Raw genomic sequence first — 141,808 nt, forward strand, 5'->3', positions numbered from 1 at the left:
GATATTCTTAGTGTGTGAACCAGAGAAAGCAAAATGACACTGAATCACAGCGGACGAGCGAGCTGCGGATGAAACAGCAAGAGCAAAGATGCGGCTCGTGCAGGGTTTGATGTTTGTGTTGCTGCCTGAGAGGCATTGTTGTTCATCGGCTTCCACTGATTAGATGTGTCTCTCTGCAGGAACAGACTCTACCTCACCACAGTGTCTTTGACTGAGAACAGCAGCAGCAGCAGCAGGATGACTCTAGCAGGTAAACGACTTTTCTTTTTGCTTTTATCTCTCAGTCCTGTCTGCAGCTTTTCTTTATATCTTTTCCCTCTGAATGTTCCAGCTTACAGGGAGAAGATGCGAGACCTCCCCCTGGTGTCTCTCTTCTGCTCCTGCATCCTTCCCGAGCCCAGAGAGCCGGCGGCCGACAAGAATGAAGGTCAGTAGCACAAAGTCACCTTTGTCCCGCAAGACAGGAAGTAATGGTGTCCTGCTAAAAACAGTCAAAATGTCTGCAGTGAAAAAGGACTACAGATTCAGGCTCAACCTGTCTATGAGCTACAGCAGGAAAGACGATGCTGAGGCTGCTTTTAGTTGGTCATACCAGTAAATGAAACCAGAGAATGATATGAAATGTAAATAACACAAAATATTTACCCAAAAAGCTGCAGGCTGAACTTTTCGAGGCTGAGCTTTCTCTGAATGGAAACACGTTTATATTCAGTGTTGAATAAATCATCAAATTTTGCAATGTACAGTTTATCAACCAGCCCATTAATGAGTCATAAAAATCTGAATCTCATGCACTGGGAGCTCTGGTCAGAGCACCTGTGAAAACCAATTTTTTAAAAGTTGCAGAGCTCAATCGGTCCATGTTCGAGGAAGATGTACAAAACAGTAGTTTAGCGTAAATCCCAACAACGAAGTCAGCCAAATGAAACCATAAAACCACGGCTTCTTTTCATCTCACCGCCTCATCCTCTCTCTGCAACTGCAGGCGTGGTGGACTTGAACCTCTGCAACATCCGGGACATGGAGGTGATCGAACTGAGCAAGCGAGCGAGTGGCCAGGCCTTCGAGGTCATTCTGAAGCCACCCACCTTCGACGGCGCCCCCGAGCTCAGGGCCACGACACCGCCTCGCCAGAAACCATCGCTGGCGGAGATCCAGAAGAAACTGGATGCTGCTCAGGAAAGGAGGAAGGTGTGTATGTGTGTCAAAGTAGTAGGTGACCTAAAAGTGTTTAAGGTCATAAATTTGACGATTTATTTAAAAACATTTAAATATTTTTAATGTGTGTAACATTAATTTATTGATGTTTAACAGTTTTGCTCGTATTGCCTCTTGGACAAATTAAAATGTTGACCTGATTTGGTCTCACTGTGATAAACAAGTTAGTACAGTTCACGCTAAGGAGAACAAACATATATGAAATGCACAATTTATGGAAATTCTTCAAAGAGTTTAAGAGAAATGTCAATAAAAACAGAGATGTGAGGCTCATAGAGTCAGTAGTCAGACAGCTTCATCCTCAAGTCACCATGAATGTCTGTGCAGTTTTAAATTGCAGTCCATCCAGATGTTACTACAAAAATTAGGGGCCCTAAAATCGAACTCTGAGGAACGCCACAAGTTCTTTCCAATTGTTCTACGTGTCTGTTCAGACAAATGCATTTCAAGATTTTTGAGAACCCGGCATCAGTGTAAAGGGATGAAACTCAGTAACAATCTTCCCTCTGACTCGCTCTAGTGTCAGGAGGCGGAGCTGCTGAAGCACCTGGCCGAGAGGAGGGAGCACGAGCGGGAAGTCGCTCAGAAAGCTTTGGCCAAAGAGTGTCAGGAGCATCGCGCCACCGCCAACATGGAGCAGCGGCAGATGCACCTGAACGCCTCACAGGAGAGGCTCCACGAGGAGGTGAGGACCACGGTTTTACACTGCGAGATGTTACCTTCATTTACTGAAAATAAAATCGGAACTCTGGAAATAAATCACTAAAAGGAGCCTGTGTGGTTTCTGTTTGTGTCTTTCAGGACAAGCACAGCGTGGAGGTGAGCACGGCTGAAAAAAGAGCGAATCTGGGTAGAAACTGTGAGACAAAAGTTTTTATTTTAATCTCTGTTGCTTCTTCTGGGAGAAAAACCAACTACAGAAACACTATAGACTCAAATAACACAGTTTGCAGTAGCAAACATGCAGTCAAACCAAGGCTCCGTCCACACGTACACGGGTATTTTTGAAAACGGAGATTTTTCGTTTTAAAAAATAATCTCGTCCACACGTAAACGCAAAAATGAAGGAAAACACTGCTATGAACATGCCAAAGCAGCAGGTGGCGATATATTCCTACCCGTGTAGAAATGTTGGCCAATCAGAAGTCTAGAAGCCTCGTGGGAAAGAGTAAACAAAGCTGGGGCATAGAAGCAGAACCGAGTCGTATGTGTGGAGGGACAGTAACTGTGTATGTAAGCATTTAAACACTGCAGAGAGTAGAATTAACAGTAACAGTATTGTAGAAATTCATTTCACTGAAACAATAACGTGGCGCACACTGTGACGTCAAAAAAGGCGCACACCTTTGACGTTTTCTCCGTTTTTCTCGTCCACATGTAAACGCAAAAACTGAGTTTTCGAAAATCTCCACCCTGGCAGGCGTTTTTAAACATCTCAGTTTTCAGTGACCAAAAACGCCGTTTACGTGTGGACGAAAGGTGCAAACGCATAGAAAAATCTCAGTTTTCCAAAAATACCCGGGTACGTGTGGACGTAGCCCAAATCACTGACAGTTCACGTTTATAAGCTACCAAAACTGCAGCATGGTGATAAAAATTCTCGTAAAAGATGGAAAAACATGACCAAGATTGGTCTGAGTAAAAACTCTAACAAGGCAAAGGCGAAGTCAAAACATCAAAGTCAAGACTCAAAGATAGAAGTAAACAACTCGTCAAACTTGAGACTCGTCAAAACACCCGGCACTGTGATACAGACAGACGCAGTTCACGAGGAAGGAACGTTCTGTAACAAGGAGGAGTAACCTATTAGTTACTGAAATGAGTTAACAGGTAGAGGTTATTTAGTTAGAAATGTCAAAATTCTTCTAATAGCACAGGGTTGGGAAGGAGCTGGGTTTGGGATACTCAGAGAGAAACTGAGGCAACATGAATATCTGATGGTCATTGTTGGGATATTGTGGTTGAGGTGAAACCTTTCAAAACACAAGCGGTGGCCCTAAAACCATGAATTATTTTACAACAATAACTTTTTAAAGACTGAAACAATGATCTCTTAGCCTTATTTCTGATTGCAGTGGGTAACAGTGTGATGCTGTGATCCAATTTTAACATAACAGCCGCCTGAGTAAGAGAGACAAGCTTAAAGGAACTTTTGGGGGGTTCTGATAGCATAGAGTTAGCGATGAGTGGGTCCCTGTTATAGCAGTCCATTTAATAGCTACTATTGTAGAGTCTTTACCTGGCCTTGAGGCGACTGCTGTTGTGATTTGATGCTATAACAATAAAATTGAATAGAAATTGAATAGTTGTTGGATCTCTGAAGAACGCCAGAACAACTTTCAGACAGGTTTCTCATTGTGATTGTCAGAGCTGCCATTTTTGACCAACCACGGTGAGACTGTGACATTTTGTCTCTTAACATCCACCGGGTCACCGATCACTCGTTCAGCGTTTGATTTGGGTTCTGTTTGAGTCACGTGCTAAAAAGCAATGATGTAACCTTTCCAAAAAAGCCTTGTTCAGTTATTTTGGCATGAAAGGTTTTCAATGTGGCATTTCCAGACTGTTCTAAACACTGAATGAGTGTTTGGACAGTAACCAAAGTCAAAGCCTTAGATTCACATGTAACAGGTTACCTGGAGGATGTGAAGAGGAGAGAGCAAAACTAACAAAATAATTGCAATTTGCAGATATAAAGCAGTTTTACTTTTACTGGATCAAAAGGTTCTAGACCAGGGGTCTCGAACTCCAGGCCTCGAGGGCCGGTGTCCTGCAGGTTTTAGACATCACCCTGGGTCAACACACCTGAATCAAATGATTAGTTCGTTACCAGGCCTCTGGAGAACTTCGAGACATGTTGAGGAGGTCATTTAGCCATTTGAATCAGCTGTGTTAGATCAAGGACACATCTAAAACCTGCAGGACACCGGCCCTCGAGGCCTGGAGTTCGAGACCCCTGGTCTAGACCAAACCAGAAAAAGGTGCCAGAGGTACAGAAATGTGTTTAGTGAGAGCCTGTAGCTCATATCCCTGCAGGTTTTAAGCTTTTTAATATCTTCACCACCTCCTCTTTTAAATGTGAGTGTTTGTGGTAACAACAACCTCCTGTTCTCCGCTCCCAGGTGTCTTGATGGCCTGATCACAACACAAGCTGAACCTTATTTGGAAGCCATTTTGGAGGGCTGATGAGCTGATATTTGATGTGCCGGGATGCTGGTGCTACTCCGGCGCAGAGACTGACAGGAAGTAGCTCTGAAAAGAGTAAGAGAAGAAGACGATGAGGAGGGCAGAGGGCAAGACCGACTGCACAACAACTCCTCTGTACAACCAGGACTCTCTTTAACAAGACGAACTCTTTATAACGAGATGGACGCTGCAGATTCAGTCGTCATTAGATGGTTTGAAGGGGTTTTACTGTGCTTTGTTTCCATGCCAACGGTGCCAATGTGCTCGTGTGTGTGAATGTGTGGGCCTATCAACCTAACATCAACCAGATCCATCCCCTACGACTAAAAGGAAACCTTCCTCTCGGACTTTGAACGTTAAAATTAACCGAAATGAAGGATGCGTGGAATTACAGCTGATCTCAATCAAACAGCGCCATCTGCAGGATTGTTTAAATCATTGCATGTGGCTCTTTAGCGACATCTAGTGGCATCTGTAGGTATAAAATAAGCAGCAAGCAGATCCATTTTGACCTTTAGGATCAGAGTCAAGATCACTGAAAGTGAGTCCAAGACGAGTTAGTGTTTCTGAGGTCAATTTAAGACAAACATCAACAAAAATAGAGCTGAACTTAGTCGTAGAGGTGAGATTACCAACAATGAAATCACCGCTACACAGGAAGTCAAACCACACCCTAAAATCCCCAAACCAAAACAGCGCTGCCCTCCAGGGCAGCTCGTTTCACCCGCTCTTTTCCTACTTTTAAAGGCAGAAGTTCTAGGCGCTGTGCAGGGGTGGAGACATCACATCTTTGCTGTTTCACAGATGATGTGGTTTGGATCGCTCAGACTCGGTGTCTCTGGATATTTGTCATTAGTGAGGGAAGCGTGGCGCAGGAGAGATTGACTCCCAGGTTCTGTTGTGATGATGAGAGAGAGCTGAGCGTCGAGGCGAAGCCGTCAGTCAGTCTACGCTCCTGCACTCACCGATGGCCCCGAGCGGAGTGTGGTGACCGAAAGAGATGAGGGGGTGAGGACCTCAGAGTAGACTCACCCCAAAAAGAGTCAGTTGAGGTGGTTGAGCATCTGACCAGGATGCCTAATGGGCGTTTCCTAGATGACCTGTTTCCTCCTGGGCGTGTCCTACAGGGAGGAGACCGTCTGCGTGTTTGGAAACACCTCAGTGTCCCCCCAGAAGAGCCGGAGCTAGCCGGGAAGAGTGAGCGCAACCAAAAGATTAAGACAAATCCAACCGAAGTGCAGGTTTTTCTGTTTCAAACTCTGCCTTTAGGTTTGTTTCCCACCAGTTACGCATCTCTTTGTCTTTCCTGTGTGAAATGGACGCGACACAACGCTTCTGAGACATCGGTGGTGTTTGCTGCACCCTGCTGCATCGAATGAGTGACCGGACCGACGTGTGTACAGTGTTTACAGCTGCTTATCACTGCAACATCATTGTAAAGGATTATGATATGATGATGATAATGTACAGAAATCACATTATATTTTAAATTCAACAATAAAACAGTCACACTTTACTACTTGGTTCAGGTTTTTTATTGAGTCAGATTCTGGATTATAAATACATTAAGAGTCAATAAATATCTACTGAAGAGCACAAAATACTTAAATAAAACAAAATTAAATTACTTTAAACCATAAATAACAGAAAGAATATGAAATAAATCTCTGCTTTTAAATCTCAGCTACAGTGTGCGTTTGGTTGTGTAGTTTCTCCCATTTTCTATTTCTGGAGTAAATGTGAGCTGTTTAATATTAATAATAATAATAATATTCGCTGGAAATATACATAAAACAAAAAGATGGCAGGTTTAATGCTAAGCAGCATTTCACTAAGTCACTGAGATGAAACAGCAGACTGAAGTCAGTCTGTTGGTCATCAGCTCGTCATTCAATTAAATAAACGTACTCTGACAGATATAATTATTTAAATTAGATATTATCAGATTTTTGTCGGATTTTCGTATTTACATGCAGGTAACTCTGTATTTTACATGTATGGACCCCTAATTTAGTTTTCTCTCGACATTCCCGGTCTTCCGTACATGAGCCCGTTTTGCTGGTCCTCATTGCTGGATTCGGACCACAGGCTTGACACAGGTGCAGCCCACCGAGATGAGGCGGGACTCCAGGCGGTAGTGGTAGTCTGCCGACCCTTCTGGCCTGATGCGCCGCAGCAGCAGCACCTGGTGCATGATGGGTCTGGACTCCAGGTTCCGGTCTTCCTGGCCCTGTAAGTTCAGGCAGCCCTGCAGCAGGCAGTGAGCCTCCGACAGGAAGGGAGGGAACAGAGTGTCGTCGGTGGTGACGCTGAGGATGGAGAAAGCGAGGGGACAAAAGATGATTAAAAGAGCTCTGTAAGCCCCGTGATTAAAGGGCCATGCCACAGTTTGTCACTCACTTGTACGTCCATGGCGAGATGGAGGCGTTGTTCAGCAGCCTGGTGTGTCTGTGGGTTTCCAGAGTTTTGGCGTCCAGCTGCAGGGAGACTGTTTCAAGCGTTGCACCATGCTTGTGTGTCCTTCCTGTCTTCGGCATGGCCGCTGCCTCTGTGATCATCATCATCATCATTATTGCCACGACACAGGCGGCCTGAGGAAGAGAAGCCACAAAACGTTTATGGTCCCCATTTTCAGATAACGTCACTGTAAAAACTTTTTCTCAGTTTTCAACGAGATACTGCAAGATACAATTTCAAAATCCAGGGTTATCTTTAGATGACACTTTATATTGTAAGCCTGCAATATCAGCGATAAAACCAGAGTGACCGGAGACTGTGGTGAGGAAGAACGTCATTTTAGCAGGAAGAGGCATTTGGCAGCAATGGAGAATTATTTTTTTTCATAAAATCAACACGTTTGTAAAACTTGTTCTTATGATGACGTAACAGAGGACTTCCAGACAATGTTGTTTTTTAAGTGAATAAAATGTAAAATAAAAGAAGAATAAGGGACCAGTTGTTGTTTTTATGGCACCGTTGCATTACATGAGTGCCGAATGGAAGTTTCTTGTGTTAATTTATCAGTAACCCCCTGAGATTGTGAAAAATAATCATGACAAACCATTTCAACATTTGCAAGTTGTATAGCTACGTAATCATTTAATTTGGAGCTTCGATAAAGCTTTTAGTGGCGTCTCTAACAGCTAACACAGGCAAGCGTTTTCTTACCGTCACTTTGTTTGTCGCTGAAAACATGCTGCCGGGTTTCTCTGTTCGTTCTTCGGTCGGATGTTCTGGTTGTTTCGTTTTTGGGGTTTTTTCAGGTCGAGAAGATATTGGGTGTTTTTTTTTTTTAACCCTGGGGCTCTGCTGGAGGTTCAGGCTCTGCTGGAGGTTCAGGCTCTGCTGGAGGTTCACGCTCTGCTGGCTCTTGTCAGAAAGCGGAGGGTCAGGCTATGGTGTCGTCTTCCTTCTTGTTTCGTGGTGTTCTGTGTGACTGCAACTCGGAGCTGCTCAGATTTTTATGGTGAATGACACCTCCTCTCATGATGTCACCTTCTTTTCTCTCTCCCTCTTCTTTGATCTTCATCTCTAAACCACACAGAATACATGACGAGGCTTGAACGTCGACCCACTTTCGCGTTCGATCTCGAGGTTAAAGTTTTTTGGCACACAAAGAAAATTTGATGCAGATTTTTTTAGGTCAGCTCATCCTCTGGCGTCTCAGGTCTTCACCTTAGCACACGATATGATAATTCTTCATACAATTAAAGTGCATCTGTTTAAACGCTTCAAGACAGCTGAACTTTCGGTGCTCTGTGCTAAAGGCCTGAATCGCCCACACAGTTCTCTACGCCACAATTGTTTAATGTAGTAAATAATCCTTATTATTTACAGTGAAAGAGCCCAAAGCAACACGTGTTACTGTCTAAATACTGTACATGTACATTCAGTGGCATTATTCCTCCTGATATGTCGTCAGCATCTGATTCCTTCAGTAAATATTTTACATTTATCTCTAAACTGAGTTTCAGATCGTCCATCTGCAGTCGGCTTATCAGCCATCATCTGCGGTCGCCAGTCTTTACTATCAAAGAGCCCAGAAAGATCTTCATTTTGTGTTTTATATAATGTTGTAACAAGCAAAATCCAGCCCTTCAACAGTCCTTATCATGATTGTAGATGATGTTATCACACGTGACTCCTTTGAAGTGGCTTTTTTCGATTATTTGGTTCTTTACATTTGTATATTTGTTACAATACGGCGTCTGTGTTGTGTTTGTGACATCGTGGAGCTAAATTTACAGAGAATGTTCTTGTTTTCATTATCAACAAAGAAGCTCGGTTAACACTTTGCAGACCAGTCTGAGTCCTACTCGTGTTTATGCAAAGGAATCAAATTAAAATAATGAGTGAAAAGATCAAAGTCTCGAGCTGCAGCTTGAGGCTTCACAGCTGTCTGCTTTATACAGAAATACCAACTTGTTTTAGTTTTTGCTCTTCATTTTTGTTTCATTGTCAGTTTTAAAATTTCATGTTGTGTCAGAAATCTGAGTTCATAAAGAACCTGAAGATGATTCCTTTCTGTGTTCCTTGAGGCCCAACGTCAGGATCTGCAGATCTTCTAAGATGGTAGTTTCCTTCAAACTCCAAAGCTTGTTTCTGCCGCAGCACCCAGTGTGCTCTTCTGCTGCGTCAGCATTGACATGTCGTGCTTTCAGAGACCCTCCTATGCATATCTCAGTTTTAAGGAGTGATTATCAGAGTTGCTGTTGCCTTCCCTTTGGCTCAAAGCAGGGTGGCTATTCTCCTCCAGCATCAACAAGCATGTTCACTCAGAGAACTGCTGCTCGCTGGATATTTGCCCTTTTCTGGACTACTCTCTGCAAATTGTAGAGAAGCTTGTGCAGGAAAATTCCAGCAGTTTCTGAAATACTCAGATCATAAACAAAAGAGAAGTGGACGGAGAGCAGAACCCTGTGGAACACCACTTTTAATGTCTCGGAAGGATGATTTTTAAATATTAACAAAACCGAAACTTTGAAGGATTTCGTGTCAGTTTAGAAACTCAACATGTCTTTGTTTCTTTAAATCAAACGTATCAAATCAAGCGAGAAGAGGTTAATTGTTAAATCTGAGTGTTAATCCAGTCTGACACACTTTGTTGCATCACAGCCTCCATAATGTTCCAGTATGACTGATGCAACAGTCCAGTGTGACATCACCTCATCCTGAGACCCCGTGAATCGTCTTCCTGCCTCTCCTCCGCCGGAGTTTTGAGATGTGTGTTTTGTTGCGTTGTCAGAGCTGCAGCATCAGCCATGATTGCAGGATGCGAGCGCGCTTCAATCTCTGACCTGATTTGCAGTCGTGTTGTGACTCAGGCTGGTCTAAAGTGCAGCATCATCACTGTTTTCTTCTGTTTTCTTGCAGCCTACAGTATGTGACCTGGTTTGATTGAAAGCTTGATGTTTATCAGTAATTTTCTGCTTTCTGCATCACTTCACAGCCTCGGGATGCTCATTATCATCTTAACTTTGTTCTACATCTGTCAATGAAATGTTCACACGCCATTTAAGGTAAGAAAAGGGTCACCGCATTTGAAACTCGTATTTAAAAATCAACCGCACAACTCTTTCGTTTTTATTTTACCCACAAAATGTAATTACTGTAAAAGAACATGGCCGGAGTAAATAGAAATAACACAACATGAATAAAATTAAAAATGAAGCTATAAACTACATGCTACTACCATGCAACGCTATCTGGATTTAATATTATCTGTTTGCACCATTTAGACAGGCCTTATTCCTCTGGGGGAGGTGCTCTTTGTAACAATTACAGCTGATGCTGGGAAATCAGGAGCACACCATTATAAATATATAATGTACGTACATGCATCAATTTATCTGAAGGTGCATGTCTGTCATGCACTGCCTTTAAAAGTGCATGAAACAAACATTATGTGTTCAGGCTGATGTCTCACAGCAGCTGTTTCACCAGTATGAACATTATGTCTCGAAAGCTGTGTGGCAAATTTCATGAAAAAGATCTCAGCATAGATAGCGTAGCTTCCCTGCACGATGCAGACTAACGTTTGCGATCTGTCACTTTTGGATTTGGCCTGAATCAGAGAAACTTGTGCTCTGGCTTCATGTTTCAGCTGTTGCATGGATTCAAACTTATAACAGAAATAAACTCTCATGCTAATGAAGTGCACCGGCTTCTCTTCGCACTCATCAAAGGCGTAGGCGACTCAGCCTCCATCTGCTCTGAAATCGTCTGCCTTCAATATCAACTTTCCGTCACCAAACAACACGTAGGAGGCCAAAATTCATTAGGACCCTCAAGTGACGTCTGTGGGTCGGATTTAAATCACATTTAGATCGGATTTAAATCAGATTTAAATCTGATTTGTCGCGTCACATCTTTTCTGCCACTGCGGTGTCCGTGTCGAGTGCCTCGTATGGAAACGTGTGATAAAAAACAATTTGCACATCAATTAGCATCCGTCCCCTCTTTCTTTCAGCTTTTATGTGTATGCGTTGAGCAGCATAGTATAGCGCCCCACTATGTTGGAGCTGGTTTATGCTCATCACTACCATTGTTTTCCTTAAATGGAGTTCAGGTTTCAATGTGTTAGATTTCACAAAAACGTGTAAATATTTCCACATGCAACAATTTTTTTCTGTCTTCATGAACACAGAAGATATTCAACTGATTGAGCTGATCTGTGTGAGTAAGCCTAGAGGTTTCTTCCTGTTAAAAGTTCTTCATCCCCACCTTCACCAAGTGCTGCTAACAGTGTTGGGGAGTAACAGAATACATGTACCGCCGTTACGTATTTAAAATATAAAATATGAGTAACTGTATTCTGTTACAGTTACCGTTTATAAAGGGAGAATGGACCGCCATACCCGTGATGTGTCTGTGAGCGAGGGAGGGAGAGAAAGGAAAAGCACGAGCTGTCACGGAGCAGAAACGGGAGCTGGAAGCATGTAAATATAATAATAACCACTGCAGCCAAGAAGAGAGCCTGACGAGCCCAGCTGTAAGTAAGCTATTAAGACTCGACTGTACACCGTGTTCGTGTTTTCCTCTGAAACAATAAGTCCCGTTGGAGCAGCCTTTCAACGCCTCTCGCTAGCAAAGTTGACCCAGACAACAAAGCAAAGCTAGTTTTCAGCTACGAGCCCGACACGAACCCGACGTATTAGCCAGAGGTCCCTTTACTGCGGTTCGGAGCCGCGGACCTGTTTTATATACGCGAGGAATAGTTTTCTACACGAGATCGCTGCAAAAAGTGCAGCCTTACCTAATGTCCACCTACTGTTACTCATTCATATTAAGATTTAAACATCTAGTTGGTGTTGGTGTGGAGAGTAACCTTCAGTAAAACTAATAAATCACACAGCAGTAGTACATTCATGTAGTTGTAAAAAGCTTAATAATATATTAAGTAATCCAAAGTATTCAGAATACGTTACTCTCATTGAGTAATGTAATGGAATACGTTACAGAATACATTTTGTGGCATGTAATCTGTAATCTGTAGTGACTACAGATTACAGTGCAGTGGAAACACACTGGCTGCAATATGGGAACACTGGATTCTAAAATGTTTGATCTCATTGGGCTTCAGAACTCCTTGAATTTTAATCTCAAACAAGATTTTGGCTGTTCATGAATAAATGAGCGTGACTGAGTGATAGTGAAATGCTGCACCGATAGAACTCAAAGCAAAAAGCAAATCAGGTGCTCCCTCCATCAGCTGCATGCCTAATGAGCCAGCCCAGTTTATTGTGGTCTTGGTCAGTTTACTCAGTGTTTTTGAGTTTTTTACTCTTTCATGTTTCATGTATTGAAATATTCAGTATTTCTATTGTTTCGTGTATTTAGTCTGGGTCTTGGTCCTGAGTGGTTCTGGCATTTAATTCCTCTTTCAGTGTTGTGTTAAGTCTCCTGTATGAAGTTCATGCCTGTGAGTTTGTGTTCTTAATCATCTCGTGTCCTGCTTTGAAAGTTAGCGATCCTCATGTTTTGCTTTTAGCTTTGCTTTCGTTGTCGCATCTTCTGTGATTTAGTTCAGCTACGCCTTTTTCTCTCCAGCTGTCTCCACTTCCCCAAACTGCTTTCCTGTGCCTTCATTCAATTCATTTCAATCTACAGCTCGTGTCTCAGGGGGTTGGGAAGCGCATCTGTAACCTGAAGGTCGCCGGTTTGAACCCCGGGCTCTCTGTCTGTCCTGGTCTTTGTGTCCTTGGGCAAGACACTTCACCTACCGCCTACTAGTGATGGCCAGAGAGGCTGATGGTGCGATATGGCAGCCTGGCTTCTGTCAGCCTGCCCCAGGGCAGCTGTGGCTACAACTGTAGCTGCCTGCACCAGCGTGTGAATGTGAGAGTGAATGAATAGTGGCATTGTAAAGCGCTATATAAATCCAATCCATTATCATTACTTCAATTTTATTCATAACCAAAATCACAACAATAGTACAGAGAACCCCCAATAATTAGACAGCTCCCTACAAGCAAACACTTTGGCGACAGTGGGAAGGAAAAACTCCCTTTTGACAGGAAGAAACCTCCAGCAGCACCAGGCACCGGGAGGGGCGGGGCCATCTGCTGTGATAAGCTGGGGTGAGGGGAGGAAGACAGGACGAAGACCGCCTGTAGAAGAGAGCTATTAATAATAACTCATAATTAAATGCAGAGAGGTGTATAAACACAATATATAGTCGCTGCCTCCCCTCGTGCTTTGTCAGAGTGTCTGTTCACCTTGTTCCAGAGGTTTCCAGCCCAGGGTTCAGGTTCAGGTTTGTTTTCTGTTTCACCTTTTTGGATTTTTGTAACAGTCAATAAATGTCTCACTGCAAGTTCACCTCTGGCTTTGGTCCTCATGTCCACACGTACAACAAAGTGCTACACTAACAGACAAATATACAAAAAATGCGAATAATCCAGAGGAAGGTGAAGAGCTTCTCCCTCAGAGTGGACCATCCATCATCTAGAAATACTTTCAATTTAGGTCAACACATTTTAACCCCGAGAAAACAGAGAGGATCTCACACCTGTCAAGGATTCTGCTGTGAATTTTATTTACATCCACCTTTTTCTACATTACGTAGAAAAAGGTTACGTAACAGTTACGTAACAGGAGGAACTATGTAAAGGTCGAAGACGTGCAGTTTATGCATTTTAATTTACTTCAGCGTGATGGAGAGAATTCATGTGAACAATGAAGAGCAAATTTTATTTTGCTACAAAAATAAGTTCAGTAATCTCTATTATGATAGTAGAGAGAGGACAGGGAGGATTCACAGCCGGGCCTGAACAACATCCAGGTCAACTCAGTGAGAGCTCAGGTTATTAACCTGAGTTTGCCATGTATGCACTTTTTTTTGTTCAGATATTTCGTAAGCATAATACGGTGATATTTTGTTTCTTAGGCTGTTTCCACAAACTGTTTACCTCCCACTCTCACCAAAAGCAAGAAGAAATTAAAAATTGGGTCACAGTAATTCAGAAGTTTCAGCACAAAGAGATGAGGTAGGTGTTTGAGTTTTCGATGGACGTGATCCTCGCAGTGTGGCGTGTTTGACGAGCGAGCTGCTGCGTGTTGAGAGCTGTGCTGCTGCGGTGACTGGAAACAAAGTCAGAGTAGTGACGGGAGGGGGGGTTTCTGAGCTAACCAGAGCCTCTGCTGTGGTTTGGGGAACCACAGAGTTTGTGACATCTAGGAATATTTTATTCATTCAGAACTGCTTCTTAAGGTTCCCATTCATTCATGGCTCAGTCATTCCCTCTTTCCCTGCCTGGAAATTAAGCTTATGATCTCTACAGTCAAAGTGCAATGTGTCTTTATTTTTTGTCAAATTAGTCATTACATGTCTACTTAGGAAAATGAAGAAAGGTTAATTGTATTTGGGTAAGTGCAAGAACTGTGATTACAACCAAAAAACAAAGCACATGCCAAAACTTTAAACTGAATTTCCAAAAGTATATTTCTCTGTCTCTGTAATAATTCTGTTGACCTTTTACATAAAATAAAACTGATATAAAACATATTTGAGGAGCTAGAACTGATTTGATTAAGTTTGCCTCACAAAACACAGAAACTACCTGCCGGCTGAATTCAGTTTTACTGTATAAGTAAATTGTTTTAAGGTATTGCGTGTAAATGTGAAACTGTTCTTTATTATATTGCATACAGCAATATTACATAGTAAATTTTACTATTATGCGTTACATGCTATAAAAAGTGAAACAATAAGTTTAAACACAAAGCCCTGTTTCTATGACAACAACTTGTAAAAAGACCTAATTACCTAAAGAAGATGAAGCTGTTCAACTTCTTATTGGCTGAGCGTGGGTCAGACCGTCTCTATGCAGACAGCATCGGTTGTCAGATGGAGGCAGTGTCCAAATAACGTGGTACAGCTGGTCTGTGGCTGCTCCTCCATCAGCCAGCTGCAGAGAAGAGCAAAATTATAACATATGAAGATTTAAAAGAAAATCAAGTTGTAAAAACAATAAAAGTGTGATTTGCAGCCACCGTCTGTGATTTTCATGCTGCTTTTTAATCCTTGATGTTTCGTCACACTTCTCCCGTTCCTGGAAAACTCTGCTGTCGCTCCCTTTTCCGGCCCAGAACAGGCTGCTGGGTTTTTGGAGGAGTGCATGGTTGGTTCCATTTATGTTGGAAAGCTAGCTAACGAGATAGCTAAAGCTAGGCTTTAAGTTCTGTGTACGTGAGAGACACTACGAGGTCTGAAAATACCTCCCAGTTTTTCTGCGATGACGTTTACAAAGCTGAGCCTGTTTAATATTTGGATGAAAAAATAAACTTGTATGCAGATGATGCAGCACTTTTAAATGTTCCTGTGACCCCTCAGTTACTTCCAGTGACTACTTTGAGGAAAGAGAGGCCAGTTTATCTGCATTTATCCTTCAGTAGTTTACAACAGCTCACTGAGATTAAGAACAAGAAAAAAAATTTATCTGACGTCTCGATCACTGGTTTCGTTTTGCTGCTGCCTTAGATCTTAGTTCAAGCATAAAACTGCATGGATTCTGTTTTTTGATATAAAATGATTGTGTCTTAAGTCTAGTCTTTTTAAGTCTTTTTCAATCTGTACAGCTCTTGTGCCACATATTATAATAAATGACAATAGTAAAATGCAAGTTGTCTAAGGAGCTTGGGAAAAAAAGCGTCTGGACTTCTTTAAGTTGCAACTTAAAGAAGTCCAGACGCTTTTCTTTCCAAGCTCCTTAGACTGCGATGACCTGGATGACTGAGAACCTTCACAGACATAAAATGCAAGTTATAACATTTTTAATAGACACAAAACATTGTATGGCTGGTGTCTCTTTTCCTTGACAATGAGAGTTTCTAACGTTTTTACTGTTACATTGCTCCCTTCCACTGAGCCTTTACAGGATGAAGTAACTTTGTTACTTTGTTTCTGGCCGTGGAGGCCAATAACGGTTGGCTGTCCTCTCCTTTAGCGCCACCCTCAGGTCAGACATTTTTATCTCACTACAGACAACGCTACAGCTAAGGCATCACCTTGTCTCCATCGCATTTGCAGGTGTCGCTGGTGAGGCTGCACAGGTTACCTTGAAACTTGATCGACACACGGCTGTGTGAAAACTCCTGACAGCCCTGCCAGTAACCAGCAGTGGTTGAATACTTAGTGATTTATCAGATAAATCCTCGTTTTGTCGGGTTTCCTGTGTCAAACCAGGTCAAAGGAAATATGCTGACAGCTCTGATAGAAATTCTCTCAGCTCAAACCTCAGGGTAGACCACAATCAAAGCTACACCAAACAGCTCCGCTGTGATGTCACTGCAGGGGGTGGAGCCACGGCAGGAGCTTCTGTGAGAACCTAATATGGAAAAAGGAAACATACAATACTGAAACATGGGGGCTAACTGAACTATGAATGCATTCAAACCTGCAGCTCTTTCCATGCTAGACACAGATGAAATGCATTGTTCTGATTGGCTGATTACACACATGCAGCTGTTTCTGTTTCTTACTGGTGGATTTTCTTTATTTGACACTTTAAGAATATGTCACTGGTTTCATTAGATTGGGATCCATGAATATGTAAGATTTCCCCTCATTTTTTTTTCTCTGTAATGGAAAATCTCTCTTTTTTTACCTTCACAGAGAAAGTGAAACATTACGTTAAAACTCTGTGTTCTACCTCCACCATACAACGTTTTGACATCTCCTATGAAATAGTAGACATGTCTATCTAATAGTCTCTAATTTGTTCATGTAAATGGAGAGTCCTCGTCATATTTTTATATTTATTTCCCCATACCTCTACACAATCAGTTAAATACAATACTGAGAATTATGATCTAGAACCTGTTTGATTTTGTTCATGATTGAGAGGTTAACTGAAGTGATAAGAGCTAGCTTTTGAACACTTGAGTTTGTACACAACTGGTTTAATTGTCACGTATTAGTCCTAATAATTTAGTCTCCTTTACTATTTTAGTTTGTTCATTTTCTACCTGTGTTTGTATCCCATCATTCACTTTATACTCACCAAATATCATTGCTTTTATTCCCAGAAAGAATATATTAGTACCATTTCAGCAAATAATATTAAATTTGATCATTTAGAAATCTTGAACATCTCATTAATATATGTTCACACCAAGGGCGTAGATTTGGTTGTGGCATTGATGGGGACGGATGATTCAACCATCGAACCCTGCCCCGTTTCTTATTTTTTCCTGTTTGTTTTTGCTTCTTGATAAAAAAGGAGAAATATACTTGCCTACATATGCTATTCTACATGCTTTTAAACCATTTAAAATTACAATTCATAGTTTTATATGTGAATTATATAATGTTAAATTACTATTAAACAAATGACTGACTAAGTATTTCAGGCTTTAGTTTACTTCAGCCATATTACATATCAATCAGGTATCATACAAAAGTAAAAATAGCTTCAAATACAGTCATGACAATAAAAGAATATGACTTTAAGGACTTAACAACATTACTTCAGTTACACCAACATCTCTGACACATTAGCACTAAGGAAACACTGAATGACCTGCTGGTTTTTGTCCATAAAACTACTCGTCTAAGATGACCACAAAGTAACAGATCTCTTAGCAACATTATGCAACATTTTAGGCACTGTTGCCCTGATCAAGTCAGTGAGCTGGGATGTTTTACTCTAAACATGAACTACTGTTACAGCAACAGACATGGACTATACGTCAGCTTGATAATCTGTTGTTAGAATTTATTTAATATTACTTTCTACACCAGGATCCTTTTCCACGCAGCTGACGCTGGTAACTGTGCAGGGGCGGATCTAGGAAAGTTTAGCCAGGGGGGCCGATAGGGCATGAACAGGGAAAAGGCGGCACAAAGACATACTTTTCTTTCTTGTTCTCATTTAAAATGTCTAGCTTTTAATAAATAATTATCTGAATCTTACAACCAAAGTTTTAATTTGATGTAAAATGTATAGAAGTCCATTACTGTATATAGTAACTGTTAAGTCTGATATACCCTAGTAAGCTATAGTACTTTTTCCTTTGGGAAGATACCATCTGTGCAGTCTGCAGTTCTGTAGAAGAAAGATGTTAAATCTATTTAATTATTCTTGAAAAATAATTGATTTCTGTGCATTTTTTTCACACTGCATCAAATTAAAGTTGATTACGTCGATTAAGCATCATGAGGTGGAGCGTGAGGGGTGGTTCCCTTTTTTTTTTTCACTGGGAGTTTTAGAGCCCTATTAGTTAGGTTGCTTAATATTTCTGCTAAGTACTCTTTAAAATACCAGAATAGGGAGGATGGAGCAGGTTTAAGTTTATTAGATTGATCAGTGTTGCTGAACTATGAAATATTTTGGGTGCAGTGTATTTTTACATACATGTATAACAGAATAGCGTTAGTGGGGTTTTTTTTTAACTTGAGTATGAACCTATACAAAAAGCAGCAAGATATTTAAAAAAAAACAGTTTTATTGATTAAAAAACACTATATCGGATTCATATCGGTATCTCACATTAAAAAAAGTGGTATCGTGCCATCTCTAATATATATGTATGTAAGTATATATACACATACACACACATATATACATATACACATACATATTCCATCACTGAAAAAAGGAAATTGGGTGGTTGTTACATTTACAAAAGCCTAGCTTGTTTGCAAAACATGTTTCTATGGTGAACGTAGTGAAATCATCTAAGGTCTGAATGAAATTCAACAGATTAATTTGTTCTTGTTGAGATGACATGAAACAATCCTGTCAGAGAGATTACTTGACTGGACTCACAAAGTTCATAAGATCACACAAGATTTCAAAGCACAGGAAATGCACGAGTCAGAAGAAGCATAAAAGCATACGCACACCACGTGTAGGCTGTTGCAATATATTGTGGTTTAACCTGTCAAGGACAAAAAAATGTAAAGAAAATTCTGCATCAAGCCTTGTAATCATAGCTTTCCTACTTTTGTGAGGTCTGTATCGACAGCTCAGTGGTGCATTGGTTAGCATTGTTACATCACAGCAAGAAGGTCGTTGGTTCAAGTCCGCAGTCTGGTTAGTTTGCAGTGGGTTCTCTCTGGTTTCCTCCCACAGTTTAAAGTGTTGCATTTATTAGGCCTAGGTTAACTGGTAATTATAAGTGAACATTATGTAATATGAAGACAACATGCAGTATTTAAGTGACCAAGTAGTACTGGGGTAAAAAGGTATTTAATCAATCTGGAGAAAATCATAATATTCAAAGAGCTCAACTTCATCTAAACATGTTTAATCACATTTTATCAACACAAAATTCACACGTTTATTGAATATGAATAAGTTGTGTTGATTTAACTCAGTTGTTTAAGTTGCTGCCAACGTGACTTAAACAACACTTTTTTCAGTATACCCAATTCTCCAAACTTCACAAACTGTTGTTCTTGATAAATGTATTTATTCACTTCCTTAAATGGACGACTGTAATTCATTATTATCAGGAAGTCCTAAAAACCCCTGAAAAGCCTTCAGCTAATCCAAAATGCTGCAGCAAGAGTCCTGACAGGGACTAGAAAGAGAGCAGATTTCTCCTGTTTTGGCTTCCTGTTAAATCCAGAATTCAAAATCCTGCTCCTCACATACAAGGTCTTAAATAATCAGGCCCCATCTTATCTTAATGACCTTGTAGTACCATATCACCCTATTAGAGCACTTCGCTCTCGCTCTGCAGGCCTACTTGTTGTTCCTAGAGTATTTAAAAGTAGAATGGGAGGCAGAGCCTTTGTACTGTAAAACTGTCTGTTTCGATAAAGCTTTTTCTTAGACGCCCTCTGGACCCAGTGGAGGTGGTGAGTGACAGGAGAACGGCGGCTAAGCTGTCATCCCTGTTGGACAACATCTCCCACCCCATGCAGCAGACTGTGACAGCACTGAGCAGCTCCTTCAGTGGGAGACTGCGGCACCCACGGTGTGGGACGGAGAGATTTCGCAGGTCTTTCCTCCCCACTGCTGTCAGACTCCATAATAAAGACTTTAACTGATCAAGCACACACATCCACACATGTGCAATAACACTAAGTGCAATAATCTTTTCTGGCATCGTTGTATTTTTACTCAGTTGTATATAGCATTCGTGTTCTATTTTTATCTTATTGTATATTTTTATTCTATTTTATTCTACTGTATATAGTATATTATTTTATTCTATTCTGTATAGCTGTGTACTGTATTTATTCTTATTGTATTCTAATTTTTGCGTCATAACTTTTGCACTGTCCACTTCCTGCTGTGACAAAACAAATTTCCCACGTGTGGGACTAATAAAGGTTATCTTATCTTATCTTATCTTATTAGTTATGTTGCAAAAGAGTGTTTCTTCTCCAGTCTTGTGTTCCCACTTCCCGCATTAGATTTGTGGAAGCGTGGATTTGGCACACTACTTTAAAGTGGGAGAAAAGCATTTCAACAAAAGCTCCTGTTTGACATACAGTTGTGGCAGATGTTACTTGGTTGAAGTTGGTTGAATTGGCAGCCTAAATGGCAGCACTGAGGATTAAAATACCACAGCATGATAATGATGTCATGGGCGCAAACCTCCCTCGTTGCTTTGATGCTGGTTGTAGAATGAGTTAGTGTCAGCAGGCGTCTGAGGTCAAAGTGACTTCTCATATTATTGCAAACAAATTTCAGAAAAATACCAGAATACCAAAAACATAATAGAGGCCCAAAGCATCACAGCTGCTGCAGACACAGTGCATATTACCTGCCAAGGATTCCCCTCTGATCTACGTGTTCCTCCCTCTGCTAGGTTACATTCACCCCCAATAGGGATAGACATGGACACCCCCATCCCCAAATTTTTATCTTTGAAACAGATCAAACTGTTTTCCATCTCTGAGCTCTTCTCTAATTGTTCTGTAATGTGCGCCCTCCTCTTGCCCTCTAACTAAGCAACTTAGGACTCAGCAGCTCACTCTGCACCTGGATACACCCTGGCGACAGTGAGAAGGAAAAACTCCCTTTTAACAGGAAGAAACCTCCAGCAGAACCAGGCTCAGGGAGGGGCGGGGCCATCTGCTGTGATTGGTTGGGGTGAGACAAGGAAGACAGGATAAAGACATGCTGTGGAAGAGAGACAGAGATTAATAACAGATATGATTTAATGCAGAGAGGTCTGTTAATACATAGTGAGTGAGAAAGGTGACTGGAAAGGAAAAACTCAGTGCATCATGGGAATCCCCGGCAGCCTACACCTATTGCAGCATAACTAAGGGAGGATCTAGGGTCACCTGGTCCAGCCCTAACTATATGCTTTAGCAAAAAGGAAAGTTTTATGCCTAATCTTAAAAGTAGCTAGGACAGCCAGTGATGTTTCTTCATTAGTGACAGTTTTCTTGCGTCCACATTTTGGCAAATCCAACACTGAACCAGTTTCACGAAACTTAGCAAGCAGTTTGCTAACTGTAGCATGGAGATGGGTGGTCTCGTAGGGTGTCTTGCATTGAAATCTGCTGCAATGACCCGGTTACTGCGTTCACCAGATATCAACACAATTTCGATCCGCTCCTCACGTGTTAACCTCTTCGACATGTCAATGGCTGTGAACAAATAGAAACTTGTAAATAACAACTTGTATCCAAGATGGCCGACTTCTAAATGGCCACCATGGTCACCACCCATCTTGAGGAGTTTGCCCCTCACATATACTAATGTGCCACAAACAGGACTTTAATATCACCAACCATTCACATGTTGTTACGGTGTATCCATATAAATGGCCCACCCTGTATATTTTATCCCTGCACAGTTGGTGTGGAGCACCCACAATTACGTCGTGCATGTACAAGAACAATAAAGCGCTATTCTACTCTGTTCTACTCTTCCTCTATTAGCTCCAAACATCAGTGCAGGTTTATGCTTTCTGTAGATCCACAAAGACACAGAGTGAAGCTCTTTCTGACCTTCTCTATACTCCACCAAACATGCAGACATCAGTAATAATAATATTCATACTCTAACAGTGGCGTATGGCACCACCCTGTTCAGGTGTAGAACAATAACACGTTTTGAAAGTGCACAAGAAACGAGAAAAAAGCAGGAAGAATGCAGTTTTTTTTAATATGATCCGTGTTTCCTGGTCGATCATTAGAGGAAGACGAGCACTTTGATCAGTCTTTACTAATCTGACCTCGTGCTACTGACGCACTGAGGCTCCACGACGTCTTCCGGGAATGGGGACAGTATTTTCAGTAGGCAGCAGTTTCATGTGCGTTGATCTCTATGGTTAGGTCAGCAGTGTTACTATGGAGATGAAACCACTTTCATAACAGAGAAACACGAAGTTAAACCTGAAGTTTCCTCCAGAAGCTGAAAGTCCTCAGGACTGCGGTACCCTTGTGGTTAACCTGTGTTACTGCAGCGTCTGCGGTTTCTGCTGATTTCTTCGATCTTCTCTCACCGTAGATTCACGTTGCTGTGTTTTTACCATAACAGATGCATTTGGTCACCAGAACAAGGAGAGGCATCACTGTTTGTTTGAGTCAATTTCAGACTAATGAATGACTCATTTAATTGTTGCGTGGGAGGTGCTACAGTCATTTAATCAAAGATTAATGGTCATGTAGGTGTGATTGTGGACGTCATACTGGTGCTGGTTTGTTTTATCTCTTCTGCAGAGCGTGCAGAGCATCTGTTTATTATCCTGTTTAAATATCAGGTGAACTGAAGTAGCAGCATGTCACTGAGAAACGCCGCCCGGCAGCTTTTCACTCATCGCAAAGCGATTTTATGGAAAATCTAACGATTATGACTTTGCTGCAGTTTTTCAGAGGGTTGAATTTGATGAGCTGGTCCTCCTTGGTGAAAACATGGTTCATGTGTTAAACATAAAACATCTGGCACAGCTGTGCCGGCCTGCACAGTCAATCATGATGAGAGTTTTTAAGAGGACCCAAATGCAGGACACCAGGACATGGAGTGAAATATATTATTGCTATTATGATTATGTTTATGATTGTTATTATCATTGTTGTTGTTGTTATTAATGAAAAACATAAAACCGACAAGTTTACAAAATAAGAAGAAAAAAAATGAAAACGACACACACAAAAAATTCCACTCGTACTGATCAGCAAATTTTCAGCAGATGAGTTTTTTTCTGCAGTAATTTAATAATTCAGGTTACACCACAAACATTTAGCCCAGATTCGCTAAGGAAGTCAGTCAGTACATCAGCCCCCTCGCCAATAACATCAAATCAAAAGACTTTGGTATCATTTTTGATCAGCACCTGAAACTCGCATCAAAGGTTACCCAGTCTTTTTCCCTTCATCCGAGAAATATTGAAAAAAATCAAACCTTTACTGTCAGTTAACCTCTTAAATTTTAGTCCAATCCTTGCCTCCCGTCACTGACTTCCAGTGAGATTAGAAGATTAGATTAGAATTCTGTTCTTAACATGTGAGGCTCTGCATGGACAGGCCCTGCTCACACTGCAGAGCTCCTAACCTTCTGTGATTTTGGAGGTTGTTACGTCCAAACTGTGGAACAGCCTTCCTCGGTCAATCAGGTAGGCTTTATTTGTTATTTGCTATTTGCTGAAAAAGTCATTTTTAGCCATAGTTTGAAACCATGCATGTGTGTGTGTGCGTGCGTGCGTGTAATGAATTATGTGTGTCTTTATTTGAACTGCGAAGTGCTTTTCAACTCTGTGTTTGGAAAAGTGCCATAAAAATAAGTTATTATTGGTTAATATTATCATTTTTGGTTTGGAGCTGTGGAAGGACAAAAGCTTCAAGCCTTTAAAGAACATCTGTCAACATCAGTACAGGTTAAATAATCATTGGGCCACTTTTAAATGCCAAGCTTTTAAATCAAATTAAAAACATGAAGGTGTGTATTTTTTATGAACATCAGGGTTTACAAAAGATATAAAATATTTTTTTTAAATCCTCCAATTTTAATCGTTAAGTTTTTCTCTTTATCTTGACCAATGTACAGAATTTTAATTAATTAATTATGAAGGACAAATGCACATTTCACAAATTGAAAAATGAAGTCTGGACATAATGTGTAGACTCTCAGCTTTCATATGAGCGTATCCACATTCAAATTGGATGAAGAGTTTAAGAGTTTCAGGTCGTTAACATGTGCCACACTCTTTCTATAGGGACCAAAAGTAATTGGACGATTAACTCAAAGGGTGTTTCATGGGCAATTCCTTTGTTATGTCATTATCAAAGGCCTGGAGTTGATTTGAGGTGTGGTTGCATCTGGGAGATTTTGTATGAACAGATGACATGTGGTCAGAGGAGCTCTCCATGCAGGTGAAACAAGCCAACCTGCAAAAACAGACAAAAACATCTGAGAAATGGCCACAATATTAGGAGTGGCAAAACCTACAGTTTGGTACATCCTGAGAAAGAAAGAAAGTACTGGTGACCTAAAAAGACCTGGATGACCACAGAAGACAACAGTGGTGGATGATCGCAGAATCATTTCCATGCTACAGAAGGCAGCTCATGACCCAAAGCACATCACATCATCTGTAAAACACGGCACAGGCAGTGTGATGGCTTGGGCGTGCAAAGCTGCCAGTGACACTGGGACACTAGTGTTTATGATATTGTGACACAGGACAGAATGAAGTCTGAGGTGTTCAGAGACAAACTGTCAAATACAGTCAAATTGGGCAGTTTCATAAAACTGATGAACAATGACGCAGAACATACAGCCAAAGCAACCCAGGAGTTTATTAAAGCAAAGAAGTTGAATATTCACAAATGGCCAAGTCAGTTACCTGATCTTGATCTGAACACGCATTTCACTTGTTGAAGACTGAGCTTCAGACAGAAAGGCCCACAAACAGACGGTTGCAGTAAAGGCCTGGCAGAGCGTTAAAAAGGAGGAAACCAGCATGTGGCGATGTCCACGAGTTTAAGACTTCAGGTTGTCATTACCAGCAAAGAGTTTGCAACCAAGTATTAGAAATGAACGTTTCATTTTCAGTTATTTAATTTGTCCAATTGCTTTTGGGCCCTGAAACGAAGTGATTTACTTTAGCTCCCTCACATTTTTTATTTCAACCCACCAAATTAAAGCTAAGAGTCTGCATTTCAGCTACATCTGAGTTGTTCCGCTGGGGTACTGTACAGAACCAAAATTAGAAAAAAGTCTCTGTCCAAATGCTTATGGACCTTACTGTATCTTATCTTATATACTGAAATAATCAGAGCCTTTTTTCCCACCGCGATGATTAAACACCCAACTTTAGCTTTACAGAATAAACAGATACGGTGATTATCAAAGAGGAAACAGATATTTAGATCAGATGTTTTGCTGATGTGCTGACAGTAAAAGATGCAGATAAAGACGAGATAAACTGGAATGATCCCACGCGGGGAGCTGAATTCTCATGGTAGATGATGGATCGAACAGATAAGAAACTACTAACGAAACAACATCGTAAAATTCAGGGTAGCGTGCACTTTGAAGACACTTTTGGGGGGATTTTATGCCTTTTATTTCAGAGGAAAGAGTCAGCAGGAGATAAAGAACAAAGGACTCCTGAATGACACCACAGGACTGCAGACCTCGACACAAAGCCAACCAAGTCTTCTACGTATCTGTAAAGCAAACCTTCTTCCAAACTTTCTTTGTCGGCCAACCTCTGGAAGCACGATGAGAAGCAGCGCGAATGTGGAAAAGCAGCTTCTGAACGACATTGCTTCTTATTTTTTATTACAAATCAGAAGTTCAGAAAGCACATCACAGCCTCGCACAAGTTTTATGTCCACGGACACAACTTTCCCAGTTTTCTAACCTTCCTGAACACCATTTGTCATCTCTCCGTTCTCACATGTGATGATTTCATTATTTAACAAGGACCAGAAACACTTCTGGAAGCTGGAGGGACCTTATCAAATAGAATAAACTTGGTTAGATTTAGGTTAGATAAATGTTGCAGATATGAAACCTGCTTCCTGTTGAGATACATCAGTTGCAAAAGCAGTGCATGAACACAATCAGATAATTTTTTTTGATCAATTTCGATCGATCAGGATAAAGATAAGTGTGCTGGAGCAGAGCGGCGTGTTGGTCAGGGTTGGAAGCTCTGAACCTTCTGCTTGCAGCTCTGCAGGTTTCACCTCGCGCTCTAAAGACATGCTCACTAACGATCGTAAACTGGCTGTAGGTGCGTCTGTCTCCAGGTGTTTGAGATCTTTTGCTCTCTGTCAGCTGGGAGAACTTTCCCCACCACCATGATCGTAGGTGAGGAAAATGGATGGAGCTGTTGTCCAAACAAATTACTTCAGGACGTCTCTGATCGCGAATGCTTCTTAAAATTGAACATATGTAGTTTCTGCTCAGGTAGACAGCATGGAGAACACCTACATTCTTAGCAGGAAGACCAGAGTTTGCTGTGCCTGAAGGAAATGACCAAATAAAGAAATCAGTGATGATGTCAGATCATCAGAGAGAAGCTGAGCGTACACTTATTAACACATTTAATGCAAACCGTGGACACTATATTACAGAAAATAAAAAAAGTAGAATCTGTTGTCATTAAAACAAATTCTGTTCTTTAAATTAATGCGACCAAACCTGCCACACTGAAAATAAAATTCAGCTTCTGCTGTTTTACACGTTTTTCCTGTTTTTCTGTCACAGATGTTATCAGTGCAGCAAACGTGTTCTTTTCATCTGACAGACCGCCTGTCAGGCTTTCATCGTGTGATTCAGATGGTCTGCAGAGATAACAGGAATCTCCCGTTTTGTTTCTTGAGCTGTTATCATCTCAGAGATCAGGCGTGATCACATCTGATCAGCATAAATTGTGCTGATCTGAGAGCAGTCGCACACAGACGCTGGACAGGACCAGAGCAACATCATGAAGCTGCTGAGGCACGGCGTCTACACTCTGCTGGTGAGCATCGGCTTTGTTCACTCTGATCATCTGTTTACTGCGACTGAAAGATGAAAAGCCAGATTATATTAGTCTGCTGGAAATTACATGCAAGAAATTACTCACGGCTGATAGTCGCAAAGGTTAGATTGGGGATGACTGGTGAGAAGTTCCAGCGCAAAGCAAATTTAGCAGTTTGACTGTGAAATTGATCAGACTGGAAGAACCAGCAGCGGCTGAAAGGTTTTACTGGGTTCATTTAATGGATGGACATGAAAAGTGTCGCAAACAGAAACTAGTTCCAAGCAGTCTTTTAGAGATGTCGTTAGCTGGCCTAGAAGAGTCAGGTGTGCAGCGCAGGTGTCAAGCTTTCCAGAACTGGACCCAGCGCGGGTCTTTAGGCAGGTGAGTAAATTTAAACTGGTCAGAAAACGCTTTTAATAAAGTAATGTTTTACTTCACGTTTCCAGATAATCTCCTGTACGGCTCACCGGGTTTATAATAATTATAATCTGTGTGGCTAACATAATATTTAATCAACTATAACAGTTTTTGGTATTTTTACCTAATAGTTACACAGTCATGACGCGTAATAGTTCATCCCGTCCTAAAACTCTCCGTGAAATCGTCCTCCTGCAGACACTCTGTGTTTATTTATATTTAAAACTGAGTTTTGTGTCGGCTGCTGCTGTTTAATGGACTATCATGTCTTTTTTTGTGCTTATCATGGTTCTTATTCGACCCTGTAGATTTGAAATTTAAACCCTGTTAAAACAGCGTTTAGAGTGATGAAGTTTGTCGTTGCTTAAATTGTCATCATCTCACTAAAAAGTATAATAAAATAACCTTTAAGGAACGGTTATAGACTCTCAGCAGCGCGCTCAGGTTAACAGATGCTGATGGAGGCTCGAAGCATGTCAGGTTTGGGATTTGATTTCCAGCTTTTTCTGAAGAGTCCACAGAATCTCCTTTAAAACAGTCCAACCCAGCATTTCCATCCAGCTTCAGGGTGACGCTCCTCTGGGCAACACCATGGATTAAATCCGGATAGACTTAATTAAAAAGAGCTTGTTTGTGTTGATAGTACATCTATAATTGTTGTTCTCACATTTTCACTCTGGATTTGAACTTTGTTCTCTGTGTGAGTCTATCGGTCTGTCTCATCACTGCCGAGCAGTTTTGGTCCACTCTCGGTAACAGCGTTGCTTCAGTTCATCGAGGTTTGCACCATTCGTTCATGCACAGCTCTCTGGACTCTGCACCACTGCAGCAGCTTGATTCTTTTCTTTTTCAGCCATGCATCTTCATGGAGCTCTTGGGTTTGAGCTCAGGGTGAATTTGCTGGTATGTCTGCTCCTGGGGAGATTGTGGCATTGAGTGTGTTAACATATACACCTGTATATAGAAGTGGTCCCTCGGGTCATTAATCGGTTAATGAAGGGCATTTGATTGGCTGATACTTACCCTCCGCTTCACGTGGAAGCAGTGAGAGAGGACTGTCTTTTTCACACGTATGGACTTTGAGGAATAAACGCTCTAACAGTCTTTAAAAGGCAGAGTTTAAAACTGTGAAACAAATAATTCTAGTTTTAGTATTTTAAGCTTCTAGTACAGACTAAAAACTTACTGAGAAACTTGCACAGATGAGCTTCACTAAGAGTTTCTAAGAGGTTCGTACTCTTCATACTAGATTAAAAGTTGAAACCACTGAACGATGAAAGCTCTGGAATACATATATGTATGCAGAAAAAATGTAAAAATGGTTGAAATAGTTGCATTTAGTAAAACCCAAGATTGTAACTTGTTGGTAATCTTGTATATTCAGGTATGTTGCAGTGCATTGTGGGTCGCTCACTCCGAGGTTGAAACTGAATCTGCAGCTGAATGTGACACCATGCTGACGTTCTCCTCTGAGATCACCAGCTTGACTGAAGGAAACGGGGACATCCACAGCAGATCTCTGTCTCCGTGGAACTGGACGTGAGTAAACTCATGAATGAATTTGTGAATAAATGACTGAATGAGTAAAAACAGAAGCAACTCTGATAAATGTCTAATTTCACTTGTTGCTGTGTTTGTTGACTCAGGCCAAACACGGACAGAAACCGAATCCCCAGGACGCTCTGGGAGGCCGAGTGCAGTACCAGCTTTTGTTCCAGTCCCATCCCAGGACAGAAGGACCAACACAACCTGAACTCAGTCCCCGTCTACCAGGACATTCTGGTCCTGACCTCACACAATGGCCGGCGCTGCTACAAAGCATCGTTCCGCTCTGTGGCGGTCGGCTGCACCTGTGTTCGAGCCGAGACCGATCAGAAGTGAAGCCCAGGAAACAGAAATGTTTCGAAATAAAAGGAGCTAAAAAATAAGTTAATTGAAACCTGGTCATTTCATTCTTGCTGTTGTATTTATTTAAAAACTGCACAGTGCGTGTTAACATCAGATGTGCCAGATTTGAATCAGCTCTTCATTTTTATCTATAATCTCTGTGCAGGTAACATAAAAAACACACAAACAAATAAAAACTACGTGGAGTAAAAAATGATGACAAGTCTGGTTTGCTTGAGATCAGCTTTCATTGTATGTGCAGCGTCGATCTGAGAAGTGCCAAAATAGTTACTCCCCTTTACTGACCTCACATTTTACTCACATTTGGTTCGCCTATCAGGCCCCTCGCTGTCTACTCTAGCAGCAGCTCTAACACCAATCCCCCTAATAAATCAACTGAAAGTATTGGGGAAAGTCTATATAAAACTTTATACATAAAACTGCCATGTTTTTTAAATGATCGAAGCTTAAGAGATTGCCTTTATCGATTTTTTAACCGGAAATGGCCTTATGTGCTTGGATTTGTGTAAATTAAATTTTAAATTGTTGTTGAAATTTTCAGTCATACTGTTACACCCGAGCCCAAAGTGAGTCAAAGTTAACTGAACTTGTTTACAGCGTCATTAGTTGTTTCATAAACATCACACTGTAACGTCGGGTTGTGTTTAGTGGTTGAGAGGAAGGGGCAAAACACTTAGCAGGATAGTCGAAAGAATACACACTCACGCTGGCTTTGGGAATTCCACAGCATGTTCTTTAATACACGTTCCCTTCGTCAACCATATAAGCCCGGTTGAACGGCTGCAGCTTAACAAACAGAGTAGTGGCGCATACGGATGACAACATTAACCCTCGACTTGGGTTGTCTTAAAGAGACACCACACCATTGTGACTGTTACAACACGGATGATCTGATATCGTCGTGTTGGTGTTGTTCCCAGATCATCATGAAAATGTTGTTCCAGGTTCAACATTGCATGTGACCAATCACATTGTTGTGACGTTATTCTTTTGCGCGCCAAGCCATACGTGCATTTATGAAATTCCAATGTTGCAAGGACAATATCAGTTCTGCTTACCGTTTATTAAAGGGTTAGGGTTAGGGTTGGGGTTAGGGTCAGGGTCCGTTGATCGGCGGACAGAGGCGGTTTCTCGCAGCTTAAGTACAGTTTTTTGTTTTACGGCGTTTTTTTCCCGAAGTCGCAAAAGTATGACGTCACAACATTCTGATTGGTCACTTGCAATGTTGATCCTGGAACAACATTTAGTATGATGATCTGGGAACAACACCAACACGACGATATCAGATCGTGCGTTACAACACACTGTTCAATAATTAGTCAAATTAATGATTTTGAAGTCACTCTTGAACCTGAGTCAGTGCCTCTGTAAGACATAAGAATGTGTGATTTTGAGCGTGTCATTGTGTGAAGACTACTGCATCATCTGCGTACATTGGAATATTAATATTTAGATACATGTTAATATGAAGTGCAAAGAAAAGTAGTCCGAGCAAAGAGCCTTGTGGAATCCCTGCAGAGTGAATATATGCACATTGCGTTCTCTGTGATAGAGAAATCCACAGAACAGCTTCAGTTCAGATAAAACTCGGTGTTTGATTGTGTGAAATGCTGTTTTCAAGTCTGGGTTTGGATGATTACTCATTTTTGTTCAAGCACAAAATAACATTTTAATGTATTTTGTACAGTGAAAGACATGACTTCATTTGACAGTAACATTACAGGAACAGTCTTGATCTCTGAATGATGGCGTGTGAATATAACCAAACAAATCAAACACAAAACAAATTAAACATGTAGTTGTGGACTTGCAGTTCTCTCACCATCCACCAGTGGGCGTAGCAGAACTGCTTTTCTCCTCTTTTTAAAACATAATTCTTCTACAAAGCTTGTTACCTTTTACAGTTTTGTTTTGGCCAACATTCTTAAATATTTTATCATCTTACATTTTTATTATTTTAGAAGAGAATAAAATAGAATAGAATAGTTTTCATTTAGAATTTGGAAATATACCGGTAACTAAAATAACAAGAGAAAAACAAAACTTGAAGTTTACAGTTTTGCTTTGCTTTGTCTCTTTATTTTTTTTTTGTTGAATTAGTCTCCAAATTTACCATCATGTGCACTGGACGAATTAGAAAAGTTCCTAATCTTTCCTTTTATTAATCTGACGTATTTAGAGATTTAGAGAATAAATGTGACGTTACTGTGTAGAGGATTTGGTGGTGTATTGGCATGCACGCTGCAGCGAAGTGTGCATTACTGCTGAGTCTCATGATGTCTGAAATCCTCTGCAGAGAAAAACTTGTTCAGACTGAAATCAGCTCTAATTAGCTGAAAACAAGAACACATTGTGGAGTGTGTGTGTGTGTGTGTGTGTGTGTGTGTGTGTGTGTGTGTGTGTGTGTGTGTGTGATTTGAACACTGACAGCAGGCCCAAAGACCCGAACAGAAAACAATAGAGGTGAGTAGAAAATAAGTTGTGGAGCGTAGCAGCGAGCAGCTCACATCCAGGAGACGCTCAGGTAGGTTTGATTTCCTTCTTGTCCTTCAGATTCTGTGACCTCTGACCTTTGTACAGAGATGATTGAAGCTTAAGTGTTTCCAAAGAAAAAAGGCATTTGAAGCATCTTTAAGCCAAAGTTTGTTGAAGCTGAACAAGCTCCAATCAAAGCTGTTGGACTGCTTTTAACTCAATCTATTTGCCACCTATCTGTACATTTATTTCCCTCTCATGCACAGCGGGGTAAAATAAGTACTGAATACCAATACCTATACCAGTTCTCAAAGTAAATACATTTTTAAGCTGCTATTGATGTGAAACAATGCAGTACACAGATGCAAAGAATTCAAACTTTCTAATGGTGTATTAATTAGAAAAACATAGGGAAAAAGTATTGAACACGTTTACTGAAATGTATTTAATACTTCGTGCAAAAGCCTGTATTGGTGATGACAGCTTCAAAACAACTCCTGCACAGAGAAACTAGTCTCACGCATTGCTCAGGTGTGATTTTGGTCCATTGTTCCACACAAACAGTCTTCAAATCCTGAAGGTTCTGTCGACCCCGTTATGAACTTTAGATCTCTCCATAGGTTTTCATTTGGATTCAGGTCAGCTGATTGGCTGGTTCATTCTAACAGGTTTATTTTCTTTCTCTGAAAGCAGCTGAGAGAATCCTTGGCTGTGGGATCATCGTCCTGCTGAAACGTCCACCCTCGTTTCATCTTCATCATCCTGGCAGATGGCAGCAGATTTTTATCCTGAATGTCTCTGTACATCTTTCCATTCATCCTTCCTTCATTTATATGAAGTACCGTATTTACTGCACTATAAGGCGCACTTAAAATCCTTCAATTTTCTCAAAAATCAACAGTGCACCTTATAATCCGGTGCACCTTATGTATGAACTGGTTGTGCTTATTGACCTCAAACTGATTTTATGTGCTACACGACGCTCAAAAATCTGTCAAAAAATGATTTAGTGCGACTTTGGTAAGCTACGAAGCTGCTAAGCTTGATGGATTGTTGGAGCATTACGGTACTGTAGTCAGGAGCCTCGCGGAGTAATCGGGGTCCAAAACTCCGTCCACTTCAGGTACCAAAGTCAAACGAACACTGAGAGTTAAAAACGGTCTAAATTCTTTCTTCTTTAATAAAATGATCAGTGTTGCTGCTTTACCAGGTGTAACAATTAAGTTTAACATCCAGGCATCCATAAAAACAGGATTTATTAAATGTAACGGAGTTAGTTAGGAGTTAGCAGGAAGTTAGCTCGCTAGCTTCCACCTAAACTTGATATAGCATGTTCTGACTGAGAGATTTCTGAAACAATTCAAACGTACAGCTCTGCTATCACTTCCAACATAAATGAAAACAGAAAACTAAACAGCAGTGATGTTTGTAGGGTTACTGAAGTTGGGCTAGCTGGTATATAATGATGTGCTACGTGATTGCTAGCGACACAGCTATGTTAGCATAACATAAACGCAGTGAAGCTGGAGGATGAACGCAAATTTTTTTCCACCTGATAAAAATTAACGTGAGGGTTCCCGATGGTTAGGGACAAATGCCAAACTTCAGTCAGGAGAACAACTGAGATAATCCATCCACAATACGAGGTTAGTCATTAATATACTGCAACAACATGGGAATAGAGCAGCTGTGAGAGAATTCAACATTAATGAATCAATGTTACGGAAGTGGAGGAAGCAAGAAGAATGAGTTGAGTAAAGTTTGACTTAGTTTTGTTTGGATTAATGTGCTTTGTGCTCCAAAAAATATATTATGCTGAAAAACAGCCCTGCGCCACAATGTTTCCACTTCCAGACTTGACTGTTGGTGTTTTTGGGGTGATATGCTGTGCTTATTGTTCTCCAAACATGGTGTTTTGATGTATTTTGGCATCCAAAGAGTTCCATTTCGGTCTCAGCTAATCAGACTATATTCTCCCTCTGTTTCACAGGCTTGTCTAAATGTTGTTCAGCAACCCTTAAACGCTCTTCAACACGCTTTTTCTTTAGCAATGGACTCTTGCATGGTGAACGTCCATACAGGCCATGGTAGTTAAGTGCATAACTTGTTTTCTTTGAAACAACTGAACTTGTTGATTCCAGGTCTTTCTGTAGCTCTCCACAAGTGCCAAGTATCCAATGCCATCAGTATGTTTTACAAAAATACGGTTGTGAAAGTGTTGAGAGAGCTCACTGGTTTTATCCATCACGAGATGTTTACTTGTGTGACACCTAGGTGATGAGACACCATTTTTATAGGCCATCAGTTGGGACTGAACCAGCTGATATTAATTTGCAGTAATTACTGATTTTCTGAAGCTGATGCCATTTCCATGCCTTTTTGAACCTCCTTTTCTTCATGTGTTCAATACTTTTTCCCTGGGCGATCGTGGCTCAAGAGTTGGGAGTTCGCCTTGTAATCGGAAGGTTGCCGGTTCGAGCCCTGGCTTGGACAGTCTTGGTCTTTGTGTCCTTGGGCACTTCACCCGTTGCCTACTGGTGGCGCCAGTGTCCGGCAGCCTTGCCTCTGTCAGTGCGCCCCAGGGCGGCTGTGGCTACAATGTAGCTGCCATCACCAATGGGTGGACGACTGGATATGTAAAGCGCTTTGGGGTCCTTAGGGACTAGTAAAGCGCTTTACAAATACAGGCCATTTTGCATTATTACACATAAATTAGTTTATGGACATCTGTGGTTTGATTTATTTGTATGTGTGCATTGGATGGGTTGTTACCTACAGCTGGTGTGAATTTCATGTTAACATCACCTTTAGAAATGTATTTATTTAGAAAATTAGAGTTTTAAAATAAATTACTTCAGAGCATTTTACTGGTATATTCATGGTAGAAATTTGTTTGATAAAGTACAAATATTTGACATTTTAATAACAAATATCTCTGCTGAATTACAGTCATTTCCCAGCATTAAACTTTTATTTTACATTTTATAATCTGGAATTCCCAACAGATAAAAGCATAACAAGGTTATAAGCTTTACAGCTAATACTCTCAGCTTTTTGGCTTCCAAATAAATTTATAATTTAATTTACTGAAGTGTGATTTTCATTTTGTAGGGGTAATCAAATCAAACAGAACAGAATCTTCTTATCATTTCCTCCTCATCCAGCTGGGTCATCTCCCATCATGCCTCAGGTGTCGTTTGCCCATCCCTCGCTCTGTCTTAACTTCCTCCCTCTACTGCACCGCCTCCTCCCATCCAACCCCCCTACCGTCCGAGACGTGGATGTTCCCCCTCTGTTTCGGGAGCGCTTCATCCTGACGGGGTACCGTCCCACGGGCATGTCGTGGCGGTGTTACGCCCTCAGCCTGTTCCAGATCCACAATGAGACGCTGAATGTGTGGAGCCACCTGCTGGCTGCCGCCTTCGTGGTGCTCAGGTTCATGGTGTTCGCCATCATGCGAGGAGGGGTAGGATATTTACAGATGCTCTGATCTTCTGCTGCATGATGACATTCTGTTTGACTTCCTGTTGTCTGACCTTTGACCTATTAAGGGAATCCTGGGTTTCCGACTGCAGGGTCCTGAAGGTGAAGGTTTTTCTGTGGATGCCTCCTCTCTACCTCTGGTCCTCTATGTTCTTTCTGCAGTCACATACCTCAGCTGCAGGTGAGTGATTCATTCTTTAGTCACCAACGATAACAAAGTCTTCCTATATATTTGATTTGGGAATGATGTTTGAAGTTTAATGTAAACATTTTAAATATTGCAGCTTTAACTAACATCGTGTTACCTCCTGCAGTGCTGCCGCTCACCTGCTGCAGTCCCACTCAGAGCAGGCGCATTACTCACTATTCTTCCTGGACTATGTGGGCGTGGCCGTCTATCAGTATGGCTGCGCTCTGGCTCTCTGCCTGTACAGCTCCAACACTGCCTGGAGACAAAGCATGCTGGGACAGGTTTGTTTACAGATATTGAACTATGGTAATATTTGATGGCTGATTGTTGGACGTCTGCAATGTTGGTTGATTTTTTGGACGGCCTGGTAGTTTTCTGGTAAGGTAGTGGAAATTTAGTCTTGACTGACTGACTGGATGGAGGCAGGAGGTTGGACAGTTGGATGTTACATATTGGATAGTCTGACAGTGTTATGTTTGGGTATTTTCACTGAATGATAGATGGCTGGATTCTGTGATGGTTGGGTGGTTGCGTGAGTGTCTGCTGTTTTGATGTGTTTCTCCATGCTGGCTCTGGTTCTCCAGTACCTTCCCATGAGGGCAGAGGCTCATTTCCACATGCATCATCCAGCAGTGATCCATCAGTGGCAATCAGCAGGCTGGCATTTAAGACCAGCTCACCCTTTGTCTCATTGCCAGTCCGTCAGCTACGGCTGTAACTTGGCTCTTCCATCTCTTGTTATTTGCCTCGTTGAATTCTAACTGCTGTTTCCTTGTGTGTCCAGTTTGTTTTTGCCGTTCCTGGAACTAAACTCCGCTGCAGCTTTCTTTACTTGTCACTTTCTTCAACCGTTAACAAGACAATTGGAAGATTTTTGCACAACTTTCGGAGCCAACTGGAAACTTTCATAGACTGAATATACTTATAACTCACTTCTCTCTTCTGCTATAGGTCTCTTGCCTTTTGAAGCCTCTCTAGGGTACCAACCCCCTCTTTTTCTACAGATGGAGCCTGATCTTGCGGTGCCCTCAGTTTGCTCCAGTCCACTGTGCCCGTCTGCTAGTAACTGCTAGTCTATTGTCCCTTGAGTCTGCTTTCATGTCCACTTCCACATATCAGCCTTTCACCCCCTGACAGTTAGATGACTGTATTGTATATGGATAGTTGGATGGTTTGATAGTATAACCATTGGATGTTTGGATACTGTGATTGTTGGACAGTTGGATTGTTGTATTTTGGATAGATGGATTGTAGGACAGTGTAATACCTTAATGGTCTGAAAGCTGGATGTTTGGATATTGATATGGTTGTATTTTTGGGGAGCAGGCTGACTGGCTAGTTGGATACATGGACTGCAAGATGGTGTGATGGTCAAACAGTTAGACGAGTTGATACTAGGTAGTTGGATGTTGAATACTGGTATGTTTGTATGGTTGGAGAACTTGATGGTTGGATAGTTGGGTAGTTAGAATTTTAATAGTGTGAAAGTTGCACAGTTTAGTGATTCGATGTTGGATGACTGGATGGTTGGATAGTTTAATAAATGGAGTCCTGGACGGTTTAATGGTTGGGAATTTGGTTCATTTGATTGTTGGATGTTGCATTATTGAATCACTGGATATTGTTATGGCTGTATATCCAGTGATGCAACTGGATATACCTCCCAACTGGAGCTAGGAGGTTGAATAGTTTGACTCATGGACTGTTAAATAGTGTGATGAGTGGACAGTTTAGTGACTGGGTGTTGGATGACTGGATGGTTTGTAAATGATATTGGTAAACAATTTGATAATTGGATATTGGATTGTTGGACGGGTATAGCTGTATGGTTGGAGATCTGGGTGGTTGGACAGTTTAATGATTGGATGTTGGACAGCTGAATACTGTGACTGTTGGATATTGGAAAGTGGGGTGATTAGATGACTGAATAGTGTGAATGTTGGACTGATGAACCCAGTGCAGGCTGGACAGGTTTGTTCATGGATGGACAATTTGGATGTTTTGTAGTTGGCTTATTTAATGGTTTGATGATTACTTTGTGGACAGTTGGATTTCTTATTGCAATGATGCCTGGATGTTCAGATGGAAGGGAAAACATGGTTAGAAAGGTTTGTGTTTGAGTCTTCCGTCCCATCGGTATGTTCAGATGTCCTGATCAGGTTTTTGGATTTCAGGTCTTCCTCCCAGCAGCTGCCCTCCTTGCGTGGCTCTCGTGCACCGCCTGCTGCTATGCAAAACTTCGTTTCCGCCGTCCATACCCCCTTCACAGGAAGCTCTGCCAGCTGATCCCAATGGGTGTGGCCTACCTAGTGGACATCAGCCCTGTTGCCCACCGTCTTGCCACCCACAGCTGGACAGGCAGCCCTGCACTACCATTGCACTTCTTGCAGGTAGTTCCTTTTACTTATTTCTTTAGTCATGGATTTATTAGACCTAACAGTTATATTTATTACTAGTTAGTAATTTTGGGTAAAAATATTGCACAAATTGTTCTTATTTGTATATTTTTGTGCTACTGTCAAAAAGCTTTCTGTCATTTTTCCACCAGGTGGTGCTGTTTATGCTGTCCGCCTTCTTCTTCTCTTGCCCCGTTCCTGAGCGCTTCTACCCCGGCCACTTTGACATCGTCGGCCACGGACACCAGCTCTTCCACATCTTGCTGTCACTCTGCACACTGGCCCAGCAGGAAGCGCTGTTCCACGACTTCCTATGGCGGCGGCCGGCGATGGTCAGAGAGTTTGGAGAGGAGCGCCTCCTGCTGGCTTGCGCCTCCTTTCCCTGCCTGACGTTGTGTTGCGCCTTGACAGCCCTCGCCATGAGGAGGCAGGCTCAGGCACAGCTGATGAAAGAGCAACGATAGAAGAGGAAAAAGTTTGTGTACAGGAAGTCTCTTCTTCTTCTGAGGGACTGACTCTGCAGTGGAAGCATTTCTTTACTTTTGTTGGTTTGGGTTGTTTGTTAGCATCAGATGATAGTGATGCAGACCATCATATTCCTACACCGAACTTCTGGTTCTTCTGGTTTCTCTTTTTTACATTTTACTAAACAACGACTAAAATCAAGTGACCATTTAACATTATGGGACCAGTTTTTAATTTCTGTTTGCATATTCAATAAAGTAATATTGTCTATAGTTTGTACGTTTATCTGTTAGCTGAACACTGTTGCCTCACTGAGCTCCAGGTTGGGGCCTTGATTGAAAATAAATCTAAAACCTGTATTTAATAAGATAAGATAACCTTTATTAGTCCCACACGTGGGAAATTTGTTTTGTTACAGCAGAAAGTAATAATAATAATGGATTGCATTTATGTAGCGCTTTTCGGGACCCCTCAAAGCGCTTTACAATTCCACTATTCATTCACTCTCACACACTAGTGGAAGCTATAGTTGTAGCCACAGCTGCCCTGGGGCAGACTGACAGAGGCGAGGCTGCCATATCGCGCCATCGGCCCCTCTGGCCATCACCAGTAGGCGGTAGGGAAGTGTGTTGCCCGAGGACACAACGACCGAGGCTGAGCCGGGGCTCGAACCGGCAACCTTCCGATTACAAGACGAACTCCCAAATCTTGAGCCACGATCGCCCTCCAAAGTGGACAGTGCAAAGTTATATAGCAAAAATTAGAAACACTGGAATAGAATAAGAATAAGATACTATATACAACAGATTAAAATAATAAGATAATAAAATACTAAGATAACCGTTGACTGTTCTTCCTTTAACAACAGTCTGTAAGCATTTGGGAACCAAGGGTTTACATTTCTGTAGTTTTGTTGTAGTTTTTGCCAAAGGATTCTCATTCTTGCTTGTTTTAGGACTTGAGCCACATGTTTTTAGTGGTTGATGGTCTGGAGAACTTTCAGTTTAGCAGGCAGATTTTTTTTTCCTGCATACCCGTGCAGTTTGTGTCGGCGTAAAGGACGGTGATAGGTTTGTAGCATAAACCTATTTGCTGGAACGTTAAGGACAATTTAATTACACAGCAAAGCAAGACACGAGTAGGCAAAGTTCTTTATGGTTCTCATGCACGGGAGAGAACTGGACAAACGCCGTTCCTTCGCTTGACCCCAGGTGCTCTCATCCGCTCCCCCGTAACACTGCTCTTTTATTGAGGTTACATGAATATACATAGGTTCATTAACATATGACGTCTACATACACACAAAGAGTACCTTACCTGTGCGTTGTGTAAGTGTGTGTGTGGTCAGAGTGTGACCCCATAAATGACTTCCCTAACCCTGCTGGTTTGGAAGTCCAACAGTTCGTCTAAACAAAAGGCACTTAGCCTAAAACAGATATAGACATGTTTATCCTTCCATAAAACAATAAGAGAAGGTACGACCTCTCCCATGCTCCCAGGATGTGGGTGTGAATGCCAGAACACTCTGGAATGCACACCAAGCCTTTGCAGACTATTAAGGATCACACATCCTATCACTACACAATCGATTATGCACCTCTAAGCATATATAGTTAAAAATTTCTAAGCATAAATGACAATAAACAATACAAATCTAACAGACGGTTTCTGTAGTACCTCTAAAATTTACAGCCTGTCGATTTGTATGAACAATCATTGAACAACCTACAACCAACTTGTAGGTTGGTTTTTAATATATCTGTTATTAAAAACCAACCTACCAACACCCCATATTTTACTAAAGCTGATTCTCCCTTTATCTATCAAAATGAAATTTTAGCTGACATTTTACAGTAACTACAGGGTTTCTATGGACTTTAACACCACAATGCACGTATGACAACATCCAGACAGGAAGCTGAATGCAGACTGCGATAGAGAAAAAATAATGTGAATTCACTTTATGTGTCCTTTAACAGCAAGGCTGCTGTTATCTGCCTCTCACAGTCCTCAAAGGGCCTCACTCTGCCAGTCAAGCAGAAAGTGTCAGTTGCACAGTTCGGGTGGAGCTGCTCTTGGTGCTCCAGTTTCAGTTTGATCTCGGCTTTATGGAGCTTATCAGTCGCAGCTGCCTGTGGTTAGAAAGACGCCATAAAATGTAAAACACACCCCCCGTTCAGCTATCAGGAGAGAATATCATTCTCGGTTTGAACACTAAAATTATGAAACAAAGCCACTTCTGAAAGCATTTGTGGCTGTATTGTTGACAGCACAGAGTAAATGTTCAACACAGTGATTATAACAGATGTGTGAGGAACCACATGGACAGGTGAGGAACATCCTGTTCACATACACTTGTACCGTAGAGCAGGTCAAAGTTCATCAGTAAATCAGCAGTGAAACAGCAAATACGCAGAGGGTGTTAAAAATAAAAAAGCAGAGATATGAAAACATTAAAGCAGAAAAAGAGGCAGCAAGTGAGCTGCTAGCCTGTAGCTCTGTGAAAATAGAGGTTTCAAACAGGTTGATTTGCTTTACAGCAAATCTTTAACAAGACAGTCTGTGATGCCACGTTCCAGTTTTAGTTACTCACAGTGATCTCTGATGGGTCTAAAATGTGTCAGAGCCTCATTATTAATGTGGACTAATGTTTTTGACATAAATCCCCATGACTGTCAGCACTCTGCCTAAAATTAATATACACACAGTAGGTTTAGTGCCCATTAAACTATGATCATGCTGAAGCCTCTGTTGGATATTAGAGGAACTGCAGTCTTTCTGCACATTTCTGAATAATTACCGATTTTTGTTAGCATTAATAATCACACATTTTTAGATTTAAGCAAAGACTGCAACATTTTGAATATGTGCACATGCAGTCTTTGTGCTTAGCTAAGCTAAGCAGGTCTCAGTTCCTGTGGGGGAATCCGGAGTCCTGTGCAGTGTTTGTGCAGTGTGTCTTTAAGCAGCTCTCACAGCAGAGTGTTTGTTCAGTCTGTCAATGAGTAAACGTGCAGCAGGAACAAACCCTCATAGCACCACTGAACCTGAACACACAGCTGTCTGCACACAGGTACGTCCACACTGCTTCTTAAACTTTAGCGCTCATACATTAAGAAAGTAAACTGAACTGTTGGAACACTCAGAGCTGCACTCGTACTCTGGAGCTGCCTGCAGTTATTCAACTGACATGAATGTAGATGAGAAAGTTGATGTGTTTTAATTCACAGACATACAGTCATAATGTCAGTTGTAAAGAAAATTAATGTGCAAACACTAATTATCCTAATATTAATGTGTCAAGAGATATCATAAAGTAACTATTTTACCAAGTTTCACATCTGAGGTTCTGTTATCTGTTACTTTTCTGAGCTGTCTTATGTGATAGCAGCAGCATCAGTGTGTTCTTGATTTTCACGTTTGACGTGAAAAATATTCTCATAGTAGCACTTTTAAGACCAGGAAACAGGTTAAAAGACAGACTGGCATCGTTTGGTATTCACACCAGAAAACCAGAGACAGATGATGAGGCAGCGGGCCCCCAGCTGCAGACCCCACCCTGTTCTATGAGTTACAGGCTGAAACAAAGGGCTGTAATTTGGGGTAATTTGAGGCCAACTGTTGTGACTTCATTGTCTTTTATCAATACAATGTTGCTGTTTTGCACTTTGTCAGAACTATTTAGGGTCTCTTTATGGACTCTTAATGTCTCTTTTACTTGTTTTACGCCTCTTCGTGGCTTTTTTTTCTTTTTTGACTTGTTTGGCATTTTTCTGGGACCTCACCGTGCTCGTGCATACAAAGATGGAGCGGGTGGAGCGACAGCACCACCTCCTCGTACAGAACAGAGGAGGCTTCGCTGGAAGGCAAAGGGGCTTGCAAATGTGCAGAAACTGTGGCCCGGCAGGATAAAGCAGCTTAAATTGCTCACCCATCAGGATGTGGACAAGGGTGTTGCCTGAGCCATCAGGTGATGTGGGCTGACCTTGAGATCAGGTGACCTGCTGGGACTGCGGCTCGCTTTTGTGGACGCTATAGGCTCGCTTTCTTTGCAAAAACAAAAAGAAAATAAACAGAAAGGCAGTCGTCTCCTTCATACGTGGAACTCCGTCTCCAAACAACTGAGAAAAGAGAAGAAATCTTAAAAAGAGCAGCCCCGCCCAAACCTTTCACCGCAGCTCTGATCATCATCGCACATGGTGATGATGTTTCCTGTTTTCATTCATTTATTCTAATCTCTTCATGGTTCGCCTGCTCTGTGGCCTTACTTCACTTTAAGTTCAGTCTCAAGTTCGATGGACTACGATGTGTCTGCGTATTTGAGTCGCAGCTCTGGAGACAGGCATTGGAGACAACAGGAAGTTCCCCCTGCGCAGAATAAAAAACAGCCCCAGCTGTTGAAACATTTAACTGATGTTTTGTCACTGCAACATTTAACAGAAGAGATGTGGCGGGATAATCAGTGAGGTGGATACGTGTTAGCTTGGCTGTTTGCGCCTCGTTTCCTTTATTACAGTGAAATAACTGCGCTAAATGCAGTTTTTTCTAATCTGAACATGGCGTTCTCGCACCGCGACCCACCTCCGGCATCTGCTTCACTGTTTGTGTAACAGGAGTTGGTCAGGATGATTCAATCGCCGCTGAGCTGAAAGAACGAGTACACACCCGACGACGGACCGGCCTTAAAGCACACACAGGGTCACGTTTGATCCACGAGTGTGTTGCTTTGTGCGTTCATGACTCAGGGCTTTAGCACACAATGATATCAGTAAATTTGAGCTCATATTTGCTCAGTTATGTTTGAAGAGCGCATTTAAAGCATTCCTTTGATATGAAAACAGATCAGGTGGAATTTATGTTTCAGAATAGGTCAGAATAAAGTTTCTGACCTTTGACCTCTGCTGATTGTTAGACCTGTTAATGATCAGAGAAACTGAGGATAATTTACATCTGATGCTAATTAAAGTTCTTTACAAAACACTAAAATGCAAAGTGAGTTTCTTGGAGGTCATAAAGTCTCCAGGTCGTCCTCACTCATCTGCGTTTTCTCTCCTCTCAGGGATCATGGCAACCGGACCAGACGCCATCGAGCTGTGGCTCCTGCCATCAGGAGTGGTTAGCTTCTTCATCCTCCTCCTCATCCTCTCCATCTTCCTCACGGGTCTCTGCAGCGACTGCGGCAGGTCAGCAGTCTTTCTACATCACAGAATGATGAAATGAATGAAAATGAAAAGTTTAACGTGATTATCAGAGTCAATCTTAAACAATCCAGTAACATCTGAAATGATCAGTGAATCATTAAAACCTGATCTGACGCTGTTGTTTGTTGTTTTTCAGACATTCGTTTGAGCTTCAGGATCTGGAGGTGAACAGAACCCCGTCAACGCTCATCAGCGTGGTAAGAGACGAGTTTAACGACCTAAAACCTCTGATGGGACGGGGCGTGGCTTAACTTGTAGTCTAAGGAGCTTGAGAAAGGAAAGCTTCTGGACTTCTTTAAGTTGCTTGAAGACGTTTCACATCTCATCCAAGAAGCTTCTTCAGTTCTAGGGTCAAATGGTGGAGAGTCCCAGGCTACGTCCACACTGGCCCGGATAGATTTGAAAACGGCGTTTTTGTCTGAAAACGCTCCGCGTCCACACTAGCGTTTTCAGTCATTTTCACAGAGTTGTGCGTCCACATTGAAACAGCCGAAAACACTTACGTTCTAGTCCTGTGCATGTGTGAAACGCAAGAAGATTCGACCTGCCTCATTTCTGTCTGCTGCTTATTTACTTTCCAGCTCTTTGAAACGTTGCGGCAAAATGTGGAGGAAAAGCAGCGAGTTTTTAAAATGGACTAACAATGAGGTGGAGTTGTTGCTGCGAGTAACACAAAAGTACAAAGTTGCAAAAGCGAGAGAGAATTACAGAATTTGAAGAAAAGCTCTCTGGAGGATGTGCAGACTGATATTAATCTTTAATAGGGCCGTCAAACAAAACAACTGCTGTGTAATGCCCTCCGCTATCTTAGTATAATTGGTCACATGACTGCATCATATGACTAACATGCGTCATCGTTTTAGAAAGTCTCTGTTTTCGCCGTCCACACTGCCACGCCCAAGCACCATTTTGAAATGTATGTGTTTTTGAGAGCATTTTGAAAACGCTGTATTTGCCGAAACAGAGAGAAAACGATGCATTTTTAAACTAATATGCATTAGTGTGGACGTAGCCCCAGATTTAAGCCCTGTGGGAGTGTCCACCCCAGGAGGGACAATGGACCCCCTAATGGTCCTCTACCTAATCACACGAGCCATTGTGAAACCTGGCCCCACCCTATCATGTGATTTCCTGAGGTCAGATGGCCCAGGATGTGAGTGGGCGTTAAGGCGTCTGGGAAGCATCTCAAAACTGGATTATAGATGGCAGAGAGTTGGTGTCGTAAGCCCCGCCCTCTTTTCAAAGATGGCCATTCACAGTGGACATAGATGCTTCTTTCACTCCTCTTTCAAACCATCTGTCCTCTCTGTCCAAAATGTGAACATTGGCATCCTCGAACGGTTGACCTTTGACCTTTGGATGCAGATGGACAGCCGAGTCTTGTCCCGTGGAGGTGGCTCTTCTAGGTAGGGGATCATTAGGGGGTCTTTTGTCCCTCTTGGGGGGGGACACTCCCACAGGGTTTAAATCTGGGACTCTCCAATATTTGACCTTAGAACTGAAGAAGCTTCTCGGATGAGAGGTGAAACGTCTTCAAGCAACTTAAAGAAGTCCAGACACTTTTCTTTGCAAGCTCCTTGGACTACGATGACCTGGATGACTGAGAACCTTCACAGACATAGTTAACCTGTCGTGTTGATTGACAGGTGAAGCTGGAGGAAGTGAGAGAAAACCCAACGATCAACGAGATCCAGAACGACGAGAAACGTGAGCAGACTTTTCAGCTATACTAAATGAAGTTTTAATGAAGTAGTTTCATCACATTTTCAGGTTCGTGCGACAGAGTTTACTTCAGTTTTATATAAGCAGCACCAAACTGCATGTGGAATGAAGTCAGGGTGGAGGAAGAGCTCACAACACCTCCAGAAAATAAAAGTCTTTGCAGAAAAATGTCTTTTACGCGTGAGTGCACAGAGGTAGACGAGTAATGGCCCTGAACCTGAAGATCAGAGGTGAAATGAATACCTCCTGTGCTGGAAACGATGACCACCAAGGAAAATAAGTCAGAATTTACTGCGCTAACAGCTACTGACCGTCAGCGAGAGCCGATTCATGTCAGTTAACAGTTAACCCTGTTAGGGACCCTCCCTGGAGGAGCCACCTGGGGGCGCCACAGACTGAGCAAGGTCCCACCAGGCAGACAGCAGACTTTAACTAAAGACATTTAAATTATACGATTCATGAGGTCAAATGAATGATGAGGCTGGGAAGACTGTTTTATAGTTTCAGAAAAAAAATATGAATGACTTCCTGTGTGCATTCCCACCTTTAACATAACTTTATTCTTCCAAAGGAAAAATAAAGAATCACAAAAAAGAAGCTTTCAACCTCGAGCTGAAGGATCTTTTAAATTTATTCTGCATTTAAAGGAGAGGCACGTTTCATCTGTAGTCTCATTTTTTGTGCGCAGAAGCAGGAAGGACGAGATGCTCCGTGATTATCAGCGGAGCTGATTTAACGTGAGGTCTGCAGAAATCATTTCATCAGTGTCCAAATGTAGGAGGAAACAGGAAGTATGACGTTGCACTGATCCCCTGGTGGCGTGGCAAATTTCAACGTGTCGCCATGAAGCACCAAGCTGCTGTAGATCAAATTGTCCAATCAGGGTTGAGCAGCAGCCAGCTGCAGACCCTAATTCGCTGGAGGTTTAATCCTGTTAAAAGGGAGTTTTTCCTTCCCACCGTCACCAAGTGCTTGCTTAAAGGGGCTCATCTGATAGTTGTAATATTGTTGGGTCTTTACATTACAATATAAAACACTTTGAGGCAAGTGTTGTTGGGGCTAAATAAATAACAGCGACTTGAATTTAATCAATGTGCTTTTTAAAAATAAATAAATAAAAAGATGATGTCCTCACCTCTCGCTGTCTCTCCGGCTCCCGATGTCCTGACTCTAAAGTCCCGACAGCTCCATCGTACCTGAAACTAAAGAATAAAACAGATGACATGAGTAAATATAAGTAAATAAGAAATATTCCACATGTGCACAAATGAGGCTCATTAACAGGTTCAGTAAGAATATTTAATGGAGTTTTCGTGTAGAACAAGATGCTTTTAGTTTGCTCTCATGCTCGATTTTCTGGCTTCAGGCTGAATCGCTTTCATGAACTCGTGATATTATTTTTTAATGAGAACACTTAAAAATTAAGAAACTCGGTGAAGAAACTCAGATTGCTGAATGTCCCATGATGCCTGTGTTTGTGTGTTCAGAGTCACGTCCTGAAGAGGAAGTCTCAGTGCAGTTCACTCCCTGGAGGAGCCACCTGGGGGCGCCACAGAGCCAAGGTTTTATTCTCTGAAGGGAGAGAACGAAGAAACCACAGAAACTACTTTTATTGATCATCGTGATCTGATCATTAGTTCCTAACTGTCGTCTGTCTGTTCACAGATCAAAACGCTGAGCACATCTACCACGCCATCGGAGGACACGGCACCAACCCGGACATATCATCACCAGCAATGCCGGCCAATCACAAGCCAGCCAGAGCACATGACGCCGCTCTGGAGGATTTTAGCAACTACGACGGGGATTCGGTTTATGCTCAAGTCAGCAAGAAGCTGAGCTCCAGTGCTTCACCTCCACCTGTCCATACACCTGCGGAGATACCGGTACAGGAGGAGGAGCCTTCACCTCCGCTGCCCGAGAGGACGGCAGAGATGGAGGGATGATGGATGAAGGACGAGAGACGGTGTGAAGAGACAGAGAACGAAGGACGCCAGGTCCTCCCGCACGCATCATTAACGCCAAAACCTGAAAACTACATCCGCCAATCAGAGTGCTGGAACCCTAACACTCATGACATCACAGCGTCAACATCTCAGCTTCAGCGTCTTGATGTGAGGTTGAATTTCTAATGAAAAGGAGACACGTGTCACACGTGGAGTGACATCAGCGACTCGCTGAATCTGAACACAAGTTCAGAGAAAAAAACACGGAGCACGATTCAGGAACAGCAAAGACGGAGGGAAGTTTCTCTTCCATGGAGGGAAAAATATTTTTCATCTTTATTGTGGTTCAGCAGAGTTTTCAAGCATTTTTATTTTTTCAGAATCAGAAATACTTTATTAATCCCGAAGGAAATGTCCTGATTTTTATGTCCCAATGAGCCTTAAAATTAAAGACAATTTAGATAACTGGCCAAAAAAGTGCCAGAGGCTGTTTCAGAGTAGATGCTAAGTGGCGAGAGTTGTTTCTAGAAGGACTTTGGGGCAGATTCCACTACAAATATATATTTATGTATTTAATTCAAATTCAAATTTTTATTTGTCACGTACACAGTCATACAATTTATAATATACAAACAGTGTGACGGCCTGCAAGAAAACTGCAAAGAAAGCAAAAACACGTCTACATGAAAGGAAAGATGATGAAGGACGGAAACCTTAAATAAAGTTATAGAAAACAATTTTTGAAAGTCTTATGAATGAATTGTTGTTGAGTTGTTTTCAAAGTAGATCCATAAGGTGAAACCTTTACCTACATTAAGGTAGCGCCATTACCATTTTGCCCTTTTTGAGACAGAATTGATCATTTCTATGATCGTGGGGCGATCGTGGCTCAAGAGTTGGGAGTTCGCCTTGTAATCGGAAGGTTGCCGGTTCGAGCCCCGGCTTGGACAGTCTCGGTCGTTGTGTCCTTGGGCAAGACACTTCACCCGTTGCCTACTGGTGGTGGTCAGAGGGCCTGGTGGCGCCAGTGTCATTACAAATGCCCCAACAGCACAAACATGGTCCAGAGGTCCAGTTTAGGGTCAGGTGAAGCCTGGCTAGCAGCTACGGCCACCTGTGTCACCATCCACCTATCAGTCAAAGAGGCCACGCCCCTAATAATGCAAACTAAGCATTAATAAACTTTAAACAGCTGTGATGAGGCAAACCTGTAATTTGTGGCTGTGGCCGTCCAAGTCCACTGACAGGAAGTGTTCTCAGAGAGAGCCCGTCCTCCTCCAACCAGGCCAAACCTTCATGGGGTCTTTGTTTGCGCCACCACTCCCACTGAGCAGCGTTTGAGTGATCTTGCTGGAGTGTAACAGCTCTCAATTGTCTCAGTGAGGGAATAAACTGCAGCATGGCGGTGGGTCACATGACTTGCTGTTTGAGACACAGGAAAGGAACCAGAGTAGATCAGTTTACACGTCACATTTTGCTGCTTCCGTTTATTAAATCTTCCCTCAAAGCCGACATGTTTATGTCGGATTTCACTGCCTCGTGTCCAACATCGTGACATCGGTGTGAAACACTGAAGCTGAGCTTCTCTCACCATGTGCTGTTTGTATATTCCTGTAATCAAACCGTGGCCCCATCCTCGTGGTGACAGGAGGTGATTTCTTCTGAGCTTTATCATCTGACTGTAAGTGAAGTTACAGCATTTAGAAAGTCACGCAGAGTCACAGTGAAACCAGGAGAGGATGCAGTGGCGTCCAAATCACAGCTGAGGCTTTGTTTGGACATGTTTTCGCTTCTGAGACGCTTCTGCTCTGTGATGACGATCTGTCCGGTCCTCGTAAAGACACAATCAGGTCTGAGACTTCACACAAACACAAAGCTTCTGTGGAAGAACAGGGAACTTTATCAGGAAGTTTTAAATGAAAGAGGAAGTGAGGACAGTTTTGTAAGGAGGGAGGGAATTTCTGAAGCTTTGGGACATTTTTGTAAGGTGGAGATGCCCTGCAGAGCTTTTGTAGGACTTGTCTGACAGAGTTGCACAGATGTCCCACAATTATCACAGATGACACATCACCCTCAGCTTAAGCTGACGACTCCATGGCAAAGCCTGTAGCTGTGTGATGTGAGACGGCTGCGCCTCAGTCAGGGACAGAACTTTAAAGGTTTGAGGTCCAGATCCAGGTTCAGGGATCTGTGAGAGTGCCGAATCAGTGACAGACAAACAGGGTAAACATGTGTGTGTGTGTGTGTGTGTGTGTGTGTGTGTGTGTGTGTGTGTGTGTGTGTGCGTCAGATCCTGTCATCGTGTGAGTCAGAGTTAATCAGAAGAGTTCAGCTGATGACTAAAAACAGTGAAACTATCAGCAGGCACGTTTACCACGTCCATCAGCTGCCAGTGGACGTATCCGTGGAAACGAGGAGTCTTCTTCACACACAGACGTTGGTATTGCAACCACAGAGGTGAAGAAAAGAAACGCACCTCCTGACTGACATCATGTTACGCACAGCAGTTATGAATGAGGTGATTTTGGGGTGGGGTTCGGCTATGACTATTTTCTGGAGAACAGAGTCCTGTTTTCTGTCTTCGCTGAGTTTAACATGTCACAGCGGCGGACACTGTTTACATCATACATGCTTCTCTTTGGTAAAATTATTAGCAAACACATTTTTTTTTCATTGCTATGGAGATAATAACCTGTCATATTCGACTATTTTTATAGCACCAACTCACCTCGAGGTGCTTTATATAAGAAGGTAAAGTTATTTAAATCACAAATACACGATATTGTGAGAAGTATTCACTCACCCATCCAAACCATTGAATTCGGGTGTTCCAGTCACTTCCACAGGTGTATAAAATCAAGCACCTCAGCATGCACACGGCTTCTACAAACCGTGACAGTTTGCCACCTGTGCAACAAGTCCAAATATTTCCTCACTACTAAACCTTTCACGTTCCGCTGTGAGTGGGATTATATCAAAGTGGAAGCGATTGGGAGTAACAATAACCCCGCCATGAAGTGCTAGGCCACGTAAAATCACGGTGTGGGGTCAGCGGATGCTGAGGAGCATAGTGCACAGAGGTCGCAGACTTTCTGCATCCAAACTTCACGTGGCCTTCAGATTAGCTCAAGAACAGCGCGTAGAGAACTTCATGGGATGGGTTTCCATGGCGACCAGCTACATCCAAGCCTTACATCACCAAGCACATTGTAAATGTGGGATGCAGTGGTGTAAACATGCCGCCACTGGACTCTAGCGCAGCGGAGATCTGTGACCAATCACACTTCTCCATCTGGTGGTGCACGTGTCTGAATCTGGCGGTTGCCAGGACAACGGTACTTGTCTATCCTCATTGTGCCGAGTGTTTTGGTGGAGTGGGGTTATGGGTTGTTTCTCAGGAGTTAGTTCCAGAGAAGGGAACTCCTAATTCAGAATTTATGGTCGAGCGGAGCGAGCGCCTCTGCTGTGGGCTCCACTCCTGCCCGTCGCCTGCAGGGAGCTCTGCTGTCAGATGGAGGCGGTGTACAAAGTATGTGCTGCAACCAGTCTGTGGGCCCCTCTTGCTCATGTTGTTGTTGGTCCGTAAGCCAGCTGCCAAGGAGAGTGAAGTTCTAACACACCGGGCATTAAAAATAATGAAAAGTGTCACTGCAGCCACTCTCTTTATTTTTTTATTTTGCAGTTTTTTCCCGCTTCTCCCTGCTGAACTCTGCTATCGCTCCCTGTTCTATTCCTGCCCACCTATCAACCAGCCAACATTCAGCAGTCACATACGTGGACCGCACGACAGCAAATGTCCCCCCCCTCGGTCCGACCTAGAAAACATTTATGGGATTAATACCCTGTTAATAATTCAGCATACCAAGACTGTTTCATGTTCCCAACTTTGTGGGAACAGTTTGGAGATGACCCCTTCCTGTTCCAACACAATTGCACACAAGGTAGGTTCAAAAAGACGTGAATGAGCCAGTTTGGTGTAGAACAGGGCTGCCCAATCCCAGTCCTCGAGAGCTACTATCTTGCAGCTTTTAGATGCATCCCTACTCTTCAGCATGCCATCGTGTTTGGCAAAGGCCTGATAACAAGCCATTCATTTGATTCGGGTGTGTGGGAACAAGGATGCATCTAAAAGCTGTAGGACGGTAGCTCTCGAGGACCGGGATTGGGCACCCCTGGTGTAGAAGAACTTGACCGGCCTGAACAGAGTCTTGACCTCAAACTGACAGAACACCTTTTCATCCCACCTTGGGATTAATTGGAGATTGTCAGGCCTTCTCGTCCAACATCAGTGTGACCTCCCAAATGTGCTCCTGTAAGAACGGTCAACGATTCCCATAAACGCTCCTAAACCCTGGGAAAGCCTTCCAGTTATAGCTGCAAAGGGTGGGCTGACATTAAATTATGGATATTAAACTATGGATTAATAGTGGGAGTTACAAGTTATTATACATCTGAATGCAGATGTCCAAAATGCTGGGCATCCTCTGCACACGGCCATAAACAATCAGAAGAGTCTGTTCAGTGACAGGTTGCTTCTCCCAAAGACAAGAACTAACAGACTTAAAAACTCCTTTGTCCCACACGCCATCAGACTGTTTAACTCCTCTCTGGAGGGGAGAGGGAGGGGAGACAGGAGGACAAAGGAGGGGGGAACAACTAAGCTGTAGTGCCTCTTCACCTCACTGTACAATACCTTGTGCAATACTTTTTGTAAATAGTCAACAGTGCAATAGACTCAATACTTGAAATGTGCAATTCACTTGTATTTTTATTTTTTATTCCTATTTATTCTATTTATCCCCTTCGTATATTTTATTTATATTGTCTCTGTATTTATATATGTGTGTGTGTGTGTGTGTGTGTGTGTGTGTGTGTGTGTGTGTGTGTGTGTGTGTGTGTGTGTGTGTGTGTATATATAACAATTCTGTAACTGTAACTTCGGTCGTTGCTGTGCTTTTTTTGGAAGTCGAATTTCCCAGAGGAACCCACCCGAGGGATTAATAAAGTTCTATCTTATCTTATCTCTTATCTTAAAAGCTTATTGCAATACAGTGAATGTTTTTAAACATAAAGGCTGGATGAACCTAATATTCTTCCTCTAAGTTCAGACAAACTGATGTTATTATATTTGACTTATAAACCTTAGAAACAGGATTTCTAATCACACTGACTCGGACAGCATTAAATAAACTCGGCCATTTTAACATCTTTCTATTCACATACAAAGCCTTGAATAACCATCGTATCATCGCAGCAGAGCACAATCTTTGCTCTCGCTCTCTCATAGTTTCAGTTTTCTTCTCCTCCCTCTTCACTTTCTCCAGTAGGGCTGAGAATCGTCACTGATTTCTAGAATCGATTCGATTCAGACTCACAAGGTCCCGAATCGAAATTTTGCCTCAGACAGTCAGAAATATTATAATTCAGATCATGCATCAGTACATTTCCATATTTTTATATCTATAAAAAGGAAGCTGACACTTGTGAGACTTTATCAAAGGTGTGAGCATCACAGTGAGGCTAGCTGCGGATAAAACACAGAAAAACATGAAGGTGATTTTCCTGGCCTGGATTTTATAAAAATATTCTGCAGTAGATCAAAAATGAAAGAAAACCATTAATCAACTTATGAACATTAGCTGATGCTGCTGACGTGAAGCAGAGCAAAGTTACAGACATTTGATTAGAGACACAGCGTTTCGCAATTTTGCATAATTTTAAAAAGTTTAAATTTGTTCAGTATTGAACGGCAGAAATGAGGCTTTCTTGTCAGAAGTAAGTAAAAGGAAACAAACAGCGGCCGACAGCCTGTAAACTACGGTAGACTTGTGCGTAACAAGCAAGCGAATAATGAAGAAAACAGATTTTTAGACGGGAAACTGTTGTTGAAGTACAGAGAGAGAGAGAGAGAGCTGTGCATGAAGTGTGATTTTATCCTGGTGGAAGCAAAACAGTAAAAGTCAGAGTGAATTCATGACGATGTTTATGTGAAGCGTAGTTTGGATCTTCTTTTGCTGCTGGTTCAGTCAATATTGTTTGGAGAGAGATCAAACCTGCAGCTTCAGAATCAGTGCAAAAAGGGCGTAAACACAAAGCTCGGACCCGCCGAAACATCAGAATCAGCGAGCTGTCGGCTTTCAGCCCCGACCGTGTCCGTGCCGTCGGGTGAGAAAGTCACATCTCACTGATCCTGATGCGTCGGCGGGTCCGAGCTTTGTGTTTACGTCTCTGTGCAGAATCCGTGTTCCTGCTCTCATTTACTGTTTCAGCTGTTTGGTGGTTGTTGAAATTTTGTGAGGTTTAACCTGAGATTCTGGCGTTTCAGGCAAAATAAATTTATATTAAAAAATCGATTCAGGATTTTAATGAATCGATATCACGTTATCCAAGCCAGAATCGATTTTAATCGATATATCGATAATCAAAACACAGCCCTATTCTCCAGCCTGTCACAGCAGATCGCTGCCCCTCCCTTCACATAGTTCTGTTGGGGGTTTCTTCCTGTTAAAAGGGAGTTCTTCCTTTCCGTCCACACGTTTAGAGTCTGAATGTCTAAAACTGATGAGAGAATCAGACTGAGAGTTATTCACCGAGTCATCTGACTGCTTCGGGTCTATCACGCCAGAGTGATGTCATCATCAGCTGATTAAACAACCCTGCATCCTGATGATGAATAGACCTTAAAAATAAGCTCTGCTATGCCCCAGGCATACACAGAAATGTGGCTCCTCAGGATAAAGAGGAGGCCACGTGTGCTGATAATGATGATGATAACTATTGGTTATAAATTTTTGAATATCGAGCAACGTTCAGGTTAATGCCTTTCAGATAAAAGAAAGCAGGGGAACGGGACTAACCCATGAACAGCTGAACTTTGTCAAATAAACAAACTAGTCTCAGGATGGAAAAAGTCTTTACCAGAATCACTCAGACACTTCCTGTTTATTTAATGATGACGAGGGAAGTATTTCAGTATTTCTGTTGCCTTGGCTGGACTGCATCTTCAGATCGCTCCGCGGCTGGTTTCAGGGCTGAATTTCTTCACCGATTTCCTTTCTGTCTTTTTTTTCTTACTTGTTGAATCACCCAACTTCCCCAAAGCTCCGGGTCATGGACTGCTGCCCTCACATCCTGCTGTGAGATTGCTTCACACAGTGCTGAATTCCTTCTTCCATTGCGAGAGTCTGAAATAGCAGAACAGACCCAAACCATGACGCTACCACCGCCATGCTTCACAACTATCAAATCTAGCTCACGGCGTCTGATCCAAAACGCTACGATGGCGACAGCCAAAATATCCTTTGACTCTGCACGACAGCATCTGTACATCGTTGATATACAGTCTATGCGTCACTGAGGATGAACTGGTCCAGTGTCAGACAAAGAAGGATTATTTTCAACTGTGAATCAGGCAAAGCTGCTCTGATAAAATCACTAGGTTTACAGTATACACCCAGGTGCTCTGCAGGGCTCCCCACACTTCCAGGCTTTAAACTACATGCCTCACTGGTGCATATTTATGTGTGTTTGCTTATTTTAGATATTTTCTACTCTGTTGTCCTCGATGAAGCCTCGAGCTGAAACGTGTTGGTCACGTAATGAAGTCTTTCATTACAAGCGTTGCTGTAGCTTTGGCCTCTTCAGGTTTTCTCCTCTTCTTCTACGAGCACTTTTGAAGGAGGCGAGGTTGAACGCTCAGCTCTGTGCCTCGCAGCCACAGTGAGCTTTGATAGGCCGCAGCGACACCTCCTCCTGCCCTGTCCGCCCTGAAAGCCAGCTCTTTGCAGCACGGGCGGATAAGCAGTGGAGAAAATGGATGCATGTTGCACTCCTGGTGTTTTCTGCGCAGGTCTGAAACTCGTAAGTAGATCTTAAACCGAGTAAAACTGAATTTCCTCCATTTGTAGCCATCTTATTTACTTGATCTGCTGAAGGTGAAGCACTTGCTTGTTTATTGGTTGGATGATAATGTCTCCTTATTACTGTCACGTAGTCATCGCACTGATGCTGAAGCAGCAGAAACAGATGTATTAATGTGATCCTTTTGAGGCCTTTATAGGTTGTTTTCAGTGTCTTAGTTCACTAAGTAGTTGTCTAAGTAATATATGTGCACCCAGAAACACGCCATAACTGGGCGTTGTGGAAACACACAGAGCTGCACTCCTCTCCTTTGCAGCGCAGCTCCATGCAGCACTGACACACAGTGATTAGATGATTCCCAGAGAAGCCGTCTCAGGACACGTGTGACAGACAGCTTTGAAACACGCCTGATCTTAAAAAGCAGGTGACACGGGTACGTTCATCAGATCGCCTCCCGCAGAAAGCCTGAAACGGCCTCAGAGTCTGAAAGCAGACACACACAGAGGAGTGAATCACGTCTGTGTGTGTGTGCTGACTCAGCAGGAGTAAGATTACAGAGAACGGTGTTTAAAAGCACCACAGAGAGTCTTTTGGCTTTACTATTCTTTATATTCTAGGATTTGCTGAATCTGATTTCTGTTTTCCTAAAACAAATAAAAATAAAAAAGAACAGCATTTCCATCTTAAAATGATAAAAACAAAGAGCAAAAATTCCAGAAATTCAGGGAATTATCAGTTTGATGCTGAAAATATCCTGATGTGGGCACCAGGACTTCATGTTTGGCCACCTCGCCTTCACTTCTCCTGCAAATCTGTCCATAAATTCCTGAGCAGCTGCTGAAAACTATCTGAAACAGTCACACGACGCTCTTCATAGAGCTGATAATAAATATCAGGAGGCCTTTAAACAGTTTTGAGTCAGACTGAGAAAATAATTCATTCCTGATTAAAATCTCTCCGCATCTTGTGTCCTGCTGATGTTTTTCTGGCTGTTATTTTTGCTGTGAACTGTCACACAGTGGGAGCTGCGAGCGCAGAGAAAGTGGGTCAAACTGTCGGCGTGACTCATTAACACGGAGCACAAAAAGAGGCGGAATGTTCCTTTAACGGCGGCTCTGCGGGGCCTGCACGTAGCTCACGCAAGCAGCGCAGCGTGTGTGTGTGTGCGTGTGTGTGTGTGCTACGTGCAGCTCTGTACCCCTGCACACACGCTCCGCCCACAGCCGTCTCTTTGTTATCTCTGCAGGATCACACCGCTGAAACTCCGCAGATGTTCCTGCGCAGTAATCGAGCCTTAGCGCGAAATGCGCAGGCGCAGCAGATGCGTACGCGGTGCTGGTGTGTGTGTCCTGCAGCTTTGCCACAGACGGTCGGTCCGCTCCTGCTCACAATAAACAACAGTCCTCGGTGGGGTGTGTGCCTGCGCTCCAGACCTCCGCCAATCAGAGCTCAGCTCCTCCCCCACGTGGTGAGCTTGTTTACTACGGGGCTCGAGCGGCACCGCGGGTGCTGATGGGAAAACCCGGCGCGGATCGGGGAGCACCAGAGTTCAGAGTTCATGTTTGTTAGTCTTCGATCCTCCGGACTGTGTCACATGACGTTCTATGACGTCATAAACTCAAGGAAAGCGGGTTTTGGAGGCTCGTGCTTCTCTGGTGTACGTGACTCTCACTGGGGATTGTTATCCTTCAGCAGGAACATAGCTGTGATTTCTTTCATCTCATCGATATCTCTAAAATTAGAATCCACCTGTCTGAGAGTGAAACACTCGTTCATGCATTTATTACTTCCAGGCTGGACGACTGTAATTCATTATTATCAGGATGTCCTAAAAACTCCCTGAAAAGCCTTCAGCTGATCCAAAATGCTGCAGCAAGAGTCCTGACAGGGACTAGAAAGACAGAGCAGATTTCTCCTGTTTTGTCTTCCTGTTAAATCCAGAATTCAAAATCCTGCTCCTCACATACAAGGTCTTAAACAATCAGGCCCCATCTTATCTTAATGACCTTGTAGTACCATATCACCCTATTAGAGCACTTCGCTCTCACTCTGCAGGCCTACTTGTTGTTCCTAGAGTATTTAAAAGTAGAATGGGAGGCAGAGCCTTCAGTTTTCAGGCCCCTCTTCTGTGGAACCAGCTTCCAGTTTGGATTCAGGAGACAGACACTATCTCTACTTTCAAGATTAGGCTTCAAACTTTCCTTTTTGCTAAAGCATATAGTTAGGGCTGGACCAGGTGACCCTGAATCCTCCCTTAGTCATGCTGCAATAGACATACACTGAGACCTCCTGTCTCCCCCCCTCCCTGATTCTGGCTCTGTTGGAGGTCTCTTCCTGTGCAAAGCGGGTTCTTCCTTCTCACTGTCACCGTGTGCTGCCCACAGCGGATTGTATGATTTGGGGGGTTTTCTGTAAAGCACCTTGTTGTTTCCTGACACAGTGAGAGCATAGAAAAATGTTCAGAAAGACCAAACAGTATCTGAACCTCTGTGTCTGTGATAATAACAGTGTGAGTGTATTAACTGTAAGAATTGTCAAACTGAAGATCAAATTTCAACTTTGAAGCCAAAGTTTGTCACCCAGCAGGACTCAGAGTACGTCTACCTCAGAGCCTCATCAACACTGAGCTTATTATTCCCTCTATTTAAAATCATCTTTATTTGGAGGAATGTGTCATCTCACGTCTGTTTCCCTTCATGCTTGTGCTTTCACTCTGGTATGTGTTTTGTCCTGAGGGGCCACTCTAGTCCAAACTGGTGATTCACCGTTTAGTGGCACAAAGAAAGAAAAAGAAATCCTCCGACATCTGCGAGTCACGACGGTAAAGTTTGTGACTGACTGCATAAAAAAACACAAATAACATAAAGGTGGAGGCAGCAGGTATTCTTCTCACCTCAAATTTAGGATGACGGATTCTTTATCCAAAAATCTCAGAAGATTCCCGTTACAGCAGCAAACACAAACATACAGCAGCTTCATAAATGATATGAGTAAAAAGCTCCGTCTGCGTTTCAGGTTCAAAGTTTGGCTCCACTTCTGAAAACAAATCTGAACTTTTTAAATAACCCTGTAAGCAAACTGAAGCGATCACATGACCGCGCTGACAATAGAAAACTGCGTTTCAATAACAGCAATGTCTGAGTTTATGTATTTCACTTTTACTTAACCAGGAGGAAAAAATGCTCTAGAGAGCAAAAACCTCTATTCCAGTCGCATCATCACAGCTGTGATCAGCAGACGTTTAGCCAAAAACAACAAAGAGCATATCAAGTCAGCTGCTTTGTCCTGACTAAATGCTGGCAGGTCGTGTTTGAAGGCCAAGAAAAACCATGAACAGGATTCATCCAGCATGAGCTCCAGCAACAGACAGACCGAAGGAGAGAACTTCCTCCACCTTTTTACAGGATGTAGGTCAGTCAGTGAGAACAGAGCAAGAAAGGTCAAAGGTCGAGCCTGTGGAAGGACAGACAAGCCAAGATAATCTAAATCAGTAAGTTTGCCACATAACATGACACAAAAAAGCTCCATAAAAGTTACAAAATCAGAGTAGCATAGAATAAAATCCAGAAAATAACCCAGTAGAAGAGCTCTGCTCAGTAGAAACCACATAAAATAGAATAAAAAGATTTCGTGACCTCGAAGGTGAGAGTTTCTTTCCAGCTTCACAGAAAAACCGAACCTGAACCAAGTCCTGTCCACGGCCTCTCTAATTAAACTCACTGTGGAGGTGGTGGGTGGGGGCTCTGCGCTGACCCCTGTGTGACCCGCTCAGCTGCCCCTCTGTTATTTTGAGTCTTCACTTGTGGCTTTTACAGAAAGCAGGGTCAGGGTCCCCGGACCTGCAGGGGAAAATGTGCCGGTTTGAATATCAGCCCTGCCTCCACCCTGCCTGCACCACCTCCCTGTCAGCTGAAAGATGCTGAGTGATGCCCTCCTCCCCCCATCCGCCCCTCCTTCGGTTTGGGTGGAAAGTTCCTACAGCAGCGGCTTTGCCTGCGTGCAGCTCTGAGGGTTTCAGGAGCTCCCGTCCAGCCGGATCCAGTCCGGGTCTTGCAGGTCTCTTGTCCCGCACTGAAGGTGTTGAACTGCAGCCACACACACTCTCCCTCACACACACTCTGAGCTCTCATTGAACGGCAGCAGACACACACTCAGGAATCCTCCGAGTCTTGTTTTTGGTGCTTTTCTCAGTCTGCAGGTAGGTGACAGCTGCTCGCTTTAAAGCACTTTTACTGCTCTCAGAGTTTTACTGCTGAAGCATGCGCAGTGCGCGTGTGTTTTTATTTATTTATTTGTTTGTTTGTTTGTTGTGTGTAGACTGTGTGTAATGCTGTGAGGATGGGGCTGCTGGGAGTTACAGCGTCGGGCTGACTGCTTCTCTTTTTCTCACTTCTTCTGTTTGATAATCATTTTTTTAATGAAGGATTTTTTAGTTTTTTGTGAAAAGGTTCATATTTTTGTGTCCTCCTCCTCTGCGTCGTCCTTCCGATCAAACACAGCGTGAGGAGTTGGAGGAGCCTCACTTTGTGTTTCAGGAGTTAATGATCAGCTGCAGAGTTGCTATTTTCCTGTTCATGCGGGGCTCTTATTGTGGAGGGACGAAGGAATCCGATTGGTTATGTGTGCGTGGGTGTGTCGGTGTGTGCTCACTAACAGTCTGAAGTGCTTTATGTTGAAAAGCAAGGATCCTACAGGAGTGATTCCCAAAGTGGGCTCCGTGAGGCTGATTTTAGGAGTTGTTTGCACTTCCTGTTAATTCCATTTTACAGAAACTGGCTGCAGTTCAGCCAGAGGAGAAACAGAGCACGCTCTCACGGTAAAACTCGGTGAATATAGGCAGACAACTTCTAATATGATCAGTAACTCTATGGAGACGCAGGACAGAAATCGAAATACCACATTCATGAGTGGCGTGTTTCTGAGACCGATAAAAATTTACTGATTTAAACTAGAACTAGAAAAAATTGCATTTCCTGCGAAAATGCTGTGTGGATGCCTTAACGCGTAAGATGTCTGCTGAAAAAAGCTGAAAAAGTTAAAAAATTGCAAAACGTTGTATGGCAGTGAAGAAACTGAAAATTTTGCAGAAAACAGGTGAAGAAGCAGAAATTGTTTGCTGAAATGTGGTGGAAAAAAAATGTTGCCCTGAGCAGGATTTGAACCTGACCCTCCTGGTCTCAAGGCAGCCACTTGTCTCACTGAGCCAAACTCATTCTGACAAAGAACATGTGGAGAGACTGACAATTTTGCTGAAATGAGCAGAAGCTGCTGAGAATTGTGCTGATATGAGGTGAAAAGGCTGAAATTTTTGCAGAAAAGAGGTCAATCAGCAGAATTTCTGCTGAAAACAGGTGAAGAAGAAGAAAGTTGCGCTGAAAAGAGATGAATAACCAGAATTTCTGCTCAAGAGTTTTTTTTCTGAAAACAGCTGAGATTTGTGCTGATAAGAGGTGAAAAGGCTGAAAATTTTGCAGAAGAGGTGAATAAGCAGAATTTGGGCTGAAAAGAGTTTTTTTCTGAAAACAGCAGGAAAAACTGAAAATTCTGCTGAAAATGGGTGAAAAAGCTGAAATTTGTGTTGAAAAGAGTTTAAAAAGTTTTACTGTTAACTGAAAGAAATTTTGCCATAAGCGGGATTTGAACCCCGGCCTCCCAGTCTGAGAACGGATGCTCATCTCACTGAGCTAAAACACAGGTCAACCCGGCAAGGAAAATCAGTGAGGCCACTGATAATATGGCAGAAATGGGCAAAAAATATTGCAAAAAAAAAATTCAATATCTCAAAAAGTATAGAAGTTATGAGCACCAAAAGTCATAGCACGCATTAGCAGAAAGAGCAGAATTTTTTAAAGAAGAATAATTTGAGGGCATCCACACAATAAAATAGAATAGCCCTTTATTGTGATTGCACATGTAGATAACCTCCAGCTGGGTGTTAGTGACGCTCCTGACCTCTGCTGGAGACATTGTTTGGAAACAGCTGACGTCCTGTCCCAAGTCATTAAAGGTACTTCATGTGAAACAGCCATGCAGCCGAAACCACTTTCAAACCTTCTAAAGTCAGTGAAACGTGTGTTTGTGCTGCAGAGAGGTCGCCTGAAGCTAAAACACGGGCGGACTGCGCTCTCGTGTAATACCACTGTGAGCCACAAGGTGTGTAAGACAAGAACACGCCAACAATATTTAACCGCGTGTTAGCGCAATATGTGTGTGTGATTCGTATTTCCACCACGCTTGATCTCCGTGTTTGACCACTGCACTGAAACATTGTTGCAAAGAGCTGCAGCGTTCTGGGGAAAGTTTTCATTGGAGAGTTTTTACAAAAAGCGTCTTTAATACTATAATACTGTGTAGATGTGTGTGTGTGTGTGTTTGAACTTTAAGGGACACTCTGGTGCTTTGGTCACTGACATCACCAAATAGGACACCATTTAAAGAAGTCAGCATCAGAAAAGTGTGCAGGGAAGAGTTCAGGATTGCCTTAAACTCCAACATCTGAAAGCCTGAAGTGAAGCTAAAGTATGTGGACGCCACCCCTGACAGCGCTTCCCTGACTGCTCGCTCTGAATGACGGGAAATGGAGAAATTGTTTATGCTGCAGCTTGTAATGATCATCAGCCATGGCCTTCCAGCTTTCTACCAGCTGTTTTTCTCTGCTCATTCAAGATGACAATCACCCCCCACCTCCACCCCACCCCACCCGAGGAAAGAAATACACAGAGGAACATGTCCACATACTTTTGGTCACACATGTTAACAGATGTAAACTGATAAAAAGAGGCTGATGGACAGTTACACCCATTTGCTCTCTTCATGTTAATCCTCTACGCTGTTAGTGACAGTGATAGTGAGCTGGTAATGACACACACACACACACACACACACACACAGCCTGACTGTAAATGACTCTGCAGCCTGTGACTCACTCAGATTTTAATCCACAGCCAACGTTTTCCCAGCAGAACGATTCAGATCCTCCAGTAAACTAAAAAACAACAACGATAAAAGTACACAACGTGTTTGTGTACTCGGAGTGGATATCTGCAGACTCACAGTTAGATAGGTAGTCCACTGGTGCCCAACCTGTGGGATGGGCCTCTCAGAGGGTCAGCAGATAAATCTTAGCCGTGAGTTTGTGCACAGATGCAGTGTTTACACAAAGGCGGAGGTGTGGCGTTGGTCCTAATCCAACACGGCGTGGGCGGGGCATGCACGGTCCCTTCAGGTTTTCTTATCTGAATCATTAAACACCGTTTATAAATTTCTCCTCTGCTAATATCTGTGACCGAAGCAGACAGTGATGTCCTGCTGACGAGCTGCTGGTGGAGGTCCTGGTTCTGCAGCGGTTCCTCTCCTGGACAGAACCAGTACCTCCAGCCACAGCCCTGCAGGTGTTTTTCTTCCAGCCACATGGTGGTTTCCTTCACCTGCAGCTTCCTGGCTGTGCTTACAGAGACTCCTTTGTTTCTTGCAGACATGATACCAAAGGCTCGTCTGGGGAAGCGTTCTCCTCTTGGGGCACTTGTGACCTCTACCTGTCCGGGGGTCAACCTGGAGACTGGTGAGACTGTGGTGACGATGGTGGCAGCGGGACAGCAAGCGACAAGCAGAGCAGACGGCCATCTTGGATTAAAGGTGAGTGCTGGTCCTGGATGTTGAGCTGAGAAATAATGTGGGGAAAACGCAGCGTCTGTCCAAATTAAGAGTATTTCTGTTCGTGGAGGTTTGTGTTGACTGGCAGCTTTCTGAGCCAATCACAGTGAGCCGTGTCTGTCTGATCTCAGATGTATTTCCAGTGTGGAGGAGCAGGTGAATCTTCAGTCGACAGCTCGCCTTCATCCTGCAGCAGATCCGTGTCCTCCAGCATCGATGTCCCGAAAAGGTCAGACGCGTCCCGCCTCTGGTGTTTATTTATCGTTTACTCTGTGTTTACCTGTAAACGTGTTTAAACGCCGCTTCCTGTCGTCCTGCAGTCAGAGGAGTCCTCATGAGGTGGACATGAACGAGCTGATGGCAGCGATGGTTCTCAGCAGTTTGTCCTGCAGCCCGCTGCTGCACAGCCCCGCCCAGCCTGACCTCGCAGGTACACAACATCAAACAAACAAACAAGCAACACGTTTTTCCTCCACGAAGCGAGGCTGGAGGTGTTTCTCCCTCTGATGGTTTTTGTTGTTTTTGCTGTTTCAGCAGCTTCGATGGAATGTGGCGGCGGCGAGCTCTCCGACAGCGGCTACTGGAGCGTCGGCCACGCTCACCGAAGCCCGGCTCCTTCCCCGCCAATCAAAGAGTCCGATGCCAGCCCGGCCACGCCTCCTGATGAGGGTGTTGACATGGAGCTGGACCAGGTGCTGTTTGATGAGCCAGCACCACGGAAACGCAGGGTAAGTGGCGGTTTACAGCAGTCACGGAAAAACGATTTATTGATTGTCGAAGTGTCGAAGACCACGAAAGTTGCCGGTGGTGATGATGCGTTTCCTCCTGCAGAACTCGGTGAAGGTGGCGTACAGGTGTCTGTGGCCGAGCTGCGGTAAAGTGCTGACGTCTGTGGTGGGAATTAAACGCCATATCAGGACGACACACCTGTGGTAAGCCTCACCAGACGGCGGCTCCATTCTCTGGCGTTGCTCAGCCTCGGGACGAGCTAAATATGGAAGCTCGTTACTGCCAGAAACATTTGAAAACTTCAGATTTATATCTTTACATTTTTATATCAAGTCTGACCGCAGCTGCTCCCACACAGATATGCAATGTGTTCATATTTACATTTATTTTTTAAATCCTGAAATTTCAGCATTTTAATGAAATTTCTGACATCAATGGGCTTCCATATATTTTTAAAAACTGTATTTATATAAAATTGTTCTTCAGAAAGTTTTTCTGACAGTAAGGAAGGAATTTGTTTAATAATAACCTCTGACCTCTGACCTCTTACAGCCGTGGTGGCGAACATGAGCGCTGTTCCCGCAGTGAGGAGGATTTTTACTACACTGAGATCAACCAATGGGAGCATCCGCAGCAACGGTCTCCTCCCCATTCTGGACACAGCGGCTCCTCCCCCGCCTCACCGGCTTCCTCCCCGTCCTCGCCTTCCAGCCCACCAACACCGTCTCCACCGTCTCCCTCCTGTGCCGCCCTGAGTTGCTCCGCCCCCTCGTCTTCTGGCAGCTTCTGGCAGGTCCAATCAGAGCACTCCTACCAGGTGTGTTGATGTTTTTTCGGCTGTAAAATATTAATGATTACTTTTATTGTTATAGCTAACTCGTATTTTTTTGTTTTTAGGCTCCTCCTCCGAGTCAACACGTGGTGTCAGCGGCAGCAGCCACACCATCCTGCCGTTGGACAGCCCCGCCCACCACCTGCCACAAACAGGTAAATCTTCAGAGCAACTAAGATCTGTATTTATAGGAACCTGAGAGAACTCGTTATTAACGGGTCGCTCCCGCACATCTGGGATCTCCATGTTTGATTTGATGTGGTTTCCACGTTTTTACGCCATCACGGGTACATTTATCCGGGCTTATGATGCCGCGAGGAGCACGCTAACTTGCGATCAGGGATCTGAACCTTTGTTATCTGTGAAAACATAAACACAGAAGTATCTAAATAGTCTCTGCTGCGGGCTCAGCACGCCCACAGAGGATAAACAGCGGAGCTCAGCAGGCGTGGGTGCTGCCCGTCTGCAGGCTCAGCTGATATCGCCCCCAACACGACGCGGATACCTGGATGTAAAGTCAGAGCAGTTGTTGATAAGCTGAGTTAATAATAGAACTTTGGCTGTTTTTAATCACACGGCTCTGCAGTAGGTGTCTGTGTCGCTGTAGTTGAAGCAGGATGCAGCTGCTGCTGGGGGAGGTGTGAGCTTAAAGGTCGAAAAACAAAAAACAGTTCGATCAGAAAGTTTCCCCAAAATTCAGACTTCAGTTTTTTAATAATCAGGTTTTATTGTGAAGGTGTGCTGAGCTCACACTTTGTGTCCTCGAAGCTACCGAGGAGCAGCGTGGACAGTTAGACACTACAGCTGCGTCGAATGGGCTAAAAAAAACAGTATCCGGTTACCATGACGTCTGGCACGAGATGTATCCTTCAGTGAGACCCACAGTGTAATTGGTTGGGTCCACGATGAGACCAGCTCACCTGTCCCCCCCCCCCCCCAATTCAGAAAAAGGATCGTGAAGCAAACTTCTGTTTCATCCCTTTAATCCGACAGAATGAGTCAGACTCATCATTACTGCACCACAGAAGTTGTTGCTTCCCTGCTGGAGCGTTCGTAGGTATTTCAGGATCCATCAGAGAAAAAAGCTTCAATTAAAGCAGGAAAAGTTTGCTGCTGCTACCATGGCGGCACCCGGACACCGAACGTCTCTCAGTCTGAGGTGGAACCGACATAAAAACTAAAAGCGTCCCGCAGCAGGGTGTCAGAGGTGTAAGGTGAAATTTTGGCTCACTTGTGCTTTGGGCACAAAAACTCGGCGTGACAGAGCTCTAACGAAGCTGCTGCCCTCGGCCGGGTCTTTACGGCGGAAAGTCCACAATTAACCCAAAGTTATCCTTAAAGAAGAGTGAAGGTTGTGTCCTAACAGTGTGTGTGTGTGTGTGCACAGTGAGGCTCTGTCTTCATTAAAAACAGACTTTTCTGTCCCCGATCTGCAGAGGAAGCAGCACGGAGGACTTTCCCTGAGAATTTTAGGTTCTATCCAAGTTTTTAAAGCTAATTACGGTGCATCCCCCCCACAGCCGGCACTCTGCCCTCACTTCTCCAATTCGGTGTTTTCTCGGTGAGTGTGCACAGCAGCCGATTGTTTGCTTCCTGCCACCGCAGCCTGTTCAAACTGGTTTCATTCTGGAGAAAGGAGGGTGCGTACTCCTCCCTCATGGTTTCATTCAGGCAGGAAAATCCCCTCACATCATTTGTGATTAATTCTCCATGAGCTGTGCACTGCAGAGCAGCGCTGCCACCTGCAGGCCGGCAGAGGACACTGCTCAGCGGTGACGGCTGTAAACAGCTGCTTCATGCACGACTGCACGACTGAAAACAGGCAGCTGGGCCTGAAAATAAAAACAAAACACCTCCTGACGACGAGCCAGACACACAATAACATGAACGTGTGGAGGCGTCTTGTCTTTTTCATCCTTCTGTGGCGATTTTATCTCATGTCTTCGATTCTTTGTCTCTGCTTTGGTCATTTTATGTTTGTTTTTTGAATTATCGTGCTTCTCTTTGACTTTCCAACGTGGAATATGAACACTTTAATCAAGGCTCCGTCCCCGAGAACGGGTCACGGCGCCCTGCTTCTGTTTTTTTTGTTCGTGCTTCAGAAAGCAACAGAGAAACAATGAAAAGCTCCAATCTGACCTCCTCTTCCTCTCTCTTCTTCAGAGTCTGTCATTCCGGGTGCGTTCGGTCAGTGTGGGAGAGCAGTGGCTGCAGCATCAGAGCGCCCCCTCCAGGTCAGTGCTTCTCTTTTGTTGAACAAAGACTGTATATATGAGATGGCTGTAGTCTATGAGATCCTCCCATTCAGCTGATCGCTGAGCTCAGTGCACACGTCCCTGATAACGAAGCCACGGGAGGAAAACTCGATGACACAGTGGCGTCTGATTGGCCAGCTGCTGTCCTATGTTGGCTCGAGCTTACAGCTTCCTTTCATGTGCGTGAAGCTTTAATCTTGAAGTCATTCGCTGACCCTTTTGTCTCCGTGTTTTTTCAGAAGGATTCGCGGCGAGGCCAAAAAGTGTCGTAAGGTTTACGGCATCGAGCACAGAGACCAGTGGTGCACAGCCTGCCGCTGGAAGAAAGCCTGCCAGCGCTTCCTCGACTGAGGCGATGGGAAGAGGCAGGAAGACTGGGAGGAAGAACAGAGGCTGGACTTTACTGGTGGATGTTTCTTTTAATGTTTTTACATCTGGAACCAGAAACGGTCCCAAACCTGTGCGATGAACATTTGGCAGCTCTGAAGCAGCTTTACACGTCCGCGTCACTTCCAGCTGAGCGCTCTGCGACTAAAGGAGCATTTCACGGTTTCTGCCGCTCACAGCAGCTGCTCTTATCTCTCTGTAAACACTTTGACTCTACTGATCTGAAGTAACTACACTCGGAGGTCAGTTTATTAGGAACACAGCAGCAAATCTGCCATCATAGAGGTTTCAACACGTCGGAGCTGCTTCACACGTATCCTGCTCAGCGATGTCGACCAAATAACAGAAACGGACGCCTGAAGTGAAGCAAAGGTTGAAGGTTACGTTTTTAATGAGTCAGATTTACAGACTGTCCAAGTCTGGTTTGGTGCTAAAAATCCAAATTTAAAAGAAAAGCAGCACACGTGAGATCCTGGAAGTCAGATTTTAGTTTGAAATCTCAAGCTCAGCGTCTCGCTGTGAGAGGGTGAAGAGAATATTTACAGGCAGTTTCTACAGTTTTTTCTTTTTAACAAAAATTTTAAGCAGAAAATTCAGTGCTGCTTCCATTTTTTTAAACTTGCTGCTCCTAATAAACTGGTGACAGAGTACGTAACATTTGCGTGCATATATACAAATAGAGCTATAATGAAAGAGTTCCTCTTGGAGCTAACACCTGGCACCTATTTTTTTGTTTCTTTTTGATATGTTGTATAAAGAGCAGAACTGACCGTCAGCAGCTTCTGATCGCTGAGACGTCGGCGAGTTTCTGAGAGGCTGAAAACACTTAAAATGAGACTTTTCTCGAGCAGGTTCTGCTGAAACGCGGCCGCTAACGTCCCGTTTCTCAACATCTCGTCTGGATTAAGTCTTTTTTTTTGTAATGTTTGGAAGCTGAAGCCATTTCCGTCTCTGTGCAGTATTGATCCGTTTACACAGAGTTATAATATCTATATTTTATATCTGCTCTTTTCTGAGATGTACATACAGATGATGTATTATGGGTCCAAATATGACGTCAATAATCAGTCTCACCGCAGCGAATACGAGACAAAGATGTGTTGATATTCTGCTTGTTTATGAAGCAAACGAGGAAGCTGAGGAGCGAAATCGTGTCGTTTTTACCGTGATTTCTTTTCTACATGATGTCAGTCCTGATGTTGTAGTAAATAAAGCAGAAAAAACTCTGGAAACGTCTTCGGTCCTTTTATAATCTGAACAAATCGCTGTTTAAGACTCATTTAATTTTGTGTTTCTCACAATCTTATTTTCACAGATCCGAAGCTTTTTATGAATCTCAGTTTTTGTCTCTTGGTTTAAGGTTTTTAAATTCTCGCAAATCTGAAATTTTTCTTGTAAATTTGAGCTTTTTCTCACAAATTTGAGGGGGGGGATTTGTTTTTCTTTTGAATTTAAAGCTCAGAATATCAACCCCCACCCCACCTCTTTTTTTAAAACCTTTGTCCGTCATGATACCTGATGGAACAGAAGAGCTCGAATGCTCAGAGGTTCTTTGTGTTTTAAATAAAGTTTTTATTCATGACTCAGTAATCACAACAAACTGAACAAAAACTTCCGTAAACAATAAAAAACAAAGCAAACTGCCGCACACACCCACACAGGTGACCGCTGTAATAAATTATATGTACAGTCCAGGTCCATCCGGGACTTTGTCCCACAGAGGAACTCCCAGAGAGCCGGCCGCCCAAATCTAAAGAGAAGAAAAGACGACATTAACGACGAATAACACCGGCACAGAAGAAGAAAATGTGAGAATCTGCTGGAGCAACTTTATGTTGACTGCATCTTTATGCTGTGGTATCAGCATCTACTTTCACAAATCAGATCTTAAAGCCTTTTTTACTTATTAAACAGCATATTTATCTGTGGATTTTATTGTGAAAGGTCAAGGTAGGAAGTAGCTGCACTTCTGCATGTGTGTAAATGAAGAGACAGCAAAGTGTTTTTGAACGTTAAAACACGCACGCTGAGATAAAGGATTATTCTGAACAATCATGCAAAGCTCCTCTCAGAGTCCAAGCATTAAAAAAAGGAATAAAGCTGAAGCACAAAAACACAGAACGTCTGCCGCAGAGCACGAGGAGCTCGTCCCTGCTGCTGCGTCGTGTCGGCAGAAAATGTTTTAATGAACAAAAACGATTTTGGTACAATTGATTTTTAAGAGCTGCACTCAAATAAAGTAAACAAGGAGGGCCGATTCTGATGGACATGCGCACGTGTGTGTGTGTGTGTTGTACTTGCCATTTATCAGTTTTGTTGTGGGTCGACTCGCTCTTTCCATCACAGGCGACAATCTTGACCTTGTCGACCTTCACGAGCTCGGTGACCTCTCTGAACTCAACGTCATTCAGAACGAACGTCCACACGTTGTCGCAGAACCTGTATGTGTTCAGAGATCCCTGAGAGGTGGAGACAGAGACAGAGGCGGGGTTGGATGATTTTTTTTTTAGGAGGCGGAGCTTGAGAAAATACAGATGGACTCACCCTGAAATTGACCCTGTTGCGGACTCGGTTGGCGAGCGCTGTGTTGATGGCTTTATCGAACTGGAGGAGGACCTGAAGAGCGAGCTGAGGAGTTATCTGCTGAGTCTGAACACACACACACACATTTATTAGTTTAAATTTAAGATTTTTAAATAATAAACAGCTCAAAGAAATGGTGGGAACACGCGATCATTGTAGTAAAACACAAAGTCAGGTGAACATTCGAAGAAGAAACCACTGAATCTATTTCACCTGCACAGGTGCAAATGAAATGAGATGAACTCGAGGGCAACAACAAGACAACACTCACAAACAGGAATGTTGTAACAGCTGATGGCACACGGAACAAAAACAGAGAATTACTTTTGTTTGTGTAGTTACTCTCCTAATTTTATACCCAGTTCCTAAAATTATAGCCCAGCAGACCGGTGGGTGTGCTGCCACCATCTGGTAGAACTCGGTACAACAGTGAAGTGCAGCCATTCAAACTTGTGTTGGCATCTTTGCCAACACGAATTGTTTTTGAACTAAAGTCTTAACGCTTTGTTAGTTCTAAAAGGTTTAAGACTTTTTTGAAACAAGACTTTACAGAAAAATCAGAAGCACAATTTACATTTTCAAGACAATTTTTTTCTGAAGTGATTTAAACAGATGTGCTGTACTCAGGTCATCTGCCACTTTGCACTAAAGTGGTTTGGTCTTTGAGCACACAGGACTTTCCTCTGCCTCTGGAGGGAGCACTGATTGGTCTACGTGTAGTTAAAGAGTCAGATGTTTCCTCGTATTTCTCACCACCTGAAGAACAAACTATACTCTCCCACAGTGCGGCACACCTGAGAGGGCGAGTGTCAGAGCATGATGTGAGGTTCAGACGTGAAAAAGAAGCGTCAACTCGTTTAATTAAAAGGCTTTCTCACCCTTGAACCAGGTAAACAGAACCTTCATCACTGTTACAGAACAGTAACTTGTACGTCTGTGAACTTTGACCTCCCCGCTTTTATTCATCCCCTACAGCTCACACCTGCAAAATTGTAACCCCTCTCTGGTAAAAACTTGATTTTTTTGCTTGTTTTCTGGAGTCTGAAACATGGTACAGCTAGCAGGCTACTGTTAGCTCATCCGGCTAACAGGCTAGCGGGGAGCTGAATGCCACCAACTGGCAGCACTGGCTCCGTGTCCGCGGGCAGTGTTACCTGTATAAGCTCGTCCAGACTCTCCTGCAGGCTGTTTCCCAGCGTCGTGTTCCTGTACAGCTGATACGCCATTATGGAAACTCCGAATGAGCGAAAACCAGCAGCGAACTATCCTCCAAACACAGGACGAGCAAACGGAGCTAACTGCTTCCCTCCACAACAACAGCCTGAAGGACCACAAGCTAAAAAGCTAACAACACACTTCCGCTAAGATTTTTCGAAATAATTGTCATTCTGACTACGTAAAATAATTTATGCTTTTAAAATATCAAGTTGTTAGTCGTTGACATTTTAATTTAATATTTTAAATTCATTTTATTAATTTAGTTCAAAAGGTATTTTGAATATGTCAACAAATTTACTTTTATTAGTTTATAATCAATAAAATATTTCCTTTATGATTTTGTTAAAAGTTATGTATATAATTTAAGTAATTTTTATTATTTGTTTAAATATTTTATTAAACATTTTCATCTATTTTTAATATTTTAAGAGATTGTGTTACTTTATTCGCCTTTTTAAAAAATAATTTCATGTTATTATGTTACAGTATTTTCAGGACTTCCGACGAGTGGATGTGATGATGTTGTGTTTTTGTCAATACTCATGTTTGCTCAGAAAGGATTTTTTATTTTGGAGTTTTATTTTGGAGGTGGCCTCTTCCTAGTGTGTATTGCTTACTTGATGCAGAAAAAGTCTGTCTTTTTCCTTCGAGTTTTCGTCCTTTTAAAAAATGATTTCATCCACGTTCGATTTCTACTTTGTTTGTACCAGTTTTATAGGGTTTCTAGTTATTTTTCAGTTTTTTGCTCGTCTTGTTTTTAAAGTGAAGCTGATGAGATATCACAGCTGTGATTGTAATAGGAAGCACTAGATGGCAGCAAAGCTTCAAACTGTAGAAACACTAACCTTCCTCTGCAGCTCCTTCATTTAGGACAGCGGTTCCCAAACTGTTTTTGCTAGGCCCCCCTTTGTTTTACAAGAAAAATGTTGTCCCCCACCCCCCGGGCGCGCGCGCACGCACGCACAAACACATCCTCCAACCACACGCGCCCATTTTTTGCTCCATTGCGGTTTATTTCACAGCTCAAACATTTAGTAAACAATTAAGCAAATACAAGTAATCTGCAATAAATCACAGGCAGTAATAAAATAAACTTCTAACTCTTTCACGCTGCGTCCGCACCTACACGGGTATTTGTGAACACGCAGCTGTTTCGTCCACGTAAACGGCGAATCACCGAAAACGGAGATTTTTTTAACTCCTTTTTGCATTTATGTGTGGACGAGGAATACAGAGTTCTTCATGCAACGTCAAAGGTATGCGCCTTTTTCACGTCACGCTGTGGCCACATTATTGTTTACATGAGATGAATGGCAGATGGAGACAAACTACTGTTAATCTGACTGTCTGCAGGTTTTACACGCAGTTACTGTCCCTCCATTTAGAAAGGCAGAGGCGTCACGCTGTGATTATTTTATGTGTAGTTGGTTTTTTCCTGTGTAATAATATTCAACATTGCATCAATACATTTTTCAAAAAAAATGCCTCTCTGTGCAAAATGGGTTTAAAAACATAAACAGCTGTGGGATCCTGTTTGTCCGTGATTTGAACCGGGGGGACAAATCATGTCAGGATCAGCCTGATGTTATTTGTATCCCGCTGTGACTTTACTGTATAAAGAGCAAACATCTCCAAAATGTTACAACAAGTGTTTGTGAACTAAAGATCAAGAATGTGGGATCCTGTTTGTCCGTGATTTGAACAACCCAGCGCTGCTCCTGATGCAGGGAAAACCAATCCTGCAGGGAGACCTACCTCTGTACCTGTGCAGGTGAAGCCAAAGGGAAGATTTGCTTCACCATATTTTCTAGTCTTTGGCTTAGAATGAAGTTGGTTTGGAAACGTATTCAGCGATGCTTCATCTCCTGCTTTGCGTTTGTGTGGGCGCCCCAAAGCGTTTTTTTTTTTTTTCCCCTTTTCACACCGCCCCCCTGCAATGGCTGTTTGCCCCCCCAGGGGGCGGGCCCCAGACTTTGGGAAGCTTTGATTTATGAGTTTCTCTGTTATGTTGCCCTGAGACACTGGCCCCACCCATCAATGCCAGTGGAGGTGCTGGAGCCTATTCCAGCTGCCACAGAGTGAGAGGCAGCGTGTATCCTGGACAGGTCACAGGTCTGCAGCCTCTTGGTGTCAAATTGCAACCAAAGTAAAAAACTTTGTGAAAAGTGTGGAAAAAGCAGTGTGGCTTACCCCATCACTGCCCCTCCTGCCTCCGAGAGAGGAGGCACACAGCACTGCTGCAGTGCATCATGGGACCAACACCAAAGAGTGTGTGATCTGGAGACAGTGCATCAAACTGTTCTGAAATAATTTCTCACAGATGCCTCAGCAGTGTCGAATTATGACCTTTATTTACTTTTGTTCCTTTCCAGCGACTGCAGAGGCGTCTCGTATCTCCTTTAGCTCGCTCTTCATGTGGTCCAATCACAGCTGAGGACACCAGTGTGAGCGACGCCCACATTTAACCTGCAGGTGGAGGCCATCGTCGGCCTCAGCTGCTGTCACAGAGGAGGTTATGATGGGATGTCATCACTGAACAGATCTGTTTGGCCAGCCGTTCTAGTGACCTCTGACCTTGCTGCAGGTAAATGATAAAAATGGCGTGTTAATCTGGAGCCGTCTGTCGCTGCTCCAGATGATAACACATCAGGTTTCACGTACCCCTCACTGAGCATGCCCAGTGACTCCCACCCAGAACAGCTGAATAGGCTGGTCTCAGAGAAGGTAACGACCAAGATAAACAAGTTAGAGGAAGTACCTGATGATGTCAGCACAGGTGAGAGCTGCAAACAGCCACTGATGTCCGAGTCTGAGCCATCCCTTACCTCGCACTTCAAACAAATATGTAGAACTGATTTTTGTCATCCGATTAATTAAATCATTAAAACGTCTCAGTGATGCTGAACAACTACTTCATGCTTTATTACTTCTGGACCACAGTAATACATCATCAGCCTGTTCACTCTATACATATACATATTTTAATAATGATCTCGTCTGTGTGTGTTTATTTTGTAATGTTTATATTTTTCTTTAGTTTTTATTTTAATACTTTTGTGGTTTATTTTTCAGTATTTTGACAAATTTTATTTGAATCGCAGATATGAATTTTTTAGTGTAATTTAGGTAGTATTGTAGGAACCTCTTAATATCATTTAGCATATTTTTGGTCTTATTGTAATTTTGCATTTTATTTATTTTTATTTATTTATTTATTTTGCATACTCCTCCCATACTGACTTCTCTTCACTGGCTTCCTGTTAAATCCACAATTAAAGTTCAAAATCTTTCTCCTCACATACAAAGTCCTGAATGATCAGCTTCCACGTTCTCCTAAAACACCTGAACTGAAGGCAGCAGGACTCCTTCCTGGTTCCTGAAGATGCTCCACCTCTCACTCAGGTGTTCAGTTTTAAAAAGACTCAGGTGTTTTCTCTTAGGTGTAAAACCTGGGACCGATTGGTGAATGTGAAACATCTTCACAAACCAAAATCCCTTCGTTGTTGGGATGTTCTCTGTGACGTCACAGTCGTCTTACACAGCACTCGTGTGAGCAGCAATAAAACTGAAGTCAGTCACAGGATAGGAGACTCTTCCACAGAGGAAACGAGTCTGATCGTAGTCACTGCTTTGTCTCAATTGTTTCCATTACAGCAATGATTCCCATTGGGTCCCCCTAGTGGGCCACAGAGGTACTGCAGGTTGAAATCCTGCACAAGTATGTACAGATCCATTTTCATATAAATAGGAGATGGTTAGTTTGATATATATTAGATATTGCTCATTACTCTTGTGTACCAGTGGCAGATGGGTCGCACACTGACTTTAACAGCAGTAGTAGTTATTTAAAGCCAACAGCCTGTTTGGTTTATGTTTAAAGGAAATCTCTTCCTGTTCTGTTTCAGTTAGGGTGAAGATTTCAGATGCGTGGACCCCTGTGGGATTTTCTGGTCTTTAAGTTGTCCACAGTGCTCTTGACTTTGGAAATCTGTTCTCTATATTTGCTCTATCGACTTTAGGACAACAGAGAACTGTAGCACTTTGTAAAACTCTAATCTGGTAGAAAAATACAATAACAATAATGTATGATAGAGTGTCTGTTTGTTCATTTAATCCTTTGAGCTCGTGTTGTGTGTTTGTCATAGTTTCTGTCTCCTCCGTGTTGTCGCCTTCACTGAAGCGAATCAGCCTTCGCTCTCTGTCTGACCACACATGCGTCACATGGACGGAGACTTGACAGATGGTTCAGGTGGAGATTTAACAGCTGATAGTTTAATTGTGGAGCATTTGCTGTGGGTGCGAGGAGGTTAAACAGCTGATTAATGCGAGGCTAACAGCGAGCGGCTCCTGCAGTGGCTCCTCCGTCTCTCGCCGCTGTGATAATGAGCTCATTCGATATGCAGATTCGATCCCCAGAGGCCTCGTACAATTAATTGTTCTCGTTGACTCGAGTAATTGTTTGTTTGCAGGTTTAATTTGGAGATTTAGAAAGCGTCACATGACGAGCGCGAGCCGAGCTTGATGTAATGAGCGGCAGCTGATCTGTGACGTCATGTTATGGCCCAAATGATGGCCAGCGCGGTTCAGTTACAGCCTCAGCTGAGCTTTGGATCACATGTGTCACAAAGCAGGGGTGTGTCTACAAGGGGGGCAGTGGTGGCACCAGCCAAGCCATCAGACTCGGGTACTGTTAATCTTACAAAGTAGCTGAGTACATTTACTCAAGTACTTCTCTTAGGTTTAATGTTCTTGTACTTCAAGTATTTCTATGCTGCGTTCTGCTTTTATATACACCAGGTAATGAGGGAGAGGAAACAGGTGGGGGCACAGCTGGAACTAATGACAGAAGAGGGGCTGCTGTGATTTGGCACTTGATGAGACAAGGGAAGCAGAAATGAGAGACCAGAGACCATCAAAATAAAACAGGAAATGACTAACAGATATGACTAAATCTCATATCCCGATATAAAACATCTATCGTCCGATAACGATATAAATCACAAAAATGTAACATTTTCTGTAAATTCTGTGAATCTCGGGCAGCTGAAGTGTTTCCAGCTGGGCGTCGTGTATCTGGAGTCGAGTGTTTTACCGATGCATGAAACTACACATTTTTAGACGTTTTCTTTGCGGCGTGCTGCAGGGAACAGCCTGTTCTAACGTTTGAGTCTAAGGTTTATTTTTTAGCACCTGACGCCTCTTTTTTGCTTCTCATCGGTAAATAGTCTGCATACTATTTCACATGATTCAGTTTATTTTGAAAAGTCTCAACAGGATCTTGAGCTTTATTGTGAAAGGTTTATGTGGAAAATAAACAAGCAGACACGCGATGGTTTTACCATTGTTGTTGCTAACGACAACACATAAAAACAGGTGTTTGTCCGTCCATAGTGTGTGTGTGTGTGTGTGTGTGTGTGATCTGCTTTGCTAATAGTTTATTTGAAGGAAAGGCTGAATATCAGACATGGGAGAATCTGATGAATTGTAAATATGAAAATCATGAATACGTATATTTCTTCAGGAAAACAAAATAAACTACTGATAAAAAATATTTTCACTTGATATTTATTGTTAAAAGTTTAAAGAAATGTAACTAAATAATAAAATAAATAAAATGTGCTAAATCCACAAAAATAAACAGTAACAAATGATAATTATATTAATTGATGTTAAGTATATTAAAATGGATTTTAAAAAACTGCACTTTGTACTTGTTTTTGTTGCAAACTTCTGAAAGTACATTTACACTACAACACCATAACCTGAAAAGTAAATCCTGCCCAGAGACCGAGAGGTGCGCTGGCGGAGGCTCGACCCTCTGAGTGCGTCTTGTTCTCAGACCTGATTGGTCAGTAGGCGGTGATTTCATACCTGCCCTCTTATCTGGAAGATAACCCTGAACAGGAGGAAATACCACAGCATCTCCAGGCTCCACATGCTCAGTGTGAACCTGTGAAAAGGACAGGGCACCATGATTGGTCCTGCCAGATCAGGTGTTCTCAGGTGAATGCTAGTTAAGCTGCATGGCACTGGTCTGTGAGCACAGGTCCTATTAAAGGTCATCAAGCCCCAGTGCTACTCTCGTGAAGTCCCTGATAGCTCGATCAGACACATGCAGTGCTTCTCCTCTTCCTCCTCGCACAGATACCTGTCCTGCTAACAGCCCCTCTCCTGGTATCTCCTCCACACTGAGCCTGTGCTTGGAATCACAGCAACCTTACTGTGACGGCACATACAGATGTTTCATCCTGCATGAGCTGGACTACCTGTGACACAGTTACACACTGCCAGCTGCGAGGACACCAGCAAAAAGCAAAAGTAGAAGATCCATCAGGGCGATCGGAGTCGATGTCTCTCCGGTGCACCTGTGGTCACTTCAGTTTCCACTAAAGCAGGTGAAACGTTCTCAACGGAAGTGCATCCAAAACAACTCTGACTCCGAATTAAAAGAAAAAAACTTCTGAGTTTAAAATCAGATCATGAACACAGACAGTATCGATAGATTTTTAACAACTTTTCTAGAACAAAAATGTGTGGAGATCAAATAAAGATTTGCAGGTTAATAAGGATCCACATAAAGAGCTCTCACTTCAAAGGGAAGCTGGTTGTTGCTAAATCTGATTATGAATGTAATGTTCAGTATCCCAGGGCGTGTGTGTGTGTGTGTGTTAGTGGTCCAATATTTCCTCAGACAAAGGCAAACACTTTGTGGTCTGTGTCATTTTGGTGGCTTACTCCTTTAATCAGGCGGCGCTCTGATCTGGCAGAGCAAACATGGCTGCTCTAATTAACAGCATTAGTATTAATTAGCTCCCGGTAATCTGAAGTCAAACACACTGAACTGTGTCTGTGTTTGGTTTGTTCATGAGATTCATCCACACGCTGATTTCATTCACATAATATTTAATGACGAGTAAACGCCGCGATAGAGCGATTTACGTCAGGAAAATCAGAACAGACCACGAGCAGCGAACGCATCAGAAATTCTTCGACTCTTCCAGAGCAGCTTTGCATGATTCACAGTTCAAAATAAGCTTTCTTTATCTGACACTGGGTCACTCAGTTCATCTCTGTCTGAAACAAGCTGTTGTCTCTCGTGTCTTTAAGGTCATCCCCCCTTTAAAGCCTGATTGGCTGGTTTCCAGAAGCAGAAAACCAATCGACCAAACTGACCAATCAGCACGCGTTAACTGAAAATCAGCTTCACTTCCGACATGTTACTGATGTTTGACTGAACTAAAACAAAATGTGAAGACCTGACAATTTACCTCTTTGTGCAAAGTGAGGAAGTTTTTGTGCGTTCCTCACACGGACGGGGTCTCACGGGGTCTGAGGGTTCAAGGCTGGAGGTCTCCATCGGCGATGGTCCCCAGAGAGATGGTAATACAAGCACGTGTGTTTCCTGTGCCACAGCTGTCCCCAAAAAATTAATTACTGTGATCCAACTTTTTATAAAACGTGTCGCTTAATAAGAGCTGAGACATAATTAAATTTGCAGTCGAGTGACCTTGAGAGTTAAAACATAAAAACATGATGGATGGGTAGACCACACACACACACACACACACACACACACACACACACACACACACACACACACACACACACACACACAGAGAGAGAAAATATAGTATGAAATTATAAAAATGTCAAAATTAAAATATCTCCTTTATATTTATATTCTGACTGAGCGGCCCATGTAAAAACAGACACAGTGGAGAGGTCAAAGGTCACAGATGCTGAAAGTAAAATTTTGAAATTTTACTTCCTTCAAAAACCAAAAGAACAAATGTTACAGTTTAATAGGAGAGAAGCTTCCTGTTGAAGCATCAGAACTTGAATATGGTCATAAAATGACGATGAAGACTTTCAGTGAAATGCTGCTTCAGGTTGTTTTGGGACTTTTTTTTACCTTTTTAAAGGTTTCATCTTCACCTTTTTTTTGCTTTGCTCTGAGGTTTAAACCCATTTTCTAACTGGAATCGTGCGTTTTTCTTTGGAAAACAGTGCTTTCAGCATTCTGACATGATGAAATACCCTTTAACTATCCCTCAGTGTCTTCTTTGAGTTTGGTCGCCTAACAAACCGCAGCAAATTACATATTAACTTTCTTTTCCGCTGCTCTCTGGCTTTGTCTCATCGACTCGGCCGCTGTAAGTCATCTCTTCATACATGACGCGACCGACCTCCTCTCGGGGACTGTGTGAATGTAATCGGACCCATCGATCACAGTGAGACAGTGCGTTTGGAGTTAAATGGTCCTAAAGACTAATGACAGAGTGGGTCAAGTGTTCCTCCTAAAGTTGGATGAATTAATCTCCTCTGTCACTGCTCAGTCAGAGTTCAGCAGATAGAGCCATTATTCAGCTAAAATTCAATCACAGTTTTCCCGTGAAGTTCCCAGGCTGAGGGCAGCGACTTCTCCAGTTTAAACAGGAAATCCACACAGGAAGGAAGCTTAGATTTAAGGTTCACAGTCTGTTAGTTCAAATATTAACTGGTCTCTTCCTGTTAAAAGGGAATTCTTCCTCCACACCATCACCGAATGCTGTTCACAGCAATCTCTCTGTCTTCGAGACAGAAAGCAAAACAAATTGAACAACCAAACCGAAGCTGCTGCTTTTCCTTCTTCAGGTGACATGTTTCGTATCTCCTGAATACAGCTGCCTGCTACCTGCTCTACAGTTCTTGAACCTTTCTCTCCTGGTCTTACCTTCAACAGGTAACGTGCGGTCTACCTTCATGGCCCCGGGTCGTAGCATACAGTGCATATTGATGGATGATGATGCTCAGGGGTTTTTGAGGCCAGTGGCCAAGAGTATGAAGCTTTCTGGAGGTCAGTACATCTGTCAGGCGTGTCTGTCCGGTTCTTCAGTACTACGTCATTGGTTACTCGCTCTTTTCTCTACAGCAACAGATGGCAGCAAATGAGTTCTGCTGGTTCTTTGTGCACTGATTCAAAGGTTTCCTTTGCATAGGTCAGGAGTCCCCAACCCCCGGACTCCGGTCCAGAGCCGGAAACCATTTTCTCTTTCACTGTGTAGTTTGATATTTTATTCCTTCCAGCTGCTGTGGTTGACTTTTGAACAGGCGCGAGGGGGAGTTATGTGGGTCAGTAACTTTCTGGTCCACACTCCAAGCCAGCTAGTGGCGGTATTGCACCACCAACCACCATAAAAACAGCAAAGAAGAAGAAACTATGCGGGCCTTTCAACGGCTGTATCCCAATTCAGGGTCTGCAGCCTTAAAGGCCGCATTTTAAGGCCGATTACATCACAGCGACGCGACGAAGGCTGTCCCAATTCGAAGGCTGCTCGAAATGCGGCCCTCAAATGCGTCCTTCATTTCCCTGAATTTTAAGGATGTGGCGGTGTAGACTTCGTGGCCCAACATATCCCACAATTCATAGCGCGGCGGTGGGTGTGGATAATTTTGCTGCAGACGGCAGAAGCGGAGCGGCGAAGAGTAAACTGTGAAAAGTAAGGACTGAATATTATGTCACTTATTTATGTGCAAATGTTTAATAACGAAGAACATTAAACATTCCTGTTGGCCACATGTCGGCAAAGTCATGTGACATTAGTGACGTTTGTACTAACTTGGTTTTAAAGCCTTTACTTTAAAATATACGCCGTTCAATAGCTGAGCTTAATCTTACAGAGAATGATCAAAGCTCATGTAGAAACAAACAAATGAACACAAGATTTTCTCCTTCATTTCTGTCAAACACAGCTGTATGACACGTTTCCAGCTGTTAGTATCATGGTTGCTAGGCAACCTGGGCAGCGCGACGGACGCTAGACCGTCCCATTTCATAAGCCTCGCACTTCCGGCCTCAGCGGTCTTTGAGTACGCGGCCCTTGAGGACCGTTAAGGCTGCAGACCCTGAATTGGGATACAGCCAGCGTGGGTCGCTAAGTTACTAGCTTGGGACCTTTGCACTGGGAGGTCTGCACTTTGGACCACTGCAGCAGCTCCATTCTTGTTTTTCCAGCCATTCTTTTGGAGATTTGTTGCTGTTGTCCTGCTGAGGACCCAGTTTGGTCCAATTCAATTCAATTTTATTTATATAGCGCCAAATCACAACAAAAGTCACCTCAAGGCACTTTATATTGGACAGTAGATACAGAGAAAAACCCAACAATCATATGACCCCCTATGAGCAATATCTCACCCTGGGTCAACACACCTGAATCAAATGATTAGTTCATTACCAGGCTTCTGGAGAACTTCAAGACATGTTGAGGAGGTCATTTAGCCATTTAAATCACCTGTGTTGGACCAAGGACACATCTAAAACCTGCAGGACACCGGCCCTCGAGGCCTGGAGTTGGACACCTGTGCTGTAGAGTCTGAGTTTGAGCTGTTGGCTTTTTTGTTGTGTCTCAGCGTCTTCCAAAACACCGTCCAAAAACCAGGGGGTGGTTATGTCGCTTTAAAATCTAATATATGGTGATGCGCCTTGACAAGCTGTCAGAAGCTGGCCAATCTAAAGAGAGCGGACTTTTAGTGAGGAGGATATTAAAGCGATTAACGGCTTGTTTCAGATATAGCCAACCATTTTAGGGTAAATAGGGATTATTTTGAAGTGCGATTCATACAAAGCTACTCTAATGAAGTCTGAGATAAAAAGAGCTGTCTGTTAAAGAGCACAGAGATCCGTTTAAATCTGTGAGATGGTAACTCAAACCTTCTGCTCACATTCTTTAAATGTTTTTCTGACTACTCTAAGAATCGCTCTTCCTGTCAAACAGTTGGAGACGTCTGGTTTTAGCTCCGACCTGTATTCAAACGGCTCTCAGGTAAATATCATCGGCAGTCAGGTTGTGATGATGGCAGAGACGGCCGCCTCGGTCACGCCTGTCGCGTTGAACGAGTGCTTTCATTGAACTGCAGCAGACGTGTGATCAGCTGGAGACGATCTGTCTCTATGTGAGGTGAGGCTCATCGTTCAGCAGACTGAAGGAAAACCCCGAGAGGAGCAGCTCGGATCCAGGAGGACTCGGCTTCAGCAGAGGCAGGAGAAACGTCTGAGCAGTCTGAGAAACATCCCTGAAGACTGAAGCAATCAGCTTCAGTGAGATTAAAGTCTTTGTAAAGGAGTAAGACAAGAAAGGAGGTGGGTCCAGATATCAATAAATATATGTATGAAGAGATTTTAAAATTCACAAGTTTGGGGGTCCTGCGCAGTATTATTTTTTTACCATGAAGACTGACCCCTGCAGCTGCTCTGCAACATATTAAAAATCCAACAAAAACAGAAGCAGCACAACATCTTTTATAAAGTTTAGATGTTTCTTTTGGGTTTTCCTTGTCCAAGGTGTGCAGTAGGAAACGCACTTTCTCCACATCTTTGAAAGGTTTGTTCCTGCCAGGCTGCACTGAGGGCTCAGCTTAGCGCCGGGCAGTTCATTGAAAACAAACTGACGTAATCTTACCTGCGTCAGTTCATTTCTTTGTTACTGAGTTCTGTTAATACTTCCCCTTCATATCGTCCCTTCAAACAAAGAACAGTTTGTGTCACGTGACTTGTTCCCGTGCAGCCAGTAACATGCACGTTTCTGTTGTTTGGACACATCTTTGGATTTAGTAGCGACGACGTCAAACAAAAAGATAAAAACAGAAAACTAAGAAAGGTGGACCAGTCTGTTGCAACACAGTACAAAGCTGCTGAACTGTGAGGCCAAGCAGCTAAATATGGCATGTGCTGATTGTTAATGAAATCAAACTAATAATTTCACTGTGTCATACAATCATACAAACACAAACAGCTAATCTTAAATCATAACTGCCTCTGATTTGTTTCAGTTGAAGCTTTTTAGTTTTTCTGTCTTGTTATTTTGCTGAATTTCCCCCTGAATCTTTTTAAAGATTAGTTTCCCCATTACTATAAAAAAGAATATCCTGTGAAATTTTTCCTCATTTAGACAAACAGCTCGTTGAAATATGTTTTTATTTCAAACTCAAATGTATCACTTTATTGTCCTTTTTTAGCCAAAAACTGTGATGACGGCTGATAATGTGGCGATATTGTGCAAAGTCTAAGGCATGTCTTTAGCCACTGTTTCATTGCTGCAGACAACCCCACCTCCAAGAGGGTTAGAAAAGGTCAGAGGTCATCACTCACTGACGTGCAGTTAGGACACTTTCTGTCTGAGCTGCCATGTTTAACACTGCGAACTTAAAGATCAGCAGACCGATCAGGTTCCTCGAGTACATCAATCTGAAAAATCCACAGACATTGGCACAGATCCGTGTGTGCTGAGACATGTGTGCTGGTCTCACTGCTGATGTGGGGACAGAAGTGTGTTTAAACACTCTCATTGTGGGGACTGGACATAGGCATGCAGTCCTTTGAATAAATAGTCATTAAATTTTTCTTGGTGTAAGATTATTCTGCAGCAAGTGAGTGTGATGTCCTCTGAAGAGGTGGAAACATGACTCTGTGTGTGTGTGTGTGTGTGTGTGTGTGTGTGTGTGTGTGTGTGTGTGTGTGACAGATGGCGGGTTAATGAAGGCCTCGTGTGGCTGACATTTCAGTCGATACAGTATTGACGTCCCAGTTAAGCCGACAAACGAGCAGATTATTGTGTCGACTCCTGTTAGTGAACCGATCAATCAGCTCACTGTCTGTCCATTTATCAACACACACACACGCACGCACGCACGCACGCGCGCGCACGCACACACACACACACACACACACACACACACACACACACCTGACTGTCACCGTGTCTTGTTAGGCTGCTCTCATTACATCTGCTGCTATAACCTGTCATTAATGAGCTAAATACACAGCTGTATGCCTCTAGTGGTGTTCTGTGGAACTGCAAGAAAAACTGCTACAGGACTGAAAGGTGAAGCTGAAAGCTGCAGTTCCTGTGACGTCCAGCAGGGGGTTCCAGCAGCGAGTTAGTCCCCATAGACTCCCATGATAAAACTTTACAGCAGAAATAAACATGTTTACAGCCTGATACACAAACTGTGTTGGTCTATATGGATAATTTCCCCCTTTATGAAGACCGTATGGAAAGTTGGAGGGATGGTTAATGTCTTTGTAGGGGCGTGGCCTCTTTGATTAACAGGTGGATGGCGACACGGGTGGCTGCTGGGCTTCACCTCAGCCAACTGGAGTCCCTGAACTGGACCTCTGGACCACGTTTGATTGTTTAATGACATCATGTGACCAATAATATGGCTGCTGGGAGGTTACTGTCCTAACAGACCGTCCAGGACGACTGAGCTGCAGTTCTGGTGCAGGGTGAAATTCTGGGTATGTGATAAAGTTGGCCAATTAGGAGGAAGTACATATTACAAGGTATCTGCTTTTTAAATGAGGTAATTGGCTCCACAAAACCAACTAAATGGCGTGGCCAAAATCCCAATGTTCGAAATGTAAAGGCCGCTATGGTGTCATGTTTTTAATGTAATTTCATATTATTTAACATAGTAACATAATATATATCTTTAAAAGGCAAAGGGGAAACTGAATATACTCGAAGAAAAGTGTGTGTCGTCCTCTTCACATTAATGTTGACTTAAATCATGGTAACTCCTGCCAGAACGTGCCGAGGGCCAAATTCGTCTCCGGGGGCCAGAGGCAGCAGAGTAATGGAGGACTTCCTCCCTGGCTCTATTTAATAACCACCGCTGCTCCTGGGTCCCACGGTCCCTGAACACATCAGAGCCGTAATGTTGGCAGATCGTCTCCTAACAGGTCAGGACCATTTGGATGCTCCGACCCCCCCACACCTTGTTAAATCCCACTTTGTTTGCGTCCCTCGTCCTCTGACAGTTAAAGAAGTGACGGATGGCCATTATTATGGAAAGAAGGTTACTTTTATACACGGCTCGTGGTGCCGGATGAGGGGGGTGCCGCCGGCCGCTCCATCACTGTCAGGGAAACTAATGATAAGATATCATAAGACACAGGACGGCCATGTTAAGATGGAGTGGCCTCCCAGCGAGTTTTCATCAGCCGGCGTCTGTCTGAGCTCAGCATTCATCTTGATTCTGCATCCACTTGCACTTATTTTGCTTTACACCTGCAAAACTGCATCAAACACCCAGAGCTGCATGGATTTATAAACGGACAAATCTGCAAATGAATAATGATGATGAAAGCAGCTTTATTTCTGCACGATGCCACTGTTCTGTAAATGAGGAGTCTACTGCTGCCTGTTTGGGTATCAGGCGCTGACACGCTGACAGGAACAACAAATAAAGTTCAATCAAACAGTCTCAACACAGAATAAATACAAAGACAGCAAATAAATCTCACCAATTTTGGGTCAAAATAAACCATTAATTTGTTTTAATTATAGATAAATGGACTGAGCATCTGGCCACCACCCTGAGGACCCTCCTCCTGATATATATCCAACACACAGACATGTCTGCACACACTCTCCAGCTACTCCCAGAGTGACAGTGCAACACAAAGCACAAATGGTGGCCAATCTGCTTCAAAATAAAGGTTCCACCTTTTCAAAAATGTTGGCTCAAACTGAGTCTTTTACTTTGAAGGCAAACAGTCGTCATTTCTGTTTTTCTACGTTATTTTTCAGTTTTTGGGCGAGTGACAGCCAGAAACGTCCTAAAAGCGCTCACCGACGACTGGTGGAGTCGCAGCCGGAGGTTGTATCACGTCCAATATGGTGACAACTCTTGATCAATGTGAGAAACCTCTATTTGGGGCTTTGCGTTGTGCTCATTGTGGCTACTCGAGCTTTACAGCAAGTTAAAAAGACGACTGCCTTAATGAACTCGGCGCTCGGACCAGGAAGCAGGGTTGATATTTCATGACTTAATAAGCAGATAACTGAAGCTGAAAGGGCGCCATCCTTTGAACGTCCGCTCTTTGGAGCCAACAGAGAATCAGGAAACGAAATGAGCATCGAACAACCATCATTACACATATACAGCGTTAAAGCATTGCTAGAGCCCAAGGTTTAAAATAAGGTGATACACGCTAGACCAGGGGGTGGGCAACTCCAGGCCTCGAGGGCCGGTATCCTGCAGGTTGTAGTTGTGTCTTTGATCCAACAAAGCTGATTTAAATGGCTAAATTAGCTCCTCAACATGTCCTGAAGTTCTCCAGAGGCCTGGTAACGAACTAATCATGTGATTCAGGTGTGTTGACCCAGGGTGAGATCTAAAACCTGCAGGACACCAGCACTCGAGGCCTGGAGTTGCCCACCCCTGCGCTAGACTAATAAATTTCTTTATTCATTTTTAATTATAATAAATCCCAAAAGGTTGATTCTGTTCATCTAGACGTGACGTTTTCAGTAGGATCATGGAACTGACCTCCCAGCCCAGTGTTCCTTCAGTGGTGCTGGTTTCAGTCATTGTGCAAATGTCCTGTTTATAAGGTTGGAAACCTGCAGTCAGCTGAGACTGAAGACGTCACCTGGATGACGATGAAATGTTTCTCCCACTGAAAGCGTCCAGATGAACAGAATCAACTATTTGGGAAAAAACATGAAATCCACCAAAGTGTGGGACATGATTTAATGTTACAGACAGAAATCTCACATTTTTAAATATACTTTCACCTCACTACAGCATCAGCACAGAGAACCGCCGGATTTTTAGTGTTTTCAGACCCACAATGCATCCGACAACCATCGTCCTGCAGCTCCTGCGACACCAGAAGAAGAAGAAGACGAAGACGAGTGTAAGTTTTAATGAGTGGATCGTCTCGGACTCTCGCCTCTGATGGACGGATTAGAGGCTCAGATTGTTTTCCTGCTGCAGTTTCATTGAAGTTTCCTGTGAATTAATTGAAAGCGTGTGCTGCCTAAGCCCTGGAAAAACATGCAGTTTTCACCGGTCGGTTCCCAAATCTGCCCGTGATGTGTTTGAGGAGGATTTTTGATTTAATTTACCGCACACATCCAGGAGCGGGGCGGCGCTGTGCTGCTCTTAATTTACAACAAAATCACACACTAATCTTCTGATAATTAAATCTTTATTTATTAGACAGCTTTTGTTTAATCGCCAGCGAGGGGAGATGAAGTTCTGCAGCAAATATATGCACAGACAGGCAAAATAAAACCTCCGATCGCACCGCTGCGAACAAAGTGAACTGTTAACAGAAACTATACGAGGGGAGAGAATTCATTTTTATCATCGTCGTTGCTTACAAGACGATCGGGGACGTGAATGTACCGGGAGTATTTGAGCAACACATCTTCTTCCTTTGGGTTTAAGATTTGGGACTTTTAATGTGAAATAAAGTAAAAGGGACAAAATATGGGACAAAGGCAGAAAGACTAAAATCAGTTATCAGTCCCGCGCAGCTTTCTGCTCTGATTGAGATGGAGAGACGACCGTGCTGGCAAAAACAAAAATCGTTTTCTGGAGGTTTCCTAAATGCCTGGAACGTCAGTGGCCAGGTTATTCCTTAAAAACCCTACATAGGTTTGATCGACTTCACATCCTCGAAAGGGCAGAACAACAGAAAAGTGCTGTGGAGGCTTTGATGTAGTGTTTTGAATGTTGGTGTTGGGCCAAAGCAGAGGAGGAGCCAGACATTTGAAACACCCGGGGCTTAGCCCTAAAGGGTAGTATGCATGTGGGATTTTTTTTTTTTTTTGAGGGGGGGGGGGGGGGGTAGAAATGACTGAAAGATTAATAGGCTCTGTTTTGAGTTTTGTTCAAAAAAGAATGACTTCATATAGGGAAATATATATATCACACATGCAGGACACCTTAAACTAGTTTTTTAATTGAGCAGCAAGACAGAACGAAGTCGGGGCTGTATCAAGACACAGGGACTAAACCCCAATTCAACCAGACCCAGAACTGATCCGGAATTAAAACAGGACTACAACAGTTCAAAAGCAGGATTACTGAGGACTTAACCAAGACATAACCACAATCAGAACTAGATGACAGTAGCACTAAAAATCATCATAGACCTGCACTACACTTATTTATTTAATTCTACCAAAGTACACTATTTAGATTGAGAAAAGTTTATATAATTATTTAGCCTTGTTGTGCAAACAAGCCTGCAGAACTTAATAAATATAGAATTTGAAAAATAGCAAACCTAAAAAGAAACACTAGGTACGAGATACATGAGTACCTATGATACAGTGATACTTTTAGTAAGCAACCATTTGACTAACATGTGTGTCTCACCTGCTCTTGTTCATCTCTGTTCCTCTCTCCCTCTTTGTGCTGACAATCATCAAATATACAGTTGAAACCAGATATTTACAAACTCTTCAGATCAAAACACTTTTTTAATTGTAACATCAAATAAGACTAAATGTTTATTTTTTTAGATTGATAAATATAAAAACATATTTGTTAACTTTAAGAGTAAAGAGAGAAACTGTCTGTATTTCTTAATTTTAAATGGCACCAAATTGTATTCAAAATTGAGCCACACTTATGGAGCTCCACGATTCTTCTCCTGGTGTTTTGGTTGACATCTCTTGATGTTCCCATTTCAAAGAAACAGGCTCTGTGTTTTGCCTTATATGCATCCACAGGTGTGCCACCAGTTTACTCACATGGACTCTACTAACCAATCAGAAGCTTCTTCAGCTCAGAATGGAATCGTCTGCAGTTTTCTTATTAATTAACAATAAACTTAATGTACATGTACTCCTAAATTTGATGAAAGTGATAAAAATAGCTCTGTCTCTCTTTATTCTGAAATTTAACTAATTCAAAATATATTTCAATATTTATCTAAAACAAAAGTTTACTCTAAATTGATGTTGTACAGTAAAAATGTTTTATGTTTTCTCCCTAAAGTGTATGTAAATATCTGGTTACAAATGTGAATATCCTGCTGTGTACTGAAATCCCTCTTGTTTTGCATAGAAATATACTGAACAACATACAAAGCATAATATATAAAATAACATTTACCTGAGTTTTTTCTTTGAAAGAAGCCTCTAATGTCCATTCTTATGTTTCAGTACATAACTGAAACCGATTTAGTCGGGGAGGGTAAGAACTGAAAATATGAAATAAACACACGTAAGCTAAGACTCTAAAAAAAATAGCATTTGTTCGGCTTTTCATTTCGCCATTTGTTGATTCACTTGAAGAGCAAGTAACGTAATATTGGTCAAGTGATCAGTTTCATATCAATCTTTCGTGATGCACCGTCATATTTACATTATTTGTACGGTACGAATGATTTGCTTTGGTACCTGCTCAAACTTAAGCTCTCCTTAGTATGGCTGGCTCCGTCTCTCCAACAGCGCACTCACGGGCAGCAGCTCCCCCCGCCCCCTCGCTCAGTCGCTTAGTGCCTGAGCTCGGATCATACCAATATCAGGGGGGGATTCACGCACAGTCGTAAATTCCCACAGTGTGCACTATGTGCTTCGAATATTGTGTGTACTTTTTGTTTTATACAGTTGTCAGCCAGGCATCTAACTATGAAAAAATTACACTCCAAAATACCCCGGGCTTCTGACAAAACAACCCGGGCTTAAGCCCCGTAAGCCACCCCCACGCTCCGCCCCTGGGCCAAAGTTCTCCAGCTTTCTGAAGGTGTTTCAAAGTTTTTCTGATTTTTCACCCATTTTCAATCCAGTCCTGGTACCTGAACAATTTCACAGGAATGTTTTTGTCTGTTAATACCAGTCTATGGATTATTCAGGAAGAAAAAAAGCTCCTAATTCAAGAGATGAGACAACCTGGCAAATAACCCTTATTAAATTAAATCGGGCATAGCAGGTTGTCACGAAACGCTTAATTTGGTCTCTTGACTCGTGTGATTAGGTAGAGGATCAACAGGGGGTCCATGACCCTCTTGTGGGACACTCCCCTAGGACTTAAATCTGGGACTCTCCACCGTTTGACCTTAGAACTGAAGAAGCTTCTTGGATGAGAGGTGAAACATCTTCAAGCAACTTAACCCTTTAAGACCTACCATAGAACCAAGTCCGCCAGAGCTGATATCATATTTTTACATGCTGTGGAGCCATTTTTGGGAACATTTCAAGTTGCTATACATCAATACAACCATTATAGCCCAGATTTTAATAATATGTATTCATTAAGTGCATAGTAATTACATAAATTGCAAAAAAGTGCAATTCACTACAAAAAAATTTAAAATCGTTTTTGTTTTTTAACATATATTTCTAGTTAGAGAAATTTAAGAGGCTTATCCTCAAAACTGTAAATACAAAAAAGTTGCACAAAATAGTTTCCCACCACAGGAAATTTATTTTGAGTGTCTTCATAGTTTTATTTTTGAAATACACCAATTTTTATACACTGAAAGAAAAACGAAAATAAATATTATACTGCAAATTTGCAAAAAAGCAGCATCTGCATCAAAATAAACTATTTCCAGCAGTGCAATATGAGACCTAAGCATCCCAGAAACGACACAGAAAGTCATAAAGTCAAAGACAACTTTTAAAAACACCAGTATAGGCTCATGAGGCCCTGATGGTAAAAAACTAAATTTCCACGAAAATGACGTCACTTCCGGTTTCGGGCAGGTAATGGTGGACATGCGAAAGTTCGCTCTGACGTCTATTCCAATGTAGGAAGTGTTATGAACAGCTGATCGGATCGGCAAAGCGTGTTTCTGGAATATTGTGTTTTTGTTGCTGCAAGCGCTTTTTATGCAGTTTTTGCAAAGCTATATGTGGAAGGAAACCGTGACCGAGGAGAAGCTGATGGCATAAGATGTAAGTACAACTCCTCTGGTTTCATGTGCAAAAAAATTATTGCGCTAGCTTACGCGGTTGCAGTGCTACCGGGATTTAAAAATAGTTACGCAAAACAGAGCGTGCTGCTCCGATCGGTTTTAAAGGGTTAAAGAAGTCCAGACGCTTTTCTTTCCAAACTCCTTAGACTACCATGATCTGGATGACTGAGAACCTTCACAGACATCATTTGGTCCAGTTTCATTAGTTAAATAAAGAAGCTTTTATTCACTATGTTCACTGAAACCTCATCAGAAATAGTCTCAGTGGAAGGGCGGCTGTCAGGAAGCCATTCTTTAAGAAGGGAAACAGGAGAAAATGAAAATGATACAAGAAGATCAGAGGAGCAGATCTGATGGAGCGATGGATCCAGATCATGGTCAGTATGTACGAGGAGGTCCAACAGTGACAGTCTGCAGCCATCTGTGAGGCTCTGTCATGGTTTCAGCTGCACGTCAGCCAGTGGTGTTTATAATCTGTGTTAAAAATGATGAATTATGATTTCTCTAAAAAGAAGCCAGGCAGTATTTTTCCATCTATTAACTCATTGTGTGATAAATGCAAAGCAATGGAAAGAACCCTAGGCCACCTTTTCTGGTGCTGCCCTACACTCAGGAGTTTCTGGGAAGAGATATTTAATATATATAACCAGATTTATGACTTAAAATTAAAGTCAGATGGAACTTGGAACATCACTGGAACTTCGGTGTCCTCTTCAGAAAGCCTTAATGTTTGTCATGATTGAAGGTAAAACACTTATTCTTAGAGCCTGGAAAGCACCACCTCCTCCCTCGTTTAGGGTTTGGCTACGTGAGCTGATCGCATGTTTCTATATTGAAGAGGTTTGTCATCGTCTGGCTGGCACATTTGTCGAAATCTGGACCCTTTTCTCAATCACATTAACGGGGATTCAAGATCATCTTTAACCCATTTGACTGCGCTTTGTGTTTATGTGAAACCACACTTCTGTCACGATCCCGGGTCTCTGACCAGCGTTTTCAGTTTACGTTTTGAGTTCTTCAATTATCCCTTTAAATATGTTGAGTAACAGGATTATCATTTGGTTGTCTTAAGTTTAGTCTAGTTATGTTTCACTTCTGTGTTAGTCTGTCATGTTTCTTGTCTTCTTGTTCATGTTGTCAAGCTACTTGCTGTTTCCTGTTTTATTTTGAAAGTCTGTGTCTTATTTCAGTGCTTTGCTTGCTTTGTCTCGTGTCAGATTAGCCTCAGCCGTTTCCCCGTGTGTTTCCACTTCCCCTGATCACCTCATGTGTGTATTTAGTCTGTGTGTTTTCTTCATTCGTCGTCAGGTCGTCCGTTATTTCTCGCCATGTTTCATGTCCAGGTTTCTGTCAAGGCTCTTTTTATCAGCCTTATTAAACGGCTCGCCTTTGTTCATATCAAGTTTTGTTCCACCTTCTTTTGTGTCTGCATTTGGGTCTATTAACAATTCATACAGGCTGCTTCGGCACACTGTGACAACTTCTGCTGGACCCTGATTCCTTCCTGGACGTGTTCCGAACATCTATTGGACTCGGTGAACTCTCTGCTGCCCTGTCTAACTTTACACGGAAGATCATCTTCTTCGGACTCCAGCATTTGTCTCAAACTTTTAATTTGAACTGACTAACTTGGTTTTGTTGTTTTTTTGGTGGCACGGTGGTTAGCACTGTTGCTGCACAGCAAGAGTTCAATTCCACCATCAGGCTGGGTCTCTCTGTGTGGAGTTTGCATGTTCCCCTTGTTTGCGTGGGTTCCCTCCGGGGACTCCGGCTTTCTCCCACCATCCAAAGTCTTGCAGTTAGGTTCACTGATTAATCTAAACTGCCCATTGGTGTGAATGTGAGAGCGAATGGTCCCTGTGTGTTAGCCCTGCGACAAACTGGCGACCTGTCCAGGGTGTACCCCGCCTCTTGCCCATGACAGCCAGTGTTGGTCAAGTTACTTGAAAAAAGTAATCAGTAACTAATTACTGATTACTTCCCCCAAAAAGTAATCCCGTTACTTTACTGATTACTTATTTTCAAAAGTAATTAGTTACTTAGTTACTTTTTAAAAACACGATTTACACCCTGAAGAGGTGATAAAGCGATAGATCTTTCAGCCCAATTCTACTTTTTCTGCATAATCCATCATACAAAATGTAATCAAATGGAAAAGTCTCTTTTTAAAACTTGTTTTATTAGTTTTAATCTTTTAACTTTATGCATCTTTTTTTTTTTTTTTTTTTTTTTTTTCTTTATGCATCAAGCAAACATTTAATTATCTGCAACATTCTCTGACTGGAAGAAATTAGTTTAACATTTAAACCTATTTTCTGCACATTCCAGCTCATAAAATAAAATATTTTTTGTGTTTACACTCAGTCTTTCAAATAGATGCAAGTAAAACACAGCAGAAAATAAATAAAGTCAAAGACTCAGCGGTCCTGTTGCTCTATTTTCACCTGTAAAGCAGGAGTGGGGTAGGCGGAGGTTTACCCTGGTGCAGGTGTGCCGCGGTCAGTTGAACAGTCCGCGAGTTTCTCTGTGAGTTTCCCATTACGTCGTAGCTACTCGGTGCTTGTTTGGAAGTTTAGGGGTTTTTTCACTGTAAAAAGAAGTTTTCTTCCCACGCACAGCGGACACTAATGTTTTTGTCACTTTTTATGGAATCAAACTCAAAGTAAGGTCAGTACTTCCACGCTTTAAACGCTGCAAGCTCATACTCTCTCTGCACTCGATATGTGATCCACTGTTGATCTGCACACAGCTGTTGTTACGAACGGCGCACTCGCTTACGTCACTGTCATGAGACATTCTCGCAAAAAATCACGGTTTTAGTAACGCAGTAACGCAGCGTTCCTACGGGAAAGTAACAGTAATCTAATTACCATTTTTGCAATAGTAATCCCTTACTCGTTACTTGAAAAAAAAAATCAGATTACAGTAACGCGTTACTGCCCATCTCTGATGACAGCTGGGATAGGCTCCAGCACCCCCCCCCCGTGACCCAGAAAAGGAGAAGTGGAAGTGGATGGATGACCTGTGGGGGTTTTTTTCTTCTTTTTTTGCTGTTTTGTTTTCTCTTCTCTGTGCTTGGATGTTTTTGTTTTATAATTTTTTTTCCTTTGTCTGGAGTGATTTTAATGTAATTTTGAACTTGAAATCTTATAAATTAAAAAAAAAAGATGAATTATGAACCGAGAAAAGTTTGAGCCATTACGCAGTAACATCTGGAAACATCTGATTAACAGCAACTTCATTTTTCAGCATATAGTGATCCTAAAGTCACTGTGAGTGCAGTAAAAGCATGGCTGGATAGAAACATGCGCAATGAGCCACAGAGCTGTGGTTAGGCTAACAGTTCCCGTGCTTTGGGAAAGTCAAACGCTGTCATGGCAGGAAGAAGGCGGCAGACCAGGTTAATCGTTAATGTATTGATAGCTTGATATGACAGCTTTGCTGGCCCAGAGTGATTCTTCCACTTGTACCTATTTGGTGTGACGCCACCACGAGGCCACGGGCTGCAGCTACATCACGAGATTTTAAGCACGTTTGGAGCGTGTCATAAATGTCTTCCTCCCATTTCTTGTGTCTCTTTAGTTACAAAGTATTCACATATTTCTAATTCAAAGTTCCCGCAGATACGCTGAACTCATGTGTCTCTAAGTCGAGACGTTTCTGTGTGAATGACAGAAATGAAAGACCTGCAAAACAATAATAATAGCTTTTTCAAAAAAGGGTTTGTGTCTGTGTTTGTGCTGTGGACCGCTCCTCAGTAAAATGTTTCCTCCTCAGAGAGGCCGGGCTGAAGGCTTCTAAGCCTCACAGGTTAACGAGTGTTTCTGCTCCGTGCCGCCGCCGATCCTCAGTTCGCAGCTGAGCCACCTTTACATTTACCTCCACTGATCTCCAGAGCTTTTACTCTGAAAAACAGGCTGTGGGCTCTGTCAGATCGTATATCAACACGTGTCTTTCTCCCCGTGTTCTCGCCGCCTCCTCGGGCGCCATCAGGAGAAAACAGATTGGAGAATCAGTGGATTAAACCCACAGATCACCTGCAGGAAATCCCCGCCGCCCGCCGCTCTTTCAGAGCTTTACAGAGTTGTCTGAAAGAAAAATGAAATAACGGGCTTCTTTAAGGTCAAGATTTGCTGTGGCGGGCTCAGCTCAGGCGTAAACGCTCAGTAACACCGGCTCGGCTGATTGCTTTGCTCTCTAGACGATGTCAATTTTTGGCCGAGGAGCGCTCGGTATTAAGGTGGCGGCGCATCGAGGGCCCTTGTTGGCAGCAGGTGAGTCCTGAAGCTCCGCTCTATTATCGGCTGAGCCCAGAGGAATATCTCACAGAGTAATAGCACATTACATTCTTAATGCGTCTAAAACATGAGGCGCTCCTCACACAATCCCCCCGCCATCTCTGCACAACCTTTTTGTTTTTGTCCTGTTGTTGTTTTTGTCACTTTGCTCCGGTCTCCCAGCGGCGTTTTGGCTCGCGCTCGCTGGGCCGCAGAGCATCCATCAAACCGGAACTACGTGCCGAGGGAGCGTTGGCCAACAAGGAAGTCATTAGAGAGGATGAATCTGTTGTATTTACTCCTCTGTTATGCAATAATAAAGACAGAGTGCAGCGCAGGACAAAAGGAAATGATGGTCTTTACACAGCGCTGGTTGGAGCCGCTGTGAGGGGAGCAAACTGCGTCTCTAAGATCAGGAAGAGGCTCCGATGTAAATGCACCGCGCTGGACCCTCCAGCTTTACCAGCACCTGTCTGTACAAATGAGAGCGTTACCTAAAACCATTAGGACGTATGAGCAGCTTAATACGCCGGGCAAAGACTCACAAAATGCTGAAATACATTCACATCCATGATTGTTGTGAATGTGACGGATGGCTTTAAAATGAGCTTGAAAACAAGAAATTTTAACTTCCTGGTGTTCATCTGGTGCACAAACACATCAGTAAATGGTAAATGGCCTGTATTTGTATAGCGCTTTACGCACCAGTCATCCACACATTCACACACTGGTGATGGCAGCTACATTGTAGCCACACCCACCCTGGGGCGCAATGACAGAGGCGCCACCGGCCCTCTGACCACCACCAGTAGGCAACGGGTGAAGTGTCTTGCCCAAGGACACAACGACCGGGACTGTTCAAGCCGGGGCTCGAACCTTGGACACTTCATACGTTCTAAAAACACACGACTTGGTTAAGCTGAGGCAGGATTAAGCGCCTCTCGTTTGGGCCCATTTATCTGAACAATACTCGCTCCAAACACAAAATATACTTACGTACGCAGCCATCGAGAAAAGCAAGTGACAGACTGTCAGTAATCCACGAGAGTTTAATGACAGCGTTTAAAACTCAAGCTGTGCTCTCTGCTATTTAAGTTATGTTTTGAAAAAGCTCCAACCTGCTGATAGTCTTTTAGGAAGTCCAGGAAAGACGCGTAGCAGTGATCCCGTCGACTGGAGAATATCTACAGTTTAATTCCAGGATTAAAATGTCAGCTTTTGACCTCGTGACCTCTCGTGCAGAGATAAAAGATGTCACGTCCTCTTTTCCTTCGTCTCTCTGTATGTTTTGGGTTTGTTTTTTGGCCTCCTGTGATCTGCCAGTCATTAAAGCCTCTGGTTCGACCCAATTGTTGAGGAAACGGCCCGTTTTAAGCCTTTAGAGTCAACACAGACGCCTCCTCGGGGAGAAACGAGCGGCAGTTTAAGTGATTTCTCTCTGAGCGGCCCCATAAGTGCAGCAAATATCGCCTTTAAAGCCCGAGACCTGTAAAACATCTCACTCTGAGGTCTTTTTTTCTCTCTCTGACGCGTCTTTTTAGAAAGCTCAGCGATCACCGCCGCCGTCTGAGGAGATGAGCTAATTAAATTGGTACTTTTTACAAGTCTTACTCAATAAATCTGAATAAATTAACAAGGCATTACTAAGGCTGCTACATTAAATTTGCATAGTGCATTTAATGAATATGCAGCCGCGACTGGAAAGGTCTGCCACTGTGAACCCCGGCGAATTAGCATAACTACTTCCAGCATGTTTCTTAAATAATGCTCTCATTTGCACATCACTGAGTTGGCTAATTCTGGCTTCGGCGAGGGCGGCCCCGTAATTAAAGAATCTCACTTTAATTTTTAATGAAGTTTATGTTACATCAATCCTGACAGTAATGAGGGAGACATGGAAACAAAAAGGCTGCTAATAATTAAATTCACAAACCAGTTTGAGGGATAATAACTCCTGAGGAGGAATTACATGACTAATTATTAATTAAATATTCATAGTATCATGCAGCAGCAGCAGCAGCGGCGGCAGCTCCTTACCGCACGCCGCCGGAGCCCAGATGCCAAACGGCTTTTATCTGTGGAGGACCTGAGTGGATCATAACGGCGCTCCAGACTGCCATTAATTATAATGACCCTACAACAAAAACAGGCTGTAATTGGTGGGCGTCCGCCACGTCCACGGATCTGTCTGGGAGGCTTTCCCTCTGATTTGTGAAGCTGCAACTCGTCCCGGCGCCTGAATGGACTCAAATAGCTTTCATTCAGTTCACTGTTAGCACTACATTATTGTACTCATAAATATACTTTTTGAACGTCTTCAAATAAATTGATGCATTCTCATAAACTTATTAGATTAAAAATAGAGATGTTAGCCACCATGTTGCCCCGCCATCTCGAATGCAGTGGCAGAGACATACCTCGCCACGTGTGGCTGGAGACGGGTGAAACAGCAGCGCTCGCCGATAGAAAACTTAACGATATCTCCAACAAGTCGCCTGCTCTTCAAGTATCGATGTCCTCGGACAGACGTGAGCTTCACGGACTCGTCCACTCGCAGGTTTTACAGCCTCCTCCAGGGCAAGGCTGGACTGGGACAAAAAATCGGCCCGGGCATTTTGACTAGAGACCGGCCCACCAGGATAAAGATTGAAAATGTGACGTCATTCAAGGGTAAAACCGCAAAGGATTCTGGGAACTTGTGGCAAGCGGTACTAGCGCACGCAGGCTTTCAATTGAAATCAGTCACACAGCGATAAAAAGAAACACAAAAAATGGCAAGAAGCTGTTGTATTATTAACTGCAATAGCCGGTCGCATGACAGCCACGGGAAGCCGACGGGTAAAGAGATCGGTTTTTTTCGGATTACGTCGTTGAAGAGAAATTTTTCAAGCCATGTTTCCGAAGTAAGAGCCGACGGATGGTCTGGATATACCAAATATAACGTCCTAGAACACTCCAGCTCACATGTTAGTCTGCTCCAAGCATTCCCACAAAGGTCAGTTTGCTGTTGTAGTTAATGCGTCATTTTCATAACATAATTGGTGATATAGGTTACAAGCAAGTCTGGCGCTGAACAGAAATTGTCGCGCTATGCTCCTTTGTTTATTGTGCATAAATAGTGAATTGTCCTGACACAATATTGCGTTTCGCTTCTGTTATTATGGTACATTGACAAAAACATATACTTTTATTCACAGGATAAAACAGGTTTTTTTGTGTATCACCAATTGTCCAGTACGATTACAGCATACAATATTATTGTCACTGCTACATTTCTGTAATGCTACCAGAAATTATTTCTACTACTAATTAATTACCGTTGAGCTCAAAGGTTATATTAATAAACGGTTAACGAATGTGTATTTATGACGACGATTTGTGAGACTGGTAAACTTATCTTTGTTCGTACGATGGTCTTTCGTTCTACACGGTGCATTTCAAGGTCCTGCACCCATCCGTCAGTAAACTGTACCTGGGCTTGTTGCAGTGACCTGAAGTTACTAAACTTCATGAGTGTATGCACTCACTCCAAGAACTGTGTAATTATAAATATGAGCGTGGTGAAAGTTGGGCAGCACGCTGACGTCTTTTGTCCCTCTGTGTGCTCGTAAGGGTCTGACCCTTTCACTGCTTTGATTTTTTCCTCGTATCTTTTCTTTGTCTTTTCGTCGAGTCTGTCTTTGTACGGACCGGCATTGTTCTCCTTTTGTTTTGTACATTCCTTTTTTGTACGGCAAAGAAAAAGCAAGAATTTATTGGAACCGGAGAATGAACGTTTTGCGGTGCTGCAAACGCTTGCATTTGATGCGGTACTTGGATTGTTTTGCCACGAGTTCCCGGCATGCAATGCGCGAAAATCACGTGATTGCTAAACAAGGGGGAGGGTGCATCCAGCCTCCTCGGCTGTAATTGGTCCAGCCCAGAGTCGATCATGACCAATTGGCCAATCCAACACCTTTCATTATATATACCCTTCCTAAAAAAATAAAAAAATAAATAAAAAAATCCATCGGCCCATAGAAACAAAAAATCGCCAGCGGCCAGTCCAGCTATGCTCCAGGGTAAAGAGATGTGGACACCCGGCATGAGCAGCCGGACAAAAACCTTCATGGAAAATCACGAACACATTTTTGTTTTTTTAAGACGAAAAGAAAAAAGATGTGACAACTGTTACGTGACGTTTTCTAAATTTAACCTGAGATGATAAAATATGGAGATAAAGTCCGGCCAGTGTGGAACTCAGTCGTGACCTCTAAGTGCTTTCCTGATGAGCTCAGTTTGTTTTAATTCTGAAGTCCATTTAATAAATGTTGGTGATGCTGATGCTGCTTCCTCACAGGAAGCGATTCATCTCAAATCGCTCTGCAGTGACTGTTGGTCGCTAGCAGGTGTTCCAGGCTACAGTTGCCTAGGCAACTGGTAACCTGCGTTTTCATTGGTAGTTGAACCTCATAAACGAAGTCAAAAGCTGTGTCCCAAAATGTCGGCTGCATCCTCCGGAGGCCGCATTTGAAGGCCGATTACGTCACAGCCAGGCGACGAAGGCTGTCCCAATTCGTCGACTCCTTCAAATGCGTCCTTCATTTCCCGGAATTTGAAGGATGGGTTGGGTGTGTCCTTCGTGGCCCACCATATCCCAGAATTCATAGCACGGCCCAGCCTAATTTCAGCTGCCAACAATGGCAGCAGCTACTGAGTTTTAAAATTACTCTTATTAATCTTTCTGGGCCACAAAATAAACTTTTAACATATTTTCAGGCGAGAAAGTAGCTGTGTAAACATCAAATATCTGCTCGTTTATCAAGACATCACATATTTGCAAAAGTGTGCCAACGTTTTCAGAGACGTCTGTTACCCACCCACTCGATAGCAAGCCGGGGGGCTCAATGGTCACTCGAGCCGGCGAGAGCAGCGGACTCCCGGCTTCATCGTTTTCCGACCCCCGCTGTCTTTCGCTACTCAGGTTAAACATGATATATAAGTCTCTCAGATAACTTAAAAATTTAATTTTTTACCCTTTTTCTATGTTTTATTTGTTCCGGAGTAAATCGGTTTGGCTGAGATCAAAGTTATTAGATTAAATAAAACTTTATTAATCCATCGGTTGGGGTCCTCCGGGATTTTCACACAGCTGAATAAACGTCAAACAGAAAACTGATTAAACAGAAGTGTGAGATGGTCGAGAGTTTACTCCAGTGCCCTGTTATATTTTAGATAGCAAGGAGCAGACGGACGAGTTTATTAAACTCCACCGACACAGCGGTGACGCAAATCTGAAGGCTAGACCGTCCAATTTCACAGCCTCGCACTTCTGGCCTTCTCGGTCTTCGAAGGACCCGGCCCACGTAGACCACGAAGGCCGGGTCTTCCGAAGGACGCAGCCTACGTTTTGGGACACAGCTCAAGAAACAAAATTCAGGCAAAGAACTGTGAAGTTCATAAACAAGGGTGTGTATATATAATGGCTGATCAGACCACTATAACACAGCAGGGGTCACTAAACACAACACGATTGCAAGCCACAAAAACGATGCAGTACAATCCAGTTTGTTAATAAACTCAGCACCACAGAAGAAAATCAAAAACACTAAAGTCTGAATTCACATATTTAGTTAAATACAAATGCTTGTTTAACTGAAGAAAATACACATTCTCCCCCCTTCAGCAAGACGTGGTGGTGCCGTCCAATCAGCCCCTCTTCGTATTAAAGTGCTCTAAACCCCGGCCACCATCTTTTGTCTGGCAACTCCCAGGGATCACGGCAGGTAAGAAACAAAGAGCAGTCACAATCACAACCCACAAATAAGAAATGAACTGTTATAAAATCACAGGCAAACTAAATGTGCACGCTTGCAAATAGAACAAATGTATTTAACCAATCAATAAACTGCAAACTAAGGTGTGTCGTTGTGTTTAGATGAAGCAAAGACTAAAAATACATGAGAGTTACTGACTTTTAGAGTCAGTCAGTAACAGCTGGAGCTAGGAACTGAACCCACAGATACTCGTTTTCTTGTGGAGTCGCCCTCTGCTGGACATTACAGAGAGTGCAGGATTGAGTGCTCAGCACTGTTGGTTTTTGTCAGATGTTGAAGGGGCGTTAGCGTCTGGAAACAACCAGCAGACTTTAAACTGAGTGACGGTTCAAATGTAAATGTGTCGCTGTTGGCGGGACTGAGTCGTAAGCTCTTCGGTCTAATCAGAGCCGAGAGTTTCTGCCATGTTTAAAAGTTAATTTCAGAGGTAATGACTGCTGAGCTCCCGCTAATACGCCACCGCTCTGAAATCCAGCACGAGGAGGCCGAGCCCGTCTGTCCTCATTACAGGCAGCAGAAACATCCTCATCGCTCCTCTATTTAATTGAGCTGCAGAAATGCAGCATCAGGAGGACTTGGGGATAAATAGGAAGCGTTCCCATTGGTCCCACAGAGGAGCTATTGATGTTCCATAAATCCCAGTCAGGAGAAATTTAATTGAGTTATACCACACTGAATTACCTTGCATCTAAATGGCACCCAGATCCAAGCAAATGGAATAATTAGGCGCCGGACAAAATGTTAGGGAGCGCTATCCCGAGCGACGAGGCGGCTGCCGATATTCATGCATGTTAACGCGATCGGCTGCATTTATGAAGAAGCTAATCAGGTAACAGGGCCGAGCAGGGAGCACTTCACAAGCTCAGAGGAGGAAGACGCTGAAAATAACGATCCACACTAATCCTCCAGCTTCACAAATACCACGGCCACATTTAGACTTTTAATTTATGTCACGATGTCTGTGGAGATTTCACTTCGTCACATGATCTTCAGCAGATGGTGGAAACTTTTTAAATGTGTATGTTGGAGCATCGGGTGAGAGGACGCACTGAAGCTCCTTCCTGCCGCAGGAAGGAAAGTAAATTTCTTGTAGACCACTTCTGCGTTCAGACGCATATCACCTCTGCCCTCCAGTATATCTCATGATTTATCAGAAAGCATGAAATCATTTGTCTTTTCCCAAGTTCTGTTTATTAGTTTGCGTTTGCTAGCAGTGGCCTCACTAATCACAGATGTTCCCACCTGCAGTGATCAGGCTATAAGACTCCATCCTGGGAACCCGCCGTGCTTCCACGGAAGCAGGATGACCTCATAAACCAGCGCTGGATCGGAGGTGGGTTTCAGAGTGGCTTGCAGATGTGGGCGGGATAAAGCAACTTTAGTGGCCCCTGTTAAAGAGAATATCAGCTGATCTGGTGCGACTGTTGCAGAAACTGACCTCATGTTGCTCCTGAACATTTTTGTAGTTGTTTTTGGCCTTTTGTAGTTCTTTGCTCCTCGCCGGGTTTGTTCAACCCGGTGTGTTTATGGGTGATTTTGGCACCTTTCTGTGTATTTTCTCTGTGGGATGGTTGTTTTGTTGTTTTATCTGCTGTTTTTAATATAACTTTATTAAAATTTGATAAATCCACAATACAATGAAATCAATAATAGGGGAACACTCCCCGTCCTTCATACTCCACTTGAACCTGACCATTAAAGGAGTCAGGACTAGTTTGGCACTTCCGGGGTCCAAAACAGGAATACTGGGTGCACTTTGGAGGAGATTTGAGAAACAGAAACAAACGAGTCAAATTAGTGAACTTTAGCATTTATATATAGACTTAATAGGTTTCTACGTTAGTCAGCCGTGGCTCAATTTGCTGTCCACTCTGTGCTTTAAAAAAAATACTGCCGTGAAAGAAAAAGTTAGAAATGGCACAGAGACAATGCCTCTCCTCGCTAAAGCTCAGGTACACTTCAAGAACACTCAAACCAAACTTGATTTCCTCATTAACGGTGCTTCTCAGTATTAATCGGATGTTTCCCATCAGGGTAAAAAGGTCCAAACCAGCCGCTGCAGGAAGGAGCTGAAGATGAAACACGAGAATTTGATGATAATAAAAAGTCCAGGATAATGCCTCGAGATTGAAAGGAGCCTTCCTGGACGTCGTCTGCGACATCTCGCTGTGACGCGGCAGCATTTTGGCAGCCCGATGGAGTAATAATCTGTCAGTGTGGCTCTTAACGAGCGCTGACGCCTCATTCGCTGCTCTTCACACGCTAATCGCCTCACTAATTAGCAGCAGCTCTCCTGAAGGCCGCTGCTCGTTTACTAATCAGCCTCCAATCTGCTTAATCAGCGATTTAATTGAAGTGATCGCCTCCCACAGGCAAAGAACCACTCGAGCATGAGAGAGCTGGGAATCGAACCTGCAACCTCAGTCTTTAACCCAGGCTCAATGGCCTTTGACCTTCAGATTTTAACAGTTATATATATATATATATTTTTTTTTTTAATATTTTTGATCAGTCCTTTAATTTTCGCATTCTTTGTGGTGAGTTGACTGTCTGTAGTAATATTGGGATAGTGGAGTGTCTGTTTAGCCCCGCCCAAGCCGCTGTGTCCAAACACTATAATTGAGTGATTTACATTGTTTTGAATTGTGTCCTCCTCCTGATAAATCAGCAGCTCTAATGGAGGCCAGCAGCTCCGACTGGGGGTTGGAGGAAGGTGGGGGGACGGTGGGCGACGTGCTGGGCGGTAACAGCTATGACACGTTCGGTGGCACCCATTCATTCATTTCATAATAAGGGCCTGGCAAATCTGCGGCGGTGGGAGGGTCGTCATTAATCCGTCACAAATTGGTGCCTGGATGAGGAACATTTAGAGGAGAAACACGGGTTCAGGTTAATGAGTTTGTGTCAACGTGACAGAAGAACCACAAACAGATTTTTACTTTTTTCCTGTTTGTCGATAAAAGTCCGAAACAGAAATTTCCTCTGAGCTTCTGGGTTTTTGTTTCCCGACACCATTTGAAATATATGTTTGAAAAATAACAACAGTTGGGCAAAAAGAAGATGATTATTTGGAAAATGGGGGGTATTAGTTTGCAATGTGCGCACATTTATCGGACACCTGGAAAGAGCAGGACTGGTTTTAGAAGTATGGACGTGTATTTGCAGAAGTTTGGATGTTACCACAAAGATTCAAAGCTCTGTTTGTGACATCAGACGAGGGTTTGGGTCAGTTTAGGATCATATTCCAATTTTAGGGTTAATGTCCCAGGAATGCATTGTGTTAACGAAGGTCCTCACAAAGACAGCTGTGTGTGTGTGTGTGTGTGTGTGTGTGTGTGTGTGTGTGTGTGTGTGTGTGTGTGTGTGTGTGTGTGTGTGAGGTCGTGCTTATTTCCTGAGTGCAGCTGAAGTGTTGGTAGATGATGAGAAGCGTGCTCAAGTACCACCGCCACTGCTGCTCTGCATTTTGAATCCCCTCAAACACACACACACACACACACACACACGTATGTTTTTCTGCCTTTGTGGGAGCCTCAGTAACATAATGCATTCCTGGGACGCTAACCCTCAGCCTGAACCTGAACCTTAAAACCAGACCTTTGATGCTCTATCACAGAGTGAAGATCTCCTCGGGTTCTGCAAATGTCCCCGCAAAGTTTGAAACGTGAACGGGTCCCCACAAAGTCAGATAAATGACAACACACCCCCACATGTAAAAGTGATGGGGAATGTGTAGTCCCTCATTTTTAAGAGCCCCCACCCCCCATTAAAAAGAAATCACGGGAACACCCCTGGAGAGTACAGCATTATAGCTGAATAACATCAAACCTTTTCATACTGAAAACAATTTTACATGAACTGATTTGAAAGCAGATGTTAGAAGATTTGTTCTGATAAATGTTTGGTGGCATGCCGTCTTTGTTCAGAGCTGAGACAGAAAACCTCGAACATGTCAGGGAACATGTTGGGGAACATTTCAGTGGACCGTGGGGATGAAACCTGAACAGGGTTAGGTGTTCCTCCTCTTCCTCCTCTGCTGTCGGCTGCTTTGAGCTCTGCTTTAGTCAGTTAACAGAGCCGTTAATGAGAATCCTCCTGCTGCTAATTAACTGCAGCCGGCTGAATATTTATACCTGCTGATGATTGTTATCGTCATTGCAGGTGCTATTAATGTTTGCATCACAAACCTGTAAGTGATAATAATAATAATATTAGAGGTGGTGTTTAATTCAGTTCAACTTTATTTATCTCAGTCAGAGGTGAGACCAAAACAGCTTCAAAAGCTCCCGGCTGTACCTGCCAATAGTGATCAATACATTGATTCATTAATAGCATTAAAAGTGAAAAGGCTGTTCTTCCCTTTACTTGTAATTCTGATATTATTTGTCTGTTTTCAGTGTAAATATAATTAATAAAGCATATTACGTAACGAGGATTAATTATGATAATTGGGATTACAGCTTCAGCAGGTTAGGAGAACCTTTAAAATGTGTTTTTCATTTGCTCACATTAAATAATAATAATAAAAAAAATGTAAAAACCACTGCTGCAGAAAAAATATAAACTGGCTCATTCAATATAGTATGGATAATTTTTATAAGAATGAGTCGTATTTATTGCATTTGTATTCAATATTTATTATGTTGGATATTACTTTTAAGTGAACACTGATTTTTTTTTTTTACAAGAAAAAATTGTTTTGTCAAACATTTTAAACTAAATATACATTAAAACAGTTTTTATTTTATAAAAAAAAAAAAAACAGCGCTCAAAGAGTTTTCAATAAAACCTTAAGAGGAAGCAGTGACCTAATTTAACTAAAACTATCACACTGACCATAAAATCTGCAACTACGTGCTGAATATTATCAATAAGTCATAAATCACAGAACTTATTACATTCAGCACCAAAATAAAATCACATCATAAAAAACTGATTTTATCATTTAAATTCTTTTAATCAGTTTTTGAAAACTAAATTTATTTTATTTGTATTTAAGTCACCAGAAAAATTAAACTCACAGCCTAATGCAACATGAATGAATGAAATCATAAATGATGATACAAGAATTAAATGACACTGAAATGAATTTTCATCAATTTAAAAAATAAACAAAAAAACCTAAAATGAAAACACCTAAAATGCACTGAATAAATAAAATAAAATATAAATAAAAAACAGAGAATAACTAAAGTGATGAGCACCAACAATAAGAGTAACTGGAATAAATGATAACAGGAAACTGAAACTAGAAAATGAAATGACCAAAATCAAAAATATTAAACAGGAAACAAGTGGAAACAATAAAAAACACAATATAATTCTGTATGAAACCCTCTCATGTCACATTATCAGCTCACAGGTCAAAGGTCAGACGTGTGAAAGTAGCTGTTTGGTGTCACCCCCTCCCCCCCCCCCCCTCCTCTGGGACTGTTAAACCCCGGGGCTCCTCCAGTTTAATCCTCCTTCTGCTGCACTTTAACTGACACGATGAAACGATGAAGAACAAAAAGAAAACAATGGACATGAAAGCAGCCGTTACGTCAATAATTAATGACCAAAATATGAAGAAGAAAATCAGATTTAATGCTGCAGCTTTTTAGAGTGATCATTAGTTTTGTTTTGAAGAAACAACTTTAGTTTTTACTGATAACTGATCGTATTGTAAGATCATAAAATCAGTCAACAAATTAACTCATCATCAGATGATTCTTGCACAAAAATGACTTGAGAATATATCAAGTCTCAGAAATAAGTTCTGCAAATAAATACATTTGGTAAAACATTTTTCAGTGTTAATATAATAATAATAATAATATATGGCAATATATCTGCTAGACTATTTCCTTTATTTTAAAACTGACAAGTCTTTTTTCAGGATGATGAAATCATTCTGTCTCTTTAACGATCAATAAGATTTTTAATTGTAAATTACTAGATAAAATAAATGTATGTGCTACAAATATCAGATATTAAGATTATAATACGTTAATTAAATTGCATTATATTAGAGTTATACTGACAGATCAGTTCAGATGAAAAATGAAGCTTTGCTGAGTAAAATAAAAATGATTAAGAACTTTAAGGCGGAACCTTCAGATCCATCTGAGGAAAAAAGACTCAAAGCTTTACAGGCTCCTTAAAAATATCTGCCTATTATTTTAGAAAAAAAAGATAAATGTGGCATTTGGGCAAAAACGGGAGAAAAAAAGCAAAAAGGGTTAATCGTATGAAATTAATCGCAGAAATTATAAACTCATTGTTTAAAGTTCAGGGTTGTTGTTTCCACACAGAGCTGTGGATAATAATTATAACAATAATTTGTTTAAATTTCGTGGAAATTCCCTTTAATTCCGTAGTTCAAGGAAAGTGGAAAAACAGGAGCTTATTAAAGGAGTTTCTCTCCCACAGTGAGAGAAGTCTCGTCTTCATCAGCTCAGACTCTGTGAAAGATACCTGGATGTTTGGAGAGAAGCTTCGTAACGGTTCTGTGAACAGAGACAAACGACAAAAAGACAAATAAAACAAATTAAAGCGCTCACACAGCAGCTCTCAGCGGCTCTATTAGTCAATGCAAATTGGTGCGAGAGGCCACAAACAACCCCCCGACACACACACACACAGACACACACTGCGCGTAAAACGGTGCCAACACACCTCCGCTCAGCGCACACGTTCCCGACAGTCGTGCTCCTCTCTTTTGCTCTTTCTCCGCTGCAGCTTCAAATGAAAGACTCGTGTCGGTTCACCGTGTAAATGACAGCACGGTGTGCCCCCCGCTTCCCCCTACACCCCCGCCTCCCTCCTCCTCCTCTTGGCTGTGATCATGTGATGGCGCAGAAGTGGCCCATTAATGAAGCTCCTCACCGGGGGTCTTTTCTGCTCCTGTCACCGCGCACGGGACAGATCTGAGAGGGGCATGGAAGAGGCAGCAGCAGCCGCTTAGCGCAGCTCACCAGCGGGCAGCAGGAGGACGGACACCGCGCTGCACCTGCCACCCAAGCGGAGGAGAGGAGGAGCACCCACCGCTTCAACTTCTCCCAAAGTTTCGCTACCAGCTGTGCGTAAAAACTGGGAGCATGCGTCCAGGACAGCCGGCGGTTTCCGTCTCATGCGTAAAGGCGCAGTGAAGAGTTTGGAGAAAGTTTCCGAAAACAAAGCGAAGAGAGGCTCTTCTGACGGGATCCCGGTCCGGCTCGGCAGGACAAAATGCCGCGCCCCGGGAGGAACACGTACAGCGACCAGAAGCCTCCGTACTCGTACATCTCCCTGACGGCCATGGCCATCCAGAGCTGCCCGGAGAAGATGCTCCCACTCAGCGAGATTTACAAGTTCATCATGGACCGGTTCCCGTACTACCGGGAAAACACGCAGCGCTGGCAGAACTCGCTGCGCCACAACCTCTCTTTCAACGATTGCTTCATCAAGATCCCCCGTAGGCCGGACCAGCCCGGCAAGGGCAGCTTCTGGGCTCTGCACCCCAGCTGCGGTGACATGTTCGAGAACGGGAGCTTCCTGCGGCGCCGGAAACGCTTCAAGGTGGGCAGCATGCAGGCCGCGGACCCGCTGGCCGCCAGCAAGCCGCAGGATGCGGCGCACTACCTGCAGCAGCAGGCCAAGCTGCGGCTGAGCGCGCTGCACGCAGCCGCGCACCTCCCGCAGATGCCGGCCGGATACAACCTGAGCTCCGTCTCGCAGCCGTCCAGCTTCAAGCACCCGTTCGCCATCGAGAACATCATCGCCAGAGAGTACAAGATGCCCGGCGGACTGGCGGCCTTCTCCACCGCCGGGTACCCGCTGCACAACCAGCTGACCCCGGCCTGGCCGCACATGTACGGCTCCGGAATGATGGAGACTGCGGCCCCCATCTCCATGGCCGCCAGCGACTACTCGGCCTACGGCATGCCACTCAAGACCATCTGTCACGGCGGGCAGACGCTGCCCGCCATCCCGGTGCCGATCAAACCCTCCCCAGTCTCGGTACCCGGCCTGCCGGGGCTGCCCGCGCACATTCCGGCTTTCCTCGCGAACTCGCCCCAGTCTCTGAGCCCCACCTCCCCGCAGACAGCCACCGGCCAGAGCAGCCCGGGCGGCCCCGGAGAAGCGCTGCAGTCCGCGGTGGCGGTGCACTGACGGGGGCTGCTCCGCTTTTTCTATATTTAAAAAAAAAAAAAAAAAAAAAAAAAAACTTCCACCGCAGAGAGTTTAGGAAACCGCAGGCTGACCTCTGACCTCCACAGAATTAATCAAAATGATCGACTGGCTTTCTTTTCCACCGAGGTCAGAAACAAATTTGCTCCACATTCCTTCGCTTCACCGTGACTGAGTTTAACGGCTCGGTGGATCCCGCACAGACAAATTATCCGGATCTTTTGTGTTTGCAGCCTTTTCTTCTCGGACTCAAAGAAACCCTCAGATTAATGACTCCAGAAGATTTTTCTCCCTCTTGAGCCTCTCCGTTTCTTTTCTGCCCCCAAAACAAAAGTTAAACCTAAAAGGAGGTTAATTTGATCCCATTTGTAAAACTCAAGAGGAAAATCTGCCTAAAGAAGCCGGCAGGCGTGTGAACAACCAAATATGTCCCCGCTGTTTTTTCCTTTCTCAATCGAGTTTATTTTGTAATAATCGATATGAACAATCGCAGAGAAGATGAAACGTAAAAGCATATATTTATGTCACAGTCTAAAAACCCACCGGAGAGGTTTGAATGCAAGGATCTATGTCTCTGAAGCACTTTTTAAAGACCAACTTTAGATGTTTTTTATTGAGTAGCGAGGCCATGTTGGTTTGATTTAAAGGTTTGGTGTTACAATGAGCCGCTGTCTGTGTATTTGTACTGCTGCATGCTCCTCCGTCTGAAAAGCAGAGAATAATCCAGTGTTTGTATGTTTTTTTTAAATGATTATTTTCATTTGGGGGGCATTGAAAAGCATGAACATGACTAATGGGCTTTTTATTCCCTTCGCTGTGTCTGCTCATCCAGATCCATTAAAGAAACCTTCATGGGCAAAAATACAGGAAATAAAACCAGTCCGAGTGCATTTTTAACATTTTCAGCTTTCGTGGATTTGTGCAGTTATAATTCAGTCCTCTAAGTTTGTACATTTAACCTCTAACCTGCTGTTTTCTCCCTTTCTTAAAATCACAAAGTGACATTTTTTATTTGAGTGGGATATTTATTATATTTCAGCCCAATATCACAGCAGATTGTGAAATAGTCACAAAAAACAAATGAAAGTAGAAAAAGTTATGACTATTTCACAATCTTTGTTAAATCAAATTAAAATTAAATTAAGAATAATTTAGATTCGCACCTTTAATCTCAGTAAACGTGGCTCTTAAAGCTGACTTTCTTTTAACTGCAGAATTCTTTTTAAATTTATTTTTCTTGTAACCTGAAATGTGGTTTAATAAATCAGCTTTACCAGGTGTTACATAAACTCAGCAGTTTACCTGGTAACAGCTGTATTTTCTTTGAACTCCTCACTCTGTGAAATTTCACCTGTTCAGGTATTTTAACAGCCTGACACTACTTCTTGTTTCCCTTCTGTTATATATAAACCCAAGATCAAAGGTACCTTAAATTCAAACCGTTTTATCAAAGTGTAGGCCTCCTGTCGTGAAGTACGAGTACGTCTGTATTCCTGAGATTTGGAGCCGGAGGCCTCCGACAACAAACCAGTTTTAAAATGAGATTTTACGGTTTCTCTGTCTCGCCCGTTTTATTTTTAACATTTCTTTGTCACTTTCACAAAGCAGCAGCTGAGAAACTGAACTTCTGTCAGTGATTTATAGGTGATCATTTCAGTGCAGCCAAATATAAAATCAGAGTTCATTTTGGGAAGCTGAGATTCACATTTCAGGCTCAGTGTTATTAAATCAGGATTAAATGAACCCTCAGACTGTTTCTATTGGAACACATTAACGTGCTCAGATATTAAAACTGGACCAACGCACCGTCTCACACAGTTCATCAATGCTGCGCTGCATTTTAATGCTAAATCATTTATTTAATAAGACGGCAACATAAAAATACACACTGAACTAATGGGCGTGAATAATCTTAACACATTTTTAGTTTAGTATCATAAAAAAATCATTTGAAAAAATATTTAATGCACACTAAAAATTCTTTATTCTTTATAATTTGGTAAGTAAGAAAATAAAAATGAGTGAAGCTTTATTTTGCTTTGTCTTTTTTTATATACACAAAAAACATTTACAATAAATGTGAAATTATGTTTAACCTGTTCAGGTGGCAAATCTGTTGAGTGAGACAACAACATAAATATAAGTTTAAATAAAGGTTTGAATATTTTTCAGTCACCTGTGACTGCAGATTTGTTCTTGTCATAGTTCACTGATGTTCGTGCAGTGAGCTGATATCAGAATCAGGTTTTTGACTGAACGTAAAAAGTCCCGTTGAGCAGACCCGACATGTTTCATTTAATATTACGCTGTAAGAAAACGTCATCGATAAACTTTGACTCAGTTTTAACGTCTAAATGTGAAAACAAACAAAATGTGAAACAGAGAGTGAACACAGAACGAATTCAAAAATAATCCTTTCAGTTAATAACTAAGATTTTTTTTGTTAGACTACAAAACAAAGTCAGTTTCTTTGGTTTTGTTTTCTTTACATCAGATGAATTTCCACGTGTGTGACCGGATAAAAGATGCTGAGAAACAGGAAGTGGCGCGTCTTTGATTTATTGCATTAAAAAAATAAGATGGAAATGGAAAACCTCGTAAAAACATTCACAGTAAATCAACATAAATGTGACTCCTTTATACATCAACTCGGATATTAATAAAATATAAATGCAGCATGTACTGATGTCAGGAGAAAAATCTCTTCGTACCAAATTTATTTACTAAATATTTCACACTTGTGAGGATCCTCAACATGTCGTGACTGTAAATCAGAAGAAGACCGAGTCCCGCTTCACGTTAGTGCCGAGTCACATTAATATATTCTCAGGGTGTGAACCATCAGTGCAGCACGTTCACATGGAAACGCTCCACAAACATGCGTGTTACACACGAGTGTAAAACATGAACCATGGACGATGACTTCCCTTCAGATAACATTAACCTGGTATGTCGAGCGGCCGCGGCACTACAAACATTTCCATATCACATTTAGCAGGAGTTCAGTGCTCCAATCATGTGATCCATTATTTTCAGCTTTTGTAACTTTTATCTTGTTGTCATTACTGTGACACAACTGCAGCATTTAACCTTTTAATTAAGCGCCTTTAGCTTCTCATTATCCTTCACATTTACTTGGAACCTGAAGAAAAGGGGCAAATAAAGTTGGATACTTCAGCTTTCACGCATGTAGTCTGACAATGATAACACATTTGTACTGTTGGGGCATTTTCTTATGTAATTATCTGACCAATAATGCGGCTCCTGTGCGATTAACGGCGCTAACAGAGCGTCCAAGAGACCGTGAGCTGAACTTGGCACTTCCTCCTCTTGCTGAAGCGGCACCGAGATCCAGTTCAAGGCAAGATTTACCTTGAACTGTGATTTATGCAAAGCTGCTCTAGTAGAGACCAAAAGTAAAGTCTGCAGTGTCAGTTTTGTCTAGAAAAAGCGTAGATGTCACCATGACAACCAAGAACCCAGAGCTTAACAGGAAGTAGGAAGTGTTTTAACACAAACCAAGCCCTCTTCCTAAACCTGAACCGGATACTGAAACCATGTCACTTGAATAATGTAAACATAATCAAGTTTATTTGTGTTTATTTTAGTCGTCTATTAATTAAAAACGGTTCATAGCCCTGTTCATAGTTAAACTGCAAAAATTTCATGTTTGAGTCAAAACTATGATGATTCCCACAGCAGTTTGTGAAAAGTCACAGTCTACGTCAGAAACATCTTTATTGGATGCACAAGTTTGAATTTATATTTATGCCTTCCAAACCCGGTTTTGATGTGCGTGGGATCCAAGCGCAAGTTTCAACCATCTAGCTGTTTTTCTTTTGAGGTGAAGTTGAAGAGTTTGGATGTAGACCTCCTCCAACATTGTTCCATCCACTTTGTGCAGCATAGCGAAACTGCTGCCACCACCAGGCCTGACAGTTGGTACGGTGCTCCTACCTTTACTCTTCCAAACAAACCTCTCGTCATTGCAGCTCAATCTTTGTCTCGTCTGATCGTAGAACTTCGTGTGGGCAGCTGCAGGTGTCAGTCAAACTTGAAGGTGTTATTTTTGGAGCCAAAACCAAATTCTTCCCTGCACGTGTCCATGGTGATGTAGAGCTGGCTTCACTGTGGACAGTGATGCTGGTGTTGCAGCAGTTTACAGTTCATGGCAGAGCCTTGGTGGTTCCTCTGTTATTAACATCCTAACCACTGGGCGCTCATGAGGGTCCGTTTGGGTTTTCTTCCAGACTCTTGGCAAAGTGGTGACGCATTAAAATAACTTCTACTGAAGTATATCTGCAGCTGTTTAGCAACGACTCCACGAGACCTTCACATCTTGTGTAAATCTACAATCATCTTTCTTAGATGTTCATTGACTCCCAGGAGTTTCACATTGTTTTGAGTGTAAATTTTGTAGTAGATTAATGTGCAGACACTTATGGCTGCATTGATTCTGCAGTTAAAGTTTAAGGTGTAATTTATTGTTAAATCCTGGGAGTAGCTCAGCATAGATCCTGCAGGTGGTTTCTGTTTAATGGACTCTGTTCCTCTGAGCGCTGAGAGCCAGCAGCTCGTGTGAAGAGCTTTTCCTCCCCCCGCAGTGACCGAGCTCTGGTGTGTAAACACTGGCCGGTTTGTGCGGAGCAGTGAATTAGCAGCGGGCGGCGTCTGGGCGGCCGTAAGGGATTAGCCAGTTAACACTTTCCTGGTGCCAAACACAATTGTGCTCCGTCAATGCGTACGGGTCTTTGAGTGTGTTGCCAAGAGACGGCGACTGTTACCATAAAAATGTCAGTTTCTGAACACCCCTGCCACCACCACCTCCATCCTCCTGAGCTGTGTGACCACACACAAGTAAAACAAACCGACTTTAAAGGGAAAAACCTCCACAAACGTAAAAGACGAGGTTAAAATAATCACACGGGTACAGGAGGAGGAGGTGCTGGGAAAGATGGACCTCCAGGGGACAGAAGGAACAGAACAAACACGACTTATTACTCCACATTTATTGATTACTATTGATTCCACAGGGACTAAACTTTGAAATCAATAAAACTTTATTACACGCAGCAACAGAGCAGTCAACAATATCTAAAGTTTTTTTGGCATTTGAGTTGAATTGCAGGCGTTCATAGCAGGTTTGATTATTTGTGGCTTGTGTGCCATTCCTACATGGGAATTCAGCGAGTTTGTTTTCATGGTCAGACCCAACAGAGGCTGGAAGCTGAGTTACTGAGTAAGGATGAACATGTGAGCTGTTTTAAATCCTGCAGTTCCACGTTTAACCCTCGCAAACATTTTAATACGCAGCTGAGAAGCTTTTTAATGCCTCGACTTCAGTTTCAGTCGAGTGAAGCTGGGAAATATCAGGAACACGATTTAAGGCGAAGATCTGCTGGATGTCCAACATCAGCTGCTAAACTCGCTGCTCGCTGAAGTGCAATTAATCATGAGCCCCTCGCTGCTGTTCGTTAATTAGAGACTTCAGGAAGAGGTGTGACAGCGTTAATTAGCAAACTGTACAGACGATCTGTGGAGAAAGACTCAGAGAGAGAAGAAGAAGAAAAGAAGAAGAACGTGGCGATGATGATGATGACAGAGCGTGCCGTCTGCTGTCAGCCGAACAACACATGGCTTATTTACACTGACGAACTCGTCAGATGATGAAAGGCTGTGAAAGATTGTTGGTCCTGAAACACGACATGAAAACGCAGGACGGCAGAAAACACAACTCGCCGCTGCTTTCATCATCGAGTCATCTCCAGTTTGGCTGAACAAATATTTAAAGTCATGTAAGACGTGGTTCTGATTTATGTTAATAACAGAAATAACACAAAGTACCATCCAGCCAATAATCCTAAACACACAAATATGGTTTTTCCTACATTAGCCGTCGTGGCGCGTCCTTCTATGAGCCAATCTCAACAACTGGCAGCCATATTGAAACACCCCCAGACTGTTATTATGATGTTAGGTAAAATATGGTCAATTTTAATGGTCCCCAATAATAAAAACTGGATCAACAGAAAGCTCGCAGGTTTTTCAGGTCCCTTCCTTCAAATTGAGAAATTGAATTTTTCCCTCTTTAAGTTACTTGGTCATGTTTGCTGTTGCAGAATTTTTCCACAGAGGTTTTTTAATTAGACGGTCTCTGGTTTTATTTTCTTAACATTAGAAAATAGAAACAAATAAAAACATTAAGCTCTTTATAGCCAACCAACAGCAAGAGATTATCTAAATATTCATTCTACCTTTTCCACATGTAAGAAGGCAGCAAGAAATATTTGTCTTAAACTTCTGGTTCAATTACCCAGACGTGTAAAATTTGTCCAAATGTTTCATGTGTTAAAACATTTGTCGCATCTCTCTTGGTCTGTGAAGGCCTCAAAGTTTCAGATCCAACCCCACTTTTTATTTTTCAGCCTTGGAATTTGAAGCTTGGACTTTCTGATTCTGTCTCAGGGCTGAAACACTCGTATACGGTGTTTCAACAAAGCTCGGATGATGTTCTTAAGATGATTGTTGTTAAAACAAGAGAGCCATGAAATACCTAAAGATGTGATGTGCAGCTCATATTTGTGCAGTACCCTGAGCCTGCAGCTCAGACCCCCTCGTCTCCGTCCTGATGTGGAAACTGGTTTTCCTGTCAAAACTGCTCCAAACTCCTCCAGGGCCGACGTGGCCTTTTTCCCAGCTGCAGGAACGTTTAGCTCCTTTCAGCTAATGTTTCTACCCTCCCTATCATAATCTATGAGACCTCACGTATCTGCACATCTTTCCCCTTTAAGCGCTGGGCAGGTTTTTGGCACCTCGGCAGCTTTGAAGTGCGGCTCTGAGGTGTTAGTTTACGGGCTGAAGGTGGAGATAAGATTCCTGAATGGGTCGTAAATTAAACCCATCACTACAGAGGTTTAAAAAAGAGGCTGGAGGCAAAAACACACCGAGGTCATTAAACCTGAAAGTCTGTTATCAACTCGAACATTCTCCAAATACAAGAGAAGCTCTTCAACAGCCTGACCCGAAGCTTTACGTCTGTTTGAATAAAGTTTTTACTCATGACCTCCAGTGTGTGAGCTGTTCACATTTATTATCTTCATGTCATTTCATGTCCTGGGGCAGTGAGAACAGAAACTACAAAAAAACTTCATATAAAATAAAACGATGAGTCGTTTTTCAAGCAAAAGCTAAACTGACACTAATTAAAATGCAATTATCTGACAGATAATTCTGAAAACGATCTCCGTTATCTGCAGTCTGCTTATTTACAGAAGTCCAGTTTAGTTGAGTTAAATTTGAGGATTTCATCTGGGTGTTGCTCACTAGTCGCTGAATGAAGACACAGCTAGCCAACCATAGGTTACAGTGCATACAGCCGCAGCAGTTGTATAGACTGTATATAAAAGATGGACTTATCCACTGTGATGTCACACCAGGGTCTGTAAAGTCTCATTATGAAGCTGCGTGCATCGTGACACATCGGGTTTAATGTTTTCATTTTTGCCGTTTTGTTGGCTTGAAACTGGACGTGATGAGCGAGACTGAGCGATGCAGCTCACACGTTAGCTAACGAATGACGGATAATTTAATCTGTTAGCATGGCTGGGTTTATTGTTTTAACCCAAAATTGAACTTTAGTTTTAAACTTTGTGTTTTTTTCAGTGGGACTTGAAACTTATGAGAACAGCGATGAGCTCAGATCAGGCTACCAGCAGGCTCACTAACATTTACAGCCAAAGAAATCACAGTGAAATATTCACAATACACATTCAGTGATGAAATGTGCAGATTGTGTTTCTAAGATTAATAAAATCTTTTGTATAGTTCAGTTTTAGAATATTTAATTTGCCACAAATAAAGTGAAAAATGAAATGAATTAAAAATGAGTCTTGGTGATGAATTTTCTTGTTATCGGGAATTCTTTGAGCTACGATAATCATGCCGTAAAAATCTGATATCCCGGAATTAGTAAATATTTACATAATTAAGTTTAAAAATGTGACGCATGCCCTTTAAGAAAATAAGTAAAATAAGTAACAACGCACGAACAAAAGAAAGGAAAATAATTAAAATAAAATAAAAGACTGTTTGTAGGTTTGTTTTTTTAACTTTTGCAGTTTTTGTTATTTTAGAAGTTATTAAAAAATGAATTGTCATATTATTGAACTGGAAAGCTTTTATATTTTATAAAAAGCTGAAATTTTCACTAGTTTGATATCCTCTGTGTTAATGTTTTGCTTCATATTTTGGACTTTCCTGACATCACGCTTTCCTTACTTGAAGTTTACATGATCATAAGTTTCATATTTTTAGATTGTTTCTGTTATTCTTGTAGTAAATTGGGATCTGTCCTGGCGTTGGTGATCCTGGTTCAGGATCAGTTTGGGGTCTCAGAGTTCAGAAGTTCACTGACAGTTTATGGCTAAGTTGAAGCACCTGATGGCTGCAGGGGGCGACACCCCCGTCAGTGCCGTGCACAGGTGGGTTACGGGAGGGCGGAGCCGCCTGCCACAAACCATTTAGGGTGTAGAGAGGGGAGGCCAGGGGGAGGTTAGTTAGTGGGCGTGTGAAAAGAAAACGACACTAATTCATTGGTAATAAAAGCACCACCTCGCCACCTCCTCCCCTGTCTGTTCCCAGGCAACGCCATGCTCAGCAGCCCCCATCTTCATCCCCTCCATCCTCCTCCAACTTCTATGACTAATCGTAAGACATGTGGGGGAGGAACCCGCCGCTGTGCTTGCGACCAACACGGCTCATCAGCATCATCACAAACAAACAAGCAGCGAGAGCCGGACGCCGCACACAGGAAGTTGCGGGTTTCAGGCCTTAGCGTCGACAAATAGCAACTGACGGTAAAGGGAAGTCTGAAAACAAAGATCTCAGGGGGGCGGGAACCTGGATGACACATGTTTCTGATGTTGGTTTCAAATGTGGATCAGGTTTGTTTCCAAACCTTTCCAGCTCTGGTTTATAAACTTAATCGAGCAGTTTCCTTTAACCAAACCAAAGACTGACTGAAAAAGAACATCTAATGAGTCCCACCCAGTGTACTTCATGAGAACCAAATAAAGTCCATAAAAGCTTAGAATTAGCTTAACGATTTCAAATATACTTTTTTATTTATATGCTAAAGTCTTTTCTTGGCAAATGCATTTGCAGGAAAATTCACCAGGAGACAGAAAGCTTGTGTTGTGGATGGATTTACTCCATTTTTGGTGTCTTCACCAAGGACCTCAACTTTTATCAGGAACAATTTACCCTTCATCCTCCATCTTCCCTGTGCTAATGTGTTCTAATTAGCCTGACTGCAGCTATGAAGCTGCGTTGGTGTTTAGTTTTCTGCCTTTGTTTATTCCCAAAGTTACTCCAGAGCTAAATGTTTCATGTTGAAATTTTTATATTGAATAAATCCATCATCAGTGGATCATCTTTACATGGAAGGTAGCAGGTTGCCAACTTCTAACTCCCCTAAACCTCTTAAATCCTCTTTTTCATGGATGTTGGATTTTATTTTAACAGCTGGGCAAACAGCCACACCCATCACTTATTGGAGCTCAAGTTATTTTGGCTGTTTTTATAAAAAGTAAGCTCAGTGATGTCACTGCGATAAAGAACCGGAAAGTTTCATTTTCACTGCTACGATTCAATAAAAAGTAAATAACCTTAACATTTCAGTTTAAATATTAACTCTGGGTTTACGGCAGTTACTTTTTCAACCAGCTGCTTCGAAACCCTGAAAACACATTTTATTCTCAGTTAAACTGCTATGAATCTTTTAGGCTCATAATCTCGTTCTCGCCAGTTTTACCTAACTCTTAGCGAGGAGTGCCGGTGAAATATGAATAAAGGTAATTACTTGGAAGGTGTAAAGTAAATAAAACGTTACATCGTGCAAAAGAAAAAGCAACATAAATGCGTGAAGCAGGTCAGCGATGGCGCGCTGACCCGTCGGGATGGACTCGTTTCTCCCCGTCGCTGCATCATTTACACCGTCACTCAGGGGAAGCCGTCTTATTTGGGTCACACATGAAATCAAACAGCTTCACCTCTAGCTGAGACGGATGATTTATTCAGACGCTGGCAGCCGCTCAGCACGGCGGCAGATTGTGTTCTTGGTGATCTGCCTGAAGGCGCCAAAGGGAAGCCATCAGAGGACGCTCTGCAGAGACACGGAGGTTTGCCGCGCTCACAAACCGGGAGCTCGGAGAGCGCTCGCTCCTCTGACAGATTTCAGTTTGTTTCTTAAACAAAGCACGACGTGTAAAAGAGGCATATTCAGAGACCACGTCCAGTCTTCTCCTGGCTGCTGTCCCAGCTCGTTGTCCCGTCAGAGAATAAACTCACATCTGCAGGTGATGAAGACTCGAGTATATATTCAGCGTGGACCTAGAGCCTTACACATTATGAGAGATACACCACCCTCTTTGATTGTGAAGTCAGGGTCTGTGGGGCTTCTGCCACACTCCAATTGGAAGTCTGACTTCAAGGAAGTTCCAGTTCAAAATTCCAACTCAAAAAGTTGGAATTACCGATTTCCCAGAATGCAACATTAGGACCTAAAAGCTACTCGGTCAGTCTTCAGGCTCTAAAGACCAGGCTCGCTGGAGGAATCTTGAATTGACATGGATTTTATCTTTATGACCTGCCGTCCTGCACCTGCATCCTTTTTATCAGGCGGAGAGGACGAACCGAGGCCGCACACATTCACATGTACAAGATTAGGCCCAATTCAACCTCCTTTCTTCCTCCACAGCTTGAAAGACACGACGAGGGGAGGGACAGACGAGCCGAGAGGACTCCTCTGGTGTTTTTTTTTTATCTGCTGGAGGGTGAAAGGCAGAGGGGGGAGAGAAAAGAAAGAGGAGGCGAGGAGACAGAGCCCTTTGTGTTTCTCTCAAGTGCTAATTCACAACGGATTCCTCTTAATGCACTCGTGAGGCTCTGGTAATGGCCTGAGTTTGCATTCAAATGGTGTATTTGTAGCTTTATAATTAGTCTTTTTTAAAAATTGAAACGAGATCAGTTTAAACACTTCAGGAAGTCTAACTGGTGCAGGATGCTGTTGACATTGAAAAATCACTGCTGAATGACACTTTTTTTTTCACTTGATATTTGCTGTTGGCAGAAAAAGGAGCTCCAGCACTTTCACACTGTATAAAACCAGCAGGTTGACTTGTTTAGCTTAAAGTGTCATGGTTTGCTGCTTTTCTTCCTCTGGACCTCAGCAGCCCATAAAAACACATTTCCAAGTTTGTCGAGCTATTTTTAAAACTGAAGACCAGCTGAAGTTGCGAATTGACCAAAACAGGACAGTAAATGTATATTTGAGAGAAGCTCAGATTAATAACTACATATTACGTAGAAGCTGTTTTACCAAATGAGGATAGAACAGTTATGATATCCAAGGGTTTATTTTAATTTTGCAGAAACACTAAATATTCAGTGATGTTTAAGAAATACACAGTATTCATTAGGGCTGGGTATCGTCACTGATTTCTATATCGATTCAATTCCGATTCACAAGGTCCCGGATCGATTCGATCCACGATTCGATTTAATTCGATTCGATTCGATTTAAATCTGGGAAATTTTGACAGTCAGAAATATAATTCAAATCAGTACATTTACATATTTTTGTATCCATAAAAAGGAAGCTGACACACGCAAGACTTTATCACAGGTGTAAGCGTCACAGCAGATGCCTTTGTGTCAAAGTAGCTGAAGATAAAACACAGAAAAACATGTAGGTGGTTTTCCTGGCCTGGGATTTTATAAAAATATTCTGCAGTACATCAAAAACGAAAGAAAACCATTAATCAACATATGAACATTACCTCTGACGTTACAGCGGTTTTATTAGAGACACGGTTAAGCATTTTGCATTTTGAATAATTTTAAAAAGTTTAAATTTGTTCAGTATTGAACAGCAGAAATGAGGTTTTCTTTTCGGAAGAATGTAAAAGGGAAAAAACAGCAGCCAACAGCCTGTAAACAGCGGTAGACTTGTGTAACAAGCAAGCGAATAATGAAGAAAGGGAAACTGTTCTTGAAGTACAGAGAGAGAGAGAGAGAGAGCTGTGCATCGCGGTGGAAGCAAAACAGTAAAAGTCAGAGTGAATTCATGACGATGTTTATGTGAAGCGTTTGGAATCCAAACCGAACCAGCAGCAAAAGAAGATCCAAACTTTGGATCTTCTTTTGCTGCTGGTTCGGTCAATATTGTTTGGAGAGACATCAAACTAACAGCTTTAGAATCAGCGCATAAAGGGCGTGAACACAAAGCGCGGACCTGCCGACAGATCAGAATCAGCGAGCTGTCGGCTTTCAGCCCCGACTGTGAGAAAGACGACATCTAACTGATTCTGATCCGCGGGTCGCGCTGTGTGTTTAAGTCTATGTGCAGAATCCCTGTACCTGCTCTCATTTACTGTCTTAACTGTTTGGTGGTTCTTGAAATTTTGTGAGATGTCACCAGAGATTCTGGCATTTCGGGCAAAATAAATTTATATTAAAAATTCGATTCAGGATTTTAATGAATCGATTTTACGTTATCCAAGCCAGAATCGATTTTAATCGATGAATCGATTATAAAAACCCACTCCTAGTATTCATTATGTTCAGCTAGCATAAACAGATTTTCCTTGTCAACACGCGAGCGAGATGAAGATCCAACTAGATATTTTTTTGTAGTTCTTTATGTATTTAGTTAAAACATTCTGTATTTCCCACATATATACTTACTTCAGCGACGACCTTAGCCGTAGCTTAGTTCAAAATGTATAACTGATTTAATAATAAAAAGTCTGGGTAACTCAGATTTCATAAATAGAAATATGGGAGAAAAATACATTTTTAGAATAGAAATGTTAGCCCAGCTTAAGCATTAGTTAGCTTAACTATAGTTGGATTCATGTTAGCTAAAAGTTAGCGGCTAAAACTCTTAAGCAATTTAATAAATATAAGTTAACAGTTAACTTTAGAAGCAAAAACGGCTTATTTCATGTTTAAGCAATAATTTAATGGTTCAAATTGTCTAAAAGTTTTGTTAGCAGATAAGGCTAACGGTATATTTCAGTTTTTCTTGGTACTTTTTGGTTTAAGGTGATTTATATAGTTCAAATTCATTGAAAGTTGTGTTTTACACAAGCTCTGATATTTGTATATTTTGTACACTCTTATCGGTGATATTCCTAGAAGAACAGATATTTTAAAAAAATTATTTTCAGTCATTATTTTAAAAAAAAATTGAGGTAAAAACAAATTTTTGAGCCACGCATGAAGTTTTACAACATTTTCCCAGCATTATAAAGCGAGTCTGTCCTCTAAGTGTGTCAGTGAGTAAATATTAATTGTTGGAAAATTATCTCAATGGCCTCTTTGTCTGGAGCTAAGCTCTTTTTTCCTGTTCACTGTTAAAATCGGTAAAACTAACAGTCACTTCCAGCCGTATTTGCTCACAGCCATTCAGCCGCACACAAAGCGCAGTTCAATCACGTTCATCCACAAGTGGGACTCACGTTTTGTTTCGACAAAATAAACTACCGGAGCCGTCTTTTTCTTTCTTTCAGCCTCCTCGCAGCTTTTATTTCACGGCTGCCCCGAGTCTCAATGGGAATGTCAGCACTGAAGAATGCTTCGCCCTCCTCCTCCTCCCGCTCCGCTCGCCGGGATTCAGCCGCCGTCCAGCCGGCTGACAGCTTCCCCACCACATCACCTGGCGACTAAAGGGACCACACACACTCCTCGTCCTCTGTGCCCGGCTAATTCTTCTTCTTGGCTTTTCTGGAGGGCGAGACTGTTTTCAGCCACAGGTCTTTTCTCTCTGGCAGCTTTTCACCCTCGAGGACTTCCAAACAAATTTCAAGCATGAGTGTAAAAGCTGTCGAGTGTTATTGGACAAAAGAAATGTCCCCCCGTTTGTTCCAGGTCGAAACTTTACAGCACTCAGATCTGTGTTAGTCATTCAGCGTCCACAGCAGAGCAGTGACAAGTCATATTTTGCCAGGACCACACATGCAAGACTTTATTATCCCAGAGGGAAATTTCCTCTGGACGTACAGTAAACAAACGAAGCGTCCAATAAATTCATACTGAAATAAAAAAGAGACGATCAACGAGAGAAATCTTTAACCTAAACTACAGCGTCACAGTGTGATACATGCCAGCATATATACGAAAGAAACATGTCTCATGTCAGCATTTCTAAGTAATATATTTTAACAGTAGTACATGCAAATTCATGTTTTTTTGTTTTATTTTACTTATTTTTGTGGAGGTTCGGCTGGTTTAAATGCTTCTACAGTTAACTACAGCTATACTAGCTTTGAGGTTTGCTTCTTTAAATGCCTGATGGTAAATCAAAATAAAGTAATTTATAAGTGATTGAATAAGTTGAATGTAATTGATAACACATGCTATTAAGAAAGGATTCTACATGGTTTAAAACTGCCAAAATCAACCCTGTTAACAGAAAGGGAAGAAACAGTCGCTCTCAACGGCTTCCAAAATGATCTGCGTTGTGATGAAGAGACGTCAACTAAAGTCGAACTAGTGCTGATCTGTACTTCGGTGTATTATCAAATTGTACCACAAAGTGTTGCTGAGACTGACAGTAACCTTTATTAGATCGAGTTAGTCATGCATTCTTAATCACAGTGGGGAAAATAAATAATTAGATTGTGAATGTCCCAATATGCATTTGTGATGCTTTTGTTTTGAAGGAGTCGAGTGAGTTTGGACTGGAATAATTGTTTAGGTATAAAATAACTAATTGTTAGCCAATAAGCTTGCAGTTTCTCTCAGTCTGATTGTTCATTGATCGTATGAAAAGCTTTGCTGGCTACATGGCGTACATGTTCACTGTCACCAGGGGGCAGCGTCAGAAATACGTGCTACAATCAAACTGCTGTGTAAGGCGAGGTTTTCGACGGTGGATCAAAACAGAATTCGATCACTGCAGTGACTCGCCACATTGTTGTGTAGCTTAGCTCATGCTAAGTGCTAATCAAAGCCTGGTTAGCTTTAGCCTGGTAGGCGACATGTTACTGTTGCTGCTGTTAGGATAATCCGGTCATTCAGTCTGACGTCACTAGCCGTGTCTGGGCCTAAACTCCGCTGCAGGTCCATATATCAAACGATCACTATGGCATTACTGAGAGTTGAAAAACTGTCTAAAGTCTTTCATCTTTAATAAAATGATCAGCGTTCTGCTCTACCAGGTGTAACAATTGAGTTTAACATCCAGGCATCCATGAAAACGGAATTTATGACATTTAACGGAGTTAGAAGTTAGCAGGGAGTTAGCTCGCTAGCTTCTATCTAAATACAATATAGCATGTCCTGACTGCGGGGTTTTGGAAACAAATTAAAACGTACAGCTCTGCTATCACTTCCAACATAAATGAAGACAGAAAACTAAACAGCAGTGACGTTTGTAGGGTTACTGAAGTTGGGTTAGCTGGTATATAATGATGTGCTACGTGACCGCTAGCGACACAGCTATGTTAGCATAATATAAACAAGCTAACTTTTTTTCCACTCGATAAAAGTTAACGTGAGTGTTCTCGGTGGTCAGGAACAAATGTAATCGCATGGCAGGATGCTGTAAAAGGACCAAACTTCAGCCAGGAGAACAACTGAGATAATCCATCCACAATACGAGGTTAGTCATTCATATACTGCTGCATGGGCTGGGCTGTAGTTACATCCTAAGGTTTTAAAAACTGAGCTTAAATAAATGATTAGCGGTAATAAAAGCCGAGGGAGGTCAACAGGGATCACTGACTGTTTTAGGAGCTTTTTGAGATTAAATAGAAGAAAATACAAAACATTAAACATGTTAACAACACAAAAGCCATATTAAACGCAGACTACTTTAGGCCCGGAAGTAGGATTCGTCACGTCATCACTTAACGACCGGATTGTGTCACCAAAGTCACGCCCAGTCTGCTCCAGAAACCTAATTTGTTCTGCTCATGTGGAAAAAAAGGGCTATTTCCTGTTTCTTCCCATTAAAATAAGACTGTGTGACAGATTCTGGGGTTAGAGTAAAATATAATCCTTGATTGTGATAATTATGAAATGGCGCTATCACTATTCCTCCCATCAGGTAAACTCTTTGTACATAAACCGCATATATGATTTAAAAAAAAAAAAACATATTAGGAATGGCAACTTATTCCTAATTTATGTAATTAAAAAATAAAATGTAAATATTCTTTATACATATTTTATAATTTTCTCTGCTTAAATGAAAAGCACAACATCTCTCTTTATAAAATGAACTGCTGAACATCAGGCGCGCCGGTGTGTTTCCATGTTGTGACAATTAAACCCTCTAAACCACCACGTGGTCCGCCTTATTTTGAAGGGTCGGGAGGCACTGCACGCTTCCTATGTCAGACGCTGTGTGCTTTATGGCCGACAGTAAAACATTTTAGTGCCGCAGAAATTGGGCTGTTATTAAAATAGCGGGCTCGTATCTGTCACGGGGAGACGTACAGTTATCTTTTGGTGACGCCGAGACATATTTTATCATAATCTGCCGAGCGGGGCCTTGTACACATCATTGGCTTTTCCTGCTCGGTTAGATTGTGAAGGTCAGAGTTCCTGCAGCCTTTTATGGCTGTTTAACTTTTAAGAAGGATTGCGAGGCGGCGGCCGAGGCGATTTATCTTCACCTCCATCAGTCAGTCAGGGCGTCGTGTTTGGACTTTTACAAGATCTCTCTGTCAGTCCACGAAACGTCACTCAGATCAGGGGCTCCAGGTCAAATTTAGCAGATAAATAAAACACAATTTTCTCTTTGAATGGCTCTGAGTTTAACATGTACGATATACAACCATGTAAAAATGATCAGATTGTATAGAATAAGAAAAATAAGATTTTATTTTGAGAATTTAGTGGAAATTTTGGATCAAAATAAGACTTTTAGTGTTGCTGCCTCTACAAAACGTTACTTCAAAGCCAGGTTTAGTAACCAGGATGCACTGATTCATATTTAGGCATAAATGCAGTGTGGTTATTAGGATTAAGGGAAAAGTGCACCAATAGCCTGCACAGACATATCCAGATGTATTGGCGCCCTCGCTCTGTGACCTCAGTAAACACTTCCTGATGAGTTTATGGTCTCAGTCGCTGGTTTTAAGACTTGGCGAATAAAGCCAGTTTAATTTGTAGATTATCTTTCTCACATAGCTGAAAAAGCTCAGCTGGAGACTTCATGCAGACTTGGGAAAACTGGCGGATGAGACCTTGCTGTCTGTCCTTTTTTCAGACTATGGTAAGTTTCGATATTTTTCCTCCTTAACGCTCTTTTCTTTGGATGTCGTTTCTTTCCACTGGTCCTTCGTACGCTGACTGATGACAGATTAAAATTTGACTCGTCGGCACGTGAACACCTGCGACTTCTCGTCTGTGTTTGTCGTGGCGCTTTCATAACACACGATCAGTCAGAATGGTGACGTCTCTCTCGGCCACTGTATTCAGGATGGCGGCAGCATGGCGTCCTCCATAAGCCGGTGCCCGCTCCTATGTATTTCTAACAGCTTAATTCTAAGTTTAGGAGATTTGTTGGAAGATGTAATCACACACTAATCTGTGTATATTTTTAAAATAAGCTCTAAAGAGACAGACGGTTCCTTTAAAGTTTCATTTACAGTTTTGTCTTCTTACACAAAGTGTCTCTAAATCTGCAGCAGACTTTGTGGAGACCGACTGCATCAGGCTGAGTCCGACTGTGGGTTCAGGTTTAAAAAGCAGCTTTGCAATAACTGAGCTGATAAACTGACATCGCGCCGGCGCTCCTTCACATAATGGACTTCCTGAAGTGCCGGCCTCCCGTCAGGCGGTGAATGTTTGGCCGGTGGTTTCGGTCTCACGGGACTCGCCGTCACCAGCAGCGTCTTCTTTAAACTCTGAGCAGCCGTGTGGGATCGTCTCCGTTTCATTCGCTTCCCACCGCCGGTTCCCTCTTTGTGCTCATTAAATATTTAATGGGGAGGTTTAAGCGGTCGGCGGGATTAGCTTCAGTCTCCGGGGGAGTGGGCTGCATTGTTTCTCTCCACGGCTGCAGGTTTAGTCTGTTTACATCTCACAGTTTAGTCGTTTTGTTGACGCTGACGGTGAACAATAAGCCGAAAGAGTCTCAGTTTAAAGAGAGGATACAGTGTGAATGGTGATGGACATGCGGCGGGTGGTGTTTGGATGAGCGTGCCAATTAAAACCATTTAGGCGGAGCTCCGAGTTTCACAGTGATTCTCATACACAGCTTCAGCTCTGTGTCACATGTATGAGCTGCATCAGTCGCCAGCAGGACGCTGAGGTGGGTGAAGGTTACAGTGAAACTTCAGTTTGGTTGACCTCTCTCTCAAGCAGAGGTACCTGCAACGTGCAGGAGACGGAGTCTAAAGGGGGCCACGAGCGGACTAACGCTACAATATTGTAACTGTAGCTAAAAGACAGTATTAAAGTAAAGAAAGATCATCATCAGACGATGAAGTCGCCGTGTCCTCTGCGTTGGCAGTGCTCGTTGTTTACTTGTGTGGACTTGAACCCAGTTTAGCTGAGTGGCTCACATGTGAGCGGCAGTCCTGCTGTCTTTGTAGTGGCAGAGCTCTAAAAACTGACACCCCGGGGGCCTCGGGGGCCCGGGGACGTTGGTATTGGGGGACTGCGGGGCCACGCCTTTCAGCCACCATATGCTCCAGATACCAAGTCAAACACGGGACTCTTTTCTTGGCTCATTAAAATGTTCGACATTTGGCAGGAGACGGCTCCCTGTCTTCCTGACCTATTTTCACGTGCGGAGCTGTGAACGTTTCACGGGTTTAGTTTGAGAGACTGATGCTGTCAGATATTCCACCAGACTCTGAGATTCCTCATCCTCTGCTCTTCAGAGGCCTGCAGACTTCACGCTCCTTTACCGTCTGTTAGCAGCTTGATTATAATGTTGTCTCTCCGAAACAGGGCCACTAGTTCCACCCTTAGAGCTTGTTTACTTTTTAATTGTAAGCTGCGGTCTTTATTCTGGATTTTTTCTGCTTTTTTAAATTTTCTTGTCAAACCTGGTCAATTTTCAGTGTACATTCAGCTCCAGAAACTCAGTTTATCACTTTTTCTTATTCTTGGATCTGTATGATGTCACAGAGATGGCTAATATTGATTTTAAAAGGGGAGGAGCTAAAACAGCTTGTTTCAGACAGTTCAAACTGACCTCCAGGCTCAGTCTCAGATAAATAAGGATTACTCTGAACTGTTAATCATGCAAAGCTACTCTAGTAGAGTCCAACCATCAAACTACGAAGCTTAAAATGATCAGAAAATGTGCACTTGGACGTGAACTAAAGATGTGTGTCACATATTGTTCCTGCCTCAAAGTGCAAAATTAATCAGGAAAGATTTTCACTCCGACTGAAGGAAAACTAAGAAATTCACAAGAATCCAGCAGTCACAAAACAAACCAATCACAGAAGCACAAATGATGACAGAAACTTTGACACTTGAGTCACATGATCACTGCTTTAGTAAATTTTTATTCATTTAACTCTCGTCAGCAGGATTCATTAAGAATATGATGATATAATGAGCCAAACACAATGCGAGGCACTAACTCACATATATTATTTTTTTAAATAGTATTTTTCAGACATGTTTTTATGTTTATCTCTGTTACAGCTGCTTTATTGCTTTGATTGCTATTCAATAACTATGTTGGCCGTTTGCATTGGATCTTGGTTTGTTGTCTTAAATTGAATATTCTACCTTTCTTGTCTGTTGAAGCACTTTCCAAATTTGGCACCTTTATAAACAAAATCTTTTTATTGTGGGGACTTCTTGTCTTCCGTACGCGTGAGCATGCTCTAAACTGTTACACAACAAGAAGTTGCTCTAAATGCAGCCCAGAGTTTAAATGTGTGACCCTGAAGTAACGTACAGATGAATGGACGCTTTCTTTAAAATCAATAAAAACTAAAAGGTAAACAACAAACTAAAACAAACATGGCTGAATTAAAGTGAGCCGATCTGTCTGTGCGTGATGTTATTATTAATATTAATAATAACATCACCTCCTCCTCTTATTGTCCCAGAGGAGCAGCGTCTTCTTTTATTACCCTGCAGGGTCATTTACAACCTGTCCCGTCTATTCATTGGTTGAGGAGATAATCCCGTGATAAATCCTCGCCGTGCCCTTCACAGTTGTCATAGCAAGACCATAAACAGCATTTATAACAATCTGAGGAGGGAGGGCGGGGGGCTCTGCTTAGCATGCAGAACAGATTAAGATGGGACGGGGCTGCTTAGAGCCCCTCGCCATCCGTGACAGACAGACGGACTCATGGGAAATGTTCCATCGCCGGCCCGTTTATTCTCAGTGGGAAATGAGCTGCAGAGACGGCGCTCGCCCGGCGGAAACGCAACTTTCCTTAAAGTGGAAAAGAAAAGCAACAAAAGCAGTCAAAAATATTTTTCATTTCCTGCACTTGCAATTTTTCAGTTGGTTTATGTGTGCATGAAGCTTTAAGGAGTTTAAGACTTGGTAACAGTGTGAATGTGTGCACACGAGTGGACTCGAGGCGCTCAGTCTCAGTACGGTCTCAAAGACATTCATTCTATATTTTGTCCTATTTTTGTTACCAGTGAGTAACATTTGGGTGACGTATGTTAAATATGACAACAAATGCAACTGTATAACACAACATCTCTTAACATTACCAAGCAGTTTTTAATATGTGACTGTAACCAGTATTTTATAGCACTCAAAAAAGAGTGTTTAGCAGGTAAACCTTTGATGGCATCATCATCGTCTTCTGTCAGAATCTTTGGCTAACACTGGAATTGAGCACACAGCATGTTAGCAGTTCACACCGTACAGGAAACTGTTTGTTCAAGGCTATACTGTCCACGTCCCATCAGCGGTGTCCTTCAGGCATTACTGACGGGACCGCTGCTATTTATAAATTATCTTCTTCTTCTAGGAAATATCTTCATTTTTGTAAACGGTTCCAATTTATTTCTTCTGTTATATTTTATGCAGATGACACACAACTATATTTTCTACACACCCCAGACCTTCTCTTCCTGTCCGTTCCTCACCTCCTGCCTACAGGCAATCATTACTTGGCTCAACCTTAACGACAATAAAAGTCACGTTGTCCTCATTAGTTCAGAGGATCACCTACACAAAGTCTACTGACCACACACCTGCTCTCATCCAGCTTCACTGGCTCCCAGTTCTTCAGCGTATTAAATACAAGAATTTATTTCTCAAATCTGTCAGTGATTCTGCACAAACCAGTTTTTCCAGGACTGCCTCCTCCTCACACGCTCTCCGTGCTTTCTGCTCAGCTTCAGCTGTTCTCCGAACTTCTCACTTCAGGCCGAACACCGTGGACGCCCGAGCCTTCAGCTGTGCTGCACCTCATCTTTGGAGTTTATTACCACTACACCTTCGTCAGCTTGACTCTTTGTCACAGTCATATCAGCCATAAGCTTTATGTTTTACATTCTTATTATTCCTGGATTTTAAATGTCCCTAATGTTGTTCTTGTTGATTTGGGTTGTAAGGTGACCCTGAGTTGTTATTATTATTATTAGTGACCCTGACCCATACCAAGTAGTCTTTATGCCTGCCTAGTCAAATGCCACAAAAGTAGAAACTGTAGAAATAAGAGCAGTGTGATAGAAATCATGCTCAGGCTAAAATAACATAAGTGGGAATTTTTGTGTCCATAAACTCAAACCAACTAAAAAAAAGTCCTTTTATATAAAAACTGGTGTTGAGAAGTACAAATGAAAATGTCACAGTAGCTAAATATTTTCAGTATTTAAGGAACTGCTGTGATTGTGTGTTGTTGTTTATTTGTATATCTTTTAAAAATGATGCACAGCGTGCAGTAAATCATAAAAACGTGACATTTCTCAGGCAGGTTTTTTCATCAGATGTGCGATTGTGTAAAAATACTGATGCGTGCTGCGCGTTCCCGGAGCCTCGGAGTTGCTGCCAGATTAAACACGACATCAATAAACAGTTGTATTTACTGCTGTCTCAGCTCTGCGAGTCAAAACAAAAAGAGCCGTCAGTGCTCGCATCCTCCCCCTCCTCCTCCGGCTGCTGAACGTCACCATGTGACAGCGTTTAGCTGCTGGCGTCCGGGCTAAACACTGCCAGAGGACTCTTCCCAGGTACGCAATTAATCTTAATTAAAGCAGAGTGTGACAAAGGCATCCCACACAGGCCTTTGTTCTGCCTTCAGTCTGCATCAAAGCTGCAAATTAAAATATACATAGCTCTGAGATGGCGTGTCAAAGCTTTGTTAAAACAGAAAAGCACAAAATATGCAGAATAACAACAGTAATTAACTTTAATAGAATAAAACAATAAAAAATACATTTGAACTATTCAGTCTCGGGCGTAGATCCAAGCAAAAGTGCCTCGATAGCTCGCTATTGAATCAAATAAGTAAAACCGAAGCACTTTAATGTTGCGTCTCCTCCAAGGAAACACGTGAGATCTCGTGAAGTGCTGTCCTGTAGATCACCACGGACGCAAGTGCGAAGACACGGAAACATGTCCTGCATTTTACTTCTGGCATTTAGACCCAGAACTTTCTGGAAAGATTATTTATCTTGTTCTGACATGAGAAGAGCTCAGCATCTCCAGGAAGAACAAAACTAAAAGCTAAAACCACTACAGTATTAAATGCTCCATTACAAGAAAACGTTCAGAAAACGAGTGTTGCTCTTCATCTGCTGTTAAGCCAGTTGCTCAGCTGATGGCATCCACATGTCTTATCAGCATGTCTTTGTATTTTAATTTTCAATGTAAAAAGGAAACAGGAAGTCAGGCTGTCACATTTTTCACGTCTTTAAGTCTAATAGGTGGTGCGGCCCTGCAGACTCTCTGCTGACTGCTCTGTAAAGAAAACAAAGGACAAAAAAGCAATTAAGTCGGGCAGTAAAAGCCCAAGTACCATAACATGCTACATTAAATATCTATTGGGCTCCATAAATTAACACCAAGCAGCTTCTTAAGCACTTTGTCTCATTGAGGTTGTTTACCGGAGGAACAAACTTGGACTCTTTCCTGCAGATGAGCCTGAAATGTACGGAAGCCAAACAGTGCCAAAAATTGAGGTTACGCTGCAGGCATTATTATGACTACAATGACTGAATGATTTTAACAATCAGTCAGATATTATGTAATTGTAGAGAAAATGTTGTGACTAAAAGGATAAAAGAATGATGCTTTTATTTTAATCTTTAAAAAAAATAGACACCTCTATCTGCAGAAAGCTGCTTTAAGACGCAGCCTCGCTGAGTCCCATTCAACCAGCGTCAAAAGTGCAGACTTCAAACTATATGCAACATTTTAAATTACTAGGCAAAGTAAACCCACAGTTATGGTGAATGTTTACCTCGTGCTTTTTCCTGAATAATGTTGTCAGGAAGAAATGGTAAAAACTGGATTTTCCAGGGAAGTGCACAAATAAACCTGTCCCTATTCTATTGGTGGGAAACTGCACCACTTCAACCAATCAAAAAACTGTGTGACACGCAAGCTTTGGTTGCCGAGTAAGAGGGGTAAACTGTGCGAGTGACGGCGGTGAAAGCGAGAAAGCGATGTTGATGGTGAGTTTTTAGATTTGTGAGGTTTAGCGTGATGCGTGTATGCTTGCTTTGTTCTGCAGTTCTGTTTTGTTTGTTAAATCTATGCGACGACTACTGAATGTGGTGCAATCAGCGAAGCTCTTTTTCAGCTGGAATAAGCCAAACAGAGTCCGAGCCACGCAGTGACAACTTTAACCAGGAAGTTTTGTTATGGGAAAGAGGAAGAGGAGCCCCCGGCATGCACACAGAGAAAGGTTCAGCTCTGAGCCCAGGAAGGAGGAGGAGGAGGAGGATGGTGACACTGCAGGTTCCCCATCAGAGTCCAACAAGAACGTTTTCTGTTGTTTTTGACCAGTGACACAGTCACGACAATCTACAGCAACATGAAGAAAAACGCTGCAAAAAACTCAAGACTGGAGACAGAATCACACCTCATCTGTGCTCCGTCCACACAGAGTGATGACAGGAGACAGGTTCATCCACCTCTGTAATCCTGAGGAGGAAAAACCAGGTCATGACAACCCTTTAGGGTCAGGCCTCTCTATGATGACATCCTCAGTGCCTGCCGGGTATATTACAACCTGACGAGGGAGCTGGCAAAAACTGGCACGACACAGTGTATAAAAGACCCGCTGACTGCAGATAGAATTTTTTATATTAACTGAATCTAGAAGTGGTTCAGCATATGAGCCTTATTCAGCCACCCTGTCTGGGCCCTGGATAGCATGTTTACATGGACACTTTTTATACCAGTCCTGAACTCGTCCTAGACCCGACCAGCATCAAGTCTGGAGCATGTGGTACCTACATGGGGAGGGACGCCCCAGAGGGAGGGCAGATGTTCTCACCAAAACATGTGGATGAATATTTGTCAGGTGGTCAGCTTTGTGACAGGGACTGGTGATCCCTCCACCGTCACAGACACAGATGCTGGTCACCAATCAAATGTTGTGAATAAAATGATCTAAACAAAAGGTAACTGTAACTAAGTATTTTATTTATAGTATTTTTTTAACATTATGAACATTAAACTAATTTATAATAATTATAATACTTTAAGTGGCTGATTAATGAATGACAAAAAATTAAAAGATATTAATGAAACAAGAATATTTATAAGAAATCAACAATATTTACAGGAATATTTACAGGACTCTGCATAGTTATTTAAAGTGGCCAATGCAGGATTAACCCGAGTGAACCTTTCTTTAAACAGCAGGCCATAGAAAACGGTGCATACAAAATATTAACTCTATAATACTAATAATATTTCAGCAGACAAACAGTTGAACCAAGAACTTTTAAAAACAGATATTCTTTTTTTTTTTTTTTTTACTCGCCTGTTATCAGTAGTCGTGGTCTGGTGGCACCTCGTCCTCCAGGACAGAAAGTTGGTCCTTCCAGAGAGCACCACCGACTGCCTCCAAACCTGTCGCTCCTCCTCGTCACGTCCTCCTCAGGCTCATCCCGAGGAGGTGAGATGCAGATGCTGTTGACCCAAAATAGCTGAAATCAGATGTGACTTACAAAGGTGTGGTTTCCAAAGATAGCCAGGATCCTGGTCTTCATCGTTAGAGGTGTGCTCTGGAATGATGACTGTTTAAGTGCTGGGCTCCCACACCTTCTAATAGTCTCCTGTGGTACTAGAGTAATGTACTGACCCAGATCGGTCAACCTACCTGTCAGTAAAGCCACCCTGATGGTCACAAACCTGATGGAGGATGGGAACAGTTTCCTGTTTCTGTAGCACGGACTATAAGAACTGCTCAGAGGCTCAATGTGGATGCAACAGCTGTCGATTGCACTCTCGCCATCCTTGCAAATCCACAGGACACGAACTTCAGGTGCTCTGGGTTCTTTGGGAGGTGGATTACCTGGTGGCAAATGGCCACCAACTCCTCTGTGGGTTTATGGACGATGTAGCGGAACAAAGCATGCAAAACACTCTTGAGGCTGTGCTGTAGGATACTCTGTTAGCCAACCAGAAAAGAAAAACCACAGTCTCAATCATGGTGTCCCATCCATGTCTCTGATCCTGGTTCTAGGTTGAGCAGCAATGACAGCGGCTAACAGCTCACCCGAGGACCCCCGGGCCAGGGGTCCTCTTGGTAGCCTAGGTCCAGGACTGGGAAACTCAGGATAATCCTGCAGTTTTTTGTATAAAGATGTGACTTTGTTTATCTCAGCCTCAGATCCACACAGGCTCCAAAGGGGCACATTTACCTGTTCAGTTACAATCAAATATAAACAGGAAATGAATGTTAACACATTTGTCTTTCTAACTTCCTGTCCAGCCAAACACATTGTGACTGACAGCATCCGGCTAAGTGTGATAATCTGTGGAAGTTTGCGAACTTCTCGGGATAAATTGAAATGCTGTGGGTGTGGGATCGACCATTAAGCAGATTTGAGTCCACCTTAAAGAGCGATGTGCTGCTGACTTCATCACTGAGAACAAACAGCACTTTAGGAAATGAGCCGGCGTCTCTGATGAATCTGCTGCGTCGTCCAGACGACTCATTTTGGCGAGGTTGGCCCAGCATTATGGCCGCCATCGTCAGATTAATAACCTCCACAGTGGACCGGTGCGGTGATTCAGCCACGGGTTAATTAAACATTTACATATAGATGCCCGCCGATCTGTTGTAGCTGGAGATTATTTATACCATCAGTATGCAGTTTAATCAGAAGCGGCGGGAGGGCGCATGTTAGCGTGCTCCGTGCTAATTGGCACCATGCTGGCTGCTGTTTTGGAGCTCGGAGACAAACGGAGTTCACTCTCGACTCGACTCGACTGTTTCCTCTTTAATGCGCCTTCTTCCTTTCTCAGACTCTCAGATCTGTGCTCTTATTCTGACAGAACTCTCTCCATCCCCCACATGGCCTCTGAATGAACCAAAACATGTTATTTCATACGTTAAATGTCCTTAATTTGTTCATTAAATCCAGGCGGATTCTCCATGAATCAGCCACAGCGGTAAAGGGTTAGCATCCACGGTTTCTAAGGGATTTATTTATGAAGGCTGCAGTCATTAAGGGAACTTTTTGAGGTGTTTTGTGCTGGTTTACAGGGTTAGTTATGGTTATTGATGCTGAAAGACACGTTAAATGACCCCTCACTGATTTCATAATTAAAGCTATTCACTTACTTGGATTAGATTTCTTTTAACTGCTTGCCTTTACACCCCGAATTCTTAATAAACCCTTAAAGTGAGAAATGTCTGTGTTTGATAGCATTTTCTTTTTTACTGACTCGTCAGGATTTTCATGTTTGGCTAGAAAGTTAAATGGGGAGCAATTTTTCTACTATTATGCCATTTTTATATATTTATATTAAGTATTACAAAAACAATCCCCATTAGCTGAAAGGTCACTGTTTAAATTACTCCAAATACTGTTTTCAACTATTCTACTGTCAGATTCTCTGAACTTTTCTTTGCTGAGGGTCAGGGATTTGTTTGAATTATTATTTATCTTAGCAGGATGTAGTGCTCTTCAGTAGGCTTCCAGCACTTGGCCAGTAAAGCTAGTTTCTCTTCTAGTGAGGACATATTCAGTTTCCACAAGTCTTTTTTTTCTAGCTTTTTGTAGAGCTTCTCATATAATCCTCTGTCTAAAACCAGAGATCGTCTACATTACACAGCATATAGAAAAAACACAGTAGCTCCATTTTAATTGTTGTAATTTCAACAGTTATTTAGCTGATTTTAGTTTTGTAGTCCCTTCAGTTTGTGTTTTAAGGGTATCAATCTGTTTTAAAGTGCTTTTATAACTTGTTAAAAGTGTTTTATATTAAATAAATTCGAGTTAAGTAAGTAAAAATTATATGAATCTTCATGATGTTCAAACAGTTGAAACTGAGGCTTGAGCTTCTCTAACATCTTTTTGTTGTTTCTGGGTTTTTGTTTCTCTGCATGCTGTCAATTAGAGGCCGAAGAGCTAATGAAGCTGGTCGGCTTTGATCTGATCGCCACACAGAGACGTTTACGGGATCGAAGCGTCTGAAATCCTCCTGAAAAGGATCGTGTTTTTACATTTTCCCTCATAAACATCTGTCTGACTGCAGCTTTCAATATTTGCCATGTCGTTGTCGTTAGAATGCAAACACCCTGTTGACACTTTACTCACGCAGGAAGCTGCATGAATATTTAATCGCCTGTAATATAAAGACTGCGAGCACTCGTGTGTCGCCTGTTTCCAGCCTGCGGAAAACAGAAAAACAACAGGGAGCATTAAAGCTAACCTCTGGGCCCTCAGTCAGTTCATTACAAGCAGACGAAGCGAGAGACAACAGAGCAAATAAACAGAACAACAGCGAGTCTTCCAACATGGCAGGTTCAAAGGTGATTTAAGGAAACAGCACTTTGTAACGCGCTGTTCACACAGTCGCCCTCGACTCTGTAAAGGCAGTGTGGTTATTATAATACAGAGGAAATGCTCAAATCTGCTGAATGTTTCATATGTTCTTCACTTTATTAAAGCCAGTCCTGTAGTGATGTGCAGCTGGCTGGTTTTTCAAGTGTTCAGGCTTTTTAATGCTTTTGTGATCAAAGTGTCCAAAGAGGTCACGCAGCACAGCCTCGGGTCTTTATTGCTAACTATAATCATTACTAAGACAGCAGCTTCACTTTAATTATGATATTTATCTTATGTAAAACCAACAAAAAAGTGAAGCCAACGATGAAGTGCCAAACTCTGCAGTTCCTCTAACGTCCACCGGAGGCTCCAGCACTGAGTCAGTCCCCATAGATAGGGATGGGTATCGTTGAGGTTTTATCCAATACCAGTACCAAACCGGTACTTTTGAAACGGTGCCGGTGCTTAAAGAATCAAGAACACAAACTTTGTCCAAAAACCTCTCATGTTTAGCTGTTTTTTTGTAAAAAGATAACAATGTTAGCCTTTTCTGCAGCTATGGGGGATTTATGGCATCACTCTTGGCTGGAAGCAGTGCTTAAACAATGGAAAAAACACAAACTTTGTCCAAAAACCTCATGTTTAACTGTTTCCCAATTTTTCTTTGGTCATTTTAGCCTTTTTGGCCAGCGTGCAGGGAGTATCTGCCATCAAACAAGAGGACAGCCGCATGTAGCTATGATGATGTTTGCTAGTTCACCTTACATGCATTAATGTAATAACGTGGTTAGCCTACTCAACGTAAATTACACACGAACAACATTAAGCGACTCACGCAGAGAAGAACGGCTGCTGCTGCATCATCATCCTCATCATTTCTGCTACACTGGCAGGGCTAGGGGCCAGGACTCTCCTCTTCGTGTTTTTGGGGGATGTTGCAAACTCCGGGTCCGATAACAGGCACCACACCCGCAGTAGATGTGCTTGGTGTGAGGTCTCGCAGCAAGCTATCAAATACGGCGCATTTCTCGGCTTTTAAAAAAAACGCTATGCGTTGCCAGGTGTTTCATCAGATTTGAGGTGTTGCCTCCTTAGACAGTATCATAGTATCAGCTTAAAGCACTTGTTGCAGGCTGCTGAGTTTGCATCTTTTGCTGTGAAATACAGCCAGACTTTGACCGCTTCGCCTTGGGCATTTTTAATCTGTAGCTCTGCTCTAAAAGAACGGACGTACCTGGGCCTGCCTACTACGCTCGCAAAGGTAAGTGTAGTGTGCAAGTGTATGACATCTCAGTAAAAAAAAAGGACCAAAATGAAGCACTGAAATGTGCGCTGCTTTTCAGTCTGGTTACTGCCGTTTATGTCAGAACCGGTGCCATCATGGCACCGGATACCGGTACACATCCCTAGCCATAGACGGATGATCTGATATCGTTGTGTTGGTGTTGTTCCCAGATCATCATGAAAATGTTGTTCCAGGTTTAACATTGCAAGTGACCAATCACATTGTTGTGACGTTATTCGTTTGCGCGCCAAGTCATTCCTGCATTTATGAAATTCCAATGTTGCAAGGACAATATTAATTCTGCTTACCGTTTATTAAAGGGTTAGAGTCACGGCCCGTTGATTGGCGGACAGAGGCGGTTTCTCGCAGCTTAAGTACAGTTTTTTGTTTTTTACGGCGGTTTTTCCCGAAGTCGCAAAAGTATGACGTCACAACATTCTGATTGGTCACTTGCAATGTTGATCCTGGAGCAACATTTACTATGATGATCTGGGAACAACACCAACACGACGATATCAGATCGTGCCCCCATAGACTCCCATGTCCAACTTCACATGCCAACACCCCGATAAAGACACATTTATTTACTGTTTCTGTCTCTATAGATAATGAATAATACTTCTCATAGCTCACTGGCTTCTTCGACTGACGGCTCAGTCTCTTATTTAACATTTTTTGCATGCTGGCCCGTTGATCACACTATCACACAGTGCTTTTTGCAAACTACCGGGTTAAAAAATGCACATGAGAAATGTCACAACACTGTACAGGGTAAAGGTACCAGCATGGATAATTCATTTTGAATATAACGACTAACTTTGCATTATGTTGTTGTGTTGCTGAACTTTGTAAGCAGTCCCCGAGCACTTGTGTCACACCCATGTGACCATGTTAGAGGGCCCCTCAGTGGAATAAAATATGATTTAGTAGTTTGTTGTTGTTGGTCTGACTGAGCAGGTGTGGTGAGTTCAGCTCTATTAAAGGTTTGACTGGAGCTGAATATGTTTAACTAAAAACTACTTTTCAGTTTAACTACTCGGGTAATTTAAACAACGTGGTTAGGTTAAAGAAAAGGTTTGGGTTGACATGAAACAGTTCCCAGTTCTTTAAAAGATGATTTTCTTGGTTGCCATGGTGATGCATCCCTGATGAAGAGCTGGATAAAATACGTTCTCCAGCCGTGAAATGTAATTATTAGAATGCGTTGCATCAACGCAGACAAACAGATTCACTCTTTTGTGACCATTTAAATTTTGCTCTCAGCTCCGGTTGGAAATGCGACGCTGTGATGTCAGCTTCCTGTACCCGCATCTTCTTCTCCTCAGTGAGGACTGAGACTAAAAGAAGACGTCTTCAGATCTGATTTTGTTGCAGAGACTCGTTATTCCTCCATCTGTCCGTCTGCACATCACTGACAGACATGGAAAAATCCTCTTTCCCTCCAAACTGTGGAGGAAACATCCCTCCTCCTCCTCCTCTCTCTGCAGGAAAGTGACAGCCCGTCTAATTGGGATTAATCAACTGGCATCTCCAGTTGAGTGGCGGCGTCACGATCTGAAGAGAAATGGCATTGACCCAAAGAGAGAGGTGTATACCGCCCCGGGGCCGGCGCTTGTACCGATTCATCTTCCTCAGCATAACATTATTATTCCCAACTCCACCACAGAAGAAGAAGAAGGAGCCTCTTTAGCATTCCTGGGTCAAGAACAAAAAGCCAGAGTGGGAGAAAAGAAACTGAACTAATCAAAAAAGAAAGAAAAAGAGCAGCTCTTGACTTTTTTTTACCACCAAAAACAAAAAAAGAGGAAGCAGCAGCAGCAGGCGGCAGCGCTACATTATTCTTTTTTATTCTTTCAAAGCCATCGCTTTGAATTTCAGAGAGAATCTTTTTGCTGAGAGTCAGACGGTGAGGAGGAAAAAATCAAAAATTCATCTGAGAGACTTTCACGAGCGAAAAAGGGAGAGGAGGAGGAGGAGGAGTTTTTCATGCTGGAACCAACATTTGCAGAAAGTTCCAGCTCCTTAAGCAATTATTAGCGGTGATAGTTTGACATGTTCAAGAGTTGTCAACAACTGGCTTTAAACAAAAGTACAAAGCAGAAATAAACACGGCCCGCGGTGGAATTAACTTGAGGGACGCGCGGGGCCGATGAATTAAACATGTGCTGCTGCTCTTCTTCTGCTGTGTTACAGCCGAGTGCGGCGTGCTGTTAGCGGGAGGATGAAGAGCAGAGAAAACACTGCGATAAAACCTGATCACAGGATATCGTGCTCAGTCCACGACACTTTCTGTATTATGTTATGTGTCACAGAATGTCCTCTACGTAATATTAGCTCAGAAAACCTAATGTTGTGGTGTCAGTCCAGCCTTTGCAGCTATAACAGCTTCAGCGCTTCTGGAAAGACTTTCCACAGATTTAGGAGTATTTATAGGAAGTTTTAACCATTCTTCCACGAGCACATTTGTGCGGTCACAGTCTCTAATTCATCCCAAAGATGTTCTGTCAGGACTCTGTGCAGGCCAGTCAAGTTCTTCCAGCCTGGCTCATCCATGTCTTTATGGACCTGCTTTGTGCGCTGGTGTGCAGCCATGTTGGAACAGGAAGTGCCATCTCCAAACTGTTCTCACAGAGCTGGGAACATGAAATTGTCCAAAAAGTCTCGGTCTGCTGAAGCATGAAGAGCTCCTTTCACTAGAGCTAAGAGCTGAGCCCAACTCCTGAAGAACACCCCTACACCATAATCCCTCCTCCACCAAACTTTACACTTGGCACAGTGAGGTCAGATAGATACGGTTCCCTTGGCAACCACCAAACCCAGACTCATCCATCGGATTGCCAGACCACGCGTCCCCACTGCTGTCCATGTGACAGCGTGCTTCACAACACTCCATCCAACAGTTTGCACGGTGCTTGGCTTGGCACTGTTCTCGAGCAGATCTGAAGGCCACATTAAGTTCAGTAGTGATTGATTCCCCTCTCTGAGGTTCTTCTGCAGAGGTTTCTTCCTGTTAAAAGGGAGTTCTTCATTCCCACAGTTACCAAGTGCTTGCTCACAGGAGGTCATCTGATTGTTGAGGTTTTCTCTCTATCATTGTTGGGGCTTTACCTTGAAATATCAAGTGCGGTGAGGCAACTGGTGTTGTCATTTGGTGTTATATAGCTAAAGTAATTGAACTTAATAGAAGTGAATTTGTGGTTGAGTTGCTGTCAGTCCCGATCGCTTAGCAATGAACTTGAATGTGTTATTACACATTCCAATACTGCTTTTTTCACCTTTTCAAATCATATCGACCCTCACAAAGCATTCATGACTTCAGAGTGCCAAATAGGTCTGCAGACATTCTTAAAGACGTTATGATGTGGATTAGGTAATCCAGATCTCTTTCCAGGTGCAAGAACGTAATTGATTATTAATTTACTATCTCTGCGGATATCTGAAATTTATTTTGGTGACTGGTGTGTCGTACAAAGCTGTGTCCCTGACGTGGACAACAATTGTAAGCACAGTCCACAAATTTCCAATAGGGTTGAGGTTGGAGCTTTGGGGAGCCCATCCAACAATCAGCTTTCGTCCACTTATCCTCTCTGCATGGAAGGTTTCCTCCCAGAAAAGCTGAAAGGTTAGGCACCTGTGACCTTATTCCTTCAGGTGGTACCCACAGCTCATGGCCATAGGTGAGATGAACGGTAAATCGACAGAGATCAGTGTGTAAGTCCAGCAGACCAGTGCATCTCTTCTGCATATCTTCCCAGATATATGTTTCATCTCTTATTCCCTTGTAGTTCAGTTTAGTCCAGCGTATGTTCAGATAGTAGCCGATTATTTGATGGAAACCCTTATTTAAAACATCTCCTTATCAGAGGTTCAGTGTTTGGCGTGTTCTGTTATTAATAACAGTTCTTATTTAGTTGTTTAAATTACAAAAACAGCTCCATAATGGTTGGTTGTAATGTCAGCCACAGGTAGTTTAAATTTATTGACATTTGCTCAAATCTGTTCCGTTAAAAACGGCTTTATTATCTGCTGTAGCTGATGTGTTTTTGTAGTGTAGCAACTAGAGATGGACCGATCCGATATTACGTATCGGTATCGGTCCGA

The 141,808-nt window shown here is 42.6% G+C and overlaps 8 protein-coding genes and 2 long non-coding RNA genes across 21 annotated transcripts in view; 6 read left to right on the plus strand and 4 right to left on the minus strand.

The window, feature by feature from the left end:
* Window positions 1–5,920, plus strand: part of stmn4l (stathmin-like 4, like) — a 7,333-nt gene extending 1,413 nt beyond the window's left edge. Inside the window, exons 2-7 of one of the 2 annotated variants that reach the window (XM_085277496.1) lie at window positions 180–250; window positions 332–427; window positions 986–1,191; window positions 1,739–1,903; window positions 2,020–2,037; window positions 4,341–5,920. In XM_085277496.1, coding sequence (XP_085133622.1) covers window positions 238–250; window positions 332–427; window positions 986–1,191; window positions 1,739–1,903; window positions 2,020–2,037; window positions 4,341–4,349 — 507 coding nt within the window. In that variant the 5' untranslated portion in view covers window positions 180–237 and the 3' untranslated portion in view covers window positions 4,350–5,920. Of the gene's footprint in view, window positions 251–331; window positions 428–985; window positions 1,192–1,738; window positions 1,904–2,019; window positions 2,038–4,340 lie in introns of both variants that reach the window. The other variant, XM_085277578.1, reaches the window with a different exon arrangement.
* Window positions 5,921–5,936: 16 nt separating this feature from the next.
* On the minus strand, window positions 5,937–7,599 carry LOC146582700 (interleukin-17F-like). The gene is made up of 3 exons (XM_085277707.1): window positions 7,573–7,599; window positions 6,805–6,995; window positions 5,937–6,713 (listed from the first exon to the last, which is right to left on the minus strand). The coding sequence occupies exons 1-3, from the start codon at window positions 7,597–7,599 to the stop codon at window positions 6,470–6,472; spliced, it is 462 nt and encodes a 153-aa protein (XP_085133833.1). The 3' UTR covers window positions 5,937–6,469.
* Window positions 7,600–26,751: 19,152 nt separating this feature from the next.
* On the plus strand, window positions 26,752–29,225 carry il17a/f2 (interleukin 17a/f2). Its single transcript, XM_085280000.1, has 3 exons — window positions 26,752–26,787; window positions 28,592–28,746; window positions 28,854–29,225. The coding sequence occupies exons 1-3, from the start codon at window positions 26,752–26,754 to the stop codon at window positions 29,086–29,088; spliced, it is 426 nt and encodes a 141-aa protein (XP_085136126.1). The 3' UTR covers window positions 29,089–29,225.
* A 2,369-nt stretch (window positions 29,226–31,594) lies between these two features.
* LOC146582702 (membrane progestin receptor beta-like) lies at window positions 31,595–38,343 on the plus strand. 4 transcript variants are annotated; one of them, XM_085280021.1, is made up of 6 exons: window positions 31,595–31,639; window positions 34,755–35,056; window positions 35,142–35,254; window positions 35,388–35,544; window positions 37,438–37,653; window positions 37,812–38,343. In XM_085280021.1, exons 2-6 carry the CDS (start codon window positions 34,772–34,774, stop codon window positions 38,121–38,123), a joined length of 1,083 nt encoding a protein of 360 aa, XP_085136147.1. In that variant the 5' UTR covers window positions 31,595–31,639; window positions 34,755–34,771; the 3' UTR covers window positions 38,124–38,343. The 4 variants fall into 4 exon arrangements, with proteins under 4 accessions (XP_085136147.1, XP_085136156.1, XP_085136138.1 ...); XM_085280030.1 differs by lacking the exon at window positions 31,595–31,639 and adding an exon at window positions 32,146–32,228; XM_085280012.1 differs by lacking the exon at window positions 31,595–31,639 and adding an exon at window positions 33,162–33,236.
* An 848-nt stretch (window positions 38,344–39,191) lies between these two features.
* Window positions 39,192–48,861, minus strand: LOC146582703 (uncharacterized). Of its 3 annotated transcripts, none has more exons than XR_014892805.1 (5): window positions 48,585–48,861; window positions 48,202–48,415; window positions 46,183–46,249; window positions 42,393–43,320; window positions 39,192–42,245 (listed from the first exon to the last, which is right to left on the minus strand). It is a non-coding gene; the product is annotated as an uncharacterized LOC146582703 (long non-coding RNA). The 3 variants fall into 3 exon arrangements; XR_014892799.1 differs by having other exon boundaries at window positions 39,192–40,256; window positions 42,056–43,320; XR_014892796.1 differs by having other exon boundaries at window positions 39,192–43,320.
* On the plus strand, window positions 41,086–47,841 carry LOC146582704 (uncharacterized). The gene is made up of 6 exons (XM_085277833.1): window positions 41,086–41,197; window positions 43,184–43,307; window positions 43,462–43,522; window positions 44,972–45,032; window positions 46,535–46,609; window positions 46,713–47,841. Exons 2-6 carry the CDS (start codon window positions 43,189–43,191, stop codon window positions 46,991–46,993), a joined length of 597 nt encoding a protein of 198 aa, XP_085133959.1. The 5' UTR covers window positions 41,086–41,197; window positions 43,184–43,188; the 3' UTR covers window positions 46,994–47,841.
* Window positions 48,862–54,739: 5,878 nt separating the features above from the next.
* On the plus strand, window positions 54,740–67,941 carry znf395a (zinc finger protein 395a). Of its 5 annotated transcripts, none has more exons than XM_085278302.1 (10): window positions 54,740–54,853; window positions 62,328–62,488; window positions 62,638–62,735; window positions 62,827–62,936; window positions 63,041–63,234; window positions 63,338–63,438; window positions 63,788–64,052; window positions 64,133–64,222; window positions 66,231–66,301; window positions 66,565–67,941. In XM_085278302.1, exons 1-10 carry the CDS (start codon window positions 54,814–54,816, stop codon window positions 66,671–66,673), a joined length of 1,239 nt encoding a protein of 412 aa, XP_085134428.1. In that variant the 5' UTR covers window positions 54,740–54,813; the 3' UTR covers window positions 66,674–67,941. The 5 variants fall into 5 exon arrangements, with proteins under 5 accessions (XP_085134428.1, XP_085134351.1, XP_085134506.1 ...); XM_085278225.1 differs by having other exon boundaries at window positions 54,741–54,853; window positions 63,044–63,234; window positions 66,562–67,941; XM_085278380.1 differs by having other exon boundaries at window positions 54,741–54,853; window positions 62,650–62,735; window positions 66,562–67,941.
* A 316-nt stretch (window positions 67,942–68,257) lies between these two features.
* On the minus strand, window positions 68,258–70,636 carry gtf2a2 (general transcription factor IIA, 2). Its single transcript, XM_085278493.1, has 4 exons — window positions 70,447–70,636; window positions 69,254–69,358; window positions 69,011–69,168; window positions 68,258–68,459 (listed from the first exon to the last, which is right to left on the minus strand). Coding segments are annotated over exons 1-4 (336 nt in total). The 5' UTR covers window positions 70,519–70,636; the 3' UTR covers window positions 68,258–68,458.
* A 36,259-nt stretch (window positions 70,637–106,895) lies between these two features.
* On the plus strand, window positions 106,896–110,284 carry LOC146582707 (forkhead box protein B1-like). The gene has a single exon (XM_085278569.1). It carries the CDS (start codon window positions 107,515–107,517, stop codon window positions 108,436–108,438), a length of 924 nt encoding a protein of 307 aa, XP_085134695.1. The 5' UTR covers window positions 106,896–107,514; the 3' UTR covers window positions 108,439–110,284.
* Window positions 110,285–130,802: 20,518 nt separating this feature from the next.
* Window positions 130,803–141,808, minus strand: part of LOC146582708 (uncharacterized) — a 19,034-nt gene continuing 8,028 nt past the window's right edge. For both annotated transcript variants that reach the window (XR_014893063.1, XR_014893062.1), the window contains 2 exons: window positions 133,407–133,555; window positions 130,803–131,371 (listed from right to left, as the gene is read on the minus strand). This is a non-coding gene — a long non-coding RNA (uncharacterized LOC146582708). The remainder of the gene's footprint in view (window positions 131,372–133,406; window positions 133,556–141,808) is intronic.

The sequence above is a fragment of the Mchenga conophoros genome, linkage group LG1 (assembly GCF_057382185.1).
Source record: "Mchenga conophoros isolate Kocher_MC1m ecotype Shallow Benthic linkage group LG1, M_conophoros_male_GT1.1, whole genome shotgun sequence".
Taxonomy (NCBI): domain Eukaryota; kingdom Metazoa; phylum Chordata; class Actinopteri; order Cichliformes; family Cichlidae; genus Mchenga; species Mchenga conophoros.

Excerpts from the sequence above, each read along its gene's own strand:
- LOC146582700 (XM_085277707.1), bottom strand. The coding sequence starts at position 7,599 with ATGTTTTCAGCGACAAACAAAGTGACG. Across the intron at positions 6,996-7,572 it reads CAGCGACAAACAAAGTGACG|GCCGCCTGTGTCGTGGCAAT; the intron begins GTAAGAAAACGC and ends TCTCTTCCTCAG. Across the intron at positions 6,714-6,804 it reads ATCTCGCCATGGACGTACAA|CGTCACCACCGACGACACTC; the intron begins GTGAGTGACAAA and ends CTCCATCCTCAG.
- il17a/f2 (XM_085280000.1), top strand. The coding sequence starts at position 26,752 with ATGAAGCTGCTGAGGCACGGCGTCTACACTCTGCTG. Across the intron at positions 26,788-28,591 it reads ACGGCGTCTACACTCTGCTG|GTATGTTGCAGTGCATTGTG; the intron begins GTGAGCATCGGC and ends TTGTATATTCAG. Across the intron at positions 28,747-28,853 it reads CTGTCTCCGTGGAACTGGAC|GCCAAACACGGACAGAAACC; the intron begins GTGAGTAAACTC and ends TTGTTGACTCAG.
- LOC146582702 (XM_085280021.1), top strand. The coding sequence starts at position 34,772 with ATGCCTCAGGTGTCGTTTGCCCATCCCTCGCTCTGTCTTAACTTCCTC. Across the intron at positions 35,255-35,387 it reads GTCACATACCTCAGCTGCAG|TGCTGCCGCTCACCTGCTGC; the intron begins GTGAGTGATTCA and ends TACCTCCTGCAG. Across the intron at positions 35,545-37,437 it reads GACAAAGCATGCTGGGACAG|GTCTTCCTCCCAGCAGCTGC; the intron begins GTTTGTTTACAG and ends TTTGGATTTCAG.
- LOC146582704 (XM_085277833.1), top strand. The coding sequence starts at position 43,189 with ATGGCAACCGGACCAGACGCCATCGAGCTGTGGCTCCTGCCATCAGGA. Across the intron at positions 43,523-44,971 it reads CGTCAACGCTCATCAGCGTG|GTGAAGCTGGAGGAAGTGAG; the intron begins GTAAGAGACGAG and ends GTTGATTGACAG. Across the intron at positions 46,610-46,712 it reads GGGGGCGCCACAGAGCCAAG|ATCAAAACGCTGAGCACATC; the intron begins GTTTTATTCTCT and ends GTCTGTTCACAG.
- znf395a (XM_085278138.1), top strand. The coding sequence starts at position 54,814 with ATGTTGCACTCCTGGTGTTTTCTGCGCAGGTCTGAAACTC. Across the intron at positions 63,235-63,337 it reads CAGCACCACGGAAACGCAGG|AACTCGGTGAAGGTGGCGTA; the intron begins GTAAGTGGCGGT and ends TTCCTCCTGCAG. Across the intron at positions 63,439-63,787 it reads ATCAGGACGACACACCTGTG|CCGTGGTGGCGAACATGAGC; the intron begins GTAAGCCTCACC and ends GACCTCTTACAG.
- gtf2a2 (XM_085278493.1), bottom strand. The coding sequence starts at position 70,518 with ATGGCGTATCAGCTGTACAGGAACACGACGCTGGGAAACAGCCTGCAG. Across the intron at positions 69,359-70,446 it reads GTCTGGACGAGCTTATACAG|ACTCAGCAGATAACTCCTCA; the intron begins GTAACACTGCCC and ends GTGTGTGTTCAG. Across the intron at positions 69,169-69,253 it reads GCAACAGGGTCAATTTCAGG|GGATCTCTGAACACATACAG; the intron begins GTGAGTCCATCT and ends TCCACCTCTCAG.
- LOC146582707 (XM_085278569.1), top strand. The coding sequence starts at position 107,515 with ATGCCGCGCCCCGGGAGGAACACGTACAGCGACCAGAAGCCTCCGTAC.